The sequence below is a fragment of the Meriones unguiculatus genome, chromosome 4 (assembly GCF_030254825.1).
Source record: "Meriones unguiculatus strain TT.TT164.6M chromosome 4, Bangor_MerUng_6.1, whole genome shotgun sequence".
Classification (NCBI taxonomy): Eukaryota; Metazoa; Chordata; class Mammalia; order Rodentia; family Muridae; genus Meriones; species Meriones unguiculatus.
This window is the reverse complement of record NC_083352.1, coordinates 38,637,267-38,781,445: the sequence shown is the minus strand read 5'-3', so window position 1 is coordinate 38,781,445 and position 144,179 is coordinate 38,637,267. Positions and strand designations below refer to the sequence as shown.

Here is a 144,179-nt window from a genome sequence, read left to right as displayed (position 1 = left end):
AATATTCCATTGTGTAGATGTACCACAATTTCTGTATCCATTCCTCCGTTGATGAACATCTGGGTTGTTTCCAGCTTCTGGCTATTACAAATAAAGCTGCTACAATCATGGTTGGGCAAATGTCCTTATTGTGTCCTTGAGCCTCTTCTGGATATATGCCTAGGAGTGGTATAGCTGGATCTTGAGGAAGCGCCATTCCTAATTGTCTGAGAAAGCGCCAGGTTGATTTCCAGAGTGGTTGTACAAGTTTGCATTCCCACCAGCAGTGGAGGAGGGTTCCCCTTTCTCTACAACCTTTCCAGCATGTGTTGTCACTTGAGTTTTTGATCTTAGCCATTCTGATGGGTGTAAGGTGAAATCTCAGGGTGGTTTTGATTTGCATTTCCCTGATAAGCATTTCTCAGGAACCTGCCACAGAGGGCCTCTGAAAGGCTCTATCCTGCAGGGTATCAAAGCAGATGCTGAGACTTATGGCCAATCCTTGGGCAGAATGCATGGAATCTTATGAAAGAAGTGGGAAATAGTAAGACCTGGAAAGGACCGGAGCTCCACAAGGACAACAGCAGATCCAAAAAAATCTGGGCACAGGGGTCTTTTCTGAGACTGATACTCCAACCAAGTACCATGCATGGAAATAACCTAGAACCCCTGCATAGATGTAGCCCTTGGCAGTTCAGTGTCCAAGTGGGTTCCATAGTAATGGGAACAGGGACTGTCTCTGACATGAACTTATTAGCCTGCTCTTTGATCACCTCCCCCTTTGGGGGGGAGCAGCCTTACCAGACCACAGAGGAAGACAATGCAGCCACTCCTGATGAGACCTAATAGACTAGGATCAGAAAGAAGGAAAGGAAGACCTCTCCTATCAGTGGACTTGGAGAGGGGCATGCGTGGAGAAGGGGAAGGGAGGGAGGGTTTGGGAGGGGAGAAGGGAGGAAGCTACAGGGGAGGTACAAAGTGAATAAAGTGTAATTAATAAAACAAATTTTTAAAAAGAAAAAAAATAATAAATTAATTTAAAAAAATCTCGAAAATATTTTATTTTATGTGGATAAGTTTTTCCTTGCATGTATTTATATGTACCACATCTATGCTGGGTGCCCAAGGAGGTCAAAAGAGAGTGTCGGATTCCTTGGAACTGGAGTTAGGGGTCATTGTAAACCATCCAGGCCGTCTGCAAGAGCAGCAAGTGCTCTAACCACTGAAGCACCCCTCCATCCCTTTATCACATCCTTGTCTTTGGTGTTCGTATCTAGAAACATTACGTTCTCAGTATGATCGGCTGATTTGACCTGTGCAGAGAAAGGGGCTCTTACTGGCACAGTTCACCAGGGAATGGGGTCATCATTTCAATCTCCTCCTCATTGGTGAAAGTTTCCTTAAAAGTCCCCGCTGGGTAGATCACGTCATATATTCCTCTCAAACAAGATCTCAGAAGCCCATGATAACGTCTCTTGGTGAATGCGGAAACTTTAAGGAAATACAGCCCAGCTCCTAAAAGCGGGGACTGCAGGCGTGATTGAGGGAAACTGCTCGGACTGTGTGCGTGAAAGGGAGGGGTTGTCCGTGGTCCTGGGGCCAGAGTCACTCCCGGCCCCGCCTTGCAGAATGCCCTTCCCTCCCCGTGTCCCGCCATCTGCCCCTCACTGATGCTCTTCCTGTGTCGAGCAAGACGCTGTTAGCAGTCATATATTTCTTCTTTGGGTTCTTAGTTTAAAGGCATAGCAGAAAATGGATGTTTGCGTCCAGACAGATCCTGCTCCAAATCCGGGCCTTCCTGCTTGCCCGCCCTGCGTTTTGTAGCTCTTTCGAGCTTTGTATTTTTGTACTATGAATGAAAGAGATGTCCGTATTTACCTTTTAGGGCTATTAGAAGAAAGACATGTATTTCTAACCCAGTTCGCACACACAGACACCAGGTAGGATTCCCCTGCTTTCTATTTCTATTAAAATGTACTTATAAGCCCTCATAACGGGCTAGAAGCTCGTGGGCTATTGCAATGCTCTGTTGAACTTAAACTTATCGATCCCTGCTTTCCCCCCTTCTTCTCCCTTCTGGTGTGCAGATAAACCTTGGTTTTGCATGGAAGGTAGAGGTTTTTCTGAGGCTCGGGTAGCTCTTGGACTTGACAGAAAGCTTCATTTCCGGGCCTCACCTTGGAGTTCTGAAGCCCCTTATCTGCCCAGTTGGACGCTTGCTGTCTTTCGTGAGCTCGATGCTCCTATTGAGGGTGTAGGCAGGCTCTGAGAATGTAGCAGATGGAGAGATTCATCCTCAGCTCTCCAGCGCCCAGCTTCCTGGTGATGTTTCCCAAGGAGTGTTCAGGTCTCGGGCTGTCTGTCCAGCTGTGGGCCCACCTCTGGCCATGCCCACACCCATACCACACTCACACAGGGTTCCTTTATGTCTGTTTTGTTTATGGATCTGCCCTCTTAGACAAGAATCTTTTCCTTGCTTCCTTTCACAGACATCTTACACTTCTTTTAAGGCACAACAATGGCTTCAGTCTATAAAGCTTTCCAAAATTAAGCAAATCAAAAACCTGTACAATTAATATTTGGGGGTGTCAGCTACAATGGGTAACAAGCCTCCAGGCTAAGAGAACCGTCTCCCTAATTTACTGACTCTCTTTTTAAAGATTTATTATTCATACAACTTTCTGCCTGCTCACCAGAAGAGGGCACCAGATCTCACTATAGATGGTTGCGAGCCACCATGTGGTTGCTGGGAATTGAATTCAGGGCCTATGGTAGAATAGCCAGTGTTCCTAAACTCTGAGCCATCTCTCCAGCCTCATCTCTGTCTATCTTTTAAGCTTAACTCTGCCCAAGGGGAACAGCTGCACCTTTGTTACATGCTGAAGTAAATTCCTGTTGGGATTATCAGTAGGCTGTGGAATTGGCTGTCATCAAAAACATCCCTGGACACCAAATGGCTTTGTTTCAGTCTGTGAAAAATAACTGTGCTTAATTGAGAAGTACTACATGTAGGGTTAATTTTGCTTTAAAACTTGTATATTTGGACTTAAAAATGTTTTAATTTATTCTTTGAGAATTTTATACAATATATTCCGATCATCATATCCCTTCCTCTTCCCCAGCTCCTCCCAGATCCCCAGGCACCTCTCTACCAACCCAACCTCCTTTTCTTTCTCTTCCTTAAAAACAAACAAACAAACAAACAAACTGGCCAGGAATAGTATGGAACACCCTGGGAGGCAGAGGCAGGAGGATCTCTGTGAGTTCTAGTCCAGCCTAGTCTACAAAGTGAGTCCAGGGCAGCCAAGGCTACACAGAGACACCTGGTGGATGGCAGGGAGTCTAGCTGAGGGCTGAAGAGTGATGGCTCAGAAGTTAAGAGTGCGGGCCTCTCTCCAGAGGTCTGGGCCTTGGTTCCTAGCTCCCATATTCACAACCATCTATAACTCCAGCAGGGGGCCTGCTACTTTCTCCTGGCAGCCACAGGAACTGCATGCTTGTGGTGTGCATACATACATGAGGTAAACATTCATGCTTGTGAAGCATATACATACATAAGGTAAACACTTATGCATGTATATGCATACATACCTGCAGATGAACACTCATGCTTGTGGCACACATACATACATGCAGATGAATACTCATGCTTGCGTTATACATATATACACGAAGGTGAACACTCATGGGCGTGGTGAACACACATACATACACGCAGACGAACACTCATTCACATGAGATAAAAATAAATAAGCCTTAAAAAAAAACCAGCCCAGGAGCTGAAGCCACATAAAGCATGATTGAAATCAAAATGTGGATAGTTTAACAAGAGCCATGTCCTGAAGGCGGGAAATAACCGCACATTTCCATTGCCAGGTGAGCCGATGTCTACGCTCTGGAGTCTGACTCTCCGTCTTTTGGAACCGATCGTAATTGTGTACAAGATGTGAGCTTGATCTTCAATTAGTGACCACCATTTAATTAACCTCACCATTGCTCTTCATATCCTAAAAATACATATGTCATTCTAGGTGTAGGTAAGCTGAGCTGTTTATTTGCTAATAGAGATGTAATGTGCAGCATCACGGACGGACCACAGCCTACTACATGCTGCTACAGGTGACTAAGTGGACAGTTATCAATAGACTTCTGTAAGACCCTGAAGGAGAACGAAGTCGCCATGGAGTGGAATCTTCCTGGAGCCCACTGTGGAACAAAACCAACGGCACAGACAGAATCTTCACACTGGCATGTCTCTGTGATCCTCAGAAAAGCGATGCCTGCACAACTGTGTGGCTTGAATGCTTCTCAAGATTCCTGGACCAGAGCCTGCAGCCGAGACCAACCTATAGCTCTAGCTTTGTGACGTGCATGAAGGGGTGTGGTTCTAATGTGCTTTTGATGCTTTTTTTTCAGTGTCAAACTGTGAGATGCTGTACTGGGACCCTGAACAGCTAAGACAGGATGGATGAGTCTTCAGTGGAAAGTCCAAAAAACGTTGGGCTTTTCCTGCGAAATTCAAGAGCATAGTGTCTCAAGATATTTCTGTAACCTGTTTTGAGAGGGAGCTAAAGTAATCTGATTTGTATAAATTTCTGCTAGAACAATATTAAAAAGAGGCCACAGACTGGATGTGATGATGCATCCTTTATTTTTTTTTAATTCCAGCATTCAGGAGGAAGGAAGGAATGGAGAAAAGGAAAAAAAGAAAGAAGGAAAGAAAAAAAAAAGGAAGGAAGAAGGAACATAAGAAAGAAGGGGCAGGCCACAGGGAAGAACTTAAATGCTTTAATGGGTGTTTTATTTTCTGGTTTTTATATTTCAAAGTTGAAAACAGAACAAAAGACTATTTAAAAACTGAGATTTAGGAAGTCAAGTGAGCAAAGCCACGGCAACCTTTTTAATTGTTTGTTTTGATGACAGCGTTCTTTATATAGCTGGCTGGCCTAAAACTCACTATGTAGACTAGGCTGGCCTCAAAGTCACAGACATCTGCCTGTCTCTGCCTCCTCAGTGGACAAAAGGCAAGCACCACCACACTGGCCCATAACTTGCCTATGTAAAGATTCTTTCTAATCTTTTTCTTTGTTTTACATGGCTTTAGATTAAAATTATGGGCAGTAACATTTGGTTACCATAAATTAAGTAACCTTTTTCAAACAGTGAGTGACATTTGCAGCAAGGACGCTGCGGCGGTTTGAATGAAAATGGCCTCCCTAGACCCACAGGAAGTGGCACTACTCGGAGGTGTGGTCTTGTTGAAGTAGGTGCAGCCTTGTTGGAGGAAGTGGTCACTGGGGGCGGGCTTTGAGGTCGCAGATGCTTAAGGCACACCCAGTGTGGCGGTCTCTTCCTGCTGCCTGCCAATCATGATGTGTAGAACTCTCAGCTGCATCTCTAGCACCATGTCTACCTGCATGATACCATACTTCCCAAAATGAGGATAAAGGACTAAACCTCTGAACTGTAAGACCGTTCCAAATAAATCTTTTTTTTTTTTTTTAAAGAGTTACTATGGTCATGATGTCTCTTTATAGCAATTTAAAACCCCAACTAGGACAGGCATTTATCAGTTAAAGTCGGTCCTTGCTGCACTGTCTTTGGCTGCAGCGGCACTGACAACGTATACGGGGTCTCCAGGTCTTCAGTGACAGGAGCGTTGGTGAGGGGATGAGGCTGGACTGGCTCTGGAACTTGCCTCCACTTTTTCCGTTGGCCTGAGGGGAGTTCTTCCCATTACACCCTTGCTTTGCTTGTGAATCCTAGCCCACGTATTGCCCACGTCACTTTTTTAAGGCTCCCCTGAGCATTCATTGCATCCACTCTGAAAGGCAATTGATTGTGTGTGTCTGTGGCGTGGGAGCCTCCTCCAGGTACTAAGCAGCAGAGTCGGATGGGTGCTGTCGCTACAGTGAGAGAGACCACAGGGGACATAATTACAATAGCCTTTGCATGCCCATGGGAATGGGCAGCTGGAGGTGGTGGTGTGTACCTGGAGCTGCAGCATTCGAGAGGGAGGGGGAAGGAAGAAGGAAGGAAAGAACTGGCATACATAGAGAGTAATTATAGAAGACACCCATATCGGGCCATTTGCGTGTGAAGTTTTACGAAAAATGGAGGCTTTGTTTGTTTTGAGACAGGGTTTCTGGGTACCTGGCTGGAGTCCATTATGCAGACCAGGCTGGCTTTGTATTCATAGAGATGCCCCTGCTTCTGTCTTCCAAGTGCCGGGATTAGAGGTGTGCGCCATCATGCCCAGCCTTGAGGTTTGGTTTGAAGGTGACTATTTGCAGCTTCACTGAGTCAGCCCTTCCACACCTCCCTGCTCCCCGACCAGTGAGCATGCTCAGCCCCCGTGAGCCCCAGCCTTCAGAGGCTGGCCCACTTGACTGGTAGCCTAGATCCGAGAGTTCTTTCCAAACAGTCCCTCAGTTCCGAGCAGGTCCGTTACCCGGGAAATGACCCAGAGGAAGCTGCTCCAACAATCTGTGGTTTAATCTTGGTGTGCTCACTTGGAGGAGTGTGTGTGTACGTGAGTGTGTATGTGTGTGTGTTTGAGTGTATGTGAGTGTGTGTATGAAATGAGCCTCTGAACTTGGAAGTGAAAGGAATAGGGTTGCTCAAAAAGTTACATCATAACATCAGAATAGAAATATACTATTCTTGTGATTCTGAGACACACTAATAAACACAAAGAAGAACTTGTTTATGTAATTTATCATCATAACGTGGGCGTTTGCTCACAGAGAGGGGTGAGGAGCAAGAGTCTGAAAGGCTGATGCCAGGAGCCTCTGGAATACAAGGATGTTGCCTGTCTGAGAGGCCAAGTCAGTATACAAATGAAGAAAGCGGGCAACTGAAACCATAGGCTATTAAACACGGGAATGACAAATGTCCCTTTCTGGCAATTCATGCCCATCAGGAAACATTCGACGATTCAGCTTCCCAAATGCACACAGGTTCTGGGCTTGTGCACCGATTCTCTTTCTAATCACAGTGAACACACTGGACTCTACACGACTGTAACTCAAAACCTCCTCATCCTTTTCCCCAAGTCGGATCCAGTCTGGAGCGCTGACCACGTCTAGTCTGTTTGTTCCAAAAAGCTGTGGGCTGCCCTGGGAGCTCAATCACTCAGCCAGTCAATCTCACAGCATCCAAAGCCTCTTATGGCCCAACTGCTGGGCTTCGGAACACAGTATTGAGCAGAATAGATTGATCTGGAACCTCGGGCGTGCTTTCAAGCAGAGCAGAATAAGAAACTTCCACAAGGCGTCAAGCACTGAAGGACTATGGATCCTGAGTCTGAACAGAATGAGTAGGTTTGAGAAAGCTCCCTGGAGTACACATTCAAACTTCAAACTGACTCGTGGGAGGAGAGAGAAGACAGGAAGAAAGCAGATACGGAGAGGCATAGAAAAGAGCGGCGAAGAAGCTCATGCGGGCTGGCATTTTAAATACACCGGCAGGAAGCAATGCCGTGGGCAGATGAAGGGCCCAGTGAGCAAACATTAAGAAGCTTGGCATTTATGTTGAAAGCCACTGCATAGCTCAATGGTGAACTACAATGATCAGATTGACACTGGGGGGAAATCCCCGGCTCTGCAATAATTTGACTAGGGAAGAATAAGAGGTGGGAGTGGCTGGAACTGTGGCAGGGTATCACTGCAAATGGATGACGACAAACAGGGACTGGGAGAGAGACACTTCAGAGACAAAACCGGAAGATGTTACGAATAAAATATGGGTGGGTTTGAGGGAGATGGGCGTTTGGTATATCATTTCCAGACTGCTGGATTAGGCAGATGACTGTGTGATCCAGGCACTGTCTGACCTGGATGTTTGATCTTTTATTTCATGTGCGAAGGAGAAGTGTCCTGGGGCGAGGGAGATTATCAAGTGTTTGCTGTGCAAAAGCAAGCTGGAGTCTCTGAGTTCGGATCACCAGGACACACAGAAATGAAGCTGGATGTGCCCATTGTGAATGAAAATTCCTGAAGGGGGCAGTTGGGGAGCTGCACCTGGATGTAAGTGAAAACTCCTGAATGGAATCCATGTCTACAGGAACTGACCGGCTGATCGGACTTTCAGAACTGTGGACAGAGGGGATGTTGCAGGTCCTGAGGCTGTGTTCTGACTCTCCAGAGCAGTCACCCCGGATCCCATGTTAGAAACTGATAAAAGCCTTTTTGGAATCTATTGGCTTAGCAGACCACTAGCTTCTACCAATTCCAAAGCTAAGGAAGCCATCAGATGGCATCTTGAGCCTCTGGATGAGCCTCCCCCATCTCCATGTACCTGCTTCTCTGATGTACCCACCAATGTATCTTTTAAAACCTTTTAGTGATTCTTTGTGAATTTCACAGCATGCACCCCAATCCCACTTATCTCCCAGTCCCCTTTGTATCTGCCTTTTAACCTTGCAACCCACCCCCCCAAAATAAAAAATAAGTCTCAACGTGGAAGCTGCAGTGTGTCAAAGAGTTTCACACAGTCTACCCTTTTGTCCACACATCTTTACTTGCAAATGTCCATTGCAGTGAGTCATTGGCCTGGTTCAAGGCCTCTGGCTTCTGCCGAACCATCAATACTGGATCCTCACCAGGACTCCTCTCTGATGTCCTGTTGTTGCCCTGTGTCGGTCCTGCAGCTTTGGATCTGCAGGACCTGCCTCTTGACAAGCTTCAGCAGTTCATAGGGGGAGATGTTGGAACAAGTCAACTCAAAGTCCCGGACCTGGGCCTGCCCACCAGTGTATTTTAAACCCGCCTTAATTTATGGCGTTATCAGTCCTGTAAAACTCTAAAAACTCTGTGCAACAGCTTCAATATTGGAACACAGAATTCTGGGATCACCCGAGTCTGTGTTGTCAGGCCCTCTACACTGTAGAATAAACAGTATTTTTGTTTTGTTTTGTTTTTAGAGACAGGATTTCTCTGTGTAGCCTTGGCTGTCCTGGACTTGCTTTGTAGACCAGGCTGACCTCTAACTCACAGCGATCCACCCGCCTGCCTCCCCAGTGCTGGGATTAAAGGTGTGTACCACCACAACTGGCTAACAGTGTCTTTTATTCCTTTGAGGTGAGAGCTGTTTCTTTCGTGAACAGTTCTAGTTGCCCAGTGAGGGGCTCTGGGGACAATCCTTTTTCCCTCTAGGAATCTATCGATCAGCCCAGGTACCAGCCCAGGGCTCCCTTGTTGTTCACCACCCTACATTGCCTTCTTAAGTGGAAGTTGGTGATTTTTTTTTTCTCCAGATTTACCTAAATTTAGTCGGTGCTCCATTGGTTTGTTTTGAGCTGAAGTTTAGGATCCATCTTGGATCCTTGTTGGTTTGTTTTCAAAGGGTTTTCTTTAAGGTATCCATTTTTGCTGCTTAGAGAGCTTTTTGGTCTGACATTTGTTTTTGTTTGTTTGCTTGCTTTGGTCTCTAAATGCATTTTTTTAAAAAAAATTCTAGTTATTTAGATTGTTTTTAGTATTTTGTTCACTTTTAGAACTTTGAAGGCATTTTTTTTTTTCCGAGACAGGGTTTCTCTGTGAAGCCTTGGTTGTCTTAGACTCATTGTGTAGACTAGGATGGCCTCAAACTCACAGAAGTCACCTGCCTCTGTCTCCCTGAGTGCTGGAATTACAGGCATGCACCACTGTGCCCGGCTTTCGTTTTGTTTTGTCTGTGTGGGTTCTTGAAATTATTTGGCTTTTTTTCTCCTGACATTCCTCCTCAAATCCATAATTCTTCACTTTTCTGATTTTTTTTTGTGACCTTGCCAAGCCTTTAGCTCAGGGATCTTTCCACAGCAAACTCCTAGGACACAGAGAACTAAATGAAATAAAACTAGGTGATTTTGTCTATTGGAAAAGACATCATCACATCAAAGACTCTGCTGTACTCTGATATGTACCTTCTCATTTATTTCCCCAAACTGGGATCTGGTGCAACTTCAAGATAGCAGGTCCGATCAAGAGATCACCTTTATTTGCCTGTTTAATTGCAGTCTCAGAGGATTACTGCCCCCATCTGTTAACCTAGGCCTAGTCCTAGAAGCTTCTAGCCTCCATACAATCTAAACTAGGCCTAGCACATTTTTAGCCTCTGACACTTACTGCTGAATAAGCTCACCTTTTCTAGCTCTTTCTGAACTCTGGCTGGCTGGTTCAATTCAGCTGTTCAGGCTCAAACTCCTCTCCTAGCTGTTGGACTCAAACTAACTTCTCTCAACTTCTCACTGAATTGCCCTGTTCGGCCTCAAACTAACTCTGGCAATCTGTTCTAATCTTCTGGCTCCTTCTCTGGCTCGTTCTGTCTTCTCCTATGTTTAGCCTGTTCTCTCTTTACCCTGTCTCTTGGGAAAACTCTCCTGGTAAAACTGCCTCCTCTGTCACTTTCTGCTCCCTTTTAAGTCACCTCTCCTTCCTCTCTGTTCTTATGAGAGTTGGGTGTATCAAATCTTTCTCTGATTTGTTGCTTTGTCTGCCTCTCATTTTCTTTTCTTTTCTTTCTTTTCCTTTTCCTTTCTTTCTTTCTTTCTTTCTTTCTTTCTTTCTTTCTTTCTTTCTTTCTTCCTTTCAACAGGGTTTCTCTGTGTAGCCTTGGCTGTCCTGGACTCACTTTGTAGATCAGGCTGGCCTCGAACTCAAAGAGATCCACCTGCCTCTGCCTTCCGGAGTGCCAGGATCACAGGTGTGTGGCGCATGCTTAGCTGTCTGCCTCTCAATTAGATATCACTTTCAAACATCGAATCTTCCTTCTACCAACTAACTTTACCTTCATTGCATGCTTAGCTGTCTGTCTCTCAATTAGACATCACTTTCAAACATGGATGCTTCCTTCTACCAACTAACTTTACCTTCATTGTTTGAGATTAAAGGTGTGTGCTAAGGGTGTGTCTGTATTTCAGTCAGAGGGACTAAAGGTGTGTGCTGAGGTCTGTATTCCAGCCAGAGGAGCCTTGTGGCTGGATTAAAATCCCTCAACAATTACCTACAAATCAGAGTTACAATAATTTAGATAAGATCAGTCTTTCCTTGAATTAGAGCTAACCAGTCCACATGAGGTGATTGCCATGGAACCAAACTGGCCAGAACAAAGATTACAGTTAAAGGATAACAAACTGTTTCAACTGCTCCAGACATCAAATAAACTGTTCCAAGAAGGAGAAATGACTGGAGACATGGGGGAGGGGAGCATGTCGTCCTTTAGTAAAGGGATTTGATGACACGTGCAGAGGATTTTGCGCCTGGTTAAGGTCTCTCCTTCCCTCGCCTGCTACTTCCGCCTTACTAGGCCAGACTGTGTTCTTGAATATTTTGATTTTATGTACAGTAATCCAATTATATATCACATGTAAATGTTATTCAGAAACATGGAGTGTAAAAAAGTCGCGTGTGAATGTTATTTTCAGGTACACAAGGGGTAAAAAAAACACGTGTAAATGTTATTCTAGATATACAGGGTTTAAAAAAAAATAAAAAAGCTCAGGTCCAGATCTTGATGGCTGGTAGTTTTTATATAATCCAGGAGTTTCTTTATTAATGGCGTTTACCTTTATCTTTCAGGAGAGATGCCAGTCTCTCCCGAAGACTGCCATGCTGCTCCCTGGTCAGGCTCGTCCACACCAGATCCTTAGAATGAGCCTCTTAGCTATGAGCAACCTTATAATTTTTAATATGTGGTCTCCGCATGCACAGAATGGGATTGGGATGGCAGGCCAGTAGGGAGGACTGTGAATGAGAACCATCCCTTCCGACCTCCACACCACCACCAAGGCTGCATCTGGCTGTGAGTGAAAACTCCTGGGAGGAATTCGCGTCTACAGGAACTGACTGGATGACTCAGATGTCAGTACTGTGGAGAGCCTGAACGTTGCAGGCACGGAACCTAACTGCCTTATTTCCGGCTGAGTTCTGACCCTCCAGAACAGCCATTTCTTGCCACCCTCTGTGTCAGAAACAACATCCCATGACAATAGATAAAGGGGCGTTTTGAGCGTGGTGGGGCACGCCTTTAATCCAAGCGCTCAGGGAGGCAGAGGCAGGCGGATCACTGTGATTTCAAGATCAGCCTGATCTACAAAGTGAGTCCAGACGCAGCCAATGCTACACAGAGAAACCCTGTGTCAAACAAACAAACAAAACAGGGAAAACATCAAAAGCAACAAATTCAAAATCAAAAGCCTTTTGGAATCTATTAGCTTAGTATACCACGAAGCTAAGTCTGTCATCAGATAGCGTGTTGAGCCTACAGAAAAGCCTTCCCCCATATCTCTGTATCTGCCTCTCAGATGTACCCACCAATGTATTTTAAACTATCCCTGGCTCATGACTTTCTCCGTTCTATAAAATCATAAAAACTCGTGAAACTGCTTCACTGTTAGAACAGAGAATTTGGGGGTAATCTGGGTCTGTGTTGCTGGGCTGTGGTCACTCATATATGCTCTATAAACTGTGTATTTTAGTTCTTTGAGGTGAGAGCTGTTTCTTTCATCCAAACTGTAGTTCCAGGGCTGGGGTGTGGGTGGGGTTGGGTGGAGACAGGACAATCTCTGAGGCTTGCTAGATGGCTGGTCTAGCTGAATCAGGACAGTCTAGGTACAGTGAGAGATTCTTTGACTCAAGATATAAACTGGAGAGTGACTGAGGGATGTACCTGATATTGACCTTTGGCCTCTGCACATACACGCATAGGTACCTCCCACATACAAGCATGCGTACAAACACACACACACACACACACACACACACACACACACACACAGGACATGCTCTCCCAAGAGGAAAGCCTCGTACAGAAAGGAGCAGGCCATTTTAACTCGTAAACACTGGCCCAGTCTTCAACAATGAAGAAGCTATTATACTGTTTAGCACGGAATCTTCTGGCAAAAGGTCTCTCCACAGAACCCCAAGAGAAAGAAACCTCCTCGCAGTGAGAAACCACATGACAGAATAAATTTTGGTCCATCCCAAATACGTCCATTTTGTCTGTCTTCGCTCTTACATTCTGTATCCCTCTCCAAACACTTGCCTGAAGCATTCACCATCTCCCTTCTTGGTTAGTTTCATTGCCTTGTTACCATGCCAGCCTGTATTGGGGTTTTCTAGAGAAATAGCACCATAGAGTGCAAATGAGTATATTGGAGGCTTATTTGAGGAGTTTGCTCATATGGCTGCAGGGACCAAGATGCCCTACAAATGTCTGCCTGCAAGCTTGTGACCCCAAAATGCCAGTTGGGTAATCCAGCCCAGGTGTGAGGCTTTGAAGCAAGAGGCTGCTAGGGTAAATCCTGAAATCTGAAGTCACTCAAGTCAGCAGCTCTAATTTCTAAGGGCAGGAGCAAGGGACCATCCTAATTTAAGAAGGGAGAAACAGAATTTGCCTCTCCTCTGACATTTTCTTCCAGGAACTGCCAGTGTTATCCTGTTTTCCGATTCTAAAATGACCCAGACAAAGTCCTCTATCAAGACAAAAGGTTTATTCGACTCACAGTTTGAGTGGGTTAAAGTCCAGTTTGCACGCTAGGAGTCTCGTTGGCTGTATCAGCCCTGTGATGGGTGAGATCATGGAAGGAGGATGTGTGGGAGGGAGAGGTCTTGGGTCCTCTAGAGAGAGGAATTCAGAGATCAGGCTCACTCCTATAACACATTTCTTGAGAACTGGAGTCCAACATAAGTGTCACCACTTCCTTATGTCACCACACTGGTAAACAAGCATCGGGGGCATGACTCCTTAGGCCTGGGACTGCCCTTCAAACATGTACTCACAGACAAATACACCCTCAGTTTAGTCAATCTGACACATAAAAATTAACCCCTATGGAGCCGTTGGGTGACCCAACACTGCCCTTTTCAAGATGTCATTATTTCAATGTAGTGCAGCTACTTTGCTTTTGGATCTAAGGTTTATTTAACCTTCTGCGTTTCCTTCTCAATACCATCTCCTTCATTGCACCTTAAGGGGTCCTTTATCCCTCACAAATTATTGACTCATAACTCTCTTAGCTCACACTTCCTCACGACTACCTTGCAAAGGCCGCTGTTCCCATGCTGTGTCATTATTATTATTATTATTATTATCATTATTATTTTAATCTACCAACCCTTGTCTGCATTCAAAGCACTACTAAGGAGATTAGTGTTTTTGGGCATTTCAGAGATTATTCAGCTTTTTAGAAATTCTGTCACACATTCCTTCTTGCCCTCTTCACGCTTTGAATTTGATACTTGGAAGTGATGAATGAAAAAGGTAAGACAACAAAATATGTGAAGAAAAAGCGCTATGCTGTCTGTATTGCAGAGAATTGTCAAAAAAAAGATACATTATTTAGCAAGCTTTTGGGAGTTTTCTGGTTAGGGCTGGCAGGAGGCATCCACAAAGAAATCATCATCCACCTGCAGGAGCCGCCCCGCCTGGAAGTCCTGGCGCAGTTTCCCTGCGCTCCTTACTTTCTGTCTCTATCGAATGGCTGTCATGCTTTCCTCAAACCCCTGGCCCCTTCATTTCATCCTCTGCTTCTTTAACTGAAGCCACCAGCCTTCAGCTCTCCACATCCTCTAAACTGATTGCCTGGCACGGCATCTCCACCACATTAACCCGCCCACCTCTCCTCTTCCCGCTCTCCCAGCGATCTCCTCCCTTGGCTGAGGTTTCAACCATTCCCTTCCAACCGGATTCTGCGCAGGACCTTTTCATCTTTCAACAAAGCCAAAGCGAGCAAGCCAGCGAGCAAAACAAGAAAAGCCCTGCCGGAGTTCGCTTTCCCTGCCATAACCCCATCTCTCCCGCTCCATTAGCACCAAGTCAAGAGAGGATAATTAGTTACTAGACCAAGTCAAGAGAGGATAATTAGTTACAGGGTTTCTAGCTCTTTGCTTGTTGCTCCACCCACTCCCAGCACATCCACGCACTTCTCCACGGGACCCTGTGCCCTCAGCCACGCTCTTTGTTCATTGGATCTCGGCTCTAAACCACACTTAGCACAATTGCAATCTGTCTTTCTATTTGGAACTTTCATACTGTGGCTTTGCTGTTGTTTTACCTTTTCAAGACAGAGTTTCTCTGTGTAGCTAATGGAACTCGCTTTGTGATCCAGGCTGGCCTCGAACTCACAGATCTGCCTGCTCTGCCTCCCAAGTGCTGGGATTAAAAGCGTGGGCCACCACTGCCCACCCTCTTGTAGCTATTGGATTCCAGCATTCCTTAACACCCTGTCCTAAGCTCTGTTCTGAACTCTCCTTAAAGTCACAGATCTCTGTTCATCTAAGCTCCCCTGATTACTATGACTCCCAAATTGATGTCATTAGCCTAAGCTTCTCCTCTCAATTCTAGGTCTCCTTTACTTTTTTTCTCTACTTGGATATTATTATTATTTTTCAATTGAAAATACTTTTTTTTCTCCATACAATATATCCTTTCTGATCACAGTTTCCCCTCCTAATCTCCAGATTCTCCCCATCTCTTCACTTACCCAACTCCAGGCCTCCTCCTCTTCCTTCTCTCTCTTTAGAAAAGAAACAAGCAATTATTAAAAAAAAAAAAAAAAAAAAGAGGCGGCGCAGTGGTGCATACTTGTAATCCCAGCACTCTGGGAGGCAGAGACAGGCAGATCTCTGTGAGTTCAAGTCCAGCCTGGTCTCCAAAGCTAGTCAAGGACAGTCAAGGCTACACAGAGAAACACTGCCTTGAAACAAATAAACGCAGAGAGAGAGAAAAAAAAAAAAACCCAGAAAACAAAGCAAACAAAGAGAAAAAAATAAAAAGACACAAACACTCATACCATAAAATCACAAAATTGAAAACCGTAATATATAAGCAAGGACAAGCAAGGTGAAAAATGTTCAAACAGAGCATTATGAAATAAACAAAATCTCCAGAAATACATTGAGTGCTTTTTGTGGTGGCTGTTTACTGCTGGGCACGGGACCAGCCCTTACGTGTGGTTTGTGACACTCAGAGAGGCTCCACTGGAGAAAACTAACGCTTCCTTTGTGAGCGGCTGACACTGGAAGATGGCTTCCGTGTTCACAGTGCGGGCTTGTGTCTGCTTCTCCTCTCAGCGCTGGGACCTGGTCTGACTTGGACCTGTGCAGGTCTTGTGCGTGCTGCCACCGTCTCTGTGAGTTCGTATGGGCATCAGTCCTGCTGTGTCTGGAAGGTCCTGTTTCCCCCGAGCCCCGCATCCCTGCTACTGCCTTTTCTGGGTTCCCTGAGGGTTCCCCAAGCTTTGGGCAGAGGGGTTTGATGAAGATATCCCATTTAGGATGAAGCGTGTCAAAGCCTCTCTCTCTCTGCACCTTGTCCAGTTTCTCTGATGATGGCTGAGCAGGACGCTGACTGATGGGGATGCTGCTCCCGTTGCTTAAAGATGTCTTAAGTGCAACGCCTCGGAGGCTGAACCTGTCTTTCTGCTTGAAGTTGGGCCTCTCCCATTGCTCGGTTTCCCAGCGAAGGGAACTGCCACGCATGTGTGCGAGAAGCGCCCCAGACCCCGTCTCCAACTACCGCTTTTCTTCACCTTCCAAATTCAGTCTGACAGGTCTTGAATCTTTCCTCTGCTGTTGCATGCCAATTGAAGCAATTTCTAAAGACCTTCAGAAAAATCAGATCACACTCAGTATTAATATCTCTTCGTTCTCCCTTCAGATTTAGATAGTAAAATCCAGTGGGCCTGCATTTTCAAAGGCTCCAGTAAAGAGCCAGTGGACACCAATGAGGCAGTCGAGTAACGGGTTAGTGTCATGTGCAAAAGGGAAATTTGTGACTATGGTATTTACATTCTTGCAAAACTTATTGATTTTTATTTCAATTATACTCTGGCTAAGACTGTACCAAAAAAACCAGGGTAAAATTGGCGACAATTACTTAATGGAAAGTATGCCTGGTTAGAGATTAAAACTGACTGAAAATATCCCAGTGCGCAGATTTCTGTAAAGGGCATGAGTCAGTAAACAGAAATCGACTGCGCAGTCCTATTTTACATAAACTCAATTTAGAGATAAGAGAGGAGTAAACAAATATGAAATGAAAATATTTCAAATATAAATCTAATACAAGTCAGATTCAAAGGAGGGGAAAAAATGTGTCTTCGAAGATTCCTCATCAGGCAATGCAATTACCATACACAAATAGTGAACTAAATCTCACGGGCATTGCCTGTCCAACTCGCTGCTTGGAGAGAGGCTACCAATATAATACGCAAGAGTTGTTTCAATGTAAAAAATAAAAATAAAAATCTCTCTCAGCCCCGCAGACTGGGCTCTTTACTATTACCAAGAGCTGCCTGCCGGTAACCATGACAACAGCCTCTGTAACGGTTAGCAGGGTATCTCAGAAAATGGTATATAGTTCAAGGTCAAACACTGCATTTGTTTCTTTTTGTTTTTGGACACAGGGTCTCTCTGTGTAGCCTTCGCTGCCCTGGACTCGCTTCGTAGACCAGGCTGGCCTCAAACTCCTAGAGATCCGCCTGCCTCTCAAACATTGCATTTGTTTTTTTTAAAGCCTCATCTTGCTCTTTTGTACAAACATGTCATTAAATGTCAGCTAACATTTGAGGCTCTGTCAGGGTCTGGTGTTGAGATCACGGCCCCTCGCTAGCGGGGCCACCAGGGTTTCCTGGGCTTTCTCCTTTAAATTCACCCGGCCCTCCTGAAGGACCTGAGCTGCTGCTGGAGCTGAACTGGGTAGCCACGAAATATTTCCACTTATCCTGTCCGTCACTGGGACTGTGTTTCCCGGTGGCTCCTGTTACATGCTCCAGGACAGATCTGAACCACTATGGCTAAGAGCTGCAGGGCTTACAGTATTCACTTCCTGAGGCTTCACAGGAAAAGCTCCTCCACCCTGCGGAAGACATTTTAACTTATAACCCATCTACTTCATGTTAGGATCCTTCCCCCAAACACACTTCGAAGACAACAGTGTAGGGCTGGGGAGATGGGCCAGTAGGGCAGTCATCCCACACCTTTGCTGGGAGGTTCAAATTCCGGCCGATACCTCTGGCTCCAGCGGATCCCATATCTCTTCTGGCCTCTAAAGCCAGTTGCAATGACAGGTGTGCATATCCACACACATACAAACACCGACATAATTTAAAGAAATAATTTTTTTTTCAAGACGGGGCTCCTCTGTGTAGCCTTGGCTGTCCTGGACTCGCTTTGTAGACCAGGCTGGCCTCGAAGAACTCAGAGAGATCCGCCTGCCTCTGCTTCCCTAGAAAGTAAATTTTTTAAAAGACAATGTTTCTTTTTGGAAAAAAGTTTCATCATGTATCTTAGGCTGGCCTTGAATCTGTGAACATCTTGTTTCACTCAGCCTCTGGAATGCTGAGTTTAAAGGCATATACCACCACTCCTGGCTTTTTATTTTATTTATTTTATGTGTATGAGTGTTTTGCCTACATGCATCATGAGTGTGCTTGTTGCCCTTGGAGGTCAGAAGAGAGCATGGGATCCCCTGGGATTGGGAATTACAGACTTCATGAACAATTTCTTCAAAGATTTATTTATTTTATTTTGTATACACTGTTCTGCCTGCATGTACACCTGCATACCAGAAGAGGACACCAGACCTCATTGTAGATGGTTGTGAGCCACCATGTGGTTGCTGGGAATGGAATTCTGGACCTCTGGAAGAGCAGCCAGTACTCTCAACCACTGAGTCATCTCTCCAGCCCCCCATAAACAATTTTTTGTTTATGAATCTGAAACTTACCATGTGGGTGCTGGAAACTGAACCCCAGCCCTGTGCAAGGGCAGCAAGTACTCTTAACCTGCTGAGCCATCTTTCCATCCACACTCTTTTTAAAAGATATAGCTTATAGATATGTAAGATGTTTTGCGAGTAAAATGCAAAATAAATAAACCATTCCTCATGCTAGTGTCATTTCTGGTGTTCTCTATTCCAGATTTTGGTAGACTTTCTCCTCAGGGAATTCCTTTTGTATCTGCTTATTCTCTGTTTTCTGAGGCAAGACTCATGGAGCCCAAGCTGGCCTCAGATTCGCTGTGGAGGATGACCTTGAACTTCTTGATCCTCCTGAATTCACCTCCTTAGAGCTGGGATTTTAGGCATGTACCACGTCCCGTGGCAGGAGGTGCTTCAGACCAGAACCCACAACTTTGTACATGCCAGGCAAGCACGTTACCAGCTGAGCTGCACCCAAGTTCTTCTGTACATTTCCTGTGGTGATGAATTCGATCAGCCTTTCAGTGCCTAAAAAATCTCCAGTTTGACTGTGCTTTTTGAAATTGCCATCAGATGTGACAATCTAGCTCGACAGTTTTATTGTGTTGTGCTTTGTTGAGATTTTGGCGTTGCTGTTAATTTAAAAGTATGGCCTAACAACATTTGTGATTAGCCTCATAATTATTACAGCGGTGTTATCTAACCTGCTATTATAACCAGTAAAAGACACAGACACCTGGTAGATTTTAGGATAGCCTTATCTTACCTGGGGCAGGGCAGAGAGTAACCTTCTAAACTACCTTCACCTCTCAGCCCCATCTCAGGCTGCCTCCCATCCATAATTCCACAGACACTTGCTTGTTCTTCATCTGCGCCATTTCCTCTGTCCATGCCAGCCATGCCCGTCTCCCCACACTAACCCATGGCAGTGTGCTTCTTTCTTCTTCCTCCTCCTGTACCTGTTTCTCTCTCCCGTGAGCCTTTTGTCCCCAAAGCCCTGGGAACCTTAGCCATGATCCTTCTGTCCTGCCCAGGTAGAGGCCTTTTAATCAGCCAATCAGGGATAATTGGGGAACGTTCCTTCTCATCCCATGGTTACAGGAAATAGTTCAACATTATAAGAATACCCATGACGGGGTGGTAACCACATCTCAAGGCACCAAAATCAGTATTTGAATACTTAGCACCAGACCAAACCCAGCATTTTGATTTTATGCTTTTGGTTTTAAAAATGTCTTCCTGCACTTATTTATTCGTGTGTGTGTGTGTGTGTGTGTGTGTGTGTGTGTGTGTGTATGCTCATGCTGTGGGCATGCAAGTCATGGCCAGAGGTCAGAGGACAACTTGAAGGAGTTGGTTCTCTCCTTTCGCTGCATAGGTCCAGGGGTCAAACTCAGGTTGTGAGGTTTGGTGGGAAAGCCCCTGTACCTGCTGAGCCACCTTCCAGCCCCTCAGAGGACGACTTTAAGGAGTGGGGTTTTCTTAGTTTACCTTGTGGGCATTGAACTCAGCTCACTGGGCTTCAGGTGCCATCTGAGCCATCTCCCTGGCTCTGCGTTTCTTGAGCTTTGTTTTCGAACGCTGATATTTAGAAATAGTTCAGCCTGGGGCTGGACGATAGCTCGGCCTTTAAGAATACTAGCTGTTCTTGCAAAGGACCTAGGTTCAATTCCCTGCACCCACCTGGCTGCTCACAGCCATCTGTGGCTCTGGTTCCAGGAGATCCAAAATCCTCTTCTGGCCTCTGAAGGTACTGTGTGCATGTGGTGCATATACATAAAAGAGAAGTAATCAGTCTCCTCCCGCCCCCAAAGAAGAATAAATAGTTCAATCCTTTCAAAGTCTACTTTAACACTTTTTAGGTGAAATTAATAAAGTCCTAATGTGAGACTGAGTTGGCCTGGTAACTAACGCATCAACTAGTGTTCATCCTGGTCTCAGTGGGGGCTTTACACCCCCATCGGGCATGTCAGTTACTCCCTCGCTGCATAAGCTGAGGGGATCTTTGCTTTACCGTTAGCAGCTTTACTCTAGCTAGAGATTCCTCTAAACCCATAGGTCATTCCCTGCCCACGCCGATAGGTGCCCTGAGAGCTTCCATGCCCTTCCGGTGCAGAGCTCTCTGCTCTGGAATGCCAGCCTACAAATTCTAGCCTTCTGGACTCAGAAGGGGTGCTAGGTTTTCAACCCCACTTCCTTATACTCCCCATCCTGTGGCCACGGACCTCTTCCCAAGGGAGGCAATCCTAAGAGTGTCGCTCATTATTTAACTTTCTATTGTCTAATTTTTCAAACGTACATCAGTAAAGAAAGTCGTGTAATGTGTTCTTGTATCTGTCTGCAATTTCAACAGTTGTCTAAATGTCCCTAATCTTAGGTTGTGTGTTTCCCCCAACAGAATCCTTTTAAGCCTTGTAAAGCAATCACAGGCATGTGCCTCAACGTACATCTCTCAGTGATAATTACTGAAGACTTAAAAATATGTAATAATTGGGGCTAGAGAGATAGTTGAGCGGTTAAGAGCACTGACTGCTCTTCCAGAAGACCCAGGTTCAATGCAGGCAAAACACCAATGGAGATGAAATAAGTAAACTGAGAAAAAAAAATTAAAGCTGGGCACAGTGACACATGCTTGTAATCCCAACCTTCAGGGAGGCAGAGACAAGTGGATCTCTGTAAGGTTGAGGCCAGCCTGGTCTACAAAAGCGAGTCCAGACAGGCAAGGCTACACAGAGAAACCCTGTCTCAAAAAACCAAAACCAAACAAAATGTAATATTCTGTTATGTACCAGTTAAGGAGATCAGAAATCATCCATATATATCTATACTATTAAAACAAATATATAGTCATGTTCATTGGTGCTTTGCCTGCATGTATATCTGTGAGGGTGTCAGATCTTGGAGTTATAGACAATTGTGAGTTGCCGTGTAGGTGCTGGGAATTGAATCTGGGTCCTCTGGAAGAGCAGCCAGTGTTCTTAACTGCTGAGCCATCTCTCCAGCTCCCAGTAACCATTCTTGAATACCATCTAATACTGAAATTGTGTGTCAATTGCCTGATTTTGGTTTTCTTTCCCTCCCTCCCTCATTCTCCGTCTTGAGCTCTTAGGATTGAAGCCAAGACCGTGTACATCCTGAGCAGGAACTCCACCTCCAAAGTTCCCCTTATGGTGGAGGATCCGTCTCCACCATATCCACACAACTGTCATAGTTTAGGTTGGGCTAAGCGTCTCTCGCATGCTGTGACAGCCCTTTCTCACATTTACCTTAAAGACAGTGGCTCACTTGTTTGTGGATGATCTCCCAGCCTGTATTTGCTGAGTCTTCCCCTGTATTACCATTTCAGATGTTAGGCAAATTCTTAGGTCTCCCTCTAAATTGATAGTTACACCTAAAAGTCTAAAAAGTAGTTCAGATTTGATCTCAAAAATGTGTCCTAGTGTTTTGTCTGCACGTACATTGGTGCTCCATGTGCATGCCTGGTCTTTGTGGAGACCAGAAGAGGGCAACCGATTCCCTGTAACTGGAGATACCAATGGCCGGGAATCTCCAGAGGGGGTGCTGGGAATTGATCCTGGGTCCTCTGGAATAGCAGCAAGTGCTTTTACCTTTTGACCCCTCTCTTTACCCACCTCTTTCAATTTCCCAGGCAAGAACAGTTTGTATGAGGCCCTATGTGCTTCTAACGAGGCCCTATATACTTCTCCAGGCATTACACCATTAATGACTTATGGCTCCATTCTCAGGAAGGCTAAGACTATCCAGTACATGCCAGAGATATCAAACTGACCCATCCATTAAGGTGTCCTCCTCAGCAATTCATCTAATGGTCTTGACATCTTTCAAGGAAGGAAAGTCTTGTATTGAGAGGGGTTAAGCAGGGCTCGTATTTTTAGAGATGAAACAGCTCGAAATGGTATAGAGGTGGCTCTAGAATATTTTTGGTTCAGGCTGAGGCAACATCTCTTTTTCTGCTTTTCACCAATTTGCCTGCCCCGTGTCAGAGGTCTACTGGCTTATTAGAGTGTCAACAACATTGTTCCAATATAAGTTTCAAGCAGAGGAATCATGCAAAGCCATAGGAGGGGTTAGAACTTTAACGCTGGAAATAAAGCACAGTAGGGGGACAGTTTGTGGTGTGTATATATGTGTGTGCAGATAAAATCATCTTAGAAAAGACTTTTATCTCGCAATTATTCTTCTATTATTCTGAAGGTTCAATGTCTTCTTTTTGATGAAATCATGCTTATTGTTCTTGGTAAGTAGCCAGTTCAAAGTTGGCAGATTTATTTTACTGGTCTTTGAAAAAAAAAAAGTCTCAGATAACAGGCTCAGATGATTATCAGCCTAGGATCATGTGAGATTTTCATGGTCTTTTAATATATTTTTTTTATGAGGGCATGGGGTACAAAGGAACAAATAGAGAAAGACTCATCTGAAAGACAATGGAACTGTTACAAGGAGCATAAATCTATCAGATGGCAGCCAGGACTGGGCAGGTCTACTTTTGTTATTCCTGTAATGGCCCACTAGCTCTCAATGTCCCAGAAAAAGTAAACAGTCACACAAGAGGCCACTTCACAGCCACAAAGATGGCTGTAATGGAAAAGAATAGGAAATGCGGGGACAGGTGTGCAGACACTGGACTCTCGTCTATGACTGGTGCAGTCTGTCTGCATCGCCTGGCAGTTACTCACATACAAACCTAAGACTTGTCATGTGATCCCGCAAGCCCATGCCCAGGCAGGTTATTCACCAGAACTGAAAGCCTCATAACAAAGCTCACAGTGTTGTAATATTATAAACGAAAGCTGGGGAATATGCCTTCACTCACCTCGCCTGTGCGAAGCTTTGGGTGCCATCCTCAGCACATGAAAGGGAAGAGAGAGGTGAAATGTTATAATCACATGTTGTTGACTAGCTAAAATGTTCAACGTTGCAAGAGTTCATCAACTATTGATAGAGGACACTACAACATAGCTGGACCTTCATGAAAGAAGTGACCCACCCCCAATCACATGTTGAGTGATTCCATTTACATGCAATGTCCGGAATACTCAAATCCGCACAAACACAAAGGAGCTGGTGGTCCTGGGGGGTCTCAGGGATGGAGATGGATGGACTGCTTTGCTGTAAAGTTTCTGTGGGGTGATGAGGCGTTCTAAAATTATTCCACAATGGCAGAACAACTCTGTGCATATATTAAGTCACTGAATCGAACACTCTAAATGGATGAATTGTATGCTGAATTAAGTATGTCTTAATAAAGCTTTTATTAAAAATAAAATTGCATTCCTTTTTTTTTCTGTCTTATGGCAAGACTGAGGGTCAAACCAGGGCCTCATTAGGCAAACACTGTACCACTGACTTTGTCCTTACCCTGGAATTGATATTTTTAGCCATCTGTTCTTTTTTAAAAAATATCCTTCCTTATCATTTTTATCTTCTTCCTTTATTATTATTATTTTTTGAAGTATCTCAGTCTGCTGCACAGCGTGTGTGCTGAGATCTGAGAGAACGGCTTGCCCAATTTGGTTTTCTCCCTCCACCATGTGAGTTCAGAGGCTTGAACCCATATCCCCAGGCTTGGCAGCAAGCACTCTTCTCAGCCATCTCACTGAACCCTTCTTTCGCTTTTAAAATTTTAGCTTAAATTAACAAGGTTATCATGTTACCAACTAACAGTGAAAGATAAACCTACCGATGTAACCGGCCCCGATAACTCCATTGAAAGAAATTACATTAGAAAGCTGCATAACGAAGGCAGACGTAGAAAAACCGAGTCATCTAAAGCTGTCTCCTGACTTACAAGTGGGGAACATAAGATTGCCAGGGCATGCACTAGTAAGTTGCATGTTTATATTTTACATCTATTTTTTTTTTTTAAAGAAAGTAAGAGCAGGATGGCGATGGTGCCTTGAATCCCAGCACTTGGGAGGCAGAGGCAGGCAGATCTCTATGAGTTCAAGACCAGCCTGGTCTACAGAGTGACCAGGACAGCCAATGTAACACACAAAGAAATCTTGTCTTGAAAAACAAAAAACAACCAACCAACCAACCAAACAAACAAAAAACAAAAGAGTGAGGAGAGAGAGTTTTGGATATGAAAAGACAGGAAGAAACTAGGCTTGTTTGAATCTTGGGGTTTCTGGAACAAATTAGCTTGAAAGCAACCTCTTAAAAAATATATATATATATATAAAACAAATCATGAATCTATGAGTAGCTCTGTTAGATTCTCCGTGACAGTTTATGAGATAGCTAGTCATTACAGTGTGAATTTTGCTTCCTTAGCTGTTTGTCTTGCTGGAGATGTGGCCTCTGTCTTGCACCTGCTCCTGCTATGTGGAAGACACCCCCTATGTATGATGCACCCCAAGGGTCTCTGGAAGACACGCCACACTCTTGGACCTCCAGAACCCTGAGCTGGTAAACCTCTTTTCTGTATGAAGTGCTCGGTCTCCAGGCATTCTGTTATAGCAAAAGAAAGCCAAATATTCTAAACTGCATCGAAGGAGGCTGAGCAGCGTGAGAGGGTACCAGTCGCTCCATAAAGAAAGTAAAGAAGAAAAAGGAAAGAAGATGTTGGCTCTTAATCTTTTACTTTTAATTAGGTTAGTTTAATTAGTAATTAATTTTATTCATAATTAATAAATCTAATTTATTTAAATTAGATTAATGTTTTAATCTCAAAGGTTAAGTATACCTACATTTAAGGTAAATCCAACCTGATCTTTAATGGTTCGATACGTACGTACTCACACTCTATTGACCTTCGCTTGGGAGGCAAAGCTGGTCCCTGAAGTGAAGACTTCTGAAATACAGTTGGACTCTTCGGTATTTTGAAGGCTGCCTTGGCCACTGCAATTTCCAGTAGAGGTGTGCAAGAAACAAGCAACAGAAAAGAGCACATTCCTGGAGAGCTGGGCCTGTGGCTCAGTGGAGAACACTTACATGACGTCACCTGGCATGAGTGACGTCCTAGGATCCATTCCCAGCATTGCCGGGAAGTAAGAAAGGAAACCAGTGCCTTGAACTTGCTCTGACGTACATCAGTACTGGAGAGACAGCTCAGTCAGCAGAGAGCTTGCAGTCACGATCCCCAGACTGAGCTCAGATCCCCAGAATCTATGTAAAACCAGAGGTAGGGTCATGCAGACCTGTAATCCTATGGCTGGTTGAGAGGGGGCTGAACCCCCCAGGAACAGAGGGTTTCTGAACCTCCCGGGCCAGCTAGCCTCCCTGAACCTATGTGTTCTAGGTTCAGTGAGAGACCCTGTCTCAAAAAGTGAGGAGGAGACCAGCATGAACATCTGGTCTCTACACACCCTCGTGATCACACACACCCCATCTCCCGAAGACACCCGTGACGTCACGTTCTCAGTTTGCGATCCTCTAAAGCTTTCCTCAAAACATGGTGATGACCGGTCACACATTCATAAAGAGTCATAGAGTTTCTTTCTACCTGCATTAAATGATTAGGTGATGTTAAATTGCAGTAAAAATAATTGCATTGATTTATGATGGATTCCCTAATAATGTTCTAAGAAGTTATTTAACGATTATCCTCCCAGTCTCTCCCATACCGTTCTGGCTGAAGACAAACTGGAGAACCTTTTCCCACACTTGGCAAACTGGTGACAGGCCTCAATGGACTGCTTGAGTAAAGGGCTCTAGGCAGTCACGGGGGCTGACTCCACTGACATTGAACACACTTCAGTTAACTCTCCCCGAAGACGAAGAAGATCGTGTGGGAATGTGGGGCTCAGTCTGTGGGTTTATCAGTTTTACGGGCCGGTTTGTACCCAAGCCACTGATCTCCACCGTTCAGCCTTTGACTCCGTGGTTTCCAGCCTTCCTAACGCTGTGGCCCTTTAATCCAGTTTCTCATGTGGTGGTGGCCACCCACCCCAGCGTAAAATTCTTTCTGTTGCTACTTCTTAGCTTTAATCTTGCTGCTGTCAGGAATCGTAATGTAAAGATCTGATACACGAGGTATCTGATGTCACCCTTCTGAAAAGGGTCGTTCATCCCCAGAGGGATGGAGACCCACAGGTTGAGACCCAACAGCTGTTACGACTGAATTTGGGAGCTTCTCGGTGTCCACAGCACGCTGGCTGGGTCCCACCTGCCCCCCACTCTCCCAGCAATGACAGCTTTCTCTAGATCTTCAGGGCAGACTTGACAGGGTGTCAGGGAAACACAGTCCTCATGTTACACAGCAGGAGGGGCATGACGGCCAGGCTATTTATAACCTCGCCCTTTTAACTGGCAGGGCTCAGTGCCTACTGCGTGGCTTTAACCTGGAGGTAATGATCCAAGTGACCCAGTTCTCAGCCGTGACTCTTCTAATTGTCAGTGTTACATCCCGATCCGGGAAGAGCCATCAGCGCTTTCAAAGCCCAAAGCGGAAGTGTGGGACTTTACGGAGACACGAGGTGCAGATCCTGCCGTCCAATCTTCCCTCACACATTTGCCAGGCGGTGCCACAGGTGCCCGCCCTCCTGGCCACGCTGTACAAAGGCACCGCGCCACATGTGGTCACGCGTGGCCTGCTGTGGCCGCCTTACTTCACTTGGAAAGATTTCAGGGCTCGCTCTTGTTACATCGCCTGTCAGAACTTAATTTCTTTTGACTGACAAGTAATATTCCAATGTTGAATCTGCCGCAGCTTATCTATCTATCAGGTGGCAGATACCCAGCATAACATTTTTCTCTAAGAAAAGAAAAAAAAGAGCCAGATACAGTGGTCCCTGGGTGCACAGCCAGAGCATGGGGAGCTGAGGCATCAGGCATGTGAGAACAGCTTAGGCTACAAAGCAAGACCCTGACTCAAACAGAAACAAAAATAAAAACATGGAATCAATGTGGGTCATTTGTCATCACAGAAACACTGTTTTCTGTTTCTTTTTGTTGTTGTTGTTTTCTGAGACAGGGTTTCTCTGTGTAGTCCTGGCTATCCTAGAACTTGCTCTGTTTACCAGGCTGGCCTCAAACTCACAGAGCCCTGCCTGCCTCTGCCTCCCAAGTGCTGGGATTAAAGGCTTTACCCAACATCGCCCAGCCTTCTTCTGTTTCTTATGCTCTTCAATTGTCTTAAAATGTTACCTTTATTTGTTTGTTTGTTTTGTGTGTGTGTGTGTGTACAAGTGCAGTGCTGATGGAGGCCAGAAGAGGGACTCAGGTCTCCTGGAGCAAGAATTATAAGCTGCTGCGAGCTGTCTGACCTAGGTGCTGGGATTAGAACCTGGGTCCTCTGGGGAAGCAGCAAGTTGCGGACCTGAATCTGGATGCCAAGTAGTCTGCTGAGTCGTCTCTCTAGCTCCTCTTCGGTAATTTAAAAATTCTAGGTGAAATATAATTTCCTCGAAGTCTGTGTATGGCCTATGACACAGAATGCGAGTTGTAGAGCATGCAGTGTTTTTTTCAGGCTTCTCTGGCTCAGTGGAAACTCTTCTCTGACATTTGCACCTATGACCCCCCACAATCTTCTGGTTTTGCGGCTGCAGTTGGATGGGCATGTTTAAAGGGCCCCATCATGATGCATCAGCTAAGTCAATGCAGTATTTACCTCGAGATGCTTCCACAGAGGACAAGGACCTAAATAGTTAGAAACTTGCAAACTACCCCCAACTGCGTCCAATCTTTATATTCAAGTGACTGCACAGCTCCTTCTGTAGTGAGGGCATATTTAATGGATTCTCAGGCTGCAGAGGAATGGAGGATGAAAAGGGGCGACTCAAGGTCCATAGAGGACACTGGGCCTCATTCTGAAAACACAAACATAACCAGTTTTTGAAGAAATGTGTAGTTTTCCTGTCAGTCGTCATTTTCGTAAGCGATGGTGTGCTGTTGCCTGAAGATCAATACTCCCAACAGTTCCTGCAAAGCAGCTGAGCAGCCGCCGCGACACAGCGGCATCAGTTGCTGAATGAAAGGAACGGCAATGTCATAGCAGTCCCAGGCGGGTTGGACAGATTGGGAAGCCTCATGACTAAAACACTGCAGAGCAGGGCGTAGGAGCAGGCAGGGGTGGAGGGGAAGGGAAGGCAGCCGCACCCAAACTCAGGCAGCAAGTGTCCTGGAAACACAAGCACTCTGTTCCCGTGCTGGCTCAGCTGAGGTGACACCAAGCTAGTGCATCCGTTTACTGAACTGTAAACGCAGATGGCCTAACAACTGTCGGAGTGGGGAATTAAAAATGCACGCAAAGGCACAGCGAGCGTGCTGTCTCTGTAAACCAAATCTAGAAGGATTCCTGGTTGGTCTTTGTTAAATGCCAGGCTAGAAATCTTCGTTCTAGGAAACAATTTCCAGGGCTTGGGAGATGACGCAGTGAGTTTGGTGCTTGCGGACCTAAATCTGGATGCCAAGTAGCCATGCAAAAAGCCAGGCTTGAGGCACACACCTATAACCTCAGCACTGGGAGGCAGAGACAGGGGGATCTCAGGAGCTTGCTGGCCATCCCTGCCAGTAGGTGAGTTCTGTGATTGTGTCAGAGTAATGCAAAGAGTAACAGTGGAATACACCCACCCTGGTGCCCTCTTGTGCATGAAAAGATGAGAGAACACACACGCACACACACACCAATCACTACAGCAGTTTTTCAACCCTTTGCACCATGCCATCAGTGAAGAGATTCTTGAGTTCTGCTAATTCACTTTAACAGGCCACCGAACAGCAACGGAACCCAAGTCTTGTCCCTAGTGAGCGGTGGGAGGTCAGAGCTAACCCTAACTACCATGCGCCACGCGCAACTCCTGAGCAAAGTGTTTTGGCAAGTCACTTGTCTACAAAAGCCTAGATTTTAAAAGTATCACAAAACTCATGGACTTATAGAAGGAACCGTGGTTTATTGTGGAGACTGGGAATAGTGGCTAGAGACAAGAGCTCAAAGCATTTGTCCGTTATCCAATCAGTGACTGTGAAAGTGTCCTCACCCAGGACCTTTCTCTTTTCATTCAGGTCCAGGAACCACCAGTCTGTACCCTCTGTTATCAAGTGCTCTATTCCTGGCTATTACACGTCTCCCAGCGTGAGAACGAGGCAGGCCGTGGCGCTCCAGAACCCGGATGTGTAGGAAGCCGGCAGACCCTTCCGTATCTCTGCAGGTCTTCAGTTCTGTCTTCAGCTGTCAGCTGAGACAAACGGAGTCACCTAGGAAGACGGAGCCTCAGGGGACCCACCGCCTTGATCAGATTGCCCCGCGGGCGTGTTGCTTTTCCGTCAGCGTTTGGAATCACAGCAACAGAAAGGAAACTAGGACGAGTGGCATCTATTTGACGCTGATTGCGTCATTACCCACAATGCTATTTCAGGTCCAGGGATGCGGGGAAGTCCAGCGTCCGGTGGTAGTCACGGAGGTGGTTACTGTGTGTCGTTGCTGGCTATCCCAGACTGTTGCCTGCTGCTGTAGCACAACGTCTGAGTATAAGACATAAAGGAAAGGTTATTCAGTCCACAGTCATGGTGGCCCAAAGCACGGCGGCGCTGGACTCTGGTGAGGTCCTCGCAGTGAGTGACATCACAGTGGCAGGGGTGTGTATGGAAGACTTTTAAAACTCAGAGGTCCATCCCCTCTCCCCACCCGCCCCCTTTTTATCACAACCTCTCAGCATGCAAACTCATTTACTCCACGAGACCATTATTGTCTTCAGAAACCCAATTAATTACCTCACACTAAACCTCACCCCTCAAAACAGCGGCTCTCAACATTCCCAAGGCTATGAGACAGTTCCTCGTGTTTTTGTGACCCCCAACCATAAAATTATTCTTGTTGCTACGTTGTAACTGTAATTTTGCTACTGCTAAGAATCATAACGCAACTATCCGATAATGGGTCTATCTGAAAGGCGGCCTCTGTGGGGGTCGGGACCCACAGGCTGAGAACCACTGCCCTACACACTCTCCTCACCTCCCACAGTGCCATACAGCTTCCAGCACCTCAGCCTCCAGGAGACTAAGCCCAGCAGCCACAATTGAGACTCTGCCCGGAAAGCACCGGGCAGGGAGCTCTCCTCACTGTCATTTTCTTTGGAATGTTACAGCTGAAACCCACATCAGACCACCAGCGAGCACGCCTTCCTCTGTTTCCTTCTGTTGTTCCGACTCCTGCATCACGGATATTATCTCTCGAGGTTGGCCGAGCCCCAGTCTTCCAGACATCACCTCCAGCAGGAAGGACAGATGCGGGCTCACGTTTGGGAAGAGGAAAAGTCAAGTTCCATCAGGGCCAGGATGTAAGGACTTTATCTGGCAAAAAGGGTAACATGTTTAAGCAAAACAAAGGGGGGGGAGTACTTATTAGAGGGGACTGCTGAGTGGGAAGAGCCGTAGGGATTGTAAAACAATTGTCTCAAATATTTATAGTCAAGATAGTTGTGGCTACTATTGGGGTGACTTCGTAGAGGAGCTATGGAAGAGCTGCTTGACAGCCGTTGGTGACAGCACGCAGAGCGACATTGAAAACAAAGCCCGGTACCTGCTCCTGTATTGACAGGAGGTTCCACTCAACTGGGTGCTGTGACATCCTGGTTTCAGCAGAACATGACTTGACCTTTTATAGAGGAATCTTATTGCATATGAGGTCTTTGGTGACCACTTTCTTCATATAGTATAATATCTGGTCGGATTCTGTTATTGCACTCCAGAAATCCTCAAGAGTTTTGTGAAACGAAGCTTTGATGTGACAGAGAGGCATCCACTGGAACAGGGGAGGAAGGCCAGGGACTTAGGTTCGGAGCGAGTCAGGCAGCCAAGTGCCCTGTGGAGCTGCCTGGTGGTCAGCGCAGGAGCTGGCTGGGACCCTAGTGGAGGTGACCGCAGTGGCAGCTGCCGTAATTGTAAGCATGGTTAAAAGGGCACCAGGGCTAGAGGTGGGATGCTGTCCGCCCCCAAGTACTCCGCCGTCTCCCTGCAGTCTGAACAAACATGAACTCTCTGCTTCAGAGCAGAGACAGGAACCACTGCTGACTAGACAGCAAACTGTCAGCATGTTATTGTAAAGAGAAAATTTTAAAAAAGCATGCACCTGGGTATTGCCACGCACGCAGCACACTGGGAAGAGATGAGAGTTTGCAGAGTATGGAATCTCCACTTTTTTTTCCCCCTAAAGGCTGGAATATTGTAAAGCAATCTCTGGAGCCTTGGAAGCAAAACTGAAAGTCATTGCATTCAGTGGAAAAGAGCATTATCTTCATTAGAACTGCCTAAGAAACCAGTTGTTATGGGAGGAAAAAACACTTTAAAATGAAAATTACCTTGTAATTAAAGGTATGATTATAGAATTCATAAAGAATTATGGTAGATTGTATAAAAAGTATAAAGCCAACTGCAAATGACCCCTCCATGTCACGTAGAAATGCCAGCATAGAAATTTACACTTACAATCAAATTTAGTTTAGAACAAAAGCCTTTAAAAACATGTTCATTTAAATCTTTCTTTTTTTCTTTTAGATAAAAAAAAATCATTCTATGACAACCATCTTTTCTACATCTGCTGAACGACATATTTCAAAAAAGCTTGTTGGAAATGTATCCTAATGTTGTTCACAGCCTATAAATAATAGTCTCTACTGGTGGAGATACCTGCTTATGCTGCTTCTAATGTGTTTAGAGATCTCAGCCAGCACAAGGAGACAAGGACAAGAAGTACAAGCCATATGGAAAATGGATGGAAAAAAAAAAGAGAGAGAAAACTGTGTTCATTTTAAAGTGAATCATTATATACACACACAATCCTTTCTCACACACACAACAGAAGTGAGGAGGTTGGCTCAGTGAGGTACCAGGCTTCGCTCTGCCGGTCTGAGACCCACGGTCCCACATAAACAAGCCATGCACCTTTCTATGAGTCTGTAACCCCAGCTCTGGCAAAGGGATAAAGACAGGGAATTACTGGGACTTGCTGGCCACCAGCTTGGCAAACAAACAAACAAAACAACCTAAAACACATAAAGCCCCAGGTTCAGTGAGAGACCCTGTCTTAAAGGAACTAAAACAGAGAAAGGACACCCAGGGTCCTGGTTAATCTCTCTTCTCTCTTCTCCTCTCCCCCTCCCCCCCTCCCCTCCTCTCCCCCTTCTCTCCCCTCCCCTCCCCTTCTCTCCTCTCCCCTCCCCCTCACCCCTTCCTTTCTTGCTCCTCCCCTCCCCCTTCTTCCCCCCTCCCCTCCCTTCCCTCCTCTCCCCTCCCCTCTCCCCTCTTCTCTTCTCTTCTCTCCTCTTCTCTTCTTCTCTTTCTCTCCCCCCCCCTTGGTCAACATGATATAAGCCAGAGTCATTTGGTAAGAGGATCCTCAATTGAGAAAGCGCCCCTACCAGATTGGCTCTCTGAAGGTCTGTGAGAGCATCTTCTTGATTGGTGGTTGATATGGGAGGGCCCAGCTCACTGTGGGCAGTTGCCACCTTTGGGCACGGGGGTCCTGGAGTGTATAAGAAAGGAAGCAGGCTCAACAAGCCAGTTGGCAGTGCTTCCCAAGGTCTTTGCTCCAGTTCCCGCCCCCAGGTTCCTGCCTCCAGGTTCCGGCCCTGCTGGAGTATCGGCTCTGACCTTCCTCAGAGGTGGACAGTAAGCCATAAGCTGAAACAAACCCTTTCCTCGCCAAGTTGCTTTTGGTCTTTATTACAGCAATGGAAGCCTAACAGGGGCACCCAGTGTCCTTATCTGCCCTCTGCACACGTGTACACCCACTCGCATACACCCACACATACACTACTGGGCCATGGGGCCTGGAGAGACAGCTCAGAGGTTAAGAACGCTGGCTATTCTTCCTGAGTTCCTGAGTTCAATTCCCAGCAACCACAAGGTGGCTCATAACCATCTCTCTTCTGGCACGTAGGCACACTTGCAGGCAGAATCTGTATAAATAATAATTAAAAAAAAAAAAAAGAATAAGGTTTGAAAAAATAAAAAAAAGATGGGCCAGTGACTTGGATTAGTAGGTAAAAGTCCTTGCCACCATGCCTGCCAATATTGCCTGGTGCCCAGAATTTACATGGTGGAAAAAGAGAACCAAAATTCCTCAAAGGTGCCCTCTGACTATTATATGCACACTGGCACAGTAAATAAGAAGAAGAAAAAGAAGTTGTTCTGAGCTGAAAGTTACAAGTAATGACTGAAATGGAAGCCACAGAACTTACATTTTTATGTTCAGTGTAATCGCTGATAAGATCGGTGGATTTGATTCCAGTCTGCACAATAAATAATAAATAAATAAATACATAAGTAAGTAAATAAATGTAATAAAATTCTTTTTAAACTAGAATTTTTCTAGACTATAAATTTAGTGAGGTTATTGATCAGTCAACACAGAAAAGTGATGTGATTTTAATATGTTAGCAATAAACACTTGAAACTGGAGATTAACATATGTGTGACGCATGATAGCATTGCAGTTCTGAAATGCTTAGGATCCAAGGGTATGGACTTCCAGTACTTGTGGCAAGCTGTGCCTCAAAGGCAGCGTGCTCAGCTGCCAGAGACCAGACACGACCATTATGTAGTGTGAGTTCCTTCAGATGACCTTTTCAGAAAAGACAAAAACATACAGGCAGTAATCAGAATGTTTGTCCGTGGCTCAGGGACTGAGGTGGGGCTTGTGACCGTTGGTCTTGATTGTCATCGAGACAGGAGTCAAATCACCTAGGAGACACACATCAAGGTCTTTGTGCGACCGTCCAGAGAGGATGCACTGAGGGCCGAGACTTGCCCAGAAATAGAAGTATGTTCCTGTTGGTGGTCCAGACAGAAAGGAGTTGGAGGACCAGGCTGTTAGTGTATAGACAACTAGAAGGGTCTGTATCCGAGTCACGGAGCCAAATGTTAGTATTTATATACAAATGCCACATGTACACAACAGATCTTACATGAAAGAGTTTATTCGGGGGAAGGGAAGCAAAAGAGAGTTAGGGCCTAAGTGGGCCATGAGGAGACAGAGAGACAGAGGGGGGGAGTGCTCTGACAGAGAGGGGAGAGGGCAAGAGAGAAGCAAGAGAGCAAGAGAGAGGAGTAAGAGGCAGGAATCCATTTATGGCTCACGCACAGCTAAATCGTGGCTATCAGGTGTGTCCGCCACACACCTGGAGGGGGCACATGATAACATCATAGGTTACCAGGTAACCCAGAAGCAGGCTGCCTGCATGCTAACACAGGCGGCAACCCGCCCACCTCCTTCACAGCTGCCTCCTGAGCAGGCTCACCCACGCCACTGTCAGCCTCTGCCTACATCTAGTGTCCTCAGCCTTCTGGTGTAGACCAAGTACCAGTGACCCCCCAGGGAACTCACAGGTCTGCAGTGCTGGGTCCCCATCCAACTGCTAAAGCATTCAGCATCTGGGCCTGGCCAGCTACACAATCTTGGCCTCTCCAGTGTACAGATGGCCACCATTGGTTCTATCGTGTCAACTCGGTCTAATAAATCCCCTGCAATAACAAATGTACACTCTACGGGTTCTGTGCCTACACAGGGATGACAAGGGGACACTGGGGAAGAGAAAGTTGAGATAAAAAAAAATTTCCTTATCTTACTTGTTGCTATAGATGTATGATACAGTATTTACCAAACTTGTATTTTCATAAAGTTGTAAACTTTAGCTGAGTAAATCTTATCTTTTTTAAAAAAATATTTTTAAGAACACAACAAAGTCGAAAGGTATTTAAGAAGAAATTGTGACACATAAGTAGAATTATTTCCTATGTCCCCTCAGGAAGAACGGAGGAATACTAAAGCACAATGAAGAAAACTATGAAGTTCTAAGAACTGTATGTTTGTATTGAAAAAATTCTGAAGTATTGAACATTTTAATTATCCTTTATTTTTATTTTTTTGGTTTTCTGAGGCAGAGTTTCTGTGGTTTTGGCTGTTCTGGAAGTCTCTCCGTAGACCAGGCTGGCCTTGAACTCACAGAGATCTGCCTGCCTCTGCCTTCTGAGTGCTGGGATTAAAGGTGCCCCCCCCCCACACCCTCTGCTTTATTTTTAAATATTTAGGGTTTTGTTCCACAAAAGGTTTTCCCAAAACTCTCAAATGTCTCAAAGTAAGTACTGTGTTAAGAGAAAAATGGATTTTTTGCACATTTGTGCAGCCTTTGAAATCAAATAGATAAAATGCAGGGTTGTGTGTAGCAGACTGGAATCAAATCCACCGATCTTATCAGCAATTACACTAAACATAAAAAAGTAAGTTCTGTGGCTTCCATTTCAGTCATTACTTGTAACTTTCAGCTCAGAACAACTTCTTTTTCTTTTCTTCTTCTTCTTCTTCTTCTTCTTCTTCTTCTTCTTCTTCTTCTTCTTCTTCTTCTTCTTCTTCTTCTTCTTCTTCTATAGTTTTCAAGACAGTTTCTCTGTCCTGGCTGTACTGGAACTCAGTCCTGACCTGGCTGGAACTCTTCGGACAGGTTAGTCTAGCACTGGTTCTGTTTGGTTCTTTTAAAATCATCTTTATCTCTACATTAAATTCTGGATTTAATGAGACATCACTCTCAAAGCTTCATTATAATCCTTAGGATGTCATTTTCTTTAGTTTTAGTTTAGTTTTTTTTTTTTTTGGAGATATTTTAAAAAGACGTCTTAATCATTGTTTTAAAATATTATTTCATTATTATTATTTTATGTGAATGAGAGTTTTGTCTGCATGTAAGTTTATGCACTATGTGTATGTCTGGTGCCCTTTGAGGCCAGAAGAGGGCTTCAGATCCCCAGGGACTGGAGTTATAAATAGTTTTTAGCTGCTGTGTGGGTGCTGGGAATTGAACCTGGGTCCTCTAGAAGAGCAGCCAATGCTCTTAACTGCTGAACCATCTCTCTAGCCCCACCCCCACTCATTTGAAATCAGTTCAGCACCCGGGCTTTGTAAGAGATACTTTCTGTGCTGGTTAGTCTGTGCCAACTTGACATAAGCCAGAGTTATCTCAAAAGAGGGGACTTCAGTTGAGGAAAATGCCTCCACAAGATAGAGCTGCAAGGCATTTTCTTAACTAGTGATTGATGGGAAAGGGCCTAGTCCATTGTGGGTGATTCCATCTCTGGGCTGATGGTCCTGGGTTCTATTAAAAAAAGAACAAAAAAGACAGGTTGAGCAAGCCATGGGAAGCAAGCCAGTAAGCAGCACTCCTCCCTGGTTTCTGTATCAGCTCCTGCCTGCAGATTCCTGCTCTGTTTGAGTTCCTGTCATAACTTCCATCAGTGATGAACAGTGTTGTGGAGGCATAAACTGCATTAACCCTTCTGTCCCCAACTTGCTCTTTGGTCATGGCGTTTGGTCACAACAGAATCCCTGAGTAAGACTCTTCCAGTGGCTGCTCTGCATGTATGCCATGGCTGCTTGCTTCTTGTCACATCTCAAAACATTTGGGGTACATTTGTAACATGATAATATGGCAACTCTAGAAACCTTTGTTTCTTTCTCCTTATTCCCCGGAATTCTATTATTTTTGTTATGGCTACTGTGTTGCAGTGTTGGTTTAGCATCTTTCCTGGGTTAGTGCTGTAGTCTCTATCTTCTCACCTGTAGCCACTCTTGCTCAATTAGTTGAACACCAGCTGTTGATTGGGAAGATAATCCTTCAATAGCTCTCCAAGCCACTGCAGGCAGGCCATCTCTGTGTGCCGAGCACACTTCAGCACGCAGCCAGGCAGCTGCAAACTATAATGTGGCTTAGGCTACACAGAGAAACCCTGTTTCGAAAACAACAACAAAAATATTAAAAAGTAGCACTAGAGAGTTGGCTCAGCTTCAGAGCACTTACCAAAGACCCAGGTTCAATTCCCAATACCCACACCTCCAGCTCCTAAGGATTTGATGCCCTCTTCTGACCTCTAGGGCACCAGGCATGTATGTGGTGCACATACAAACATACAGACACTTATACACATAAAATATAGCTAAAAATTTCCTTTAAACGTGAGTAATTACACTATTTCCTTCTGTTTTTTTTTCCTACAACTTCTCCCATTTGCCCCCACCATTTTCTCTCAAATTCCTGGCCTACTTGTGCCTTGTCTTTAGTTGTTATTGACACACACACACACACACACACACACACACACACAATCTTCTGAGTCTTTTAGTGTTTTTTTGCACACACATGATTTCAGGGCTGACAGCTTGGCATCAGATAAGCAGTAAGGGGGATCTCACCTTGAGGGAGATAATTCCTCCCACTCTCAGTATCCCTTAGTCGCCGGTAGGGGTGGCTTCTGTGAGACACCCCTCAACACATATTATTATGTTGATGTGTGTGATGCTCGTTCAGGTCTTGCGTTTTGGTCATTTTTCTTGACATCACCACAGAGTAAGAAAATAACTGGTCTACACATTAAAACACACACACACACACACACACACACACGAAAAAATGTAAGAAGAAATTGGCCAGCCCACATCATCACCCCTACACTTCGTGTTCTTGTTAATTATCTTGCTATTTGTAGTAGGATATTTGTTCTTTTGAGTGTCCCCAAAAGACTTACAGACCTGCACCAGTGACAATGGGCACTTGTGAGCAGACTTTCAGCTAGCCTTCTGAATTATAATTCCAGGTATGGCAAAGCATCTTGAGATAGCCTGTCCTTAAGGGACCATACAAATAAATAAAAAACAAAATGGCGTCTCAGTGGCTCCAATTAACTTTGTTTCATTAGTTCTGCACTTGCCGTGTCCCTGTTACATAATTATTTGTAATTTATATTCATAACTGTTTCTTAATTTGTAGTAATTTTATCACTCAGAGGATAATTGTTAATTATTTCTCCCTGTGATTATCATGGAAGAGAAACAAGGCTTTTGAAAACTGCAAAATTAAATTGGAAGGGAATTTCAAACAGTCACGCTCCCCTTGGCCCCGACATCCCAGATGGTGGCGATGGTTTGTGTTCATAGTTACGAGAAATGACAGATGTCGGAGAGCAAATATTTTCAGCATATTAATGAGAGTGAATGCACTCTGCCCCCTTCCGTATCAGCAGCTATGGTGCCGATGCAGAATGCTGATGAGAATCCTCTCCTCTGTAGCAGGAAAAGGGCTCATGTACATTCTTTGCTTGCTTTAGTGTCTTGAGCAATTGTTCAATACCCACAAAATTAAAAATCTTGGGCTCTGCTGCCTGTTTCCTTAGAATTTCACTGTGTAACTTCAGCTGTCCCCCATTTGGAGTAAGGCACAGGAAAGAACTGCTAAGATTAATTAAGCAGGGGCTGGAGAAATGGTCGATATTTGAGACAAGGCCTCATGCAATCCAGGCTGACCTTGAACTCATTATGTAGCTGAGGGCAGCCTTCAACTTGCCATCACCAGCCTTCCACCTCCTGAGCGGGGCTGTGGACATGCGCCCCCGTGCTCAGTTTATGGTTTTGTCACACTGGGACCATACCCTTGGAGATCCCTCTAAAGACTTCTCCCATAGCTAGCTTCCTGAGAACAGAGAGAATGATTTCAGCTTCAGCCTCCTACCTTAAGCTGCCAGTGGGAAGGCAGAAGAGTTGATTCGAGTGATGCTGTGTCACATAGCATAAGGGTTAAAGTTCAAAGGTCCTGTGACAAGGCCAGCCGAGTCTGATGATCAGTTCTTGGAATCTTGAGAACTGAGTAAAGCCTTCGGTCCGTGTTTTTACAAAGCCTCATGCATCTTCAGTGTAAAAGCAGAAAGATATCCAGCCTCGACACACCATAATAAGAGAAAAGAAAACCAGAGACACATGGGAAGAAGTTCCAGAAAGAAAGACCATATTTCCTTAAAAAGAAAGTTTAATTCCTCTTGATTTCTCATCAGCGACAAATGTAGATGTGGTGCAGTTGAATCTTTCTGTGCTGGGAAAATAGCAGTTGGCCTAGAATTCTATATTTAGGGAAGGTATTTTTAAATAATGAAACTAATAAAATAAGTTTCAGGCAACAAAAAACTGGGAGTTTGCTGTAAGTGGATGCGTACGTCAAGATATTTGAAGAGATGTGTTTTAGTATTATTTAAGGATTTATTTATTTTTTATTTTATGTACATGGCTGTTTGCCTGCGTGTCTGTATATGCGGCACAGAACTGCAGTCCCCACAAGACAAGAGGAGGGTGCCAGATGCCCTGGAATCGGAGTTACAGGCAGTTGTGGGCCACCACATGGGTGCTGGGAGCTGGATCTAGAGTCTTTGTTCGAGCAGCAAGTGTTGAGCCACCTCTGTAGCCCGGAAATGACGTATTTCAAACAGGGATAAGGTTAAAGCTGAGCCTTTGGGGGAGACACTTTATATCCAACTCATGACACCAATTCTGTTCTCTTTAGCTTCCCATTGCTGCCTCTAAGCCTTCCTAATGCTGCAACTCCTTAAAACAGTTCCTCATGCTGTCATGACCCCAACCGTAAAATTATTTCTGTGCTACTTCCTGTCATTTTGCTGCTATCTTATATTGTAATGTAAATATCTTATATGCAGGATATCTGACGTGTGACCCACAGGTTGAAACAACTTTTAGAGAGAGGAGACAAGCTGTGGACAGTTTTAATCTAAATGTATAGGAAATGGCATTAATCTTTCATTAGTATCATCATTTATTATCCAAGGATTGGGAGTATCTGTGGGAGGAACTGTAAAGAAAGCTACATAGATGCACGAGATAAAATGGCTGAGGCAGCTCCCTGTGTGGCTCAGGAGCCAGCAGCATGCGCCTGTGCATAATGGACATTGCACATGTTTGCTGAAGAATAAATATAACCAAGCTGTAAACCATCCGATCAGATTGGTATTCACTGATGTTAGCATAATAATGAGAATAAAAATACGGTGAACAAAAAAGTAGTTTTTGTTTCATTTATCATGTGAGGGTGGCTTCTTTCCATCTAAAGTGACAGTGCCTATAAGAACAAATCAGGGATTATTCTCAAAACCTTCCTTCCTTCCTTCCTTCCTTCCTTCCTTCCTTCCTTCCTTCCTTCCTTCCTTCCTTCCTTCCTTTGCTGCTAAAATAATGCTGGGAGCTAAAATGAATGAACTAAGGTTGCAGCCATAAGCATCTTTACTTCCTCACTGTTGATTCACCCTTAAATATGTGACATAGATCCTGACTCTGGTCCCCTACAGGACCTGAAAGTCAGTAAATATCCCCAAAGACCAGTAAGTCATTTCTGTTGGTTTGATCCCTTCTTGAAGCCTTGAAGGTATTTGACATCTGGGCATGCATTATTCCTAGGGGTTTTCCTCACAATGGTGGGGAAATTCTGTCCCTTTGACCCCCTTTTTGTTTATTTTGCCTTTTACTCTGTCCCAAGAACAGCAGCTCCTTAGAATTCTGTGTTTAAACTTTATTAAAAAAAAAAAGATTTATTTGTTTTATGTAGATGAGTGCTCTATCTGCATGTACATCTGCATGCCAGAAGAGGGCATCAGATCCCAGTGTAGATGGTTGTGAGCCACCATGTGGTTGCTGGGAATTGAACTCAAGACCTCTGGAAGAGCAGACAGTGCTCTTAATCACTGAGCACCTCAGCCCCTAGAGTTCTATATTCCAATGTTTCTCTTTGTACTTCTCTCCCGACTACTTTGAAGTGTACCGTCTACATTTACAAGGTCAACCATTTTCCTGTCAAAATCACATTTACATTCGGAGAGACACTTTATACCCAACTCATAACGACTCATGATTCTGTGCTCTTTAGCTTCACATTGCTGCCTCCAAACCTTCGTCATGCTGCAACCCCTTAATACAGTTCCTCATGTTGTCATGACTGCAACCATAAAATTATTTTTGTGCTAAAACAACAGTGGTCTAGAGGAACAGGGCTCTAGAAGCCAAGGACAGGTTTCTCCGGGGCATTTTCTAATGCTAACCACTAATTGCCCCCATCCCAGGCCCCATCGGGAGCATTTTGTAATGCCAACCACTGGCCCTCCACCCCCATATCTTCCAGGACAATTCATTCTGACACCGAGTGAGTGTCAGATTCCACCAGCTCAGACCTATAAAACTGACCTCAGGTCTGACCATTACCACAATTGTCTTGGCTACCTGTTCTGACTAAACATCTTTAACTCAGATGTTCTCATAGCCCCTTCCCTAAGCTCAATAATCTAATAGAACGTCTCTCAAACCCAGGGTAAGAGTTCTCTAGTATTTCCTAGTTGACAGTAAGGGGAGGAGATCAGACAGCCGATGGAGGCACGCATGGGGTTTGGGTAGAGTCCGTTGGCATGCCTCCTAGATTAATTTTCTATCTTTCTTTCCTTTTTTTCCCCTCTCACTATTGTGACAGAATGCGGGACAGAAGCAACTTAACAGAAAATAGATTTATTTTTACTTTCTTTTTTTTTTTTTTTTGGCTCACAGTTTAGAGGTGCACTGTGGTGGAGAAGGCACAAGGCTGCTGAGAAAAAAGGAAGTGAAATCGTCAGTGGTGGCACAGAGGGAGACACAACTCCACCCGTCATCTATAGCAGCCTAAGGCATTACTTACTCTCTTAGGGGGGTTGACCCAGGTAAAACTAGACCCTTAGGCCCCACGCAGGAAAGAATTTCAAGATGAGCCAGTAGAAAGCAGATTCGGTTTATGAAAGGAGAGTCTAGAGCATAGATTTTAAGCACGGGCCTTAAGAGAAAGAGGGAAGTCCGTGGGAAGAAAGTGTGACCATCCAGAGAGCGTGGATGCCGGCTTAGTGTGAGATTTGGTGATTTTGAAATCATTATCTTCGTTTCGATTTCTGGTGTTTCTCTTCAAAGGATTTCCAAGGAGCCTAAATGACACCACAGGCTGGTTCTTGAGAGGAGCCTGCAAGAACTGATGAGAAGGAAGATAGGCCTTGGACAGGCAGTTTAGGGCAGGGACGGTGGAAGTCGGTTCCCTTCTCCCTCCATAGCTGTCAGAAGGGAGCCTGGCTTCTCATCCTTAGACGTCTTATTCTTATCTTTAGTGAGCACGCTTGCCTGAGGCTGCGCGCGAGGGTAGGGCTGGAGCCCCATTGTGGACCGGCGTTTGAACCGGATCTCTGGATTTCCATAGTAAAAAGCATTCTATCTGCTCCTCAGCTTCACACCATAACATCTCATAACATACCATACCATAACATCTTACCATCTCAATGTTATGGTAACCTTGATCAATGCTCTTTTGAAGGGAAAGCTGTTTCTTCCTGGTTAAAAGAGTGGAATGTACCTCTGGCCAACAGTCTAAGCTACGCAAAGCTTAATGTAACTAGGCCTGCCAATCACCTGGCCAAGAGACTGTTCCTCACAAAGGTGTATTCACTTTTTGAAAGTATTAATTTTAAATTAATTAATAAAATTGTGATGAGTTCAGGAAGAGCCGCCTACTGACCACTAGGACACCAGACTCAGACTGACGGAAGTTTTTTGAAGGCTGAAGAGGCCTTAATCTGGACGAGGGAACCAGACTAGGATGCTGGTCTGTTTCTAAGGCAGGTAACGACCAGATAACTTAGGTGTAGGAAGCGAGGAGGGGCGGCATTACATCATTTTGACCACTAAACAGAATAGATTTTGTTCCAAGTATATTGTGTCTAAGTAGCTAGACAAAGCGCTTAAAGCTGATTGGCTGGGACTTAGGGTAGGTGAGCTCGCCTTCCGGCTTTCTAGGAGTAAGAAACATGGCAGGAGGTAGCCATCTTACCTCTAACAGAACATACATTTTCATCTTTTGTTTTATTCTAAGCAGCAAGCACTGAACTATTGAATTGCATCCCATGCTTAGGCACATAGACTCTGGGAACTTGAATTTAATTTTACCTCATACCTCAAGATGGGGACTGGGAGGTAAAATGGCAGGTTACAACAAATAATTCATTAACAACTAATTTAATTAATTAAAACAAAAACTTTATTAAAATAGTTATTAATTTTGTATGTGAATTTTTGGCCTGCATGTATGTATGCGTACCACATCCATAGCACGTGCCCACAGAGGTTGGAAGAGGGCACGAGATCCCATGGAACTGGAGTTACGGATGGTTGTGAACTACCATGTTGTCCATGGAATCTACCCAGGTCTTTTTCGAATGTATCAAGTCACCCCTTACCACGGAGCCATGTCTCCAGCCTGGTGGATTCACTTTAAGCCAAGCTAAAGAAGCGGGACAGATAATTGGCTCTTTAATGAGATAATGTGCTTTTCCTTCCTAGAAAGCCTGTTCTGGCGCATTGCTGATAGATCAGGACCATAGCATCACCGAGTTATAGAGAGATCAGGCTCAGGGAAGGGAATCTGAAGCCAAGCCCCTGGGAGGGAGAGGTTCAGGGTTGGGGGCAGGGTGAGGAGTGCTGGAAGAAGCCACAGGTATAAAATATTTCCTTGAGACCTAATGAAAATAAATATTGCCTCTATATTGGGACCTTTTGCAGGAAATATTCTGTTGGAATTCTTGATTCTCTGCTGGTGAGTGGCTTCATCCAGATTCCAGGGGAAAGGTCTCCTATTCCTTGCCAGGTCCCATAATTCCCTGAGTCTTTCTACCCTGCCTCATCCCTGTTGCCTACTGGTTGAATTCAGTCATAACATTTTCAACCCCATACAAGTCTTTAACAAGAATAAAGAAAAAAATATTTCTATAAATCAGAAATTGGTGAGTTACTTCTGGCTAATGTCCAAATAAGTTTTGTTCCTGGTTGCTGGCGGATCCTCAGTATTCTCATTATTAAATGCTGATCTAAGTCGAGATGCTACAAGGCAGAGTTCATGGTGTTCCATTAAAAAAGCTATGAAAAAGAGTGATGTGCCCTAGTCTCCCCCCCCCCCACCAGTTTATTACACAGTTCTCTTTGGAACAGGAATAAAATTAGCTGATTCATTAACATGACAATGACACAAAGATAAGTAATGCATTCAAAGCCAAACTGATGCAGGAAAATCAGGTTGCTCAAATGAATCATCCTACACACCCACTTGTTTTTCTTTTGCATCTATTTTTGGGTGTCTGGTGGAGTGCAGTTATGAGGACCCATAGAGTCTTTCTAAGGATCTGCGTGGATCTGTGCTGGCAGCCTCTTTCAAGTACCCAGTTCAAGGTGAACCTATTAGAAGGTCTTTGAGGAGAAGAAAGGATTAGTGACTGGAAAGGACTTGTGGTGGAGGCCTCTAAGGTAAGAACCAGAGCCCACAGTCCTCTTAAAAGCTGGGGTAGTTATAGAACAGAATTAGAAAGGAAGAGGGGCCTGAAGTCTTTCCATTTTTGGCCTGTGGTCAGCAGTTACCAGTGGTTGGAAAGGAAGTCGGGGGTTAAAGAAAGTCAGGTGACTGATAAACATCTTTGGAGTCAATAGGATGGGGAAGCAGATGGCTGGAAAAAACAAATGGGAACCAAGGTACTTCAGTTCTTGGAATTGCATTGTTTAATCGGAATGGAACCGCTTTACAAGATGTGATCATAGCTAACATTTCTACCTTTTGATCTTATTAGATAGATAGGAAGAGAAGAGTGGTTGTCTTTTTAACTACTTTATGCTGATCAGCCATAGCGTCTGCTATGGTCTGAAGGAGAATGTCCCCTATAGGCTGATGGATTTAAATGGTCACCAGTTAGTGGAATTGTTTGGGAAGGACAGGTCGTTGGAGTAGACATGGCCTTGTTGGGGAACGTGTCTTACTAGGGATGGCTTTGAGATTTCAAAAGCCGGTGTCAGGCCCAGTGTCATGTTCTCTGCCTGAAGATCAGGATTTAAAGCTCTCAGCTACTGCTCTAGAGATCATCCCATCTGTAGGGCCATTTAAAGCTATTTTTATTTTATTTGGGATTCTTAAGTCTCTTCCTCCCTTCTCCACCCCAACTCCTACAACACTCCAACACCAGGTAGGAGAGGAAGAAGGTTAGTTTGTGGGGAAAGGGTGCATAGTTCTCTTTAGCTACTTCCTGTTGGTGGGGGTTGTTGGGATCCTTGGGGGATGTCAGATCTTTGTATCAACATATCTTTTCAAACTGTATAAACAGCAACCAGGAGTAGTAGGGAGCCTTCTTCTTTCTTGGAGCCTCCCCCCTCCCAACTCTCTCTTGGCTCTGGCATCTATTCCCTCTCCAGAGTCCTCAGAATTAAACTATCTGCAGTTGGCAAAGATCATTCCCTTCTTAGAGTCTGCCCCAGGCAAATAGTCTGCTGCTGTGGACGATCTAAAGCAGGCCCATATCCTAAACCTGGAATTAAAACAAAAACATGTTTAACTCACATAACTGAGGTTTTTGTTGTTGTTGTTTTTGATACAGAGTTTCTCTGTGTAACCTTGGCTTTCCTGGAACTCACTATGTAGACCAGGCTGACCTCAAACTCAGCGATCCGCCTGTCTCTGCATCCCAAATGCTGGGATTAAAGTTATGCACCACCACCACCCAGCCTTCACTGAGTTTTTAAAGCCACTAAAACTTCTACTGCACCCATCTGTTTCCCACCATAATGATAAAGAACTACTGTAGAAGGAATATGTTGTGAATTTTATGGATGCATTGACTGTCAATTAAAAAAACAAACCTATGTCCTATAGGAAAGGGTAGAGTAGAAGATGGACATTTGGCAGGCAGAAAGAATTCTGGGGTAGAGCAAGGCAGAGGAGATTCATCAGGCAAGATGTGAAGAGGACAGATACATGGTACCTGAACAGAGGTAACCAGTCAGATGGCAGACTGTAGATTAGTAGAAATGGGTTATTTTAAGTTATAAACTAGTCAGAGAAGAGCCCAGCTATATGGCCTAGGTATTCATAAATATATTTTGAGTCCCATGAGTCATTATTCCTAGAGCTTAAGACTGGGAGGAAAAGACACCACAACAGAATAGCTCTCTAAAGCCCCCAATTACATGCTTTTATTTATTAAACTTGCCTTGATCATGATGTCCCTTCAGTATCCTTATTAGAGAAGTTTTAGAGCAGGAGGTTAACATTCACATGTTTTTTTGGTGGTGTCCTAAATAGAGGGGTTCACTCTCTGGAATACAAAACAGGTTAGGTATAAAAACCTAAAAGAAAGCCATGTCTTTTGAGTTATAGTTTAAGAAAGCAGTCAGATTCAGTCATGGAGGTCAGTAAGCAGCCACAAGGTGGACGAGCAGCTACACGGAAAGAGGTGCAATAGGGGAAGGGGTGGGCTTCAGAGAAAAAGTGAAAAAGCCTAGGACATCAGGAAGAGCAAGCCCAGGCTTTGGTCAGTATCCAAAGGAAGACGAGATAAAAGAAAAAGGGTAAGTCACACTTTTCTGAGTAGCTCGCAAAGGTAGGCAGCCTGACAGAGTTATGGGGTTGAGGGCTCTGTAACGGACAAGAGGAGCAGAGGCTTCTGGAAACACATGTTAATCCCCATCTAGCTACTTAGAAGATTCATATGTTGAATTACTAACCCCCACTGTGATGACATCAGAAGCTGGGGGCATGAAGAACTAATTAAGCCATAAGGGCAAAACTCTCGTGAATGACCTTAATGCCTTTATAAAAAAAGACACCGGAGAGCTTTGTCACCTTTTTTTTTCTGCCAAGTAAATACTCACAGAGCCAACAGTCTTCAGTCTGGTGTTGAATTATGGTATTACTAGGGACCTTTTTTAGTACCTGCCCTAGTTCCCAAATAATGACACAGAGAGATATTAGATTTATTAATAAGCATTAAAAAACTATAACTGGGCAGATATTCCTCTATTCTAACCCAATTATGCTAGCTCAGCTACCTCCCAGCCATGTGCCCTATCTGCCATCTTAGTCTTGGCCTGACCTTTTGCTGTATCTCTCTGTCCTCATGGTGAACTCTTCTTCATGGGGACTTCTCTTTTCTTCTCCTCTCCTCTTTCTCTAACATGAGACCCCCAGAGTGGGAACGGAAGTCCTGCCTCCTGCCCTCTCTCCAACAGCGATAGGCTTCCCAGCTTCTTTATTAACCAATCAGAGATAATTGGGGAAATTGTTTACACAATATTGTTATAGGTGATCCTTTACAGAAATAATAATGCTCACATCCATAACCGGGAAACAGAAATCAGCATCTGAATACACAGTGCACAAGACCATCCCCCAACAGTCTGGGAGGGGGCCCTGGAATGGTTACTCTAGATTTCAACTTGATGGGCTCTCGAATCACATGGTAGACATGGCTCTAGGCATGGCTGAAGGGATATTTCCATCAGACTGAGGTGGCTCCATTCCTTGGCCTGGGCGAAAAGGAGCTGAGGACAAGCACTCATTGCTCTCATCTTTCCAAGCGTAGATACAATGTGGTAAGCTCCCTCCAGTTCCTGCTGCCAGGACAGCTTATGCTGAATGTATGAGCCAAAAGGAATCCTTTCTTCCTGCAGTCACTTCAGTCAGGCTATTTTGTTACAGCAACAGAAAAGTAACTAAGACAAAGCCCTTATCTTAATACAGACAAGAGGACACCCCCACATAAGGGACTTCTGGGACATCCACGCTCATGCTTCTCTAGCTTCTGGTTATTCCCACCTGTGCATCTCCTTTTCTGTGCCTCCAGTTCTTGTCTCGTATCAGGACCCTTCTTACATCCAAGGACATTTCATGTCATCATCCTTAACAAATGATATCTTCTAAGACTATTTTTAAGTGAGGTCACACTCTGAGGTTCTGGGTGGAAACGGTCAGGGAGCACTCCTAAACTCACTGCAGATTTCAGAAAAAGATACTGACGGTCTCTCCAAATACTAAAGGGGTGAGGAGAGTTTTCTTCCTCGACATTTATGCCAATTCCATAAACAGCTCAGGAACCAACCTAGGTCATATGACCCCCCCGCCCCCCTGCACCAATCACAGTTTCCAGTGGAAGACTGGCTAGCCTGAGGCACACACTCACTTGCCCTGGGACAAGAGTGCTTGTGATTTTATTTTACATGTTTTCAATTTTTGTTTACTTTTATGTCATGTGCCTTGGTGTTCTGCCTGCATGTACGTCTGTGTGAGGGTGTCAGGAACTCTGAAACTGGAGTTACAGACAGTTATAAGCTGCCATGTGAGTTCTCGGAATTGAACGTGGAAGAGCAGCTCGTGTTCTTAACCACTGAGCCGTCTCTCCAGCCCAACTGAGCTACAAGAGAACAGAAGTCTCCCAAGGGCAAGAATGCTGGACAGATCCTGTGTGTGTTAGGTAAGCCCATCCCCTCAACACCACTGTAGCTCAATCTGGGTCCAGATCCACAGGAAAAGTAAAAATTGTAGTTAACATCTCCACAGAACATAAATCATATTGCGAATAAGTTGTCATCTAAACATGTTCCCTGGGGGACTGAAGAGATGGCTCAGAGGTTAAGAGCACTGACTGTTCTTCCAAAGGTCCTGAGTTCAATTCCCAGCAGCCACATGGTGGCTCACATGCTCCCAGTTTTCAGGCTTGGCAACTCTCAGTCCCAGGGTTCTCTGCTTCTTGATAAAAGATAAAACTTATAGAAGACACAAGCAGTAATCTCTTTGTCTCAAAATCATCTTATCAATGACCTCTTCCAAAGAAATACTAGTTATTCACTTATGTATATGGTGTTTACATTCATTGTATCATCAAAATGAATGCACACAACTCTGGGAGACTTGAATGCTGTTGTCTCTTCTTTAAAGAGAGGAAATGAGGCTAGGGCCTTCGCTCAGTGACAGTTGATGCTTGCACACACAAAACCTTAGGTTCCATTCTCTGGCCCCCATGCCCAACCTGGAAAACTAAGAAACAGAACTTGTGAATTGTCCAAGTCACATGACCAAGCAGTAACGGCCCAGTATTAGAATATTGATCACAGTTGGGAGAGTGTATTAGCTGCTTTTCTGTTTCTATGATAGAGTGTCCCAGTGAAAAGTAACTTAAGGAAGAAAGGAATTATAGTTCCAAAGCAGACAATAGTCTGTTATAGAAGGGAAGATGTGGTGGGTCGAATAAAAATGGCTCCCGTAAGTCATAAGGAATGGCACTACCGGGAGGTGTGGCTTTGTCGGAGGAAGTGTGTCACTTCTTCCTGCGCCTGCAGATCAAGATGCAGACTCCTCAGCTCCTTCTCCAGCACCACAGCTGCCTGCAGGTCACCATGCTTCCTGCCGTAACAACAAGGGGCTAACCTTCTCAAGGTGGAAGCCTGCCCCCATTAGATGTTCTCCCTTGTAATAGTTGCCGTGGTCATTGTGTCTCCTCACAACAGTAGAACACTAATTAATACAGAAGGCAAGGCAGCAGGAAGCAGCGTGACCATATTCCACTCACAAACAGGAAGTAGAAAGCAAGAACAGGAGGTAAAACCAGCCTATAATAGCTCAAAGTCTTCATCCGGTGACATACTTTCTCAAGCAAGGCTCTGCACCCTAAAGATTCCATAACTTCCCTAAACAGCACCATTATCTGGAGACCAAGTGTTCAAACACACACACCTACGGGGGACCCTTCTTTGACGTTCCCCGGGGATTGGCTTCAGGATCCCCAGGGCTGACAAAGTCTGCTGATGGCTCAGGTTCCATCCTCTCCACAGAGCACGAAATGCGCATAGACTCCCGGGCACACTCACTCATCCTTAGGTTATGTGTAATACACAACGCGATGTAAGTGTGCTTTACGCCATTGTTAAAATGCAAAGCTTAGGGACTAAAAAGGAGGAAGGGAAGTGTGAACTTGCGTGGTAGAGATGCGGCCACTGGAAGCCAGCCCACATTTTTGACCTGTGGTTGAGTTCAAACATACATAGCCCCTCGTATTTACAGGGTCTACTCCACTCCGGCAAAACTTCCTCTCAGCCAAATTCTTTATAACAAAAAATTGCTTTCCTGCTGGGTGCTTCAAAGTAACCTTTTGATCTCACAAACACATTTTTTTTTCTTCCCAGAAGCATTTGGCTTCAGAAGAAATGTGAAGCTCAGAGAGTTCAGAATAAATCTTTGCTCTTTCAAGGAAAAGGAAAAGTGGGGAGCCTTGGTAGTTTCTCCTGTCTTAAAAGCAAACAATCAAATAACACCTACAGTATGGCTTCTTTGTCTTTGTGGCTCTTTGAGGGCCAAGGCTTAAGTGACAGCTCTGGCCTGAGGTAGCAGTATTGACTTTTAACACCGCCTGATAACTTCCCAGGCAGTGAAAGCAGAAAATGAGTAGCCCTTCTTTGCTGGCTGCAGAATTTCAGGTGGCATAGGCCACCAAGTCTCAGGTGTCCTCAGAGACAGAGGAGGAGCCCAGGAGGGAGGTGATCACAATGGTTTATGTTAGGAATCAGGTGCGCCAGGCCCTGGCCCAACACCATTCTAGACGTTTCTGTAAGCATGACGTTTGTTGTTGTATGTATGTGTGTGAAGGCCTAAGACTGGTGTTAGGTGTCTTCTGCCTTATCTTTTGACACAAGATGTTTCCCTGAAACCTGAGCTTACCAATTTGGCTAAACAGACCCACCAGCAAGCTCCGGATCCTCAAGTCTCGCCTTCCCAGTGCTGGTACTCCAGGAGTACCCCATTGTACCTGGCTTTTGGTTTCTGGAGACTGAATTCCGGTCTGGAGGCTTGCCTGGCAAATATTTTACAAACTGAGGAATCCCCGCAGCCCTAATGAAGGTACTTTTTAAAGGATGTGAAAATTTAAACAAATTAGATTTTGAATAGTCTCCACAATGTGTGCCAGCCTCAAAGAGAGCAGAGACCAAAGTCTAGGGAAGAAGGAATTCAGGCAGCAGATGATGCCTTTGGACTTGAACTACAGCGTCCGTCCTTCTTTGAGGTGCCAGCCTACCAGTCTTCCCTGTAGCGGTTTGATCTCCCAGGGTCCACAAGCATATGATCTGCAGTATAAATTGTTCCTTAAATGTCCATTTAGACACATCAGATTAGTTCTTCTTGACGGCAGACCCTGACTGATGTGTTGAGGGTTTAGTAGCATCTGTTTCCTGTGGCATGTGCCTCTGCTCTCTTCTGGCTTTGAGGTGACACTGTATTTGTCCCTCCCTTGCTCACATGGCTAATCATATTTCGCTATCTCCTATGCCAGATACATGACATGGGCCTCATGAGACCTCTCCATCCCAGGGTAGGTGGTCTTACTGAGCACACAGGTCACATTTATAATACTCTTCTGGGTCTCTGTTTTCCCTGCTCTGATAGACTCTGCCCCTCAGCCAGCATCCTTGTAAGGAAGCATCAAGCATGGCTTCCTTGCATGCCATCTCTAACAGACCTTAGCATCAGCCCCCTCAAGCTTACTCTCTCCTCCTCAAGAGCTCTGAAACACATTTCTAAGGAAAATTATCTTCAGCAGTATCAAGCAAGACCAAAGGGGAAAAAAATGATATATACAAATGGATTGCCTTTCTGGGGCATCCATACTTCCGTGAATTCTCTCAGTCATCAAACAATTTCCTGCACGCTCATGCAGATTTCCAGTTACACGCTTAGTTTTAATATTTGATGTTCTAATCCTGAGGTGAAATTCACCATCATTTGGAAAGAATCGAGCTTTGGATTCTCTATCAGTGCCCCAGGGATGCTCACATTTAATTAAAAACTAATGGAGAAGGCGTTTCTTAAATAATTGATTAGTCTTGTCACTTAAGCATGTCGTGGCTGTTACCCTGGGGAATGAGTGACTTTTACCTTTCCTCTTTTGTGTAAAATCCACACAAGCCTCTCAGCAACTCTTGATATTTGAGCCACTTTCTTTTTGAGAGAGATAATCCATTCTTCTATGTTACTTAAAAACTTGCTTCTGAACGTGACCCCAGAGACCAGTGGAAAACAGAGCGAGCCTCCCATTTGAGAAGACCCTAGTTGATGTTTGTTTACAATTTAAATTTATTTGTTTATTGTTGTGTATTTTAAATGCATATTGGGACTGTTGGAAGTTGTGTGCACGCGTGTGCAGTGCCCGTGAAGGCCAGAGGAGGACATTGGGTGCCCTGGCGGGAACTGTAGCTCCGTGAGCTGTTGGAGTGAGGTATTCAAACGCTGATTTCTGTGTGGACAGAGATCTGACTATAGGCCAGACTGGCTAAATAAAGAGCTGAACGGCCAATAGTTGGGCAGAAAAGAGAGGCGGAACTTCCAAGCCCAGTAAGAGGATATCAGGTGGGGGTCAGAGAAGAGGGAGAGTCGCCATCATGACAGGTATGCACCAGAAGGAGGCTAAGATGGCAGGTAAAGGGTCACATGGCAGGTCATAGTGTGGGTATTGTCAGGTTAGAATAACTGAGTATCTGCCCAGCTACAGTGTCTGATGCTTGTAATAAATATAAAGGTCTTCATGTCACTATTCAGAGCAAAGGTGGGCGTTAAAAACAAAACAAAACAAAAAACCTTACAGTCACTGGGAGCTGCCCTATGTGATGCTGGGAGTTGAACTTGGGTCTTCTGCAGGAGCAACATGAACTGTCAATCGCAGAGCCATCTCTCCAGCTCCCTGTGTTTGTCTTTATCTTTCTGCCTTTGCTCCCTAAACCTGGTGGCAATAATGCCAGATTTAGTCCATACCAGTTGGAAGCAGCAAAACAGAGTACATCAAATGAATGCGAAATCCAGGCGCTAATGGAGGGAGTTCTGAAATCCTGAAAGCATCAAAATGTGTTTGGAAACCAAGGCAAGAATTATAGCATGCAACACAGGAAGGAGAGAAGTTTGTTCATGGAGTAAAGCGACTTTCCCCAAACACAGTCCCAGAGAAACTCCAGGCTCAGCCAGAACAGCAATACCATGGCTATCTGGAAGATGAAAGAACAGGAGGGCTTGCAGCTAGCCCTGTGCCAGCAGATTGCGTGTAAAATTCTGCCCATCTACAACAAAAGGCCAGTCAGAGCAGAAGTGTGAAGGATATTGGCAGTCAAAAGAAATACAGATGTACATATGGTCAAATTTTCTAGTAAGGAATTGCAACTGAATGAGAGTGTACCACAGTTTACTCTTTGAAAAGTTTACTATTCATCTAGCTAAGAGTGTGTCAACTCTCTCTATTGGCAGGAATTTGAAGGGACAGTCTTTGGGACCTTAATGCCAGCATGAAACAAAGTATCAGGTGCATAGCTTGCTACAGCAATTCTGGAATTTTCTACAGAAATACCCATACAAAGTGAAGGAGGCAACATGATTTTCAATGGCTAAGAAGTAGGAACAGGGAGCTGGAGAGATGGCTCAGGGGTTAAGAGCTTTGGCTGCTCTTCCAGAGGACCCGGGTTCAAGTCTCAGCACCCACACATGGCGGCTCACAACTGTCTGTAGTTCCTGTTCTAGGGATTCAACACCCTCAAACAGACACAGGCAGGTAAAACAACAAAACCCACCAACTTAAAAAGAAAGAAAGAAAAAGAAACAACCAGGCTATCTCTAGTCACATCATCTTTTAGGCAGGAGAGATGGCTCAGCAGTTAACAACACTGGCTGGTCTTCCGGAGAAACCCAGGTTCGATTCCCAGCACCCGCATGCAATTCCAGGGCTCTGGCAACCCTCTCACACACATGAAACCACCCTGTGGTTGCTGGGACTAGCACCCAGGTCCTCCGGAGAACAGCCAGTGCTCCTAACCACCACATCTTTTCAGCCCCCGTTGCTGATTTTTAAATAATTACGCACACCGACAATTATCAAATATACTAGAAATATCTTTTTTTCCCCCTTAAGAAAGTCTGTGTGCGCACACATGGGTGTGGAGTGTGGATATTTGTCCATGTGCATGTGTAACTGCAGGTTTTTTGTACCTGTACTTTCATGTGCCAGAGGTTGGCGTAGGCTGTCTTCCTCAGTTTCTCTCACCTTATTGAGTCACGGTCTCTTACCGAACCTAAAGCTTACCAGTGAGTTTAGATTGGCTGGCCAGTGAGCTCCAGAGTATCTGTCCATCCTTGTCCTTGACCCTGCCAGGTCTGGGGTTAAACTATCAAGTCTGGCTTTTTATGTGGATGCCAGGCTTCCAATCTCAGGGCCTTGTGCATATATGTCACACACTTTATTCAGTGAGGATCATCTCCAGCACTCTCCTTTAAATTATAACATACTAATGACGTAATAATGAGTTTCATTGTTGCGTTATACACACACGCAACGTATTTTGATCATCTTGACCCATCACCCCCTCTTTGGACCCTCCTGCTTTTGCTAATGCCCATCCTCTGTCTAGCCAGCTGTAGCTTCTTGTAGCTTCTTGCGTGTGAACCAATGAGCTTAGTTCCTTCCAGGAACACGGGCAGCTAAACAGGGGCTGCACCGCTCAAGGAAATGTCTCACCTTTTCCCCAGAAACCTTTAACAGCAAAGAGCCCCCCATGAGAGGCTGTGGCATCATGATCGCCTCCCCACAGCAAGAAACTGCTGACAGAATATCTTATTGCCCCAGAATCATTTGGCCTGTAATTTCTGTAAACCGGGACATTCTCCCATAGAAGCAGAACACACCATAATCAGAATCAGAGAGCAACAGCGAACCCTTACCCCCAGTCAGTCCTCAGACTTCACTCAGGCCTCTTGGTCGTTCTAATGTCTCTTCTAACGTGCAGAGGGCCAGGCACAGGCCCTCTGCTGCATCCCTTGTTGTGCTCTCTCCTTCCTTCATTGTATTCAGCACAGTGGCACACGCTTTGATGTGTTCCTGAGTTGGTGAACAAGGGCGTTGGTCAAGTCTCTCCACTTTCAGTGATTCCTCTGCAGTCAGGAAGGAAACATGAAATTATTAACATAGCCCATCTCTTTCTTTTCATTGTTTTGAGACGGGCTCTTACTGCATAGCCCTGGCTGGCCTGGAACTTGTTATGTAGACTAGGGTTAGCCTCTAGCTCACAGAGACCCGTCTGCCTCTGCTTTCTGAGCGTTAGGATTACAGGAGCACACCTGGCTCAAATGCCCTGGTTTTTTGTTTTGTTTTGTTTTTTTAAATCAAACTTTGACCCACTGGTTTTATAGCAGGGCTGTCTATTGCCTTCCTTTCTTCTCTCTGTCTCTGTTTCTGTGTCTCTATCTCTACTACATCTCTTTCTCTCTCCTTTTCTCCTTTTCTCTGTCTCTTCACAGAACACACTATAGTCAGAATCAGTGTATCTCTGTCTCTGTCTCAGAGACAGAGAAATTAGCACACTGACGTCTTTAGTACACTGATTCTGCTTATACAGACTGTTGGAAGAAAAGTTCTATGCTCTATCTATCTATCTATCTATCTATTATCTATCAATCATCTATTTACTTGTCAATCATCTATTATCTATTTATCTATCTATCATCTATCTATATACCTATTATTTATCATCTATCTATATATCTATCAATTATCTATTATATATTTATCTATCTATCTATCATCTGTCTATCATCTATCTATCATCTATCTATCTATACCTATCATCCAAGTCTTTTTATTGTTTATTTACTATCACGTATCTGTTACTTTTCTAACATCTATTTATCTATCATTTATTTATTTATACAATCTTACCTACCATATATATCAAATGTCTTGTCATCTATTATCTACATATCTTCTCTCTGTCATCTATCTATTTGATAGACCTTCTACCTGTCATCTTTCTATCTGCCTTCATCATTATCTTTATTGTCACCTCTCTGTATAATACTAACTCATGGATTCCCATTTGGTCTCCTGGATTATGACCTACTCCTGGCCCTTAGAAGGCCCTTCAAGCAGGTTAAGTTCTTTTACCATATTTCCACCATTTTTTGAGATCATCCTCGAGTTTTGGGACAATAAGATATTCGAAATTAACTAAGTGTGGTGGCACACACTTTTATTCTCAGCAGAGGCAGACCTCTGTGAGTTTGAGACCAGCCTGATCTACAAATTGAGTTCCAGTACAGCCAGGGCTGTATAGAGAACCCCTGTCTCAAGAAAAATGATGATAACAAAAACAACAAGATATTCCAGACTCACCCTGAACCTTCCCTACTCCAGTCTTATTGTCAGACATTTCCCCAAGAAACCCTGATTATTTTCAGTGAAGACTGGTAAAGCAAGAATCAACATTAGCCCTAGGTCTGCTGCTGCAGCCCATTTATCTCAGGGGCTTGAAAGGCTGAAAGAGGAGGGTCACTAATCCAAGGCCAGCTTTGGCAACAGAGTGAGTTTCAAGACCAACCTCAACAAGTTAGCAAGACGCTGCCTCAAAATAAAAGATTTTTAAAAAGAAGTCTAAAGATACAAATCAGTGGTAGAGCGCTCGTCCAGCCTGGGTGAGGTCCTCAGGGCCACGGGAAAACAAACATTAGGGAAGCAATAACAAAAACAGAACCACTGGGCAGTGGCCAGCTCAGTATGACTAGGATGCTGCTGCTGTTAGAACCTTCCAGGAATCTATACACACATGCCAGTTGTGCACACTCAAATTCGCATACAGATGTGCAGTGTATTGTATATTTTATGCACAGCCGCCTCTATCCACTGAAAAGCAAGAGTTTCCAATTCCAGTCTAACACTATTCATTTCAGGTTTGTTTCCTCATCCTTTGCATTTGTGCCTCTCTTCCAATAACAGGAAAGATGGCTCTCACTAGTCCCAGCATGTTGGACTTTCATCAGCCAGTTCCAGATTCCCACTCCTGCCAGAGACACCTAATGCAGAGACCCCCTCTTCACCCTTGGCTTCCTACGAAGCGTGGCAGGCCACATGGTCACAGCTTCCTGCTTAGCTTCAGGTGAGCTGCTCCAGGCCTTCTCTACCCGTGAATGCGCTCTTCCTCTGTCAGGCGCTGAGCACAGGATGAGGCGTGTAGCTGTTCTCATCACACCAGGGTCTCTCATCTTACGGGGGGAGGCTGTCTCTGTTTCCCCCTCCACTCCTCAGTCTTTCTGCGCACCCTTCTTGCCTCCAGAAACCCATGGTGGGCTCTGACTACCCCTGTTCAGACACTGGCTCAGCCTCCTTGCCCCTAATCCTGGAGCTGGTGATTGCTGTTGCTACACAGTCTCCCTCAGGCAATCCTCCCTCACTTCACCGAAGTCCAAAACACCCCACGCTGGCCAGCCCACCCAAAGGAGTGCTGCAGCTTGCCCACACTAGTTTCAGATAGATAGTTGTGACGTCGCTTCCCAACTCTGCATTTGGGTTGTTTAGGCAGCTTGGTATTGGCCATATCACATGTGTTTACAGCACATCAGTTGGCAAAGATAAAAAAATCAAGTCTTCTTAATCTGCTTTCAGATATTTACCTACTGACCTCTGGTCCGTCCTGACTCCAGTGTCTACGATGTCTGCTTTGCTCAGCTCTGCGCAATGGTTTCTAAACTCTGTGTGCATGTGTACATGTTCGTATGTTCATTATTTAGCTGGAACCCGGGGCCTCTCCTGTGTTTGGCAAGCCCTCTGCTCCTGTCTAAGCTGTCTGCCACTCCAGTGCTTAGGGCTGATTGATTGGGCTACAAGGAACATTAGTTACTTTTGTATTTGGGGGGGAAAAATACAGCGACTTTTGCCAAGTTCCAAAGTTCCTTAAGATAATGAACAGCTTCATGCTGGAAGCTAAGGAAGAAATTCATTCAAATTTGCCAGCATCTCAGACTGGATTAAAGTACATAGAAAAGAAAATAGCATGTATGCCCTTATTCTTTCATTTTATGCTGCAGGAACTTTAGCCTGCACGCTGAGTACATTTGAGGCTTGGGTTTCGGTGGGGGTGAAAGTCAGCGTCCACGCTGGGATGAAATCACTGTAACTAGACTTTAGCTTTGAAGCACATGATCACACAGAGTTAAAGGAAGTTCTCTGCTTGTGTTCTTCAACGACCAGTCGCAGTGAAACTGAGCCACTAAAATTTGCCTACTCAAGCCGGGCAGCCTGGTACACACCTTTAATCCCAGCAGTCGGGAGGCTGAGGCAGGCTGATCTCTGTAAATTCAAGGCCAGCCTGGTTTACAAAGGGAGTCCAGGACAGCCAGGGCTACACAGGGAAACCATGCCTTGAAAAACAAAAACAAATGAACAAAAATCATACTCAAGTAAATTTCTGTGAATCCTTAAGAATATAGCTGTGTGTGTGTCAGGGTTCTCTAGAGAAATAGAACCAGTAGGAGATAAATATTCATGTGTACTTGTATGCATGAGAGAACCACAGAGAAATTTATGTATTTTCCCCCCTTTTCCAAGTTTTTATTTTTTTTGTTTTTCGAGACAGGGTTTCTTTGTGTAACCATTTATTATTTAAAGTTGCTCATGGGCTTGTGAGTCCTGCCGGTCTGAAATCCCCCAAGGAAAGCCTGCATGGAGGAAACATAGGTGTGGGTCTAACATTTGCAGGCCAGGCTAGCTGAGGCCAGATCCTCTGGACGCTTAGACAAGGTTCCCACATTTCTGTCTTGAAGTGGAATTCCCTCCTTTTCAGGGTTCCCTTTGCTTAAAGTCACCTAACTGTAAACATTATTGCCTCTGAAACATCTTTTTCTAGCAGCCTCTCCATCCTTGCTCGGCCCTAACTGAGCATGAATGTCTAGCCCAGCCGACACATACAGAGGACTAGGGGAATAATTGCCCGCTGTGAGAGCATCACCTATTTTCTTTGCCAGGCAGTTGCAAGCATTTGAGTTAATTTTTTTTCTCGGCAATGGTTAACTAGCAACTAATCAAGCCTTAGCTGACTTTGAGTTTCCATACACAGGTTGCTAGAAAACACCAACTTGGATCAGCGGTAATTTTTGCTCTCTTCTCTGTGTGATTGTGCCTTGCCTTTTCCCTAACGGTATCTGGTCTTTGGAGGAAAATACAGGTTAATCTCCCTAAACAGGTACCACGCCGGAACTTGTGAGAGAAGGTCTCATGCACACATGGTCTCTGCTCTTAGTGGTCCGTGGGAGAGCAGTGTGCGTGTGCAGGTTGGACTAGCATGGCCCAGGATTCCAAGAGGAGCGAGTGCTTCACCCACACTCAGTGGTTTCCTCCCCTTTTCCTTGAGGAAGCCTGAAAGTGGGACATGGTAAGGCAGACAGAAGGCCAGCTCGGGCGGCCAGCAGGTTGAAGACAGCTGACGCTGGCTCAGGGAGTCGGCTGTCCAGTGTATGCGTTGCCAGCACCTGCTAACCTTGCGGGCCATTGAATCTGAGCACATCCTCTCTTGCTGAGGACCAGGAAGAGGTCTGGGCTCATCGGACTTTCATTAGCACTCACAGTCAGTCTATTTTCCTTTCTACAATGTATACAGAAAACTCATAAATAAGGCATTTCTTAAGTAAAATTCTAGTCATCCCTCTTAGGTGTTAACCAATTTCAAACAGCTTTTCAGTAATCTGTATATACAGTCCTTGCAAGAAAAAAAAACATAGGGACTGGAGACGGAAGATGTAACTCAGAGCTGAGACACTTATTTAGTATGCATGATTGAGGCTCTAGCTTTGATTCTCAGCATCGAAAGATAAAAAGCAAGATCTCAGAAGTAAGCGTCCCATCAGCTGAAGCTTTGATGATATGACCACAAACTGGAGGTGACCCCAGTGATACAAGGTGATACTGTAACCTATGGTTCAAACAGTGAAAAAAAAGTAGGTGATTTTAAGTAGTTTGCGGTTAATAACGTTACTGTACCAGTTACTTTTCTCATTGCTGAGATAAAATGCCTGGCAAAAGTCACCTAAAGGGTTTCTTTTGGCTCATAGTTTAAGGAGTACAGTCACCATGGCCAGGAAGGCTTGTTGACAGGAAGTGCATCCATAGTCAGGAAGCAGACCAATAATGCTGGAGCTTAGCTTCCTTTCCTCTTACATTTAAAAAAAATTTTTTTTCTAATTTTTATTTTTTTAATATTAGTTACAGTTTGTTAACTTTGTATCCCTGCTGCATCCCACTCCCTCTTTCCCTCCCAATTCTACCCTCCCACCCTCATCTCCTCCCTGCCCCTTTCCAAGTCCATTGATAAGGGAAAACCTCCTCCCCTTACATCTGATACTGGTTTATCAGGTGTCTTCAGGACTGGCTGCAAAGTCCTCCTCTGTGGCCTAGCAAGGCTGCTCCTCCCTGGGAGGGGGTGTCAAAGAGCCTGCCATCGAGTTTATGTCAGAAACAGTCCCTGTTCCCCTTATTAGGCTACCCACTTGGATACTGAGCTACCAAGGGCTACATCTGAGCAGGGGCTCTAGGTTGCATCCATACATGGTCCTTGTTTGAAGAAATAGTCTCATAACAGACCCCTGTGCCCAGATATATTTGGTCCTTGTGGAACTCCTGTCCTCTCCAGGTCGTACTAATTCCCCTCTCCTTACATTTTTTTAAACAAGTACATTTATTTTGTCAAAGTGCACATGAGGAGGTCAGAGTACAGCATGTTGGGGGGTCAGTTTGCGTGGGGGTCCTAGGAGTAAACTCAGTTCATCAGGCTGACAGCAGGTACCTTTTCCCACTGAGCCATTTCGAGAGCCTTCACTTTCTTTCATTCAGTCTGGTACTCCAGCCCAAAAAATAAAAGTGGTGCTGGTCCATGTCTGGGGCAGGTTTTCCCTCTCCAGACATTTTACTGAGAGAAGATGCCCTCCGTGTCCAGAGAGTGTCTCCTAGGTGATTCCAACTCCCTTTAAGGTGATAGTTATGATTCCCCATGACAGCCATAAAACTCTCTATTATTTTGCCCATCTAGTGTATTTTAATTGAACCCCCTGTCAATTCCATATAAAACCCCCACTTTCACCCCAAGTATTCCACAAGGTAAAGAGCCATTATCCAAGTGTAGTTTTCTATTTTGAAATTAGCTAGTATCAGCTGGGCATGGTGGTGCATGACTGTAACCCAGCACTAGTGAGGCAGAGGCAGGCAGATCTCTGAGTTCAAGGCCAGCCTGGATGACCAATTGAGCTCCAGCACAGCCAGGGCTACATAGAAAAACCCTGCCTCAAAAAACAAAAACAAAACAAAGTTAGCTAGTGTCCTAGCTTGCTTTCTCTTGCCATGCTAAAACACGGACCAAAAACAGCTCTGGAAAGAACGTGTTTATTTGGGTCACGTGTCACCGTCACAGTCACTCCCTGAGTGAAGTCCGTGCAGGAAAGCAAGCAAGGAGCCAGAAACTGAGGCCATGAAGGAACAGTGCTCATCAGCTCACACCCCAAGGCTGTTGATTCATACAACCGAGGACCACCTACTCAGATGTGGCTCCGCCCACAGGGGGCTGGTCCCTCCCATACCAATCATCAGCCAAGAAAATGGCTCCACTCACTCTCCTTCAGGCCAATCTGATGGAGTATTTTCTCAGTTGAGAGTCCTCCTTCCCACGTGACTCTAGTTTGCGTCAAGCTGACAAAAGAACTAGCCAGCACAACTAAATTTTATTTGTCTGGGGGGTTTTGGGGAAGCTGGGCAGACACTCTACAGCTGAACTAGGCTCCATACCCTGTTTCTACCTACCTAAATGATCAGTTACGCTCTTGGTCACACTAGCCAAATGCATGTAAAAATCCATGTCCAGCAGCCACACGCATCTAGCGGCTAGCTTACTGGATAACACAGATGTAGCATTTTTCCATCTCAGAGGAAGGTTACATTGGGCACTTTTGCTTATCTTGGGCAGGAAACAAAGCCTTGGATTGGCTGATGTCCACATCTCATCAGAAGTCTTTTCAAAGGAGCACTGTTTTCTTTGGATTGGTGGATGGGTGTGGGTTCCTTGGATTGCTCTGAGTTTTAGCCTTGGGCCAAGCAAAACTCCCCATCAGTAACTCTAGATTATAGAGTCTTGGCTTTTTACAGACCTGCTTTCACTGAGCCACGTTTTAGGATTTGGCTTATGAAATCACTGAGAAATAACACATTGTGTACTGATGTGCCAGCATGTGAGGAAATACTGAGGTATGGTGAGAACCTGTCCACAGAGTGGGCAGGCCCTGACAAATGATGTGTTGTTTTATAGAAACGAAATTCCAACTGTTCCATTTTACCAAGGAAGACTCGGGAACCAGATGCCAGAGAGGCAGAGAAAGCACCCAGCTGACCTTCCTACTTAGCCTACATCCCATAAAGAAAAAGCCCTTCCTAGTCAGCTCATGTCCCTGAAAGAAAAAAAAAAAAAACTTTTTCTTCTTCACATTGTCTTAAATACCCTTCAACTCAACATCCTTCCTTTCTGCTTTCTGTGCATCTCTCTGTCTGTCTTCCGGACTTCCTCTCACTCCCTATAGTTTCTTTCCGACGTTCACTTAAATCTGGTTGCTTGCTCCATCTCTTGATCTAGGGTTAACTTTATTTAATCCTGTTTACAGAAAGCTCTTGGATTAAAGTTGTGTGCTAGGGCTGAGCCACACCACAAGTACTTGTTTACAGTAAACATAAAGCTCTAGGATCAAACACAGCCATACCACAATTTGAAACAGGATTTTACAGTTCACAACCTCGGGGGTCACAATGGGATAAAATATCCCATTCTGTTCTGTGAGCAGAAAAGCAGCTGGTCTAGGAACTATGGGACAAACAGAATCAGTGAGTATGGAGGACACTACAGGGGACACAGAGAAGTTTTTAATAGCATTCTGTGCAGTTACAGTAGTTAGCCAGCAAGCTAGCTCTGAACTTTCTGCAAACCAAAGAAATAGAGAATAGTGGCACACTTTTAATAGGCGAAAGGAGAAACTGCATACTCTCGGGGGTGGGGTGGGGAAAGTGGAAGCTCTTAAAACATGGGACTCGCTCATATTAAGTTTCACACTCGGAGTACAAAGAGATTTAAATAACGGTTGTATAAGCTGATGTCTGCATTTTTTTCCCTTTGTTTTGTAATGCTGGAGTTTGAATGCAGAGTCATATCCCCAGCTCCTGCTAGTGATTTTCATTTTGAAATAATCTCAGACCTACGGAGAAATAACAGAAAGAGTATAGAGCACCACACACTCTTCAGAGTCCTCTGCTGTTCAGTGCTGTTTTTCTGTGTAAGTGCCTTGTCACCATCCCTCCTCTGTCTCTGTTTCCTTCTCTTCAAGTTTATATATGAATTTATATATAATTGGACCAAGAGATGGAGAATGCATATAAATACAAATACATGTAATGCATAGAAATATACCTATTTCTAAACCATATTTGGAAACACTGTGCTCCTTTACTTCTAAATATTTCAATGTTTATATCTTTAAAAAATTGGTTTTTTTAAAGTTATATGGGGCTGGAGAGATGACTCGGCAGTTAGGAACACTGACTGATCTTCTAGGGGACAAGAGTTCAATTTCCAGTACCCACATGGTGCCCCAAAACCATCTGTAACTGTGTGTGTGTGTGTGTGTGTGTGAGAGAGAGAGAGAGAGAGAGAGAGAGAGAGAGAGAGAGAGAGAGAGAGAGATTGTTTGGATGCCTAGGGAGGCTGGAGATGTTGGATATCCGTGAAGCTCAGGTTACAGGTGGTTGTGAGCCACCTGGCGTGGGTTCTGGGAACTGAACACGAGTCCTCTGCAAGCGCAGACAGTGCCCTAACCACTGTGCTGTCTTTCCAGTCCCTCAGCGCATGTTTCTTTGAAATAAAGGCTCCTGTCCTGTTCCCTGTTTTCTCCCTGCTCCGATGTCCATCCTCTTTGCCTTTCTGAATGGGGAGTGAGCATCTTAGCCAGAGTCCTCCTTCCTGATTAGCTTCCTTAGGTGGACAGATTTTAGAAGACAATGCAGCCACTCCTGATGAGACCTGATAGACTAGGATCAGAGGGAAGGGGAGGAGGACCTCCCTTTTCAGTGGACTGGAAGAGGGACAAGGGTGGGGAAAGGAGAGGATGGGATTGGGAGGGGAGGAGGGAGGGAGGCACAGGGGGGATACAAAGTGAATAAATTGTAATTGATTTTAAAAAAGAATAAAATCGGAAAAAACAAAAAAGAAATAAAGGCATTATTATTTTTTTATTTTTAGATTTATTATGTATACAGTGTTCTGCCTGCGTGTACACCTACGTGCCAGAAGAGGGCACCAGATCTCATTATAGATGGTTGGGCGCCACCGTGTGGTGCCTGGGAGTCAAACTCAGGACCTTTGGAAGGGCAGCCAGTGCTCTTAACCTCTGAGCCATCTCTGCAGCCCAGCAAGGGCATTCTTACACAACCATAGAACAATCGACAAGACGGCGGTACTTCTTAGGCTACAAACCTTTTCCGATCTTGTCGCTCTTCTCAAATGCCTTTTGTGGTATAAAGCAAGATTCTCCTCAAGAATCTTCTCTAATCCCAGCACTCAGGGAGGCAGAGGCAGGAGAATCGCTGTGAGTTCGAGGCTATCCTGGTCTATAAAGTGAGTCCAGGACAGCCAAGGCTACACAGGAAAACTCTGTCTCAGAAAAACAAAACAAAACAAAAAATCAGTCAATCAATCAATCTTCTCTAAGCTCAGACTTGAACTTTATCATCTCCTGCTTACAGTGTAGAAAAAGAAAAATAGTAGGGGAAGCAAATTTGTGACAGCAAATGTTAAAGTGGAGTGACAACTGATTATCCCACTGTCCCATCACACCAACTTACTGATATATATTTCCCCATATATATTTTATTTTTTCATACATATATAAAATTATGTGTACTGTCCATCCCCAGACAGTTATACATGAGCTGTGTAAGACAAGTAGCAGAACCTGAGCCTGAAAGCAAGCCAGTGAGCAGCTGTTGGTTTCCACTTGAAGCTCATGCCTTGAGTCCCTGCCTTGGCCTTCCTAGCTGATGGGCTATGACCTGTAAGCTACAAGAAGCCCATTCCTTCTTAAATATATATAGTAAATATAACATAAAATAAATATATACATGTATATGAGAGACAGGAACATTCATTTGTATAATGTAAAAGCAAAAAAGCAAGAGTTGTCAAAATCAAAATTGAAATTGTTTTTGTTAACCTGAACTCCCCCCATCAAAGTAAGTAAAGCCAGGTTGCCTGACTATGTTTGTACAAAATATTGCCAGAGTCTCAAAGTTGTGTAGGCCCCTGGGTAGCTAATTTTGGCTGTCAACTTGGTATGCTTGGGAAGAGAGAGTCTCAGTAGAGAAACTATCTTCGTCGAATTGGCCTGTGAAACTACTTCACGATTTCGGAAGAGCCTAGTCCATTGTGGGTGGTATCACGCTGAGGCAGGTTCACCTGGGCTATCTGTGACAAGTGGCAGAACCTGAGCCTGAAAGCAAGGCTGTGAGCAGCCTTCCTCCGCTGGTTTCCACTTGAAGCTCCTGCCTTTGTTCCTGTCTTGGTTTTCTCCGCTGATGGACTGTAACCTGCGAGCTAAACTCTTTCCTCTTTATGGTTTTTGGTTTTGTTGTTTGTTTTCGAGACAGGGTTTCCCTGTGTAGTCCCGGCTGTCCTGGAACTCACTCTGTGGACCAGAGTCATGTTAAACTCAGAGATCCATAGATCCACCTTCGTCTGCCTCCCTAGTGCTAGGATTAAAGGCGTGTGCCACCCACCACTGCCTGGGAAGTCAGGCTGTTTATCACAGAAACAGAAAACAAACTTCAACAGCCTCAAACAGAAAAGCGCTTCTGCAAGGACTTTGGCTCAGCAAGTCTCTCGCTCCCTGCCTGCCTCCCTTTCTCTCTCTCCCTCCCTATCTCCCTTTCTCTCCGTCTCTCTCTCTCTCTTGTTGTTCACAGGATTTCTCTGTGAAGCCCTGCCTGTCCTGGAACTCACTCTATAGAACAGGCTGGACTTGAACTCACAGAACTCCACTTTCTTCTGTCTTTCATGTACTGGGATTAAAGGCATGCATGGGCCAGTTGCTTTTCCTAATTCCAACCTCTGTCACTGCCTGGCTGGCCTGTGCAGGATTTTAGGCACAACCCCTGCCGGTATGATTCTCCTTGGATCAGAAAGTGAAAGCAGCAAGTTCAAACCTTACAGATTCTAGGCTTTTAAGCCAAAAAGTAGACCCATCTCCTTGGAGTCTGGCAGACTTGCATTGCACACTGTCAGCTCGGAGGGGGCAGACAAAGCTTCATCACGGCACAGGAGGGTGGCCTCGCTGCTGCACTTCCATTCGTTTGAAATGTCACATTTCTCTTGTCTTTAGCCTAACAGTGGCTTGGAGGAACAGCGTACTGTATTCGCCACATTTGTGTTTAGTTTCGGGGAGAATAAGGCTTCCGGAAGCCACGTTTCCAAGAAGGTGAAGGAACACAGGAGCTGGGCAACCCTGTCAGTCTGAGGGTAGGACAAGGAGGGAGAGGGGCTGCTTTTGGCAGTCCTGAAGACTTCTCTGGCTATGTCTTGTCCCCCGCTCTTGCTCTGTAAGAGCCTGACGCTATTTGGGCTTCTCTACACTGACAGCAGAAACATTTGCTAAAATGTAAGCCACCTGTTCTGACTGTTGATGCCAAGTAACAGGGATGTGTCAAAGAGTACAAAAGTTAGGTCTGGCTGTCCAACCTAACTTTGGTATTTTGAGGGTGAGGCGCTATGATAACCCTTGCCCTTCCGTGGCTATCCGGAAGCTAGGAAGACAGTACCCCAGCATTCAAGTACAGCAAAATATTCTATTAGGTCAGGTCACAACTAACGTATCTCTCCGGGGATGGGGGAGGACTCAGTGAAGGAACTTGCTTGCTAGTGGCACATGAAGTGAAATGGCAGGTGTTCAGAGGCTCCTTGACGCCCTTAGTTTGGTGTCCTCAAAAGACACCCCAGCCAAGGAGAGTCAGAGGCAATGGGAACGAAGGGATCATTGTAAGGTGGGAGCAAACTGGGTTCCACTCAGTGTGCACAGCAGAGCATTTTGGCTTCAGCGAAGCACAATATGACCGATGACCTTTGCTGGGCAGGTGAGCAGTTAGAAGAGCGCAAGCCAGAGATGGGTGGGAGGGCAAAGCAGGGAAGGAAACACAAGGGCACACACACTACTGCTGGCAGGAATGGTCCGGCAGGCGGGGACTTTGGTGGAACAGCGAAAGGGGGACCTGGCCGAAGTCATCAAGAGCATTAGAGAGAACAGGACATAGAGCCCAAGTAAAGGGGTGGGCATTTCGCACCATGCACGAGGAGGACCCTTCGGTGGTGGCGGCAGGCAGGGAAGGCGAGCCGTGAAGAGGTGCAAACAAAAACTCAGTTCAGATCGGCTTCCTCACCCCCGATGGAACTTCAGGGATGGTGGTTTATTCCCAACAAGCGTAAACGCGGTATGGCTTGGAAAAAAGTTTCCTGGTATAATACACCCTCGGTGCACAAAGAAGCATTAAGTACACTGAAACTGGACTCAGGGCACAGGTCATTTTTCCAGGAAGATGGGTTCTAGAGATTGGCTGCCTGTCCTACCTAAGGAAGGCCTGAGGAAGGATTTGGCCTGCTCTTGGTCATACAGTTAGCACTGAGAAGTCATTTGGGCTATTAGCCACCTCTGGTCCCGGCTGTAGGAGCTTCATGTGGGCTGGACCAACAGGTAATACAGATCACCAGGCTGTTAACCACCGCCAAGTCCCAGCTTTCTGGAGTCAGTCTGTTGACTCAGCAAATAACCATCCAAACAAAACTAAACCGTAGGTCCCAGCAGGGCGAGGGGCTATGAAACCGGCCCTCAAAGTGAAAGGGCTGAGTCTGTTTTCGTTTTTAATCACTCAACACGGTAGCAAAGCGGTGTCCAGCAGTAAAGCGTGACCTGGGCGGAATGACTCAGGCTCAGCTCAGGTCCGGAGCACAGTAGAGCCAGTACAGGTCTTCCGCAGCGAAGGGAAGTTCCGGAGTGCTTCCACCAGGCGCTTGATTTTGCCGGCTATGGAAAATAAGGACATTTATGCAGACTCCACTTGCTGACAGTGGAGAGCGATGGGTTTTTGTTTGCATGTTTGTTTGCTTTAATCTCAGCCGGAACTCTCTCGGGAATTTCATCCTGCTTCATCTATTGGCCTGAGGCAGGGAGCCAGTTTAAGGCTCTCAGTCAGGGTGCTGGCTGTCTGATTTGTCAGGGTTCATTTAGTGATCCTGCCACCTTGGTCCCCTCTAAGCACCATCCGGGTTACGCAGAAGGTCGTAAAATCTGCTCCACTGTCACACACCTTCAAGCCAAGTAACATCTCTGGGCTGAGAAAAATGGTTTTTGATTTGTTTTTCATAGAACTCCCAGATTTTATACCACAGCCTAGCATTTACAGAGCTACCCAGTCTAACACAAGCTGACAGCATCTCACAAAACATCATCTAGTTCTGGAATATATATGACATCCAATCTCTTTTGCTGATATAGAAGGAGGCTGCTAAAATCCCACCCAATTGCTTTTATAATGAATGAGTTGTGAACCAGTTTGGAGGCAAACATATTTGGGAAGATGTATTGTCCTTATTTTAGGTGTCTTTATAGTATGAGAGGCAAGATTTTATAAACTAGGAAATCCTAATATTGCTATTAGGATATTAGGATATTAGGACATTTTATCACAAGGTGATAAAAATATTATCTTTTCCCTTCCTTCCTTCCTTCCTTCCTTCCTTCCTTCCTTCCTTCCTTCCTTCCTTCCCTCCCTCCTTCCTTCCTTCCTTCCTTCCTTCTTTCCTTTCTGGAACTGAGGGTCAGTCTTAGGGTCTAGAGTAATCAGTCTGAGCCCTAGAACGTGCTAGGTCTGAACTCTGACTGAGATAAGCCCCCATCCCTAATGTTTGGCTATTTGAGATGTGTCCTGGGGGTTGGACTTGAACTTGTCATGTGGTTATTAGAAACCCTTGATCCTCCTGTCTCTACTTCCCCAGTGCTGGGGCTATAGGCACACACGACCATTCCCTCTGCAGTGCTGGGAATCAAACCCAGGGCCTCCATGCATGCCGGAGCTCTGCAGCCGTGAGCTTCTGCAGCTCGCTGTTTCCAAACCGGTCTACTCAAGCCTGCTCCACCGTCACGCCAGGATCTCGACATCTGCTCCGATCTTCCTAACAGCCTGTAGGGCAGGATGCTATTTATTCTCACCACGGGAAGAACTCCAGCCTCACAGAGGAAGGCGACAGGCAACTGGACTCCAGAGAAAGATGACCAGGCAAGCAGGTAAGCGGGTGGGCCACAGCGCCACGCCACAGTGGCTGAAGGAGGCACAATGGATCAGAGCAATGGATCAGCAGCTCAGTGTGGTAGAACCGGTCCCCCAGGACTCCAGACTCCATGGGATGAGCCCGATGACAGTCCTGTACAGAATGGCTTGTGTGCAGCTGTTAGGAATACAGGCAGGCACCACCACGTGCGGCTTTCATTTTTATTTTGCTCACTTACTTTTTGTAATTAATCTTACTTAATTTTGTGCTGCTTGGAGTCCGTTTACTAAGCAGTTGGCGGGCTGTTTCAGGACTTTTTCTAGTTAGTCTGGATGCTTGGTTTGCCTTAAGACACTGGTTTCTGAGCCAGGTGTGGTGGTGCATGCTTGTAATCCCAGTCCTCAGGGAGGCAGAGGCAGGCTGTTCTCTGTGAGTTCAAGGCCAGCTTGAAAAGCAAAACAAAAAATGAAGGAAGGAAGGAATAAGGAAAGAAAGAAAGAAAGAAAGAAAGAAAGAAAGAAAGAAAGAAAGAAAGAAAGAAAGGCACACGTCTTTAATCCCAGCACATGGGAGACAAAGGCAGGCAGATTTCTGTGACTTTGAGGTCAGCCTGGTCTACACAGTTAGTCTACTCCAGGACAGCTAGAGCTACATAGCGAGACCCTGTCTCAACAGGAGCACCAAAAACAATACAAAAAAATTTTTTTTGTTTTCTCTTTCCTTAAAAATCCATTTGCGGGGAGGAGGACCTCCCTTACCAGTGGACTTGGGGAGGGGCACAGGTGGTGAAGAGGGAGGGTGGGATTGGGAGGGGAGGAGGGTGGGAGTTACAGGGGGGCTACAAAGTGAATAAACTGTAATAAATTAATTAATTAAAAATGTACATCTAACTGCCTATGTCTTTATCAATTTCTAAATTAATAAATGCTATTTTTCCTGCCCCCCCCAAAAAAAAATCCTTTTGCAGGTTTGAATGTAAGGAAGGCTCAGGAGCACTGGATGGTCTTCCTGTGCGCTCAGGTTTGAGTCCCTGAACCTACAGGGTGGCTCATAACCACCTGCATTCCAGTTCCAGGAGACCTGACACCCTCTTCTGGCTTCCCATGACACCAGGCACATGCATGATGTACAAACATGTACACAGGCGAAGCATTCATCCACAGAAAATAAAAGAGTCTTTAAAAAATGATTTGCAGCTGGTGGTAGCATATTATTACAATCTTTTCATGTGGGAGGAGGGGGAGGCAGAAAGATCAGTCAATCAACCAATTCCAACAGGATTACCCTAACTTTGCAATGTAATTTAGCAAGATTTAATATTTGTGTTCTTTTTCCCAGCGGCCCAGTCTTAAAACCTCAGGGATCAGTGTTGCCCACATCTCCCAATGACAAGTCTTGCCAGTATTTCCTTCAGTTCATAACCAGGAACCAACCACTTCTTACCCCAAATTTCCCAGCCTGTGGTGGTGATCTTTTTGTGGTCTGTGTAAAGATTGTCTTTGTATTATTCAAATTCTGATCTGAATAACCAGCAAAGAGCTGAGCACAGGTCAGACTCTATATCGTCATTCTTTTGGCTGCATCATATTTTGTAAACAGCCCCTCTGACACCCTCTGATTGGTTTAATAAAGAGCTGGATGGCCAACAGCAAAGGCAGGAAAGGAAGGCGGGACTTCCAGACCTAGATAGGAACTCTGGGAAGGAATCAGAGGGGTGATTGATAGCCAGATACAGAGGAAGAAACAAGCATCCTAACTAAGAGAGGAGAGGTAACAGGCCCCCTGGCAGGACGTAGGCCAGGCCAGTATTATCGGGTTAAAATAGCTGAGAATCAGCCCAGCTAGAGTGCCTAGGATTATAATAAATGTAATAACTCTCCGTGTCATTACTTGGGAGCTATCAGTCCCAAGAAAGCCCCGCTTTTCCAGTCAACGTCACTCGCACCCATGCCTGGTCCTCCTGCTTTCCCTCCTTGCTTCAGTTTCTCCTCAACAAAGAGGACAGCACACTCTGTCCAAACCTCATCACGCCTTTGTTAAAACCCCACAGGGTCTCTCCCCCATTCAGTGAAATGCAAGGCCTTCTGCGCAAACCCAAGCTATGTGCACCGTGTGATATGGAAGGGTCTTTCTTGAGCACAGTGGGAACAGAGGCCACAAGGCAGGGTCACAGCAGAGATTAGTAAGGGATGAGGTCACAGACATGGGCCACAGAGTCATCTGCCTGGGCTGGAAATTGAGACAGGAGGGAGATAGGAGACAAGATCTAAAAAAAGTCAGAGTTTCATTACACATTTCTTGCTTGGAGTTCATTCTCTAGAACAGGCTGGTCTTGAACTCATATACATCCGCCAGCCTCTGCCTCCTGGGTACTGATATTAAAAGCATATGGCACCACACCTGGCTGTCTGTGCATGACCTTTAATAAAGTGACATTTCCAAACTTAAACAGGAAAGAAAAGTCTTGACACTCAGGCACGAGTCAGCAGATTGCACCAGTCGGACATGTGGTAGGAATTGGGTCTCTCTCTTAGCAGATGGACAGTCCTACAACCGAGACTCCATAACTTCTCAGTTATCCTGGGGATTTTGATGAAAATACCTTCCATTTGTCAAGTGAAAAGTTAATTTTTGAGCCTCCACTGGGAGGCATTTGTCAAGTGAAATGGAAAACTGACGAACTGGAGATCTCCTGAAAAAAAAGAATGACAGAAGAAATGGTTTTGGCAGTTTTTGGTTGCTTTCATTTTCATATTTTAAAGGTCATTGTACCGATAAATATGGAGAGAAGTAGGATTCTGAGAAGATAACACAGTTAAAGGGTATGGGGGGGGTGAAAGGGTATGGGGGGGGTGGGGGAACTGTGAAGTCCACAGCAGGGTTATCAGTCCAAGCTGAACCATGACCCTTCCTAAGTGTGGCTAGCCACAGACCACCAGAACACCTTCAGTCTGTACCATCAGTGAAAATCTCTCTTCTTTAAAAACGTTTTTTTTTATTATTTATTTTTGTGTCTGTGTGTGCATGCACACATGCAGGCCCAAAGACTATATAAGCTTCCTCGGAACCTGAGCTACAGATGGTTGTGAGCCATCTGATGGGTGCTGGGAACTGAACTCGGGTCGTCTGCAAGAGCAGCAAGCGCTCTTCACTGCTGAGCTGCCTCTTCTGTGCAGAAGATCTTTCTCCATGGGTTTCCGTGCTTTAGAACCCCTCATCTTAAAACTTTCAGGCTTAATTGTTCAAAGAAAAGATTTATTTGTTCATTGTGTTGGTGTGCCTGAGTGTACGTGTGTACCACACGCGTGCAGGTGCCCGTGGAATCCAGACGATGGCGACAGAGCACCAGGAACTAGAGTTACAGGCACCCAGTGTAGGCGCTGGGCCCTCTGTGAAAGCGGCAACTGAACTATCTGTCCCGCTGCCTCTTTTACTTCTTTTCCTTTATCTAATCACCTATCCAGGGAGCAGGATGTTTCAAATCTATGTGCTGTGGATGTAGCTCAGTCGTAGGGCAATTGCCTCGTGTGCATGAGGCCTGAGGCTTAATTTCCAGCAAACAAACAAAAATTAAGTTTTTAGTTTGTATCTTTCTGATGGGCATTTTCCTACTTCTCTAAGATGACATTTCTTTTACTAGCGAGAGGAGGAAAGACAGCCAAGAGAATGCTGTTTAGAAGTCAAGGATGGCCTCAGCAGGCTAAACCCTGGCAGAGGGTGTGCTGGCTGCAGGAAGGCATTCAGGATCACTTCCTGCAGCCCTGAGACCTGGAACCACAGTTGAAAAAAATGGCTGGGTGGGGCCATTTCCTGACAGTTTCAAGTCGGCCTTGGGCCCATTCGAACAATTTGTCTTAGAAACTAGACTCATGCAGGAAACTCAGCAAGTGGAAATGGTGGGAAAAGAAAACACGTTTTCTAATTTTGGTCCTCATCTGTTAAAGAGAACAATTACGGGCTGGAGAGATGGCTCAGTGGTTAAGAGCACTCTCTGCTCTTTCAAAGGACCTGGGTTCAATTCCCAGCACCCACATGGCAGCTCACAACTGTCTGTAATGCCAGTTCCAAGGGATCTGACAACTTCACACTAATGCACATAAAATAAAAATTAAAAAAAAAAAAGAGAACAATTACAAGTATTTAGCTGCTTTTGCTGTGATGAGCCCTTGGACTCTTCAGGCCAGCAAAAATCATCACACAAAGGTTTGGGTGTTTGTGGCTTTCCTTACTTGATCATTAGGAATGACAAACGTCCTTAGCAATTTGGAGGCACATGTTTTTTAAAATTTTTGTCAGTGGCTTTTAGATTCTTACTTTCACCTCTGATTTCTAATAACTTTGACATCATGACTCAGGATCCCACTCCCCAATCCTACCCAACAAGCACAGAAACCCAAACAAGCTTTCTCAAGAAACAAAACATCCCCATAAAGAGTAGAGGGCATGCTGGCATTTTCTGCTCAGTTCTAGCCTTCCGTTGCATTAAAAACAAAACAAAAACCAAAATGCTAGCAAAGATCTGTTGTTCTCTTTCCTCATGGATGGACCATAAATTGCAGTTCGAAAAACATTCTAGTGCCGGGAGCAGTAGCACACACTTGTAATCCCAGCACTCAGGAGGTAGAGGCAGGCGGATCTCTGTGAGTTCAAGGCCAGCCTGGTCTCCAAAGTGAGTCCAGGACAGCCAAGGCTACACAGAAACGGTGTGTCAAAAACAAAACAAAAAAAAAGCAAAGCAAAACAGAAAACCACAAACACTCTGGATTTTGTAGCATAACATCAAACACTGAGTTATCAAACATGGCTTTGCCAGACTATCATTGTTGTTGCCTTTACGTTGTGGAAATTCTATGTTAAAAAGAAAGTAACCTCTGCCAATAGAAGGCATTTAAACTTATTTAGACAGGCTCTCTGTAGCCTGTGCTGGTCTCAGACTCTCCAGGATCCTCCTGGCCTTGCCTCTTGTCAAAGGATAGGCCTACAAGGCATGAAGCACCACACTCGGTTTAAGCTTATTGTTTATTATTATTTTAATTTTTTGGTTACCGTGTAGCTCTCTGGAAACACTGGCCAAATCCTATGTACTTATCTTCAGAAATAAAGTATAGCTTCTGGAAGAGCTTGGGGCTAGATTTACTCAGTTAATCCTAAACTGGTGTGGCTCACAAAGAAACGATATGGGATGAATGAACCTTTAATGCTGAGATTAAAAAGGAAAAAAAATTGAAATTAGAACCTCAGCATTAGTTTCACTCAATAGGGTATCTATCCACTTTTGATTTATCTTCCTGTTTGGGGCTGGTCTAGTGCTATGTATTTTAACTAATTACTGGCCCCCAAGATCTGGTCCCTGTACCTTCTCATGCGTGAACCTTGCTCCACATAATTTAAAGCTCAAGCTTGGGATTTGGCAGAAGAAAGGGAGGTGGAGTTTGGGGTTCTGAAGGCTGGGGTCGAGGGACCATGAGGAAGGAGTGGAAGAGAGGATTGGAGAAGGAATCAGACCCACGCCATGGGTTAGTGTGGGAAAGGAGCACGTGGCCAGGTCAGCATGGATGGAGATGGAGGAATATCAGTAAGTATTTTGGCATCATGGATAGAAGAGAGCCCGAGATTGGGGTTGCAAGGTAAAGTTAGAGGGTTAATGTCTGCAGTGCCCCAGGTAAAGGCTATTTTATAAAATACAACTGGTGTCTGTGTCTTTATTTGATTGACAGTGCGTTAGATAATACCGCCATGGTAATTATAGCCTAATAATGAACTAGGTTGGGTTCCTCTTTCTAAAAGTTCCACAACCTTCCAGAACTGTGCCCCCAGCTGGGGAACAAGTGTTTCAACACAGGCGCCTGTGGGGTCATTTCATACTCAGGCAATAACTATCATTGCGGGCAGGATGCGGGCTGAAATTCAACTGTGGAGTAATTTTTGGATACAATCTACACTGAAAGCATATGCTTTTGTGTATACCCCTTCATCAGAACCAAAGTTCAAGGTGGTAGCCCTTCCTGTGCGCCCTCTCTGGAGAACGGGTCTCAGCCGGTAAGCATGCAGACAGGTCTGTGTAACTTCCAGTCCTGGGGTGACCCGGACTTGGCGTCTTAATTTCAACATTGCAATTCCCATCGACGTATCTTGGGTATTCCTTACTTCCTTCTGAACTCTTTTGGAATATTTCTTTAGAAATGGTTCCCAGCAGGAGCACACATCTCACACGCTAAGGCTGTACTGCAGATTTGTAAAGTTATCGATTCTTTCTGAGGCGATTTGAAATAAAACATATAGAAAAAAATCACTATAATTCAGACTTTATTGCTTATTAGTCATGTCATTCCACACAATCTTAAGTAAACAGACTCTGAGAAAATAGACTGGGAGCATTATCAGATGATGGCAACATTGATGAAAATGTTCAAGTGTTCACATAAGTAACAAGAGGCACCACTGCCACCGTCTGCCCCAGAGATTTGCACATTTCATAGAAAAAGAGTAAAAATAGTTCATTGGCATTTAACTAGCATTATTTTTTGCAATCTAAGAACCACAATAACTTTGACCAGTGGAAAAAATCTTTAGAACAGAACAAAATGCTTTTTTTTTCCATTACAAGATTAAAAAAAAAAAATCAAACAAATCAAGATGACAATAAAAAAACCACATCAACAGAAGCTTGGAAAGAAAAGATGTCATAGTCTGGGTGTCTTCAGTATTAATCCAAGAAACAAAAGTGCAAGCAAACTCTTTCACTGTAACTACGCTTACTTTACAGCTCATACAATTTCACTGAAGCCAAGGGTAACTGTAAAATGCACAGACACATCTGCTCTTATGCTAAGGTAACGTCTTTAAAAGTTAATTGTTCTTTAAAGCGTGGCATAAACAACATGGTGCGACCTGGTATTCTAACAACACGAAAGCACACACAGTCACTGTTAACCCCCCCCCCACAGTAATTCCCCTAACAAAACTACAGTGAGTTTCTTTTCCTAATGATTTTTAGGCCCAAGCATGCAGAACAACAGTTCAGCAAGTGAAAGACTTGGATATATATTATTAAAAAGACAGAGGCTGGGGAACATATTTGGATACTTGAAAAGATGCTATAAAAACAAAAAAACCCACCAACAAAACAAAACAATAAACCTCTCACAAAACCCACGCACCCTCCCTAAATGTGTTTCCTGCTGAATCCACAGAAAGACCTGTTACCCAACAACAAAATGTCCTAATGGCAGAGAATAGAAATTTATTAACACCACTGTCTCCAACAATACAAAAATTAAATAGTAAGGCATCTTATACTCTCATTCTGGCGTATGCAGCAAAGATAAATATTCTCTTTATTTATTTATTTTGGTTTTTCCAGACCGGGTTTCTTTGAGTAGCCTTGGCTGTCCTGGATTCACTTTGTAGACCAGGCTGGCCTCGGACTCACAGAGATCTGCTTGCCTCTGCCTCCCTGAGGGCTGGGATCACAGGCATGCGCCACCGTGCCCGGCTAAGAGAAACAGTTTAAAATAAGAGCTAGCACTCATTTACATGCTTTCTAAAGTATTTGGCAAATTTGTCGTTTTTGCTTTGCTCTGTGTGTCTGTCTGGTATTTGTCTGTGTGTACTGGTGAGTGCACACACTTATGCTTGCCAATTGAGGCCAGAGATCTACGTTAGGCGTCTTCCTCTTTGGCTCCCACCTGAGCCAGGAGCTCAATGATTCAGCCAGACTGGCAGGCCAGGAAGCACCCAGGAACCCCTCTGTCTCTACCTCCCCCCGTTTCTTTTGTGGGTGCTGGGGAGCTAAGTCAGGTCCTCAGGCTTACACAGCAAGCGCTTTACTTTTTAGTAGTCACATAATTGAAAGCTCTCATGATCAAACACCTTCATCCAAACTACGAGAAAAGTATAAACAGACATCAGTTTATGAAGGAGGAGCGATTCACTGCTGAAAAAGAAAGAGGAACTACCAAGAGAATCATAGAAAGCTCAACCCCGGAACTCAGATTTCTCTGAAGCCACTTCTGCTTTGCTATGTAAGCGAAAGGAGATGATGTCTTCAAGGTGAGATGCGTGTTAGTGTGGGTCACGCCATGGGATGCCAGAGACTCGGGATTGGGCTCTACTCAATTGCCAGTTTGAAAGCCGCTTTGTTGGCCTTTAAAAAGGACCGCATCGCTTGGATCAGACGGTTAAGGTACCACCAACTCACTCCACAGAGCCATGTACGGATGCTCAACAGCTTCAGAAAGTACTCCGAATGGTTACATTTTCACCTTTTATTAAGGCAAGTTTGTGAAAATAATTTACTACAATCGAATCTCTTCATAAACTTTCCACTTATATTTTTCAAGACACATACAGAAGACCGATGTCTTGGAAAAAGCCACCAGAAAAAGTTAGATGGTTGAACTGGGCAACTTTTCAAAAAGGTTCCTCTCGCTTTGTCTGCAGGCGCTATTCATCATCTTTAGAGCCAGTTTTGCTTAGCTGTTAAAACAGAAAAAAGATACCAAGTATTAAGTGGAAGTGATGACACTACCAGAGTCACTGTTTCTAATCAGAATTAAAACTAAATAAACAATAGGATATACAGTTCTACATGTAACACTTTCTAACTCTACGCCATATTACTTCCAACAGGTGTAAAAACAACCCGAACAGGACAAGGTTAAGTGGGGGAATATCCCTTGCAGCTTTCTAAGAGTAAATGAGACTCAGGCAGTTTGTTAAATCAATGACATTCTTCTATTTTTTTTTTTTACTCAGGTTTAATTTTTACTGATAATAGTCTACAAATCATGCTATAATGCTACTGCCTAATGCTTTCTCTGTAGCTAGCGCTGTTAAGTGTTTTGATGAACCCTTATTTGTAGTCCCCACACTAGGCACCAAATGCTGTTTTTAACAAAATTGTAATCATTCAATTATACCAGTGAAGACTTAGAGTCAGATGCTGGATTAAATAAAATCCCTCTACGCTCATTTAACTCAATATGAACTTCATTTTCTATCGCATTTTATTAGAAGTCTGGGAACTGAGATGCGGAGGTTAAGTAACTCATCCCAAAGTTTCTGGCTGGCAATGGCTTCACAGCCCAAGCAGTCTGCCTCCACTGGCTTTGCTTGTAACTGCTCCCACCCCATTCTGTGTATGTGCCAATATAACGAAACATGGCACTGACAGACAATAAACTGACGATTTTTTAAAAAATTACACATCTATTGTGTGTATGAGTGTGCCCAGTGTGTCTGTGGAGGTGAGAGGACAAATTGTTTGAGTTGGTTCTTTTCTTCTACTCCAGGTCAAAAGAGAAATGGCTTCTTTTCTAAATTTAGACTTTTTAAATGTGTGCATGCAGTGTATGTGCTATGTGTCTTCGTGTGTTTGTCTGAATAAATTCTTTAAAAAAAAAAACAAACAAAACGATTGTTATAATAAAATAAGCCACGTTACAGATAACAAATTCTTAAACTATGAGGGTAAACCCACAATTTAACAAATTTTAAAGCTGCTAGGTTTTGCTGCTTTTGTGGAAGACTCACGTTCAGTTCCTAGGACCACACTGGGCAGCTCACAACCAACTCTGGCTCTAGGTCCAGGGGCTCTGACACCTCCCTGTGGCCTTCACAAGCACCTTTACGAACCCAGCGCACCTATAGAGAGCCAGGCACACAGGTCCACACTCAGAAGGGCTGAGGAAATGGTTTTGCTGCTCAAGGGTCCGCTAGGCTGACAACCGAGTTCAGTCTCTAAGATCTACATGGACAGAGAGAAGCAACTCTTTCCAGGCGTCCTCTCACCTCCGCATCCGAGATGTAGCATTTGTGCACGCACACAAACAAACGTAAGAAAACGATTCTGGAGAAGAATACGGGAAAGTAGGGGCTGCGAAGGGTAAGCGTTCCCAAACACATGAATACCGTTAAATAATTAAAGTTAGTAAAGCCTTACTGTTTTCAATATAGGTTATAGTTGCTGCACTTATAATTAAAACTAACATTTATGTAAGGCTAACAATAAACCTATACTGCAACAATTCAACCACTTTGTGAGTATGTGTGCATGTTTGTGTGAGTGTGTGTGCACACGGATGCCAGATGTAAAGTGTCTTTCTTCATTGTTCTCCGCAGTAATTTTCGAGACATGGCCTCACACAAAACTGAGAGCTCATTAATTTAGCTACGCTTGCTGGGCAGCAAGTTCTGGGACCGGCCTGTTTCTAACCCCCAAATGCATGCCACCAAACCCAGCTTGTTCTGTGGATGGACATGTAGAGTGAGGGCCTCATGCTTGCAAGCAGGCACTTTACTGACGGAGCCATCTCTCTAGTCCCTCAGCAACAGCTACATTTTCTACAATAGACTTAGGATGGTGCTGGGTTTGCATTACTTCAGCTCTCTTTGTGACTTAGCGTAATAGAAGATGGCTGGACGCGCACAAATCTGCTCCCCGGCAAAGCTGACCCTAGGCCAACAGCACAGCAGAGGGATGAGAGCAAAGCTTCCCGCTCTGGGCTTCTCGCTCCGAGAAAAGAACATGGAACACCAAGGAAACAGAGAACACGAAGGCTTCAGGAATACTTACATGCTGAATCCAAAAAAGCAGGCAGACATCCGGGACATCCCAAAGGCAGCGGGAAGGAAAGAGGAAAATACGCGTTTTGTTATTTGAGGGCAGTAACTTTGAACGAGTTTGAAGACTTGAATGTAAGTGTGCTATACCTTCACGACGTCAACCCAGTTCCAGCCTCGAGGAAGCTCGCCTTTGTGATCTGGAGGACAAAAGCAGGACCTTCACTAAGACCGACTGGCTAATTATAAACGAACTGATATCCTAGCAAATAAGACTTTTTATTCTATTGCGTGCAACGAGTAGATGGAAAGTTTGCATGACACACCAGTAAGCTGGAAGAAAATAAGCTTCTCATTATCTTTGTAACCTGAAAGCGCCATCTGGGAGGCTCCTGTGGAGCACTGGAGACACCCCCCCTTTTACATTACTCCAGGTCCACTCGTGACAAAAGCTGTTGCTAAGAGGGAACGAGGGGAGAGATGGACATATATAGGAGGCCAATGCCTGCTCATCTGAGGACGCAGCTGCAATGGCTCACTGTTTCAGGACTCTCACCAAGGCCCTCAGCTCTGAACAGGAGACACGGTGTCAGCAAATGTTTGGTCTCATCAGGACTAAGGGGAGGGCAAGTGAACTTATGTACAGTTAGGTATACTCCGACAAAACCTTATTTCATGTATTACAGGGGTTCTCAACTTGGGGGGTTATGACCCCAATAGGGGCCGAGTATCAGATATTTACTGTACGATTCGTAACAGTAGCAAGATTACAGCTATGAGGTAGCAGTGAGGTAATTTAATGGTGGGGGGGGCACCACACGAGGAGCTGTAATGAAGGGTCACAGCATTGGGAAGGCTGAGGACCACTGCTCTACTGAGAATGCTTGAGACAAAGCTCCCAAAGGCTCACCCAAAAATGCATGGTCTTAGTAGGTTTTCTGCATGGATGTTAGGGTTGTGGGATTCCCATGTGAGGGCAGGGGCTGTCTGTGACATATTTGCCTGGCTTTGGGGCTCTTTTCTTTCTATCCGGCTGCCTTGTCCAGCCTTGAGGTGAGCATATGCGTCTGGTCTTACTGTAGTTTACTAACTATACAGGGTTTAGTTCATGTCCCTGGGAGGTCTGGGTTTTCCTGAGAAGATTTGGGGGGACGGATCTAGAAGAAAGAAAAGATGCAGGGGAGATGCTGGGGAGAGGGGAGCAGGGGGGAAGCTGCAACCAGGCTTCATGGAGGCTGCATGTCTCATTTTATGAAGCCTTAAAAAAAAAAAAAAAAACAAACAAAAAACTTTACATTTGAAACAAGTACTATACAGATCTGAGCACAAAACAAAACGAACCAACAAACCAAAACCAATAAAAACAAAACAAACCTCCCAAACCTGAAACTTTTTGAGTAGCTAGCTGTAGACTTTGGAGCATTTAGACCTTGAATTGTGGCTGCTCAATCAAGAACTTTGAAAGTATCCCCAGACCTGGAAGCCTCTGAACTCTGAACACCTGGGGCCTCAAGCATGTGGACAAGGGATATTCACCTTCACCAACTGTCCAGTAAAGTAAAGGAGGGACTGATGACTCTCACAGAGAGGGGCAATTCTGTGCGAGCCCCAGTTCCTGATGTGAATGGTTCTTTTCTCTTTCAGACCAGTAAGAATCTTATGTCACGGGTCAGGAGGGCACAGGGTTGGCCCATCAGTCTGATTGCACAGGCTAATGAACTAAACTTGTATTAGGATGAAAGTTCTCAGTCACAAACTCCTATATTGTCACCCTAGGGAGATTAGACCTTGGTAGGGCATTACCAAAAAGACATGCATGGGAAGATATTGTTTAATGAAGATGACCACAGGTCACTGAGGCTAAAACATTCCAAAGACAATAACCAAAATTCTAGAAAACACACTACAATGGCTATGTTTTTTTTTTGTTTGTTTACTTCATTTATTTACACTTTACCACTGCCTGACAGGAGGGTGAACAAGGTGGAGACTTTTATATGACAAACTGTTACAATTTCAAAATCTTGTTTGAGGCCCAATCCAGAGTTGGTTTCTTTTTATTCTACCATCAACAGATATTAAACAAGAATAAACCTATGATTCTTCATAAAAGAGCGAGCAGCGGCTGCAGAGAGGGTCTGGCAGTTAAGAGCACTCGTTGGCCTCCCAGGATGAGAGACTGCTTCCAGCACCCACATCAGGAAGATGCCTGCAATTCCAGGTCTAGGGGATCCAACACCCTTTTTGGGGCTCCATGAGCACTCACACACACACACACACACACACACACACACCCTTGTGTAAATGTGTGTGTACACACAACAATGTTCTCTTTTTCCCTAACTGGGAAAACTTAGACTGGTGACCATTTGCAAATTTCCAAGTGAAAAGGAAAAAAATAATTAAAAAAAAAAAAGAAAGAAAGAAAAGGGAGCAAGTATTCCTGTTGATTTGAGTTGGCATTTATGGTCCTTTTCTTGAGGAGTCTGTTTTCAGGCACATGGGAATTCTTTTCGGAAGTTTTATTGTGTAATAAGTCAGTTGTAGGAAAAAAAAATCTGCTTGGACTTTAGTCTTGTGCAGGGTGATAAATTTGGTTCTATTTGCATTTTTCTACATGTAGACATCCAGTTAGACCTGCACCATTTGTTGAAGATGCTGTCTTTTTTCTATTGTACGGTTTTGGCTTCTTTGTCAAAAGTCAAGTATCCGTAGGTGTGTGGGTTTATTTCTGGGTCTACTGTTTGGTTCCACTGATCCACTATTCTGTTTCTATGCCAGTACCAGGCAATTTTTATTACGACTGCTCTGTAGTACAGCTCGAGATCAGGTATAGAGATACCTCCAGAAGATCTGTTGTTGTACATGATTGTTTTATTAATTCTGGGTTTTTTGTTTCTCCATATGAAATTGAAAATTGTTCTTTCAAGTTCTGTAAAGAATTTATTCATAATAGCCAGAATCTGGAAATAGCCCAGATGTCCCTCAACTGAGGAATGGATATAGAAATTGTGGTACATTTACACAATGGTATATTACTCAGCAATTAAACACAAAGAAAACCTGCAATTTGCAGGCAAATGGTAGGAATTAGAAAAGATCATCTTGAGTGAGGTAATCCAGAAGCAGAAAGACACACATGGTATATACTCATCATAATTGGTTATTAGACATATAATATAGGATTAACCTACTAAAATCTGTACACCTAATGAAGCTAAGCAAGAAGGAAGACCCTGGGTAAGGTGATCAATCCTCATTCGGAAAGGGATGGACATCGGAAGAGGGAGAAAACAGGGAACAGGACAGGAGCCTACCAGAGGGACTCCGAAAGACTTTACCCTGCAGGGCATCGAATAGATGCTGAGATTCATAGTCAAATTTTGGGCAGTGTGCAGGGAATCTTATGGGGGTGGGAGGAATTAGAAAGGCCTGGAGGGGACAGGAGCTCCACAAGGAGAGCAACAGAACCAAAAAATCTGGGCAAAGGGGTCTTTTCTGAGATTGATACTCCAACCAAGGACCATGCTTGGAGATTACCTAGAACCCCTGCACAGATGTAGCCCAAGGCAGCTCAGTCTCCAAGTGGGTTCCCTAGTAAGGGGAACAGGGACTGTCTCTGACATGAACACATGGGCTGGCTCTTTGGTCACCTCCCCCTAAGGGGGGGGGGAACAGCCTTACCAGGCCACAGAGGAACACAATGTAGCCAGTCCTGATGAGACCTGATAGACTAGGGTCAGAGGGAAGGGGAGGGGGACCTCCCTCAGTGGACTTGGGGAGGGGCATGGGAGGAGATGAGAGATAGAGGGTAGGATTGAGAGAGGGTGGGAGAGGAGGCTACAGCTGGGATACAAAGTGAATAAACTGTAATTAGTAAAAAAATAAATAAATTAAAAATATTAAATAACTGTGCTAAGATGAAATAATGCACCAAGCTGTAGGTAAAAACCATTTCACACAGCTTTTGAAACTACGCACCTGCCACACTGATAAATAAAATCCCACACATGCAGTGTTTAGGCAGGACACTGCACAAAAGGCTTTGTCCTTTCTACATGTCGACTGAAAGACCATTTTTTAATGTTCTTCAGTGGGAATATTTATATTTACTTTATGACTCATTACCTTCCCCCAGATGACACATTCTCATAATAAAGTCGCAATAAATATAGTATTTTTGTACTGTGACCAACAAGTCTCTGATTCAAATGTGCCAAGAATAAACAATTAGCCAGCAGTGGTAATGCACTCTAATCCCAGCAGGTAGAGGCCGGCAGATTTCAATGAGTTCAAGGCCAGCCTGGTCTACAGAGTGAGTTCACAGACAGCCAGGGCTGTTGCACAGACAAACTCTATCATGAACACAAAACAAAGGAAAGAATTAATCTTAAAAATCTAAACGTATCAAGCACCCATACTACAGTAAAATCAGTACACGTCCTGTGTTAAGAAAGACAAAGAACAGCAGCGCAGACCTGTTTTATCCGCCAGCTTGCGTTTCTGTGCTTTGGAAAGTTGTTCTTTCTTGTCTTTTTTCTTACTTGATGTGGCTGTGCTGGGAGTCTCAACCGAGATGATTTTGGCTATGGGTGTCTACAAGAACAGAAACACATTAAAACCTTAAAACCTACAGGATTAAACTAGGAATGGTGGTACAGGTCTTTAGTCCCAGCAGGCAGAGGCAGGCGGAGCTCTGTGAGTTCTGAGGCCAGCCTGGTCTACAGAGTGAGTCCAAGGCTACACAGAGAAACTTTATCTTAGGGGCACCTAACTAGGCATTAGACTAAACACTGTCCATCTTGAAGGGAATGGTGGATTTCTAAATTTATAAGACCGAAGATGTCACTGCTGCCACTCACTGATCCAGCCAGATGTCCCCATGCCTCTGGCTTTGCTCTCGAAGAGGCTCATTTTCAAGGATACTACATTAGGGCATCAGTTAAACCAAGATCCGAGAAGGAAGTCCCATTGCCCATGCTATTTGGAAGATCTGAGCTTCCAACTAATTGTCTAAATTAACGAGCTGCAGTGCATCTCAGTAATTTGTTATTATTGGTGCATCTTTAGAAATATCACACACCCCACCCAGGACTTCTTGGTTCCTTGAAGAAAACCTTTAAAATATTTGGGCTTGCATAGTTAGCACTTACGTTAGCTAAAATCTAAAATACTTACCACATGACAAGCACTGCTGTGACTCCACACAACATTGAGGCTTACCACAATCTGCTAAAGCAGACACTATTATAATCCCACTCAACCAATGAGGACCTGAGCACACAGAGATCAAGAAAGCTGGCCAAAGCCACAGGGTTAAAAAAGTAGTGCAGGGGGACTTGAACCTCTACACGCCTCAAATGGAACTATGACAAGACTGACTCCTTCCTTCCTTCCTTCCTTCCTTCCAAATCACAGATATGCCTCTGCCTCCCTGTGCTGGGATTAAGGACATACACTATCATGACTGGCTTCAATTTTGATGGTTAGAAGTATTTTAACCTTTGCTGAATGAAGGGGGAAAAACTGACAGAATATAATTTCATTTTCTCCATTAAATAGAGGTAATCTAAGGACGGGGGGCGGGGGGAAGCGGCTGAGGTGCGTTTTTAACCAGGCTCTCCCTGTAGTTCTCGCTCAGTCCCTACCTGTTACAGGGCATGACTGGCATGCCCTGCCCTCTACCCTGAACTTTCCAGCCCAGGCAGCCGGCTTCCCCTTCCCCACAGGATCTTCACTATATAATCCAGATATTTTGGTTCCCTTCTCTCTTGCCTTCTGCGTCTCTTCTCACTGTGCAAGCCCTTTCTTTCCCTATTTGTCTGTCTTCCCCTGTATGCCAACTCTCCTGGCTCTGATCCTTGGGACTGGTGAACCCGCTGCTTCCAATAACCTGGTTTTAAATCACTTCACTGGCAGAAGAATGCCTATCAGTCTCCTAAGTTTCAAAAGAACAACTAGCAAAAAAAAAAAAAAAAAAAAAAAAAAAAATTAATTAACATGCCCAGGCCAAAATATCCCGGCAGCACTGAGCGCGCGCTCACCGAAGAATTCCCGGGATGGTGGTTCTCCATGAACTGCTCCTTATTGTCCTTCGCGTACTCGAACAAGGTGTAAGTCATGGCGGTGCCAAGGTTCACTTCCACCGCTTCCTGCAGTTTGGCTAAGATACTTTGCTTCACAGCCGGGGAGCTATGATGCAGAGAAAGGAGTCAAAGAATCAGTCAAAGAATCAGTGAAAGAGAATGAAAAGGCACTGAAAACGAAACGACTCACATCGTGTTGTTAAAAAACGCGTTCATGGATATAACCGGAGGCGTTTGCGGATATGTCTCGGTCCAGGAAATCTCTATCAGGAAGGCTTTAGGATCGCCGTCTTCACCTATCTGAAGAAAAGGGAGTCTTAGGCTTGTGGAAAGTGATCAGAAGGCCTAAATTACTGTCTTTGAAATGACTCTTTCCAACACTCATGGTCAAAATCAAAGGCATAACATGTTGAGAAGGTCAGAGGTACAGGGTAGGACTGACCGAGGATGAGGGGCGGATAAACAGCTCCAACTTTTGCTTTAGTGCCACCCGGGAAGCTTTAGTTTTGCTGATGGTCCTTTCCTCACTTGGCTGTCAGCTTTTTGTTGTTATTTTTGGAGACAGGGTTTCTCCATGTAGTCTTGGCTCTCCTAGACTTGCCCAGGCTGGCTTCGAACTCACAGAGATCCACCTGCCTATGCCTTCCTGAGTGCTGGGATTACAGATGGGCACCACAGTGTCCAGCTGAAATGTCTTTAGTTATTTATGGGTTAAAAGAACAAAAAACAAATAAACAAAAACAAACAAAACCTTAGGGTATCTTTTCACAGCCAGAAGACCATCATGACATCCCCAAGAATTCACCACTGATACAAAAATTTCATCTAATAGATAATTCATATTACAAATTCCCAACTATGCTTAAAGTGTCCTTTAATTAACACCACTCCCACGCCAGAAATCTAGAACTCACCAAAGGTTTATGGTATCTGGTTGTCATATCTTTCTAGTCTGCCTTAACAGAACCCTCTCCCAGACTTTTTAAAAGTCTTTTCTGACATCAAGAGTCCAGGCTGGATCCAGGTGGTAGTGGTGCAGGCCTTTAATCCCAGCACTTGTGAGGCAGATGCAGGCAGATCTCTGAGTTCTAGGCCAGCCTTGTCTACAGGGTGAGTTCTAGGACGCCAACGCTACACAGCGAAACTGTCTTGAAACAAACCAAGGCAAAAGAGTCTAGCCCAATTTGTTTTCCACTAACGTTCTCAAATCTAGAGCACTGCTTCCGGCGCTCAGAGTCAGGTGGACCATTTTGTGGGGCGAGGTGGCGTGGCAGCTCTTGCTGCATCCTGTCAGGAATCACTGCTGGGGATAATACCTAATACCTTCCGTGCAGAGGTAATGAAGAAGTAATCTGTGCACTAAGAGCACAGAACTACGTCACCACCCCGTTCCCTAGCAACCTTTGCTTAAAGATTTGAGCATCTGTCAATAATGCTTTCCCGAACCAAGCTTTGCACTTCAGAGGCCTGTGAGATGGCTGGGGGTGGGGGGTGGGCAAAGGCACTCAATGTAAAGCCTGATGACCTGAGTTTGATCCTGAAACCCACACAGTGGAAGGGGACAGCCAACTCACACATGCTGGGGCATGGCCCTCCTCCAACACACACACACACACACACACACACACACACACACACACACAAATGTTAAGTAACTAGAAAAACATCTTCACCTCAAATTATTATTTGCTTTACTTTTATATTCTGCCCATATCTTCACTGTCCTACTTTCAGCTACATTCTTTATTAATGTAAGCTGAGGCACAGAAACAGCATCTAGTACATTTAGGGACCTCTTGATATGTTAGTATGAGTCCATCACAGGCATGAAAAAGTGACAGAAGATAGCTCATGTCATCACCAAGTCCTTATTCAAGGTGTAGAAACAGATTGCCAATGTGTCATTGTATTAGAGAGAGTGGCGGGACCGCTCCTGTCTTCAATGACACCTAATGGCGAAATAAGGCATGAAGTGATGGCAAAATTAATTCTGCTTCAAATTAAGGGCAGAGAGAGACTTGGGTCAAATGAGTCAGAGAGGATTTAGGCCTGAGAAAAGGCAGAGAGATAGGAGATGAAAGATGAAGAAAAGAAATTACAATGGATCTAAAGACAATACCCAAGTAGGGGGGAAAGATACTGAGGGGATCATTTAGCAATCTGTTGTTGGTAATGGAAGTTGACAAAGTTTTACAGAGGTAGTTCAAAACAAAAGGAGGACTTGGAACGACTGGAGGCCTGACCCCAGCCTTAAGAGCAGTTGCCACGGCAGTGCTGTGGTGGCACAGGCCTTTAATCCCAGCACTCAGCAGGCAGAGGCAGGTGGATCTCTGTGAATTCGGGGCCAGCCTCATCTACAGAGGGAATTCCAAAGTAGCCAGGGCTACACAGAGAAACCCTGTGTCGAAAAACAAAAAAAGCAAAGCAAGCAAACAAACAAACAAACAAAAAAGAACACTTGCCACTATTGCAGAGGACTGGGGTCAGGTTCCCAAAACTCCCACAGCAGCTTACAAAAGCCAGTGACTCTGGTTCCTGGGGACACGGAGCTCTCTTTTGGCCTCTAAGAGTACCGGGCACACGTGACACACATACACACCAAACATCCAGGTGAGGCACTTATATACACAAAGAGAAACAAATCTTTTTTTAAGAAGTGGACTTGGACAATGGAGCAAAGGACAGAGCCATCACTTTACAGGCAAGAGAAGGCCAGGAAGAAACCTCTTCAAAGGGGCTATGGCGGGACTACTCAAATGTGTAAGGCAGCTAAGTAGCGGTCTGTTGAACGGGTGGTACAGTGTAAGAGGGAAGCGAAAGAAAGACATGGAAGCAGGGAAAACATTAGGGAGCCTGTTGAACTGCTCTGTGCAAGAACAGAGGGACCGACCGGGCAGAGCCCCAGCGTTTCTTTGACCGTTGGCACTCTGTTTCCAAATTCATGTTTCATTCTATTGTCTAGCACGCAGACGCATATTGTGCTCAATAAGTAACTGATGCTGTTAACGGAAAGCACGAGGGAATTCTTGGTGCCTCTTTGGTAAAGGACCGTGGCAGTGGCTAGGGAAATCTAAGAAGGCAGCTGGACTTGGAACGGAAGAATCCAGGTCTTCGCTCCTGCATGAACTTTGGCCATTGAGAGTTCCCTAGCTGTTGTAAATGTCGACTCAGTTCAATGGGATTTAGAATCAGCACAGAGACAAACCTCGGGGCATGTCTGTGCGGGGTTTCTAGACTAGGATAACTGAGGTGAAAAGACCTATGCTAATGCGGTCACCATTCCATGGGTTGAGTCATGCCCCATGGCAGGAGAGCGAGACCTGGGCAGAAGTGCTGCTTTCTCTGCTTCCTGACTTTGGGCACAATATGACCACGGCATCACACAGGATCCTTCTGCCACGACTTCCTTGCTACCAACGGACTGGACTTTCAAACTGTGAGCCCAAATCAAGCCTTCCTTCCTTCAGTTTTATTTATTTATTTTTAATATTTATTTATTATGACTGTGTATGTGTGATTTGGGGGGTGGGGCGTACATGCACCACAGTACCCAGAGGACAAGTTTGTGGATCAGTGTTGTTTTTAAACACAATCTCAAACATTTGATTTTATCCGAAAGCCTGCTAGCTCAGAGAGGCAGAGAAAGCACCCAGTGGACCTTCCTAACTCAGCTGATGTCCCAGAAGGAGAAAGCCCCTTCTTCTCCACGCTGTCTTAAAAACCCCTCACAATGAATGTCCTCCCTTTCAACTTCCTGTACATCCCTCTAACTGTCCTCCAAACTTCCTTTCACTCTCTATAGCTTTTTTCCTATGTTCATTCCCTGTCAATTGGTTGCTTGCTCTGCCTCTTGATGTATGGTTGACTTTATTTAATCCTGGCTACAACAACAGAAAACTTTTGGATTAAAGGTGTGTGCTAGGGCTGAGCCACACCACAACTAGAAAGAGGTTTTTTGAGCACACAATCTTGGGGTTATGTTTTTCTCTGAATACTCAACAACAAAGCAGCCTGCCAAGCAAGCAACTCTCCATGCACACAGCTTGAGAATGGAGAATATTGGATCAAATATCCCACCGCAGATATCCTTCCACCTTCATGTGGGCTCTGGGATCAAGCTCAGGCTGTGGAGCTTTGGAACTAATCATTCTTGTCTCTTTGGCCCTCAAGTTGCTTTTGTCAGGTATTTGTCACGGCAAGTAAGGAAACAATTATAGCTGTTATACAGATGGAGGCAACGCAAACAGTTGGAACTAAAGAGGAACTGGGAATTGCTAGAGTCATAGTTCTCAACCTGTGCATCGAAACCCCTCTGGGGGTTGAATGACCCTTTCACGGGGGTTGCCTAAGACTACCAGAAAACACAGATATTTACGCTATGGTTCATAACAGTAGCCAAATTACAGTTATAAAGCAGAAGTGAAAATAATTTCATAATTGGGGTCACCATAACATGACAAACTGTAACAAACGGTTCCAGGTTTAGGAAGGTTGAGAACCATGGCTATTGACAACTTATTCCCTGGCTACACTTGTGAGTCTGAGGTAAAAGAATCAAGAGTCCCTGGGCTACACTGTGATACTCTGTCTTAAGAAAACAAACAAATGAAAACTCATTTCCTGTTACTGTTCATAATACAATCAAGTTTGAGGATTACATATCAACATAAGCTGTGGCAAGAGTCAAGGAAGCTAGGACTGAGGGAAGCCATCTCTAACAAGGTAACAGCATGTAATATCTGAAATTTCTTCTAGCTCTAATATTTTTTTTTGAAGGTTCTGAATTAGGCTGGAGAGATGACTCAGTGGTTAAGAACACTAATTGCCCTTGCAGAGGACTTGGGTTCATTTCCCAGCACCTGCATGTCAACACACAATAAGTGTCTATGACTCTCATTCAGGGGATCTGATGCTCTCTTCTGGGCTCTGTGAGCACCTGGCGTGTATGTGGTGCAGAGACATAGTTGCCGGCCAGACATCCAGGCACATAAAATAGATCTTATTATATAATTATATATATTAATATACACACACATATATGCATGCATTTTATAAAAGGTTCTAAATTTAGTTTTCAAATGTTATCAATAACAATGTCATAGTGATGAGTTTTCTTTTAAATGTATCAGGCAGGCTGAAGAGATGGCTCAGTTGTTACTCCTTTTCCAGAAGACCCTAGTTGGGTTTCCAGAATCCACCTCTGATGGCTTACAACCAACTGTAACTCCAGTTCTGGCCTCTGTGGGCTCCCACATATTTATACACACAAATAATAAAAACAAATCATTTTTAGAAAGTTTCAGAAAATATAGGACTGTAATAAAGTTAAACTACTAAGTTAAAAGGCAGAATCAGATTTTGCAGAATATCCATTCTTTTCCCGCAGCACAAAAATACATGCATTGTGCATGCGGTGTCTTACCCTATATTGAAATGAAACTGGACTTAATTCCCGGAAACTGTCATCTCCTTCATAAATAGAACGTAAAGCTTCTAGTTCCATCTGAAAAACAAAAACAAAAACATGGGTTTTGTTGAGTTCCATGCATGGATTAGAAACAGCGAGTCTTTAGCGTCTCATTCAAACTCACTCAATTATGGAAAATATGGCCCAACTTATTGGCCCCAAAACGCTGATATGTCCATGTATTAACACACATATAATTATGCTAACCCATGTACTTTGAGAGTATTTGTTGGGCACTGCTAAGGGTTTTTACACTGTATCAGCTCACTTATTTCTCACATTCATCCTGTGAAGAGCTCACTCCCATGCTTTCTTCTTGGTATTTTGGAGGAAAGATTTAGGCTAAAGCAAGTTGTGACTATTTTGTGTGTTTTATCACTCCGCTTAAGTACAGCAACCTGGTGTGTAGAAGATGCACTAAACTTGGAAATGGGAAACAGGATGCACAATTCCCCATTTCAGAAAGAACATCTGTTATACTCATCATCATTTTCATAGAGTGATACAAAGCTGAAGTAGTATAAAGAAGCCCCAAGAAAGCGTATCAGGAAGAAGGCTCACAGGATCTACTCAAGATGATTGAAGGACTAGAAGAGAGGATGCTGATTAGTAACCCTTGCCTGGGATTTGTTCTTGGAATACTGTGGCCCATAAATGAGACATCTCAATCACTGTGAGTGACAGCTGAATCTTGGAGAAAAAAAGACACGGGTATCTGTTTTAGTTTTCAGAGATTGATGTCATTAATTCTACAGACTAAAGGTGGTGACCTTGATTTATTCTCCATGTACAAATTTGAGAATAGATTATAAAGAAACAGGGCATGACACTTGCGAGACTTTCAAATCCTTAGGATCCAGCAGGTATTACAATGAGGTATAGCTAACTAATCCTCCTCAGGGTAACTTCGAACATTAAAAAAAGGCACCAGACTCAATCTATTTAGACTTCAGCAAGGCTCCCTTTACAGAACAGACAAGAACCAAAACAGTAACAAAGAAAAACAGAAATGCAAACTGGATTCAAGGATGTAGCATCACTCCTGCCATAATCTCTTTCCATATTTTAATTAGTAACTTGGGCAGGAACAAAAAGAGAAGACAGGCTTGTTAGGAAGTGTGGATGGCCAGGTGCAATGGATCACTGTGCGTTCAAGGCCAGCCTGCTCTACCAAGTGAGTCCATGATAGCCAAGGCTACACAGAGAAACGCTGTCTTGAAAAAGACCCTCTCCCCCCCAAAAAAAAAGAGAATAATAATTTGATGAGAAAAAGAATCATTCTGATGAAAGAATAAGAATCCCCCCCCCCCAAAAGTCCTCTAAAATCAAGCTAATGATAATACTTAACAGAGCAGAACCTGGCATTTAATACCTAAATATATAAGTAGAAGATGATAGATGAACTGTATAAACTGTATAGCAGGGTTTTCAGATACCAAGTGTGTGTTGACCGACAGTGTGATGCCACAGCTTTGGCACAGGCAAACAGAGATTCTGTTCACACATTTAATTTCAGGTTAGCAAAGGAACTAAGAGACACAAAGAAAAGTGAACAGGAAACATACGATGTTTTTTTTTTTGTTTGTTTGTTTCTTTTTATTTTTCAAAGCCAGCATCTTCAAAACTGGGCAGGAAACTATCTTCAAAGATCCAGATACCTATCATGACGAAGAATACAACTTCATTGTTAAAAAACAAAGATTCCTGGGCTTTACCACAGAAATTGTGATTCATTAGGTCTGAGGTGGAGTCAGTCACCAGCGGTGGTGGTGGTCCGGTCAAATCCAAGAAGTGTTACATTGTGCTTTGCCGGGAGAAAGAACTTGTTTCAAATTGGCACATAATAACTGTACTTATTGGGGCTGCAGAGATGGCTCAGTGTTCTCCAGAGGATCTGTTTCAATTTCCAGCCCTTATGGTGGTTCACTTCTTTCTAGAACTCCAGTTCCAGGTATCCAACACCCTCTTCTGGCCTCTGTGGGCACCAGGCATGCAGGTGGTGCCCATACATACAAGTAGGCAAACCACTCATATACATAAAATAAAACTATTTTTGAAATTGTATTTACTTATGGGGCACAGGGCAGCTCTTTGAAAAGTGTACTTATTACACAATGATCAAATTAGGGTAATGAGCATGCCTATCACCTCAAATTTTCAACCATGCATTTGTCAGTGAACCATTCAAAACTCTTCTAGCTATTCTGAAATGCACAGGGTAATTTTAAACTAGCCATTCACTGCCTAACAAGACATCAGACCTTGCTTTTCTCCACTGAGTTTGTATCTACTCACTAATCCTTTCTCTTCCCCCCTCCTCTCTATTCTCTCCCCTGGATTTATTAATGCTTCCGATTCATTGGACTGGTAAGAATTTTTAGCAGGGTTTTCAGATACCAAGTAACTTGCTGATATATATGTATTTTTTTTTTTTTCCAGAGAATTTGTTGTTGTTGCTTGGTTTTTTCGAGACAGGGTTTCTCTGTGTAGCCTCGGCTAGCCTGGGACTCACTTTGTAGACCAGGCTGGCCTCAAACTCACAGAGCTCCACCAGCCTCTGCTTCCCTGGGTGCTGGGATTACAGGCGTGCACCGCCACAGCGGGTTTTTACGGAGAATTTGCAAGCAAGCAAGCTTCTATCAACATCCACAGTGTCAAACTGTTAACTTTTAGGCAACACATTGAAAGTAAGCAGCGGATGACTACTTATCCACTACCGGGCAAGGAGATTCGCCGCCTTTGTTTTCCTCGAGGCAGGGTTTCCGGAACTCACTCTACAACCAGACTGGCCTCGAGCTCAGAGACCTGCCTGCCTCTGCCTCACCTACTACTGGGATTAACAGCGTGCGCCACCACGAGATGTCTCCTGATCCTCATTTCACTACATTCATCCATCAGCCCTGGGCTCTCTAGCACTGCAGACACTCTTCCTTCCCGATCAGGGCACATCACATAATTAGAAAGTTAAGGACGAACGATTTACAGCGCCCATCCCCCCAACTCTGTATCAAAATGACATTAAAAAAAAAAAAAAACAAAAAACCAAAGCGCAAACTCTACCAAATTCTGACTCCGACGCGGATGCTCAAAACATCGTCTGTCCACTCAGGGGCGGATGGACGAGCGACTTCACTAAGCATTCCAAGCAGAGGGACACCGGGGTCATTCGTTCTTCTCCACAGAACTCGTACTCACTCAACCCTCCTTCCCGAGATCACGGGTTTTAAATTTTAAAGGTTGGATCAGATTTTAGGGCGGAATAACTCGACACGCAAGCGCTAAAACTACAACGCGGCAGTCAGTTAAGGGCGGCCAAGTGCACCAGGGTTGTGGAACAAGGTCGCTCATCTTAGCAAGGAAATCTGAAGACCCCGGGGTCGCAATAAGGAGGAGAGCCGGAGGCTGAGTCACACGTGACCCGTTCACGCTCGCCGGCCTCTCGGTTGCCCGGTGCCATCTGGCAAGGGATCTGCTAACGTGGGGCAGCCGGCCAGGCTCTCGGCGGGAAGGACACGTGCGGAGTCAGTCCCCGGTGCCCCACCGTTGCGACCTGGGTTCTCACCTCCTGGTCCTCGTTGGCACCCATCACGCCGGTTGCACAGCGATCGCGACCGCAAAGAACGGGCGGGCAGCGGGCGGGAGGCCGGGGCACCCCGTTTCCGCGCCTCGCTCTGGGGGAACCCTCCTCGCAGCCGTGGGGACGAGCTCGCGCGCGGCCGAGTCACCGGGCAGTCGGCTGCGGGTCGGGAACCCGGGATCGCCTGAAGCGGGGGACACCCAGACCTCGGACCGGCCGCGGAGGGGGCGGTGACGAGGAGGCTTCGCCCCCTCGCACGACAGCTTTTCCTATTGGCTCCTTCTTGCTCCGCCCCAAGCCCTTTCTCCTCTAGGAAATGGAGCACCTGCCTAAGGGGGCGGTCCGTTCTGTCCCGGGACTGGTGTGGAGAACTGTCACTCAGGCCCAGGAAGTGCTTCCTGTGCCAGCGGAGGCGGGGAAAAGGAAGTCTCGCCTTCTGCAGCCGGCGCTGGGGTTTGGGCTGTCGGGACTCGGTGGCCGCGTTCCGTGACGCCCCTGCCTGGCTCTCCCGGTTCTCTCCGGGCTGACGGCGACTCGCCGCAGCCGCCGCGGGTCCAGGGCGAGTGGCCTGGGTGAGTTGGGCCCAGAAACCTGCCGGGCCACGCCAACCCGGCTGGCTTGGGGAGGCCTGCATTTTCCCGTGGCGTCCACGGTGCAATGTTGGCATTTCTCCTTCAGCTGCAAAGAAGAAAGTACTTATCTTTAGATAGAGAGGTGGGAGTGATCGAGGAAGATTGCGTCAGTTTCTAGGGCTGTGAGGTTATTGTCCTTTCCCGGTCCCAGCTATCAGAGCCGAATGCTGCGACCCTGGAGACAGTGTCTTCTTCCCGGCTGTGTTGGCTTCCTTTTCTCCACCAAGCTATTGTTCTTCGTTTGATCTTTTTTGCATTTAGACGTCTCTGAATCCGTCCTTGCTAGCCGATGTCTTGCAACTTGGAACGCCCCTTTATTGATAGCCGTCTTCTTTAGTAGATATTTTGGTTGGGTTAGCTTGTTTCTCTTCTACGCTGGCTGTCACATTACTTGCCTTGCACTAACCAGGTGACCTGGTGCTGAGGACTTAGATTTGCTTCTGCATGTCCCCTCCTTGTCAGTAGTTTGCTTGGCTTCTCCATTATTTTCCGGGAAATCAGGAAACGATTTCTTTCCTGCATGTCATTGAAATCTACTCAGTGAGCACTTGTCTTGCCCCATCCCTCCGAAATGTACAGCTTAAACAGGACCATCACCAAGTGCCAAACCTTGTAAAGTAGAATACGGCAGAGATTGCTGATGCAGTTTTTCATGGTGATGTTGGAAGAGATTTGCTCTGATCGAGAGCTACCCTGTCAGGTGTGGTAGCCAGCAGCGACCAGCGGCTATAGAGCGCTTGAAATTGGCTAGTCTAAACTTAGGTCTGCTGTGAGTGTAAAATACCACACTGTTTGAAGACAGTACACAAACAGGTTTTTAAAAGTTCATCAATAACTTATAATGATGTTTGGAGAATACTTTTGGCCTAAATAAAGTATAACTAAAATTACACATCTTCTTTTGGGGGTGGGGGGATCCTTTATAGCCCTTGCTGGGCTTGAACTGCCCTGTAGACTATGGAATTTGAAGCAGTCCTCCTGCCTCTGCCTCTTGAGTGCTGGCTTTACAGGAATTTGGTTTCTGAGCCTGCTTCTCTTACCTTCTAATGTAACTGCTGGAAATCTTAACAGTACTTTTGTGACTCGTACTGTATTCCCCTCAGGCAGTACTAATTTAAAAAGTTTGTAAGTCATTTCTACTTCCCCTTTTGTCTGCTCCATGTTCTAGGATCACAGGCATTTCTTTTGAACCCCTGAAACTGTTAAGGGAGATGGGCCTTTCACACTCTTGTCTAGAGCATTTGGGTATTAGACAAATATAGTAGCCATATTATCTTTGGCCACTCCTAGGCTATTTTGCTCCTTATCTGAAAATCCCCAGAAGCAATGTTTTTCTTTGCCCTTGTAGCACAACCCTTCCCAAAGGTCTTTTAAAGCAGTTCTGCAAACTTAAGTTGTAGATAGGGCATCATTTCTGGTAAGCTTTCCAAATCATTCTTCAATACCCATTGTTCCTTTAGCACTTGAGCATGAGATAGCTAATTAGTAAAGATGATTATCTTTTCAGTTAAAGACAGTCCGCATCTTAGGGAACAAGTGGCGTTTTACATTTCAGTTTCCTCACCTTGTGTTCTGTGTGTGTCTGTGATGATGACAATCTCTTCTTTAAAGAAGCATGTGATAGTTAAGTCCTTTCAGAAACGAGGAACCATTTTAAAAAATATGGTGACAGTTCAAAACACATTTTTATATAAGCGCTTTCTAAAGTCAGTGCCGACCTGCCTTAATTATAGATTTAGCTAAAGGACACAACAGAAATGGGTCTTACACTTTTCTCTAAGAGAAGCACTGTTTTCGTTTACCTATTACATCATCTTATATTATGGAAAGCCAGAAAACAACTACTAAATAATGTACATGTTATTTGAGTTATATTCTAAGCATTGAGAAATTAGATATCTGGAATTTCAGAGAAATCGGAGGAAATTGGATTTGTTAATATATGTAAATCGGTGAGCACTGGGATTACAGCATGTGCCACCATGCAAGGGTAGACCTATTTTAATTTCATCACTTACCTGCTTTCTTAGTCTGCTCATCCCAAAGTTTGATGTACATTTTGAAATATTACTGAAAATAGTGAATTTGTCTGAAAATGGACTACAGCCTTTTTTGTAAAAAAAAAAAAAGCCAATACAATTAGTCATTTTTGTTTGTTTTTTGTTATATGAGACAGTCTCTCTGTGTTGCCTTTGCTGTCCAGGAACTCTGTGTAGACCAGGCTGGCCTTGAACTCACAGAGATTCACCTGTCTCTGTTTCCTGAGTGTTGGGATTAAAGGTGTGCACCACCACTGCCTGTAAAATTAATTAATTTTACCAACTCAGGAATGAAAGTTTTCATTTTGCTCTATTCTGTTCTGTTTGCTTGACTGTGTACATGCGGAGCCTTTTGTCTTGTCCTGTTTATATCTTAGATATTGGCATTCGTTTTTAAAACTAATTATGACTCCTCTGACCTTTCTATTTCAGATATTTCTGTGACGTCCTAAGCATGAGCCCCACACAGTGGGACTTCCCTGTGGAGTTATGCTGCCGGCCTATGGCTTTTGTTACACTCACTGGCCTTGATGTGGTTTACAATGCTGTCCACCGAGCAGTCTGGGATGCTTTCTGTGCCAATCGGAGAGCTGATCGGGTACCAATTTCTTTCAAGGTGCTCCCGGGTGACCATGAATACCCCAAATGTCGGTCAAAGGTAATGGCGTTAGGATCACATGCATTCATAGCCCCCGTCCTCTTCACACTCCCCGACTCTCTTCTTATTGTTTGTATTGGAAACCCTCTGAGTTTATCAGGGCAAAGGTTACTGTTGTGCCTTAGGAAAAACTGGTGTTGTCATGTACTATGGAATATATGTACATATTTAATACACTTATTTTTTTTTAAGCTCAAGAGGACTGACTAATTACAATGCTTTCTATACTATGAGCCTACATTTTTTCCTTTAAAAAAATTAATTTACTGTATGTGTATGTGTGGAGGTCCCATGACAACTTTGTATTGTCAGTTCTCTTCTTCCAACATGTGGGTCCTGAGGATTGAACTTATGTAGTCCTAGGCTTTGCAGAAAGTGTTCTTCCCATCTCCTCCCTACCCCTTTTCTTTCATTAAAACAACCCCCACATCTCCATAATTTTAGCAGAGCCTTCTTGAAAGGAAGGTCTCGCATTACCTACTCATCATTTCCAGTTTCATATAGAATCCGTGACCCTTGCAGTTAGGTCCAGTTTCACAAGTTCCTAAACCATTTTCATTTTATCCACAGGAACAGTGAAATGCTGTCATGGCACTATGTAAACAAATGAAGCCCTAGTGGATTTTAGGTGGTTTTAACACTTTACGAGAACAGAAATGGGAATGGCGAAGGATCCAAGTAGACCTGGAAAGGGGCTGCCTACTTTACACTGGCTGAGGCCCTTGGCGCTGCTAGGACTCCTGTGCTCTGGCCATTCTCCCTCACGTGGGAAGTGCAGCGTCTATAGAGTCTACTCCAACCCTTAAACCCTTACGTCTGTTTAATGATGGGCTGACTCTCTCATTTTAGAACGGGCGGTGTGCACGATGAACGAAGCAATGCCTGTGAAGTGCCTGGCGCCCTGGCGGTGGCTGCTGCTTTTCTTCTCAAATAACTTGAGTTTTGTCCCGGTTGGCAGAGAACTTCGTACGAATGGTACATTCCTAAAGGGATCTTGAAGACCGGCTGGATGAACAAGCACCTGAACCTGGTACCAGCGCTGGTGGTTGTGTTCTATGAGCTGGACTGGGACGAGCCTCAGTGGAAAGAAAAGCAATCTGAGTGTGCTACCCGCGTCGAGATTGTCAGGTACGGCGAGTGTCAGTTGTTTACGGTTTTATTTGTTTGTGTTGTCAGGGATTGAGCCCACGGCCTTCAGCCAGAGAGGCAAGCACTCAAATTGATTTGACCAATAAAGACTCAGGAGCCAGGTGCTGGGGTGAAAGCCTGCTAGCTCAGAGAGGCAGAGAAAGCACCCAGCTGACCTTCCTGCTTAGCCAGTGTCCCACAAGGAAAAAGCTCCTCCTTTTCCGTGCTGTCTTAAAAACTCTTCAAACTGAATGTTCCTCCTTTCTACTTCTTGTTTGTCTCTCTCTCTTTTGGAGGACTTTTTCTTCCTCTCTATGGTTTTTTTCCTGTGTTCACTCCCTGTCAATTAGTTGCTTGCTCTACCTCTTGACCTATGGTTGACTTTAATTCTGTTTACAGTAAACAGAAAGTGCTTGGATTAAAGGTAGAAACGAGTTTTTTCCAGTATACAGTCTCTGAGCTCACAGTGTGATCAAATATACTGCAGCACTCTTAACCCTGAACCGTATTCTCTGCTTTGTTTACAAACACTCCTTGAAAGTAACTGATACTGTTTAAACTGCAGTGGTTACTTTGAGACTGTTAACCCCCCGTTGAAACTCATTCTGTTTCTATAACATAATGTGAGTATTTACTATACAGTGCCAAGGATGTGAAGAAATTTAGAAGGCAATTTGGCGTGGAGTTCCAAATTTTTGTCCTGTACTGTGATCTCTTTGAGAGATAATAATTTACTATCAGGCCCCATAAGATACTATTTTCAAAGAACATTTTTAAAAATGTATGTTTTATTATTTTTTGTGTGTGTATGTGTGTGTACATGTATACATGTGAATGTGTGTATGTACATATGCATGCTGGTACTTTTGGAGACGAGAAGAAGGCATCACGCCCCCTGGAGCTGGAGTTGCAGGCTGTGATGAGCCGCCCCACAGTGGATGCTGGGAATTGAACTCTGGTCCTAGAAGAGTAGCAAGAGCTCATTAACTGCTGAGCCAACTCTCTAGCACTCTCATAAGACACTTACAAATTATGTTTCATTGTTGTGTGTGTATGTGATTTATATTTGTGTTCATGTGTGGCATGACCTGTGAGAGTCAGAAACAGCCATGGAGAGTTGATTCCTTTCTTCAGCTTTTACATGTGTTCTGCAACTTTAACTCAGGCCGTCAGGCTTACATAGCAAGTTTCTGGGTGTCTCACTCAAGACTTTTGCTTTATCACTGGGTAGTTCTTAGATAATTATTCTGTACAACTCATATAGCACTAAAAAGAAGTAAGTTCACTCAATTTTATAAAGAAGGATATGTTAAAATTTCAAGTTAAAATCGTCTTATGTCTGCTTATTTTATTTGGAGGCAGGTCATATGTGTGGTTAGAGGATGATGTGGGGAGTTGGGTCTCTCTATGTGCTATGTGGGTTGGGGAGTCAACTCAGGTCATCTCACTCGCCCTTGGGTTTCCAGTAAGCAGATTTTAGTGAGATTATAAGCTTGACGTAAGCTTATACTTTGAAAGTGGATATCTTTGTGGGAATGCATTGGTAGAGGAAAAGATTTACTCTGATTTTAACATTTTTTAGTTGAATTGGATTGTGCAGTTTGTGTTTTATGTGAAGCCTGGAATAGTTTAGCTGGGACAAGTTAATTGTTTTCTTAGTTATATTGTTATTTTTCGGTTGCAGGCAAAGTTTGCAAGGGAGAAACACAAAAGTCGCAGTAGTCCTGATTCAAAAGAAAACGCCTTTACCTCCAGGTATCCGAAGGTTCATCTGTTCCTTTGTGCCCTGCTTACTAATACCAGGACGCATATTTTTTAATGTTTTAATGTTTTACATGTTCACTTAGAGGGCTGATAGTATGCTAACTTTTGAAAAGTAAAAGACCAGAAAGATGGTTCAGCGAGTGAAAGCAGTTGCTGATTACCTGAGTTCAATCAGTTTCCAGAACCCCTTTGGTAGAAAGGGAGAATCAACTCCTGAAAGCTGACCTCTGACCTCCACAGGTATACTGTGGTTCAGGCGCAAACATACAAGCATACATACATATATACAGATGTAGTCACACACACACAAATAAATGAACATTAAGAAAATTCAGTCATGCTCAAACAAATACTTGCTATAAGTAATAAAAACCAGAACATTTACAGATACTAAGTCCTACTTGCTCATTTCTGCTTGGCTCCTCATGTGTGCATGTATCAGTTGACAAAACGGTTAATTCAATTGCTTAAAAAGTATCATTGACTTGTCTGATCCGACTTAAAATTTACCTTACACATAATATTTGTTATATTGTCTGGGGAAATGCTTCATTTACATGATTCTTTCCTCTATCTTCCCAGATTTTCATAATCCAGAATAGTTTCTGTTGCCGTGTTGAAGCTTGTAGCATTCTGAGGTCTTTGGAAACTTCCCCCAATGATGGACTGTTTCTTTTCTATTTATGTTTTGAAATGGCCATGTGATGTGTTTTGGGGCATTATTTGTCCTATCTGTTCTGGTCAGGAGAAAATGGTACAATATTTTCCGAACTAATATGAACACAGTAGCTCATGGAGCCCTGAGTTTTCAGGGAGAGCAGAAGCCCTATAGGGACAGGGGCCCGGAACTGTATTCCTGATTGCAAACTTGGGGAGATTTTACTCCGGGAGACTGACACCTTTGCTTTGCTTCTCTTTGGGGCTTGCCAACAGGGGAAGACGTTATTGCTTCAGAGCGGGCTGCAGCTCTGTGCAACGTGTGTGAACTCTCAGGGAAGTCTCTGTTTGTGCTTCCCCACACCGACCACCTTGTGGGCTACATTATAAGGTAAATAAAAGTCCTCGTTCTTCTCTAGGAATGAAAAGATGGTAGCTTAGACCCTTTTATTTACAAACAACAAAGTGCACATTAAAACATGGTGGACGGCGAAGTTCAGCTAGGCAAACCACCAAATGAAAAGACTGAAAGGAGTCTGAGGCCAGCCGGGTCTAGCTGGACATTAGCAAGTTCCAGTTTACCTGGGGCTACATAGGAAGACTGTCTCAAAAACAAACAAACAAACAAACTGAGGATCCTGTAACACTTTCCTGGTATCCAGAAATATCTTTATAGCTATTTAACCTGTTTTGCTTCAAAGCAGGGAGGGGATTAATTCCATGTAACTAGGTTTTCTGTTTTAAAATTGCATTTATTTATTAGTGACTCAGGGGACAGGGCTGTTTACATACTACAGAGATCAGAGGATAACTTTGGGAAGTCAGGTCTGTCCTTCCACCGTCTGGGCCCCTGGGACTGAGCTGAGGTTGTTCAGCTGGGCAGAAAGTACCTTTACCTACCGAGCCGTCTTGCCTGCCTGAAGTCTAAGTTTAAAGGATGAACCAGGCCTGTTTGTCCTCAGGTTTGTTCTACTTGACTAACGTGTGTCTGAGTACACAGACCATTTGAAAACAGAAACAAGCTTATCTTTGATATTTCCTGACACCCGACGATAAAACTAACTTCTTTGAGAAAGTTATCTTTTCATTACTGAGAATACTCTATAAAGATATTGTGGCTACAGTTAGGCATTTCACAGTCAGTCCCTGATTGTTCTCACTTGTAAAACTTTAAGGACAAGTTTAAGTTAATAACATTTGTTTCAAGATTAGACTCTAACTTTGTTTTTATATTTTAACATTTTCTAAAGCTATAGTTTTGAAAATAAAAAATTCTAACCTAGAAAAATCCTATTTAAAATACACTATCTGCCAGGTACAGTGGTGGCACATGCTTGTAATCCGAGCACTCAGGAGGTCGAGGCAGGAGGATTGCCAATTTGAGGCCAGCCTGGGCTACACTAGTGAGTTTAAAGCCTGCCAGGACTACATAGTAAGACCTTGTCTATAAAGAAGTAAATTCAATATTTCACTTTAAAATCTGACCTATCCTTTCTTTCTCAGGTGTGGTTAAAAAAAAAAAATCTTCTGAATATAGGAAAACTTAGGGTTTATTCTGAGGAGAAACCTTGACGTCCCCTGTTACTTGCCTGTAGATTCACATTTCTTTCACTCCCTGCACACTTGCCTCTGGCAGGTTCTCCCTCTCTCTAAGAGTGTGAGCTGCTTACTGCTCTCTGCTCAGACTGCTTCTTTGGTGCTCATAGTTGTATGATGAAGCAACACTTTAATAACACTAATGTTATTTTTATCTCCTTTGCCAATGGCTTTCATTCTCCCCATAAATTTTCTTATTCTTTTAAACTCTAAATATTAGAAGGATGAAAAATAATGAAATCTAATTCAATTTTAAATCTTTTTTTAGGTGTTTTATAGTTATATATAGTAGGGATGAAAGTATTCTTAAAGATCACCTAATTGTTTTTTATAAATTATAAGATTTTTCCAATCTGTTATATCCTGTGTTGTAAACAGTTTTCAGTGGTAGTAGGGGAAGTCTTATTTTTAGACTTTTTCCCTAGAAATCCAGATTACACTCTGCTTCATTTTCATCTCAATCATGAAGAACAGTGTTGGTCAACAATTTACTTTTAGTTCTCAACAAATACCATTCTTAAAAAGGGTTTTCTTTTGAATAACTGTACTATTTGTTGTTTAACAGGTTAGAAAATGCATTTTATGAACATGCCCAGACCTATTACTACACTGAGATCAGAAGAGTAAAATCTCATAAAGAATTTTTGAATAAAACAACACACCAGGTATATTTAAAAAACTTATAAGAATCATTTAAAAGCAGATTGTTCATCACTGGTTATTTTTGAGATGATTTTTATTTCTTCAGTACTGATATTTTAAATTGTTTTAGTACTTCGAAAGGTTTTTTTTTTTTAAGCTCTTAAAAATGAAATTTTTTATTTCAAATTACTCTTTTGCCCTTATTTTCTTTTACTTGTCAGAGCTCTTGGAAGTATTTTTAGCTATGTTTGTTGGAATCATTGTGAACTTAGCTCTGAATAATTTCTTTCTTATTTAATGCATCATAATATATATTTTCATGTTAAAATAAGTGTGTACTCATTGTTTAATTATTCTTTTCAGCTTTTGTTTGTTAGACATCAATTTAAAATAGCTTTCTTCAGTGAGTTGAAACAAGATACCCAAAATGCTCTGAAGTAAGTTTCTCTTTTCAAACTGAATCTTTATTATGTGGCTGTTAACCTGTGTGTGATTCACACACAGGCTGTTAACCTGTGTGTGAATCAATCACCTTGATTGTAAGATAATTCATGTTATGTTCAGATAGTTAATAAGTTGTTGGGCTTTTTGTTTGTTTGTTTTGTATTTTCCCTTTTTAATATTGGAAATACGTTGTCACAAAACTTCCTCGTCTAATTTAATTAAATTTCAGGATCTAAAGAAATCAGTGTCACAATTATCCTCATTTTTCTATTTTTTATTTTTTTATTTGTATATTCAGTGAAATTTTTGAAACTAGTTTTCAAGGTATAATAAACATTAGATATTCATTTATTCCACTTAAACAATATTTTATAATTAATTGTTTAGTTTATCACATCATTTTCTATATGAAGGTCCTGATTTGGAGCCTTCAAGTAAGTTGCAGGTGTGTTGACATGCTCAAACATTCCTTTTGTTTTTACCCACTGCAGTTTAATAAAACTTGGTCTTTTTTGTGTGTTAGCTCAGGTTTTTTGGATGTACACTGGCAACGTGGGAAGGAATCTAAAAGAATCAGTTATTTATTTTATATTTGAGGTGGAGAAAATCGTTAGTAGATCAGTATAATAGCTGACTTTAGTATAGTTTATTTTTATCTTGGATGCATGGCCTCAGTTAAAACCTTCAGCTTTAAGTGTGCTGAAAACCAATGCTACAAGAAACCACTCCCTGGAGAAGATAAGAGCACCTTTGCCTGTGAACATAGTACCTTTCCTCTTAGGCCTGGTTTCTGTCCTCACTCTTCTGTGCTAGGTCCGCTGAGGATATTTTCTCTCCTCTGCAGTCTCTAGCCAATATTAGTACTATTTACTGAACCTCTTTGTGTATTCCTGAGCCTAAAACCCTTTTTTTTTTTTTTAATTTGTTTTGTCTTTTAAACCTTCATTTCTAAAATAAGAAATTGCTTTTCTTTAAAATCTTATAGTGGTACTTAAAAACAAACGTACAAAAACCAAACCTTATCAGGACATGGTTGCATATACCTGTAATCCTTAGTCATGGTGGCATATACCTGTAATCTTTAGTCTTGGGAGGCCAAACAAGTTCAAGGCCAGCCTGGGCTATCATAGTGAGACTGTCTCAGAAGTATATGCTTACATACGTACATACATATATTTATTAACAATGCTTTTTTTCTTTCTTTTTTTTTTTGAGACAGGCTCTCTCTATGTAGCCCTGGCTGTTTTGGAACCCACTATGTAGACGAGGTTGGCCTGGAACTCAAGATTCTCCTCCTTTGCTTCCTGAGTGTTAGGATTAAAAGAGTGTACTACCTGGCAAATAATGTTTATTTTTTAATGTAATTCTAGATAATTGCCCAATTTACTCTCAGTTTTCAACTTGCTTTTTTTTTTACTAGTTATAGACTGGTTAGTTAATGATAGAAAGAACAATGGGATGGATCTTTTTGTTGTGAAGTCACTGATTAGTAATCAAAAGATAATTTTTTAGAACATTGGAGATTTATATATATATATATGTATATGTGTATATATGCTGTTATTGAAGTGGTAGGAAGTTGTGTAAGTATTGTCTGTTATAACAATATTGTTTTTAGTAATCTTAAACATTAGTCTATATTATAATTAACTACCCTCCTCATATTTACATTAGGAATTATAGGACTGCCTATAACCTTATACATGAATTGAGGGCCCATGAAACCAATATTCTGGAAATTAAGACGATGGCAGGATTTATAAACTACAAGGTACAGTTTCTTGATCCAAAAACGCTCTTTGATGAATGGTGTTTTTATTTTTGGGTGTCCTTTATCAAGAATGGCTTTTCTTCTCAGCAGCGTCATAGCAATAGCTGTGCTTCGAATCTGTAGTTACCAATTATTGAAAGTTGAGTCTCTCAGTGTTTGTATGTGAGAAGAGGAAGTAATGAGAAGAAAGCTGCCTGTTGATGAATTTTAAAAGATGCACCATATTACAGTTGTTTAACCATTTCTTGGCTTCATGACAACCGTAGAAAGTACATTTGTTCACGTTAGTGGGTTGTTTTATTTTGTTGTTGTTTTGTTTGTTTGAGACTTGGTCTCGAGGCTGCGTGAGCTGGCCTTGAACTTGGGGCTTAGTGATCCTCTTGCCTTAGCCTGCTGGGTACTGGCAGTGCAGTGTACCCCACCGCTGCTGGCCCAGTTCACTTCAGAGGAAACCGAGCTATGCTCCTAGCATTTTGTATATTGTAGAGTTGATCCTGTCTGTCCTGTCCCCATCTGTCCCTTTCCATCCCTATGTCGTGACCTGTCCCCTCCTTCCCCGCTTCCTAGCAGACTAGGAGGCTGTTACTGTTTCCCCACTCATCTTTTAAAGATGTCTGACTCTGGGTGGGCAATGTGTAGAATTTTTTTGTAGTGAGCACAAATCCAGAAGTGGATATTCTCCTACCTGGCAACCCTTTTTAGGAAATTTCTTTGCCAGGTATGGTAATATCTGTGAATACTCAAAATCTATGAATACTTGCTGTATTTTTCTAATAGGAACATATTAGAAATAAGCCAATAGGTGGTTGGTTATATAAACTTTAGTGGACCATTAATAGCTATACAGTTAAGCATGTGGCAGCTCCATCAGCTGAGAAGAAGTGGTAGCTGTGTGTCTTAGTTTGGTTTCTATTGCTGTGATAGTGACCATAACTCAGTGGCTCTCGGTCTTCCTACTCCTGAAACCCTGTAATAGAGTTATGGTGACCCCAACTATAGAAGTATTTCATTGCCACTTCATAAGTATAATTTTGCTATGCTATTCTGTTATGAATATCTATAGAAATATAGAAATAGAAATATCTGTGTTTTCCCATGGCCTTAGGTGACCCATGTGAAAAGGCCATTTGACCCCCAAGGGGGTCAAGACCCACGGGTTGGGAACCACTGACATAGTTGATTTGCTTTAAATATTTCAGGTCGCAATCCATTAAGGGAACTTTAGAGAAGGGATTTTGCAGTCTCTTAAAGTTAACATGTTTTTAATAAGCATGACTGTGTCTTTAGACATCCCCCTCATTTGGGGACTGACTTTTACATTTTTTCAGATCTGTAGGCTATGTTTTCAGCACAATACCCCGCTGGATGCAATTGCTCAGTTTCGAAAACACATTGATTTGTGTAAGAAAAAAATTGGAAGCGCGGAGCTGTCATTTGAGCATGCTGCATGGATGTCTAAACAGTATGTTTAAATTGCGTTTTCTTAATATTTTAAAAATAGAATGTGGGATTTAAAGAGATGGCATTAGCAAAGGCTTTGGTTCTAAACTGAATTACGTTGTTCTTCTCTTCTTAAGTAGGGTTTTGATAACATACCCTAGGTATGTATCCAGGAACAGTAGATATTGATTGGTATAATTTCTTGATGGAAGCCAAGTAATTTATGTACCATCATAACTCATGTACTCATTGGATTTCCATTTTGCGTTTACGTCCTGAAAATATAGGAGCACACAAAGCAAAATTCCTACTTCCTGTAGCTTAGTGTTTGTCTTAGTCAGGGTTCCTATTGCTATGATAAAACATCATGACCAAAAGCAACTTGGGGAGGAAGGGCTTTGTTGCCTATGACACTTCTGGTCACTGTCTGTCACTAAGGGAAGTCAGGGCTGGAGGCAGGAGCTGAAGCAGAGACCAGGGAGGAACACTGCTTCCTGGCTTGCTCCTCGTAGCACAGTCAGCCTGCTTCCTTCTATGTCCCAGGACCACTACTCAGGGATGGCACCACCCACAGTGGGTAGCCTGCACACATCAACCATTAATCAAGAAAATGCCCTACAGACTTTCCTACAGGCAACTGATAAAAGTATTTTCCCAGTTGAGGTTCCTCTTTCCAGATATCTCTGGCTTATGTCAGGTTAACCAGAAAACCAACCAAGACAAATGATTCCTTGTCAACCTGATTACTCTAATTTTCCATTTCTTTTTTATGTTAATACCACCATATAAAGCACAAATGTCTTTAAAAGCTCCATAGCCTTTAAAAATTAGCATACACCTTTAATCCCAGTATTGTGGGAAGCAGAGGCAGATGGATCTCTGTGAGTTCAAGGCCAGCCTGGTCCTTAAAACTGGTCCAGGGCTCTGTGTAACAGAGAAACCCTCTCTCAAAACCATAGATAGATAGATAGATAGATAGATAGATAGATAGATAGATAGATAGATACAAACACTTCAAATATGCAATCTCTTTTTTAAAAATCCAAAGTCTCTTTAAAAGTAAAACTCTCTCTAAAACAGCCAAGTCTTCTTGAACTATGGGTTCCTATAAAGAAACAAGTTAATACTATCTTTTCTTAAGGAACTGTCAGGTCAGTCACAGTCAACTTAAAATAAAACTGAAACCCCAACAGTGTAAGGAGTGCAGCGCTTGGTGTCAGCGATCCACAGGCCTGGGGAACACCACTTCTCTGCCATCCACAGCACACAGACCTTGTCCCGAAGGTGCAGGCCGCCTCCACTCCATAGTAGCTGCTGTTCTTGGTGGTTGACCCACGATCCTGACAACTCCAAAATACTGGGGCCTCTGCACACCTGGGCTGCACCTTTATCAGTAGCCTCTTCCAGCCTCCGCTGTGCAAGTTCCAATGGCTCTCCACGGCTCCTTCATGTCTCAAAAGCAGTATGACCTGGTAAACTTTTACACTTTGCCAAGTTCAGCTGCCAGCTTGAGATATGGCTTTGGCCTCCTTTGTACCACAGTTTCTGTGAGGTGACCCTGAGGGAGTATTTCCTAGAAGGTTTTGCCTCGGTGATGCTTGTCTCCTCGTAATCATGACGATTTCTTAGCACCAGCTGACCAGCATCAATTGTCCAAGTAAGCAAAGGTTTATCTTCAGTGGTGCTGTTCCCTTGTTGGAGTCTTGAGCTCCAGCTGACAGGACATGACAGATCCTTAATACAAAATGGCACACAAAATGGCCCTCATAAAAGCTTTGCTTCCCTCTGAAATTTCACAAGCCACACCTCTGTCATCTGTATTTCTCTCAACACTGTTATCTTTCAAATGCCCAAAGAACAGCCCAATAAGTACTGAACAATCTATAGTTTTTCTAGCCCAAAATTTTCTTCATAATTTTTCCATGGTAACACGTGCAGGCTATTATCCCATGAACCTGGTGCCAGTTTCTGAAGAGTCGCTTTTCTCCTGCTGTGCTAAAACACCGTGACCAAAAAAGCAGCTTATGGGGCAGGGAAGGATTTGTTTCATTTTGCACTTCCAAGTAACAGTTCATCACTGAGGGAAATCGGGGCCAGAACTCAGGCAGGAACTGAAGCAGAGAACATGGAGGAACGCTGCTTGCTGGCTTTTCCTCATGACTTGCTCAGCCTGCTTCTTACACACTCAGGAGCACCTGCTCAGAAATAGGCACCTCGCAGTGGATGAGCCCTTTCACATCAATCATTAATCAAGAAAATGCCGAATAGTCTTGTCTGTAAGCGGATTGATAGAAGCACGTTCTCAGTTCAGCTTCTTCTCCTAGATAACTCTAGCTTGTGCCAAATTAACAACAACAAGACCATCCAGGACAGTGTTTATTTAAAAATTGCCAAAATGAACTTACTTCCAGAAACTTGGGTATAGTTGAAGAGTGAGGATTCAGATCTAATAAAAAGGTGTAATTATGGACTTGTGTGATCACAGATGACTTAAAGAACTTGTTTGTAGTTTATCACTAGTGTATATTATTGTTTACAAATAAATTTCTCAGTAGTTTTATTTTAATAACAGGGTGTGTTGAGCTTATGCTTTCCGGAATGGATAATTGTTAGAAGTAAGCTGCTTTTTCCTTCCTTTTATCACCCATTCTTTTTATTTCTTGGTTTGTTTTCTGTAAGATTCCAGGCCTTTGGAGATTTGTTTGATGAAGCCATTAAGTTGGGGTTGACGGCTATTCAAACACAGAACCCTGGTTTCTATTATCAGCAGGCAGCGTACTATGCCCAGGAGCGGAAACAGCACGCAAGAGCCCTTTGTAGCCATGATGTAAGTCCCAGACACTGATTAACCTTCCTTTAAGAGAAGCTAGGGCTCATGTAGAAGCCAGGGCTCATGGTATTGACTTTTTCCCTTTGTCTTTTGAATTATGACTTTGAAGTTTTAACCCAAGTATTTCATGAGAAGAGAATTTATCTTTATGTTTTACATGTGTTAAGATTTTAAGCTTTGGCTAATTGTAATTTGAATATAGTATTTTAATAGATGATTAAACCTAGGTTTTCTAAAGAATATATGAAATGGGGCATTAATAAATAAGATTTATTTATTAATAAATCTTATTAATAAATACGATAGAATATAAAGTAATTCTTTAGAATTAGAATAGAATAGAATAGAATATAAAGTAATTCTTTACTTTATATTCTATAGAATATTATAGAATATAAAGTAATTCTGCTAAAAAGGTCAATTGAGGAATAGAATATAAAGTAATAGGATATAAAGTAATATAGAATAGAATAAAAAGTAATAGAATATTACTTTATAGAATAGAATATAAAGTAGATAGAATATAAAGTAATTATATTCAATAGATTATAAAGTAATTTTTCTGCTAAAAAGTAAATTGAGGAAACTTAAACCCAAGCATGATTTCTTGACACAAAATTTCATTTTCAGGTATTAGATGATAGATCCTCAAAGGTAAGGACCAAGGGTAGTTAGGAAGTTCTTGTAGGCTTATCGATTGTGCTGTAAAACAGGAATTCTTTTTTTTTAAGATTTATTTATTTTTATGTGCCTTGGTGTTTTGCCTGCATGCCTATCTTTCCGAGGGTGCCAGATCCCTGGAACTGGAACAGACAATTGTGAGCTGCCTTGTGGGCGCTGAAGATTGAACCTGGGTCATCTAGAAGAGCAACTAGTGTTCTTAACAGCTGAACCATCTCTCCAGCCTTGTAAAAATCTAAATATTATAGAAGTTTATTAAAACATGGAACAGCAGGGAAACACGAGAAAGCAAATGTTTAGAGGATAGTTAGTGTTCAAATGAGAGGTACAAAGTATTTAAGTGGAAAAAGTAGGTTGAAAATTATGCTAATTGGTTACAACTAAAATTTTGCATGACAGCATGTGAGAATAATGCATATATCCTTAACAAGTGGCAGTAGATTTATTAGTAATTGGAATTTTATCTTTTTCCTTTGGGTGTTTTTATAATTTTTCAATAATGTAGTTATGTTACATCTTAGTTTTAAACACAAAAGGAAGAAAAAGTAGTATAAATATGTTCTTTGTAGTGCCAAAAAATACCTTCTTCTACCAATACCAGAACTAAAGTAGAAGTAATAATGAAGAGAAGTAGCTCCTTTTTTAGGACTCCATGTAATGTTTTTATCCACACAGACATTTTTATATATGAAATATATATTAACCATCATTTGTAAAACTTTCACTGCTTTATTATAGCAAGGTGAAAAAAATATGTGAAAAAGTTACTGTAAAGTCAGAATCAGAGATAGCAGTTTTTATAATCTTTCCTTCCTCCCCTCACCTCCATTCCTTTTGTTTGTTTGTTTGGGTTTTTAGACAGGGTTTCTCTGTGTGTCCCTGGCTGTCCTGGAATTCTCTTTGTAGACCAGGCTAGCCTTGAACTCACAGAAATCCACCTGCCTATATCTGTGTGAGCCAATGAGCTGGATGGTGGTGGGGCACGCCTTTAATTCCAGCACTTGGGAGGCAGAGGCAGGTGGATGTCTGTGAATTTAAGGATAGCCTGGTCTACAAAGAGAATTCAAGGACAGCCAGGGCTACACAGAGAATCCCTGAATCAAAAAACAAAAACCAAAAGAGGGTGTGCCACCACCACCTACTTCCGTTTTTGTAAGACCCTACATGTTAGTAAAGGATGGTACAATATTTATAATGGTGTCCTTTAAACAAGTACTTGATGTTTATCTTTACAGATATTTCTTTATTTAACCACAGACTGGCCAAGAGTTGATTGGAGTGGATAACATAAACTCTTCTTAAATTTGTTCTTTCAATTTCAGGCTTCTGTGATGTACCCCAGTCCTGATCCCTTAGAAACACAAACAGGTGTTCTTGACTTTTATGGACAGAGGCCCTGGAGACAAGGAATACTAAGTAAATAATTTTCCTTCCTTTTTCGCTTATTCCAAGAACACAGCTCTGGCTGTCATGCTGTCTAATGCCTCATGGAGCCATTGATATCATGCATACGCTTTCCAAACTCTTTAAAAAGTGTGCGTTCCCAGTCTGTCTGTTTAGGATTTGTGCTTTTAGTTTTTAGAATAGTTCTCTTCATTACATATTAGAGTTACGATTAAAGGTGTTGTTGTGATGAAAACATTTGCGTATGTAAGGATTTTAGCTCTGATGACTCTTTTAACATCTTAAAGTGGCGTTACCGTGCATAATTGATTTGAGCAGTGGCACCGTGAGTGCTACCGCATGACATACTTCAGTGTCCCACGGAGCTGATGTGAGGGGATAGCGCTCGGAAGCTGGGAAAAGAACACCGGGCTTAGGAGTGTTCTGTGCAGAACAGAGGCTGCAGAGAACTCTCCATGTCAATAAAGCTGTCTCAGAATGATAAGATTCTAGAATGCTCACAAGCCTTAAATGTGCACTGGATTCAAGCGAAGGCTCCAGGGAGTGTGTGTGGAGAGTTCTGTTAAATGAGCTAAGATGGGTTGCTTTCTGTCTTACATAGGCTTTGATCTTTCCGACCCTGAAAAAGAGAAAGCAGGGATTCTTGCCATCCAGCTGAAAGAGAGAAACGTGGTCCACTCCGTGAGTCACTTTCTCCAGTATAAACTATTTGGACACTATTGTGGTAAAACGGGACATTGTTTTCATCGCAGTGCCCTGCACCTTCTCTCTCCCAACAGGAAATGATCATTACCCTTCTGAGCAATGCTGTTGCACAATTCAAGAAGTACAAGTGTCCCCGGATGAAAAGCCACCTCAGTATGTACTTCAGCACCCCGTGCTCCTGGGCTGCTTGGGGTACTGTCAGATCGCTTAAACCTTCTTTTCCTTTGCAGTGGTTCAAATGGGAGAGGAGTATTATTATGCAAAGGACTACACCAAAGCTTTGAAGTGAGTCTATTTTCCCAAGTATTCTGATCGTCTTACAATGAAATTGGAATAGAAATTGGAATAGAAGTTTATATTGAAGGATTCACTGTTACTGTGTCTCTTAATTAAATTCCAGTTATGTGATATTTTCTCAAGTGTCCTCTGCTGGCAATAATCCTTCCTTAAGGTTTTTAGGTAACCTCAGGTTTAACTAAATGTGAACAGTATCTGTTAAACCATCCCAGTAGAAGTTTTTTGTGTTTATATGAAGTGAAAAGCATGTGTAGTTTCTCCAGGGATCTTCCAGCCTTCTGGAGAAGGTGTTTCAGTGTCTCTTCTCACTCTCCCAGGCTGCTGGACTATGTGATGTGTGATTACCGGAGCGAGGGGTGGTGGACTCTCCTCACATCTATATTGACAACAGCTCTGAAGTGTTCCTACCTTATGGCCCAGTTAAAAGATTATATTACTTATTCTCTAGAACTCCTTGGAAGAGGTAACTTGATGTTTTTCTGTAAAAGCCCAGCTTACACACTTGTTTGCGTCATTAATATTTTTTAATTGGAATATTTCATTGTCAAATATTTAGAAGTGCTTTTATGCTGGGTGTGGTGGAGCACACCTTTAATTCCAGCGCTCGGGAGGGGGAGGAGGCAGGTGGATCTCTGTAAGGTCAAGGCCAGCCTGGTCTCCATAGTGTGTTGTACAGGGCTGTGTATAGACCCTGTTTCAAAAACACACAGAAATGTATTTTTTCAATAAAGATTTTTTTAATTAACTTTATTTTATGTGCATTAGTGTGAAGGTGTCAGATCCCTTGGAATTGGCATTACAAACAGTTGTGAGCTGCCATGTGGGTGCTGGGAAATGAACCCAGGTCCTTTGGAAGAGCAGGCAGTGCTCTTAACCATTGAGCTATCTCCCCAGCCCCCAGAAAATTACTTTTATCGAATAAAATTCACTATGCTTAGTCATCTTAGAAGCAGTTACTGTAAAATATCTTAAGGGGCTGAGACGATACCTCATTTGGTAAAGTGCTTGCTGGAGTTCAGCCCTGGTCCCCTGTCTATGGCAGGCCCAGTGGTGGAGTGTCGGCACAGGAAGATCCCCCAAGCTCCTGACTAGTCAGTTTGTCACAGCTGCTGATCTCCCAGCAATGAGCAACACTGTGTCAAAGGAGGTGCACGTGTAAAGAATCTGTTTTAGGTGGGGCTGGAGAGGAGGCCCAGGTCCCAGTACCCTTGGGAAGTTCATAGTTGCCTGTAACCCTGCAGTAGGATGATGGGTTGACCTGCCTGTCTCACAGCTCTGTTTTCTCTTCCTATCTCAGCTTCAACTCTGAAGGATGACCAGAAATCTCGGATAGAAAAGAACCTCATGAACGTTCTGATGGTGGGTTTTAATTCTTTGTGAAAGTACCCAGATCTGCATCGCTGTGTGTTTTCCCATTAGTTGAACAGATCTTGAACTCTCATTGTAGAATGAGAGCCCCGACCCTGAACCTGACTGTGATGTCTTAGCAGTGAAGACTGCTCAGAAGCTGTGGGCGGACCGGGTCTCTCTGGCCGGCAGCAACGTTTTCACTATAGGACTACAGGACTTCGTGCCATTCGGTGTGTAGCCAACAGCCACATTCCGAGAAACCCAGTGTCTGACCTGATACATAATAAATATGCAAGTAGTCAGAACCTAGCCAGCTCACGGATAATCACGAGCCTTCTTACTGTTCTCTTCAGCGTCACAACGATAAGCTAGCCAATGTTTTAAGTTCAACAAGTACTTATTGAACAAATATGTGCACGGTGAGGGCCTCAGTGTCACTCAGTGTTACTTTAAAACACCACAAGAAAGAACATTCTCTGGTTTTGTCCTTTCTTTCTTAAAACCATGCTTTATTTTAGAACTGTAGTTTATAAACTATATAACAATATAGTTTAAATCAGTGGTTCTCAACCTTACTAATGTTATGACCCTTTGGTCCAGTTCCTCAGGTTGTGGTGGCCCCCACATAAAATTATTTCATTGCTACTCCATAGCTGTAATTTTGTTACTGTTAGGAATCATAAAGTAAATAGCTGATATGCAGGCTATCTGATGTGGACCCCACAGGCTAAGAACTGCTGGTTTACATATTAAATAACACTACAAGAGAATGATTTGATGCTGTGTACATTTGTTATGGTGATCCACTTAGAGAAAGTGAATTAAAAATAATTGTTCTGTGGGGAAGGTTTTTTTTCTGAAATATTCCCCTATTCAAATACTTATACTTATTTACTAAAATATATTTTGCTTGTTCTATAATTCAAGTCTTATATGAAGTGTCCTTGAGAAAATAGCTTTTTAAAAGTTTTATGCTTTAATGTCTAGGCAAGTGTTTTGAAATAAACTAATTCAAAATGGCTCTGTTTTCCTTTAAGTTTTGGCACGAACATTTTATGGACAAGTCTGTTTTTAAAACTAAGAATGTTTTTGAAGCTGGGTAGTGGTGGTGCACACCTTTAATCCCGGCACTCGGGAGGCAGAGGCAGGCAGATCTGAGTTTGAAGCCAGCCTAGTCTACAGAGTGAGCTCCAGGACAGCAGGGACTACACAGAGAAACCCTGTCTCAAAACAACAAACAAACAGCTCCTCTCAAAGTGTTTTTGAAGCTATGTTTGTTTATTTTCACAAAGCGTTCTGTCTGTGTGTGCTGAAGAGCGCCATCTGTGGGGACCCTGTAAGCAAGAAGGCAGTTGGATGGAGATGAGTGTGTGGTGTAGAGATGACTCCAGCACTGTGTGTTTCAGTGCCTGCTGCTGTTTGACTCAGCCCTTCTCCTTTGCTTTCCAGTCCAGTGCAAAGCCAAGTTCCACGCTCCGAGCTTTCATGTGGATGTCCCTGTTCAGTTTGATGTTTATCTGAAAGCCGACTGTCCACACCCCATTAGGTTTTCCAAGCTCTGTGTCAGCTTTAACAATCAGGTAGTGTATCACTAATGGGTTTCCTCTGTGTGCATATGTCACTGTAGCGCTCAGTGAGCTGTATAAGGTGACTTTAGTAAACCTTGGATCTTACTGGGTTATAGTTATTCAGTGTTTTTGGCCAGGCTTATTTAAAAATAATTGTACTTGTATTTCCAAATGTCTCACAATTCAAATATGCTTTTTTCTACTCTTAATTTTTATTTTCATTTCAGGCTCAAGTAAGCCAAGAATATAATATTATTCTTAATTTTTATGATGTGTAGCTTGAATTTCAAATAAGATATACTCATGTGAACCCAGTTTAATTTTTATAATCATTTGCTTTGTTTGTTTTGCCACTGTGAGTTTCTGTTTTAGGAGTGCTATATGTTTGGTTTTGAAATACTGGAACGGAGTAGATGGACTTGACATGCACAGTGAGGGTGTGCCCTTGCAGTCCTGCCCTGCCAGAGGCCCTCCCTGCTAACTCCTTACAGTCTAGTGTTTTCTGTGCACACATGAGTAACAGTTTCATACTGTATGCATATGAGCATTTTAACCTGGGATATAGTAAAGCCAGGTGCTGGAGTTACAGGAGGCAGGACAAACGAGAGGGAGTCCTGAGAAGAGGTCATGAGGTATGAAAAGATGGGAATGGCTGAGGGAGGCCAACCTCCCCTGACTGGAGAGTCCTGTAGCCCTCATTGTCTCTCACAGGGCTCCCCAGGCCCTTCCCAGTACAAGGGGCAGCTGCTGTGTGGCTGGCCACCTGTGTGAACAGTTTGGCCAATTGCTTGCTTCTTTTTAGTATCTACGGACAGATAGTTTGTTGTTGTTTTCCTTTCATCATTGTGAAGCACTCTGTGTGAAATTAGAGGGTCAGTACAGGACTCTTACATTGCTTTTCCGTAAATTGCCTCCAAGTCCATTTAAATAAGAAGCATAAGCTTTTTGCATAATTAAAAATGAATGTTATTGTAGAATAAAATATCAGCTTTAAATTTTTCTTGGATTCTGATTATATCTAATTTGAAATTCAAGCTGCAGACCACAAGGAAACAAGGAGAATGTGTGTTTCATAGCATCAGCCAGAACTGAGAATTAGGGAGGATATATAACTTTAACCTCATAAGGATGTTCTGTGAAGGGAATTTGTGTGATGGGAAGTGGCTCTTGGAAGCTATTACGCCTGTTAACAGATGAGAATGGTGATTCTGGCAACACACGTACGCTCATACACAAGCACACAGAGGCACACACACACACAGGCATGTATGAATGCACACATACACTCAGGCACACATAAATAATAAAAAATAACAAGTTTCCTTTTAAAAGAGCAAAGAGGGGGATAGATGTAATCTCCAGTGTAACAAAGAACACATTTTGTTTCTCCTTCCAAATTGGTATTTCAGTACTTCCAGAAACCAAAACGTTTCATTTTCCTTGTGTCAGTAGTGAGTAGGTAAATACTTGAATTCTGCATCAACGTAATTCTTATATAAAAGACACTTTGTTATGCATCCGTGGTATTTGGGCTAGACCAGTGATTCTCAACCTTCCTAATGCTGGGACCTAGCCATAAAATTATTGTCGTTGCTACTTCATAACTTTAATTTTGCTACTGTTATGAATCGTAATATAAATATCTGATATGCAGGATATCTGGTATGTGATCACTGTGGAGGGCTGTTAATTCCCAAAGAGATCACAGCCTCAGGTTGGGAATATCTGGGCTAGAACTAAATGTGCTTCAGATCACTTGGTGTTCAATGTTAGCAAACAATCTGCTATCTGATGCTTGCCAGTGATAACGCTGCTCACCTCTCTTTCAGGTTTACAACCAGTTCTGTGTTTTAGAAGAAGCAACCAAGGCAAATGAAGTCTTAGAAAATCTGACTCAAGGGAAGATGTGCTTAGTTCCTGGCAAAACGAGAAAATTGTTATTTAAATTTGTTGCAAAAACTGAAGATGTGGGAAAGAAAATCGAGGTTAGTTATAAAATTTGCTTTAAAATAATTTCAATGACAAAAGCAGTGTATGTTTATGTTAAAATTCTAAATGATGCATTCATAGTAGTAGAATAGGTTTCCTTCCATATGCTCTTTGTCAACATATTTGTTCTTTAAAATTATTAAAGAATTGTGCCCCACGGATGTGGTTCAGTGGTAGGACGAATGCTTCCTATCATGTTAAAGGTCCTGGATTCAGTCCTGGAAGACAGTAGGAATATACTGTGCATCATACTCCATTTCTGGCTATTGTTCACTCACTAGTGTAATTAGACACTATTTGCTCTTAGTGCATTAAGACCATCTCATTTCTTAATGAGTAAATTTTTTCAGTTGGGGAGTTTTCAACAATTTCTGTTACATAATACAGCAAATTTATATAACAGGATCTAATTTAGACTTTATCTTTTTCAAACATTGCTGTTTGCACATATTAAAAGAGAATGAGGATAAATAGATGTTTTAACAGGTTGCTGTAGTACAGACAGTTGAAAAGCCCTGGGGAGCTGTATGGTAAAAGGAGGTTTATGCTGTGTGCTCTCTGGACCCAGCTGCAGATCTTCAGCCCCAGCCCTGTGGCGTTTGTGGTCCTAGGCACTCTAACCTGTGTGTCTCAGAGCATTCGTCTGTAAGATGGGGATGGTGACAGTGGATCCTGGAGGCTTGTGGGGCTGTCGTTCGTGCCACTGCTGCCTTGTACGCAGTCGCTGAGTGCTTGTTTTCCACGACTTGTAAAAGAGTGGCTAGCTGTGTTCAACCTCGGGACCATTGTGAAAATGCGTGTCTGTAAGGCTGTACTACCCACATTTGCATAGCAACCTCTGGAAAGCAACTGAATTTCTTACTGACTAATATCCAACACGTTCAGTTTCTTCTACTTTAAAGTCCGTCATGATTTGACCAAATTCACCTAGATGTTTACTGCTTCAGTTGGCAGCATGAACCTGGGACAGCAGAGCCTAAAAATGAGGCAAACTAAAGTCTCAGGCAATAGCCAACTTTATTCACAGCATCAGACAATTTAAATGAGTAAAGTTCTCATGCGTTCATGCTGTGCATATTTGCAAGGGCAAGCTGCACGTGGCAAAACCACGCTTTTCCCTAGAGGCATATAAACAAGTAACTGTAGGCGGTTCTAGTGAGTAACCTGAAGCACACGCACTCCTATCTGCTGCACCAAAAGCGGCCTGACAGCATATTCCAAGAACAGCTCCGTGGTTTTGAATAAACTGGGCTCATAGGACTCTTGTTTGCTTAGTTTTCCACAAGCAGCCAGAATTCCCCTAGCATGGCTCCTTTCTTGGACTGTGCTCCAACACCTAGAGCTGTGTTTTAGTTTTTACTTGGTATGTGAGGGCACCTATGATGATAATTAATAATCCTGTGCCGGGTCCTTTTGTTAATGGAGTTATTTGAAAGTGATATTCAGTTAACACAACATTTTATTACTAATACTATTAGTACTTTCAGCAGAAACATTTGTGGGATTAGACACTGGTTTGTAAATTTATCAGTGGTACTTCCTCTTTCCTTCAGTGAACATCTGTGAACATCTGTTCTGTCCAGTGCTGGGCGGTGCCAGCATCCTACCCGTACATCCAGGCTCTTATTCAGAAGGTCAGGGTCGTCAGTGCCTGGCCAGGGAGAGAGTCCAATGGCAGGTGTTCCGTCTTTCTTCCTCCTGCATGTGACTAGGCGAAAGTTAGGTGTGATCGACCTCACTGTGATGTTGACAGGGGACGATGAGAAGTGAGAACGTGATGGCATTTCTGGTCACCTCTCTTTTTCAGATCACCTCTGTGGATCTGGTTCTGGGCAGCGAGTCGGGCAGGTGCGTGGTTTTAAGCTGGCAGGGGGGAGGAGGGGATGCTGCCTCCTCCCAGGAAGCCCTGCAGGCCTCAAGGTCTTTCAGAAGGCGGCCGAAGCTCCCTGACAACGAGGTCCACTGGGACAGCATCACGATCCAGGCCAGCACAATGTAAGTGCATTTTGTGAACAAGTTGAATATCATCTCCCTTACTCTAGCCACTCCACTCAACTGCATTATTTCTTTAAGTTGCTTACTGAGCTGTTTCTTTTCAAAGGATCATTTCCCGAGTCCCAAACATTTCTGTGCACCTGCGACATGAGCCTCCTGCCCTAATGAATGAGATGTATTGTTTGGCCGTGACTGTTCAGTCTCATGAAAAGTCCCAAATCAGGGATGTGAAGCTCACTGCTGGCCTAAAGCCAGGTAAACATTCGTTTTATAGGTGTGATCAGTGTATTATGTTGGTGCAGAAGTCTCTGTGGTTTTTTGTATTGTTGAGATTTGCTTTTTGGTAGTAGAAAACAATAAACGTGGTTACATTAGACATGGTTTTAAGATGATTTTGTGATGTCTTTTGACAATTACTTATTAGTTTATTTTATATTTATACTATGAAAATTGTGTTACAGAAAAAGCAAATTTGAATTATTTTTTTAAAACTTTTTAGTTGCATAGATTTTTACTTATTCAGGGGTGGGTTACTATAGCATGCCTGTGGAAGTCAGAGGACTACTGGTGGAAGCTGATTCTCTCCTTAGACCAAACTCAGGATTAAACCCAGGTCACAGCCTTGGCAGCCAGTGCTTCTAAGTGCCGACCCACTGAGCAGTTTTCTCTAACAAGTTAAAAATGGGTAAAAAAGCGTTGGAGACAGCTCATAGCATCAGCAGCACATTTGGCCTGCTAACGGATACAGTGTGGTAGTGGTTCATTGGAAAGAAAACAAGAGTCTTGCAGACTCTTGGAGCTCAGTGACCAGCCCTCGTTCACCATTTGAGAGCAGCCACTAAAGCTGCTGACCCATGTGAGAAGTTGCCAAAGAACTGTTCCATGGTCATTTGAGGCCAGTGGGAAAGGTGCAGAATGCCATCAGATGCCACCATGAGCTGACTGAAAAGAAAAATTTCAACATTTCAAACTGTCGCTCTCTTACTTGGGACAACAGCAAACTGCTTTTCTGCTCAGGCGGTGAAGTGAGAGCAAACGGATTGAATGAACAACTGGCAATGACCAGGTCATGGCTGGACAGAGAAGCAGCTCCAAAGCACTTTGCAAAGACAGACGTGCACCAACAAAAGCTCACGGTTGCTGTTGGCTGTCCTGGTGATGGCTAAATGCTTCCTGCGTCTCCCACTTTAAGCGTCTCCACAACATGCTGCCGGGAAAACACTTCCACAGCCAGCAGGGTGCAGATGCTTGCTTGCCAGGAGTTTGTTCAGTCCCAAAGCACAGATTTTTACACTATAAGAATAAAACAACTTTCTTATTGGCAAAAATATATTGCTCATAATAGTTCCAACTTTGATTCATAAAGGTGCATGTGTGAGCCCAGTTACAGTGAATTAAAATGCATGGTCTGAAACTTCAGTTCCTTTGCTTCAACATAGTAACAAGGTAAACACCATCATGCCAATGATAGGATATTCATTTAGAAGATGGCATAATACAGTGTTTGTATCTGTTGTCATGGTAATGTCCTAAAGCATCACTGTATCAACCTTCACAGGGCAGGATGCCAACCTGACTCAGAAAACTCACATGACACTTCGCGGAACAGAACTGTGTGATGAGTCCTACCCAGCCTTACTCACTGACATTCCTGTGGGAGACTTACATCCAGGGGAGCAGGTGAGCTTGGTCAGCAGGGACTGGAGTGGGCATTCGTTCATGTGCAAACTAAAGTAGCATAGCATAGCCGAACACTGGGAAAGTGCCTGAGTTAGTGAGAGCATCTCCTATGTGTTTTTTTACACACTTATTAGCCTTGTTTTTGTGCAGGGGTTTTAGAACAAGCAACTCTGTAGTGGACTTCCTTTTGCTAGTGAAATCACTGGTGTCTGTAACTGGCAGTAACTTCTCAGTCAACTTCTGTTTCCAAATCACATAGAAAAAGCTTCTTGAGAAGTTAAAGGAGAGAATAAAAAAGGTGGAGGATCATCTCATGGAGGGTCAGCTCGGTGTTCTCGGTGGCTGGGGGCAGAGCTTTCATTAGTCAAATCAGTTAAACTCTAACAACCTGTAAAAGGTATCTAACCAGAAATCTCTAAATGGGAACATTGTCTTAGAATATCTGGAAGGCTCTGTAATTCAATCACAATACTTACTGTGTTGCAGCTAGAAAAAACAGTGTACGTTCGCTGTGGAACAGTGGGCTCCAGAATGTTCCTTGTCTATGTTTCTTACCTGATCAATACAACTGTTGAAGGAAAAGAAATTATCTGCAAGTGTCACAAGGTATTTTTTAAATGACTGTTTTTCATGTATGAAGTACTTCTACTTTGTGTTATTTGAACATCTTTTTTGTCTTGGCAGTAATATATTATCTTATAGGTTGGTCTCTCAGCCCAACAGAAGCAAAGGCCCAGGAATTGAGGACTATAGTGTGGTTTTTGCAGAGGTTGTGGGCCGTGGGCTGTTGATAAGTTATTGGGAGAGAAAAGGTTGTTGAAAGGGTGATCAATGCTTTCTAGTTAAGAAGAAAGTCAGGAATTTCATGTAGCCTGGTATGGTTCAGAGCCTCTTAGATAGGACTTAGGAGATGGGTGGATAACCCCACACTTTATGTGAACCATTTGTTTCTTGAAATGGAGTCTCACAGAGCCCTGGCTGTCCTGGAACTTGTTATGTAGACCAGACTGGCTCAGACTCACAGAGATCTGCCCACCTCTGCCTCCAGAGGCGTGTACCACCACTACCTGGCTTGCCAACACATCTGAGCATTATGAAACTGAGACCTAGAGTTTAGGTTTGTGTGTGTGACTTTCCTAAGGTGGTCATACAGATGATAAACATCTATCTGATACTAGAGCCTGAACTTCTAACCAATGCAACCTTCCATTTATATTTGTTTATTTTACATATGTGTTGTTGAATATTAATATTTACTATTGATTTATCTTTGAGTTAAACAGTGGTTATTCCTAAACCAGCTGTATACCCAAATCACCACACAGAGACTAGGATTTCTTTAATTAACCTAGAGCACAATGTTGGGCAATCCTAAACCTCCAAGCCTACATAGTTTCCTCCTATTCAGATTTCACCCATTATACTTGCTTTTAGGAATATCTTAGGTCTGGTTCATCTCGCCTCTTGGTTCCAAGTCCTCTCTTCCCAATCTCTGCTCTCCCAGTCCTCCCACTTGCTTCCTTCTCCTCCCTACCGGATCAGGATGTCCCATCCTATTCTCTCTATTGGGCAGTATTGGCTGGTTGTTTAATTGACAATTACTGAGAACAAATATTGGCATGTTTACACAACCTTGAGAAAGGTGATGCTTAGAATAAGCATCATAATGCAGTGTCCGGTTTGAAACCAGATAGTGGGTTAGAGAAATCAGCATTTGCATGAACAAGGGTAAATTGTATACATTCCACAAGAACATTACACCAACACATGTGTTTGCATGCACATACATATGTGCATTCCACAGTGTTCAAAGCTGGGGAACAATAGTGGGAATTGGTTCTCTCCTTCAACTGAGCAATTCTAAATTGCACTCTTGCCTTCTAACTTAAAAAATTTATGTTAAAAGTTTAGATAAGCCGTTGAATGTGTGCCTTATGTTTTCTTGCAGGATGAAACTGTAACAATAGAAACTGTCTTTCCATTTGATGTTGCAGTCAGATTTGTTTCCACAAAGGTATGGTCCATGATGCATGCTGGGATATGTCAGTTAGAGGAATTAAGAGAAAAAAGTGAAGTGGATTGGTGTAATTGCTGATCAACCTTTTCTCTTCCTTGGTGGCAGTTTGAGCACCTGGAAAGAGTCTATGCAGACATCCCCTTTTTGTTGATGACGGATGTTTTAAGTGCCTCACCTTGGGCCCTCACAATTGTGTCCAGTGAGCTACAGCTTGCTCCATCTATGACCTCAATGGACCATCTGGAGTCCCAAGTGGAGAAAGGTAAAAAATACATTGTTCTCACAGATGCGGGGTGTGTGTGTGTGTGTGTGTGTGTGTGTGTTCATAAGTTAGCAGTATAATAGCTAGATTTTTGCAAAATAAGGGAACTTGAGACTTATAGTATTCCCCAAAGTAAGTGCATTTAGAGTTAAGGTAGGATTAGTATTTACAGTATGCATAAATATACTTTATTTTAAAAGATCATATTTGGGTTTTGCTTTGTTGTATTTTGATACAGAGCCTCATGTGCCCAAAGCTAGTCTTGAACTTGATCATTGAGGATGTCCCTGAGCTCCTACCCTCCTGTCTGTACCTCTTGAATGCTGTAATTACAGACATGTGCCACCATGCCCAGCACAAGGAAGTAACATTTTGAGAAATGTACTTGAAAGTAAAATAGGATTTTCATTTTCGAAATTTGAAGGGTTTTTTGTTAATTTGAAATTAATATTTACTGGTTTTTATAACTGGAAATGGGACAAGGTGTTTATTAAATGGACAACAAATTTGCTTGCTAACTCAAGCTGAAGCACGCCAGAGGGCAGATTCAAACCCAGGGTGACACCTTTCCCGTTCAGTGTACTTTCATAAAGTGTTATGGGTAAAAAAAGCTAATGTGTTAATGCAAGCAAAATTATCCTCCAGTAGATGCTGAGGCCAAGCGTAGTGAGCAAAAGCAAAACAAGCACACTGTGTATTGCTTTAGCTGCGGGCACTCACCAGTGCGTGCAGGGTTTGGACACAGCTGGTTTGCTGTGTCATGTTGAGCATTTCCAAGAGCCTGGCTTGGGCTTCCCTCTTTCTTTTCTTGAAGCCTTCAGCCACCACAGAACCTTCGACTGCCCATGTTCCCTAGTCGGGCTAGAAGACTCAGTGTACAGAGGGAGAAACTGCAGAGCACAGCCGTGCTCCTTCGCACCCGGCTCAGCCCACGCCCAGTTTCACTCTCTGTCTGTGCCCTGAGCAGCCTCTCGGTCCCACTATAACCGCCATCCTGGCTCGTTTCCTTCTTGCCAGCTGTTACTTCCCTTGTGTGTGCTGCTGGAATCTGATTCCTCTAAACCCATTCTGATCTTGTCTTTCCTACTTACGCAGCAATCTTGGTCCCGATGAAGCTTGCCAGCATCCTTTACACCAGCTTCTTTCCTTTCCCTTGCTGCCCTCCCACTTAAACTGAGGCCGATGTGCTGTATTATCAGACATGGCTTGGACTTGAACGGATTATCACTTTCGTCCAAAACCCTCTCACATCTCTTTCCACGTGTTTCACCTTTGCTTGCTCCTTATGTATGACTCACAAGTAGAGTTTCTGACCCTCCCACAAAGGTTTCATACTCCATCTGCGCACCCATGGTGCGTTGTCCATACTTCTGTTGTAATAACCCATGGTACTGCATTATCCATCTCTACCTATGTATGGCTCCCTGAGGAGACTGTTTCTGGAGAGTCAGAGCCATGTTTTTCATCTTTATATGGCTGACATGATTTAATGAGCATATATTACGTTGAGGAATGATTTCTGGTGTGATCCTTTGGTACTTCAGTGTCTTATTGCTGGTGTAACAGTGACCATGAAGTTGACCTTGTCTTAAAGTTCTGGAGGTTAGAAATTCTAGAAACAATGTCTTGTGGGTAGTTCCTTCTCAGGGTCTAGGGGAGACTCAGGTTTGTGGGCTCTCCCATCTTGTAGGGGCCACTCGTATTTTGCCTCATGACTTCTGTATTCATAACCAACAGTGCAGCGCTTCTGGGTCACAAATGCACCACACTGATATTTGTTCATAGGCATCATGGTCATTTTGCCTAACTTAGAATTTATGGAGAACCTTGGTAGACTGCGTTATGACTAGCCCAGGATTTTTTTTTTTTTTAAGCCATCTCCAAAGGCTGGAACTGATGCATTTCTAAAAATGTGTTAGGCTGCAATGTTGTCTACTACTTTTTATGTTTACTTAAAGCAACTTAAGAATTGACCAGCCCCTTTCTCTCTGGGGATTGTCTACAATCAGATAACCATTGTCTAGTACATCCATCTTCTTTGGGCAACCATAAAAATACTAATGCCGTGTTTAGGAATGTTGTTACTTTGTAGTTGCCCACTGATTGCTAAAATTCTGTTAGCTAGAACCTGTCACCACTTGTATTTAAAGACTGTCATTGTGGCTGTGAAGTGCTGAGATGTAGAGATTTAATTTAGATAGATGTTTATCATTAAGGAATTTGCTATAAAACTGCCAAGTGGATCTCTTCCTGTACAAAGAGATGTGTACAGCAGGGGAAGAGTTGAGCGAGGGAGATTGCTTTCTGTTAGAGTGAGCTCGGTAAAAAAAGAGTAACGGTGTGAATACTGTCAGTAACAGCTTTCCTTCTTTCTTTCCTTCCTTCTTTCTTTCCTTCTTTCTTTCTTTCCTTCTTTCTTTCTTTCCTTCTTTCTTTCCTTCCTTCTTTCTTTCCTTCTTTCTTTCTTTCCTTCTTTCTTTCTTTCTTTCTTTCTTTCTTTCTCTTTCTCTCCTTCATTTCTCATTTCTCTCTCTCTCTCTTTCTGCCATGAAATAATTTGGAAAGAGGAAACTAAATTACCATATGGGATCTCTGTTTCTTCAAGTTCCACATTCATTACTTTGTGGCAGAAACATAGATGACCATTGGTGGTGGTGGTGACGGTGTGTGCATGCGAAAGTATGTGGGTGCGTACATTCATGTGCACACACAAAAACCGGAAGAGGATGTCAGATATCTGCTACATTTCTACCTTATTCTCTTGAGACAAGGCTCCCTGAACCTGGACCCAGCCTGGCAGCCACAAAGCCCCAGTGGCACCTCTTTTCCCCGTCCCCTCAGCACTGGGATTACAGGTGCATGTGCGACCACACCCAGCTTTTTAGAGGCGTTGGAGATCTGACCTCTTACCCAGCTCTCTTTCCAGCTGCCCCTAGTGGTGTTTTGTTTTGTTTTTTTAATTTATTTATTATATATACAATGTTCTGTCTACATGTACATCTGCAGGGCAGAAGAGGGCACCAGATCTTATTATAAATGGTTGTGAGCCACCGTGAGGTTGTGGGGATTGAACTCAGGACCTCTGGAGGAGCAGACAGTGCTCTTAACCTCTGAGCCGTCTCTCCAGGCCTCCCCCTCCCTTTTTTTTACTGCAACTGCAACAAATACTGATAGATTAGCCCAAATACTGGACTTTCATGACCTAGAAAAAGTAACATAGTATTTCTGAGCGTTGGTTTCTAAGTTTGTAAAAGAGTTAACTTGTAAGGTATGCTTTACTGTCCACCTGAGGGGATGCTGCCGTGGATGAACATACAGTGTGGGCTGTAAGGATTCTTTCCTGTAGTTGTCTTACAGACGGGAGAGAGCGCTAGTGAATGCTTCTGTCTCTGCTACCCGTCTGCTGGGAAGGTGGAAGGTGGAGTGGCCACAGGACATTACATCATCTCCTGGAAGAGGTAAAAAAAAAAAATCACATCGGCCCTCGGGCTCCTCCAGTGTCTTTGTTACTGTTTGTCGCTCCCATTCCTCATGCTGAAGTGCAGGGTGGAGGGTCCAGCAGTTTGTGTGACCACCGTGCTAAATTACAACGACGAGGAAGATACATCAAGCTCTGACACAGTTGCTGGCTAAAATGCCAGTAAAATTTTAGTCAAACCAAATCTGAAGGTAGGGCTGTGAAAAGCATCAAGTAGAATGCCCTCAGGTGATCAGTAGGATTGTCTACATGAAAACCCAAGAGGAGTTTCCGGGAAGATGGCTCAGCAGCTGAAAGCGCTTGCTGCCAAGCCTGACGGCCTGAGCTTGTTCTCTAGACTCCACATGGTGGAAAGGGAGAAGCCACTCCCACAAGGTGTCCTCTGACCTCCACACTCACAGTGTAGCACACACATGTCCAAATATAGGTATGCCCACGTCCACACTTAAACATATGCCGATGGAGTTTTTAAGAAGATGACCCAAGGGGTTAGGGATTAGAGATTGGGGGCTGGAGGTTACTGGGTATAATGTTGCTGTACAAAGCTCAGTCGTGTTTCTATTGGTCAGAAACAAGCCTCTCAGTGGCATATCTTAGAAAGGTGTTGTCTGGGGCTGGAGGGAGGGCTCAGCAGTTAAGAAGACCCAGGGCTGGTTTCCAGCGCCACATGTTGGCTCAGAATCATTACGAACAAGAAGATCCATCACCCTCTTCTGACCTTCACAAGCACCAAACTCACATGGGATGCACATACATCCATTCAGGCAGAATACTTACACACATAAAATATATAAGTCTATAAACTAAGTTTTTTCAATTCATTGAAAGAAATCATAAAGAATGAAAAGATAAAGTGTAAAATGGGTAACTGATAAGGGTTAGAGCTCACCTCTGGGTATCCTAGGACATGGACAGCTCACCTGTGAAAAAGTGGGAAGGGCTTCGAGCTGAGGAAGCCAGATGGCCAGTGAGCATAGTGAGAGAATCACTCACGGTTCCCACTCCCCGAGCTTTCAGTGAAGGGCTAACATGGCCAAGTGTGGAAGATGTGGAGGATGAGCACTTTTGTTCCAAAGACTGCTAGGCAGTGACAGGTAGAGTTGAAGGTGTCTGTGACTCTGCCGACCTAGGAACGAGACCAAACAGGTAGACACGGGGTCTACAGAGAAGAACAGGCAGAGAAGCATTACCATAAGACAAACTGAAAACAGAACAGAAACAGAGAAGCCCATCAAAGAAAGCAGGCAGATTGTGACACAGCATTTCATTCAATGAAATGCTGTTTACTAATGAAAGTGACTATCTCAGTATGTCAGTATCTCAATGTGAAGTGAAGAAAGCAAGCTATAGATGCAAATACTGACAAACTGCATTTATTTAAAATATCAAAAAAACATAAAACATGCTATATTGCTCAGTAGTTTCAATCTAATTGGGAAAAGTATAAAGAAACACATGGAGGAGGGGCTGGAGAGATGGAGATGGCTCAGCGGTTAAGAGCAATGACTGCTCTTCCAGAGGTCATGAGTTCAATTCCCAGCAACTACAGGGTGGCTCACAATCATCTATAATGAGATCTGGTGCCCTCTTCTGGTCTGCAGGTGTACTTGCAGGCAGAACACTGTATACATAATAAATAAATAAATGTTAAAAGAAAAAAGAAAAGAAATACATGGGAATGATAGATACCAAATTCAGGATAGTGGTTTGGAAAGCCTGGCAGGAGCATACAAACAAGTGACATTGGAAAATTCGCTTGCATTAGTGTATTCTTAGATAGGGAGGCCCACATGGGATATTTGTGTGTTATTCTCCTGGTATGGTTTAATTGAGAAAAGGATCCTAACAGGAGTAATTACAAGGGAATATTTTGTGATATTTATATATTTATTTTGTTAGGGGAGGGTATATTTCAAATGCTATTTCAAGCATGGCTGGAAGAGGACAACTTGAAGGAGTCAGTTCTCTGCTACCGTGTAGGCCATGGGGCTGAATTCAGACCATCAGGTTTGGCCAAAGTGACTTTACCTGCTGACTTTTCTTGTTGGCCCGTAAGGAAGTGTTTGATACAATCATTTAAAATATTTACAAGTTTTAAAAGTTTACAAATTTCCAGAATTAACTGAAGTAGAAAAGTTTTAAACATAAAATCAATTACTGTGAAGAAAATATTAAAAGTTCCCTTAAGCTTAAAAAACAAAACAAAACAAAAGAAGGTATAATTTCATGGCCTCGTTATTCTCATGTCAGAAATCAAATACGAAAGAGAAAGGTCTCCAATTGTTTCTGGTCTTGTTTCCAGTGCTGGGATGGACCCATGGCCTTGCACACGCTAAGCATGTGTTCCGCCCCTGGAGTCCATCCCCAGCCCTTCCTTGAAGACTGTGGGTCTGACAAGGCGGGGCTTGTAAGCCATGGGTTAGCAGTTCTCAAATCCGGTGATTTCCAGACACTTGAAAAGTCACCAAAAACAGTGATGGGTTTTATGAGTTATACATATCAATATCTTCCATGTTGGAACTTAAAGGTGAAATTCTTTAAAGTGAGAATGGAAAAATAGGTCTCTTTACTAAGATTAAAAACCTAAAGAAAATAAAATAAAAACCCAACTTGCCATTTCACGCCACCACATGTTGATGCCTAATTTATATGCTGTGGGCGTTAGGCATTAACTGAAAGGCTGCTGTGATCCTATAAGGTGATTTCTTGCTGGTGATCACCTAGTGCCTGCCTTGTGCTGGCTTTGCTCTCTAGTAGGTCTCCTGAGCAGGGGTTTGTATAAGAGATCTCCCTGGGAGCAGTGCCAACCCCCACTGCAGATCCACCAGACTCTAACACAAAGGAAACCTTGAACAGTCTTGTTTTATTACCTCATCTCAGTAGATCTTAGAGTACCGCACTTTCTATTGATAGTAAAATGTCTTAATTCTTCATTTTTGCTGTGTGCTTGTAATGGGTCCAACTATGCCCTCTGAATGCAGTCTGGGCCTACCTCAGCAGCATCCCGTGAGAGAAGAGGGATTTGATCACTGTAAATCTGCAGTACTTTTGCTTTGAGAAAATCCTGCTTCCTAGACACAGTGGTGTGCCTCAGTGTTGGCAGTCAGACACTGCTCCTGCCTTAGCTCCCAGTGGTTTTCACACAGCAGCCCTGGATTATAACATCTGCTCATGGAATGTTCAAAACAACAGTGGGATTCAAAAAGCTCCTTCTGGACAAAACTCTGTTGATGGAGTTTTTGAAGATGGATATTGTTTTAAAGCTGGTAAAACATATTCCTGTATTTGGTTGAATAACGTTTTTTAAGTGTGAGTTTCAAAGCTGAATTTTGTGCTGTAGGACCTCAGGCATGGAGAACATCCCTGTCATCAGGACCGTCATCACGCTGCCTCACGTGATTGTTGAAAGCATCCCTCTCCATGTGAACGCAGGTAGGATTCAGATGTTACTTGATACAGGGCTTCTAAGAGTTTAGTTTCTAAATAGTGTATTATGCAAAATGGCTAACGTTTTTATTATTATTATTTATTACAACTTATTCACTTGAAATCCTGACTGTAGTCCTCTTCCTCATATCCTCCCAATCACATCCTCCCTCTTACCCCTCTTATGCCACTCCCCTAGCCCGCTGATAGAGGAGGTCCTCCTCCCCTACTATCTGACCCTAGCCTATCAGGTCTCATCAGGACTGGCTATATCCTTTTTCTTTTTGGCCTAGTAAAGCCACCTTGCCAGGGGGAGGTGATCAAAGAATCAGCCACTGAGTCCATGTCAGAGACAGCCCCAGCTCCCCTTACTAGGGAACCCACATGGAGACTAAACTGCCCATGGGCTACATCTGAGCAGGGGGTTAAGGTCCTTTCCATGCATGGTCTGTGGTTGATTCATCGGTCTCTGCAGGATCCCCTGGGCCCAGATATTTTGGTTCTGTTGCTCTCCTTGTGGAGCTCCTGTGCCCTCCAGGTCTTTCTATCTCCCCCTTCTTCCATAAGAGTTCCTGTACTCTGCCTAAAGTTTGGCTGTGAGTCTCAGCTACTGCTGATACCCTGCTGATGGCTAACATTTTAAACTTTGTATGTTTACCCTTACCACAGTTACTCCAGTTATCAGTCAAATCCCACATGCCATTTCATCTATAAAATGATTGTGAGCATGGCTTTTTGTGAACCTCATCGTTTCATTATTGTGACTTAAAATTGTCAATGGCCTTGAACTTGCTAAGTAGACCAAACTAACAGAAATTCTCCTGCCTCTGTCTCCTGAGTGCTGGGATAAAAGGTGTGTGGCGCTATGCCCAGACTAGCAATAGAGTCTTAGCATCACCACATTCTGTTGTTGAAACTTTGGTTGGCTGAGTGTTCCTCACCTTAAAAAGTCTTTGGTAAGTACCTGACTCTCTCGTAGGCTAGGCTAGTGCCCTATCTCCTGTGTCCTCTCCTTCCATTGTTAATCCCCATCATTCTTTTCAGTACTAGTCTTCATACTCACACCCACCTCCTCTCCTATGTCCATCTTTTCCGTCTCCTCTTCCTATTTATTGATTGAAGAAACCACGCCATTTGGTAGAATTTCTAACAGTTTGGAGTATGCTAACTGTACGATAGCATTTTTAAGTGTTTTCCTATCCCTGTAATTTGACAGTCATCAGACCTGATGAGAGTCAGGTTTAAATTTTTGTTAGGAATGCTTTGCAGTTACTGTTCCCTTCGATGGGCACAAAATCAGCCCCCTCTCCTTTTTACACGGGGTCACACACAGTCCAGGCCAGCCAGGAGGCACATAGTATCTATCATATTTTAAACCCACCCCCTCTCTTTCTTTTTCTTGGTCTTTTTCAAGATAGAGAGATGTGTAGTTGATGCTAGCCTAAGAATCACTGTATAGCCAAGGCTGGCCTTAAACTCCTATTGTTTGCTCTCCCTCTCTTCCAAGTGCTTGGCTTACAACTGTGCACCATTATGTGCCTGGCTTACTTCTCCTCTCTTTGTTGAATAATTCTATCAAGAAACATTTCTTTATCAGCCCGTACCGTGTCTATGGTGACTTTAAAAATAGCATACATGCCTGCCTTCTGCCATGCCGCCTCCTGCAGTGCTTGCCTAAGCAGAGCTGCTTATGACTGGAACAGCACAGACAGCACTAGCATGGCCTCTGCAGGGATGGTCACAGATTCACGAAACATTCTATTTTTGCACGTCAGTAAAAATAAGTCTGCAGAACTCCCGAGAAAAAGGCACATCTGAATGAGTGGATGAATGGAATAGAAATTTTACTTAGTTCCAGTAAAACAGTGTTTGTTTATTCTAGTTTAGGAGCTATGATCGATATTTTGGGAGATGTTTTGGGGATTTGTAAAGTTATTTGTAAATTCACTTCATGGTAACCAGACTCTCTTTCAGTGTCAGACTTAGTTTTCAGACTTAATTCCCTCTCAGCTTGTCCTATCAGCATCCTTTGTCTGATCAAAGGAGCTCATACTAGCAAAGCCATAACTTGCACAACACTGTGTCTGACTAATACAAGACCATGAGTGATGAGCTTTTTGTTTTACTTAACCAAGAGAGCCACACTCTTTCTCTGTAGACCTGCCATCGTTTGGGCGCGTCAGAGAGTCCTTGCCTGTCAGGTATCACTTACAGAACAAGACCGACTTGGTTCAAGATGTGGAAATTTCTGTGGAGCCCAGCGATGCCTTCATGTTCTCGGGTCTCAAACAGGTACAGGTCATCTTTGCTGGTGCTGCATGTGTGACGTCAGAGGTGTGATCAGGGATTGGGGCGCTGGGCTATGTGTTTTGATAGCAGTAAAATTTTAAGTTTTTTTTTAAAGTTTAAAAAGTTCCTGCAGAGGCAGGTTACCCTTTCACATCTTCAAGATCAGACAGGTTCTTTCTCCTCATAAAGCACAGTTCACCGATTGCTGGACTATATAATAATAATAATAATAATAATATTCTGGAGAACCGTAAATCTCCTCTGTACTTGCCTCGTGTCCTGGCTTGAGGTCTGGAGCGCAGCCACACTGAGGTTAAAGCCTGCTTTCTTTTCTGAAGACTTGTACAGGTTTTGATCTTGCATAGAGTTTACTTTTTTCTGCTATGTTCATATAGTTTTTGCCTGTTAAACCTTTCTTCCTTATTCAGTCAAATCAGATGGAAAAGTTTTATCAGTTTTTAAGATGAGTAAACACAAAAGTTAGTCAAAAACATGTCCCCAAGAAGAGTCAGATGGTAACAGACATCTCATATTTGTCAGCAAATACCTCTTATTAGAAAAGGACAGTTATAAGGACAGGAACAAATGTCTTAACGCACAAGACTGCCCTGAGCAAGTCAACCAGTTTGCCCTGCACATTCAGAGTTGTGTTTGTTGTGAAATAGACAGTTAAATGCGCTACGTAATATTGCCATGCGCCATTATAAATTTGTGGCATAAAATTGTCCTTAGCCTGGCTTTAGTACATTAGAGCCTGTGCTGTGTTGTCCCAGGCACGTTGTGCATACGCTCACACTGTCTTCTCACATACAGAAGCTGTTTGCAGGCCTCATCTTACAAGTAGAAAGGATGAAATGTCAAAACTTTTTTTAAAAGATTTATTTATTTATTATTATTTTTACATTATTCTGCCTGCACGTATGCCTATACGCCTGAAGAAGACACCAGATCTCATTATAGATGGTTGTGAGCCACCTTGTGGTTGCTGGGAATTGAACTCAGGAACTTTGGAAGAACAGCCAGTGCTCTTAACCTCTGAGGCATCTCTCCACCCGAAAAGTCAAAACTTTATAGTGTATATTTTTCTGGCGTATAAAATCTTTTTATTATACTTAAGTGTTTATGTAAATGTGGGTAGGAATGCCATGTACATTTGCATCAGGGTGTGCCTGTGGAGGTCAGAGGGCATTTTGTGGGAGCCAGTTCTCTCCTTTCATTATGTGGGGACCTGGAGATTGAACTTGAGTTGTCAAGCGTGGCAACAAGCGCTTTACTTGCTGAGCTGTCTTGCTGACCCCTCAAGTATTAGTAAAGATTCCAACCCCACCTCCGAAGCTGTTTTACCTTAACATGGAGTATAAAAATCCCTGAAAGAAATAACCAATACCAAATAGTTTTCACGTTGTTGAAAAATACCTATAAAGAGATATGGTTTGGGCAAATTATTATGTAATATCTTTTGAGGATTAAGACACAAAGTAGTATCTGAAGAACTAGAGTTCTTCAGAAGGCATGTGCTGCCCTCAGATCTTGGTAGAAGCTGAGCGATGGCTCCTGTGTCAGGTAGCATGTGTCCCATTGCACTTACTCGGCCGTAAGTTTTAGAAGACGGACCAGAGGAGGACGCGTGCCCTTCACCAGCGGCTCTGTCCTTCCTCAGTAACTGAGGCTTGCTGTAAGTACATGTATATTCATGTAGGAAGCTGTGTGTGTGACTGCTTTCCTCTGGCTTTTTCTGACTAGATCCGATTACGCATTCTGCCTGGCACCAAACAGGAAATGCTGTATAATTTCTACCCTCTCATGGCTGGGTACCAGCAGCTACCATCGCTCAACATCAACTTGCTTCGATTTCCCAACTTCACCAACCAGCTGCTCAGACGTTTTATACCGACCAGCATCTTTGTGAAGGTAAGGCTTAGGCATTGCCCGCCTTTTCAACTCATCATCTTAAAACAGGCAGAAGCTTCTTTGAGTGAAGTTGGAGGCTAGCGATAATAGCGTTTGCTTTATTATATACATTTGCCAGTTCTGTTCCTTGCTATGGAACTATCTTATAGAATCTGATTTCAAAGACTGTCATTCCTGTAGGTCAGCAGTTCTCAACCTGTGGGGTGACCATCAGAAAACACGTATTATTTCTGGTAGTTTTAAAAGCCCCAATGTAAATTCATTGTTTTTTTTTTTTTAATTTCTTTTGCTTGTTTTGTTTTGTTTTAAGAATGTGAGCAGTTTTGCATTCATGAGAGCAAGCGTTTAATCCCCAGCACCATAACAACAATAACAATAATCGTATAACTTCAGATCTCCGTATGCTAGATGGGTTTCTAAACGTTTTTACTTGGTCCCGTTTAAAGGCATGCACCCTGCTGTTCCTGTGTCTGACATCACCTGCAGGGGACAGTGTTTCATGCCTTGGTGAGAGAGAGTGGGAGGGTGAGCGGTCTCTGCCTGTCTGGCTGTTGGAAATTTGCCGTAGCTAAACACAGCAGTGCTAGTTTCATCGTGAGTGCACACAGACTGCGTCATATTCTGGCTACCTAGGGCTAACTTGTTTCAGACACTGGCATAATTACACCGAGGAAAGAGATTTGGGCTCATCAGCTAATCTCTTTTGTTCCTTTATATACCCAAACCTAGTTCTAATTATGGCTGTCACAGTCTTTTGATTGCGAGATTTTATACCCTACTGCACCCTTATAAAATTCTAAGCTGGTCGGTCTAGTTAGGTGACTACTTGCCACTATTGAGATTTAAGTGAAATTAAATTAAACTTAGAATGCTCATTGTTTGCATTAAGCTCAGAAGCTGAATGTGATTAGCCACCTATTGAACAGGGCTTTCCTAAAGCAGAGTTGGTCACTGTTTTTCTTTGAACAGTTAGATTCAGTTAGTTGCACAATGTGAGCACATTCCTGTGAGTGTGCCGTGCACAGCTGTATATTTGACTGGGTGTAAGTAAGCAGAAAATAAAGAGTAAAAGTAAGGAATAGGGGGCGGAGAGACGGCTCAGAGGTTAAGAGCACTGCCTGCTCTTCCAGAGGTGGTAACTTCAATTCCCGGGAGCCACATGGTGGCTCCCAACCATCTATAATGAGATCTGGTGCCCTCTTCTGGCCTGCAGGTGCACATGCAGACAGAACATTGTGTACATAAAAAATAAACAAATCTTAAAAAAAAAACAAAGAATAGGAATGTATTCTTCAATGTTTAGTGCCCATTGGAAATGTTAAAGACCCGTGTGTTTGCGACTCTAAAGGCGGTAGAACTCGGAAGAGTAAAGCCTACGAGTGAGGTAAAGTCCCATGCAATAGCCAGCCGCATTCCGAGCATGAGTTTATACCCTGAGAGCCGTGAGGAGTCACCTCAGCAAAGTGGGCAAACACAGGGCAAGCCACACGAGGCGAAAGCATGTTTCTCCATGGAGGGCTGTGAAGAGGCAGTAATAATAGCCAGGTGTGATGAGTACTCTGAAGTAAGCTCACTCCTGTCTGCCACACCTGAGGGAGGAGGACACGGAAGCACATTCCAAGAAGAATTCACGTTTTTGAAGAAACTAAGGTCACAGACTCAGGCCTTGTTTTCTTGGGGTTTCTTCGCAAACACTCAGAGTTCTCCTCATGCGACTCCATTCTTGGACTGTGTTCAACCCCCATACGTGCCACACAAATATACCTGCGTGTGCTTGTCCACACACGCCATACAGATGCATGCCTCTGTCCTCACAGCTGCACACGCACTCATGTGCATGCTCATGCACGCCTCCACGTGTGGATACACGCTCGCGCTGCCTCGGGTCGGCGGGCAGCCTTTGATGTTTAAAGCTGGAGCATTCTGTTTCACTTTCTGAGCACTCTCTCAGAAGTTGCCTGCTGAACGTCTGTGATAGCCACTCGCAGAAATCCCTGTCTAGCAAGGATTGTTCTGCACGCTTTAGCTCCAGCACTTGGGAGGCAGAGGCAGGGTGTCTGTGAGTTTAGTCAGAGTCTACACAGGGAGTTCCCAGGACATCCAGGGTTACAGAGAGAGACCCTGTCTTAAAAATAAGAATCGGTTACCACTAGATGATTCTCTCGAGTGTTGATAACCTATTAGGAATTTTATAGCTGAAACAGTTACATTCATATTCAACCCTAGAAAACAAAGCAAAATTTTAATGCTGTGTGTGTCTGCATGTGTATACACATGGGCATATACGCATATGTGTCGAGGTCAAAGGTCAACCTTATGTTGTTTGTCAGACACTGTCCATCTTGCTTTTTGAGATAGGAGCTCTCGCTGGCCTGGAACTTGTCAGTAAACCATTTTGGAGCCAGTGAGCCCCAGGGATCTGCCTGTCTTTGCCTTCTTCCCATTGCTGGGATCACAAGCACGTGCCATAGTGCCCTTTGTCCCATGACATCCGGACGCGCAGAGCCAGCACTCTGCCAGCTGAGCCATCTCCTCAGCTCTGTGATGTCTTTGTCCTTAGTATTGACTGTTGTGGTGTAGTGTTTTACATTTTATTGTCAGCAGCCTTAGAAAAGGGAACATGTTTGCTTTTATTCTTGAGACATAGAGATGGGTGGATGGATGGGTGGTTGGGTGGATGGATGGGTGGATGGATGGATGTATTTCCCAAACAGGAGATTAGAATATCTTGAATTCCCCAAAGGAGCTCTGTGTCAGTTCAGGTCTTGAGACGTAGGAGGGCCTTGAGCAGACAGTGGGCTGGCATCGTGAGCAGCTCCCCGTTCACATGCTGTGCGCGTCTGCGGGAGCTGCAGGAGCGCAGGGCCAGCAGAGAATGCCCACCCAGGTGCATCTGTGGTGGAGGTACACGCACAGCTGGTGCTTCGGTTTGTAAAGTAGCTGCGGAACTTCCGCAGCGCTCTCAGGAACAGGGCTCTCTTGTTGCAGCTGTGTAATCCCATCTTCCTTCCTGCTGTGCAGCCGCAGGGCCGGCTCCTGGATGACACCTCCATTGCTGCTGCATGATGTCCAGCCCAGCCCGCGGTGTTCTTACAGAAGAGTCAACAGAGTACCCCGGAGACCCAATGTGACTGTAGCTTCGATCATGGTGAAAAGTTAATCTTGCCTATTTTTTAATGGATATAAGACCCAGCTATTCAGAGGAACTCATGGTTAAAATATTAAGAAAATCATCTCTAGTTTCACTAATAAAAGTTGAAATCTGTCAGTGTGTTGTGAAAGGTTGTCAAGTCATCGCTGCTGTTAGAAGGCCTTTCGTGGTTAGCCTGATGTTCCCAAGGGGTGTGCTTTGGATGTACAGTGCTTTCGGCAACAGAGGCCCAAGAGGGCCTGGCCAGAGGAGGTGCCCACAGCCAGTTGTGCCTGGAGGCGGCCAACCTCGTCAGTTCCCTACGTGCTTAGCACATCACATGCACGCAGCAAGCAGCCCAGGTCCTGACGTACAGACTGCTGGGGATTTAATTGAAGCATTTGAAGGGCGTCATCTGTTTCCTTACCATCAGAAAGTTTCCAACTACAACCCACATGTACATCATTTCTGAAACAAGTTCATATTCCTGAAAGGATCTGATTATAAACATAATTCCTAAAGTAAGTTTTTTGAGTAAGTTTTTTGTCATTAAGAGTTTTCAGTCACATTGCATAATTTCACAAAGGGCTATTTAGAACGCCCTTTAAATTAAGATAAATGAAAAAAATCATTTTTTTCATGAACATTTTCTTTGTAAAATATCTTAATTTAAAGCTACCTAATTTCTTGGAAATTTGTATTATGTAGACTGTGGGCATATTGTAAAAAGGAAATAGTGATGTAAATAAATATGTTCCCTTTCACATCTGCTTGTAGATATCTTTGATTTCTTTTGGCTGGGTTTGATTCCAGTGTGTGAAGCAGCCTTTACGAAGAACACTTGACGAGGCGAGTGCAGGGCGTGGGAAGTGCCCTGTGGTCGGGACTTGCCCTGGCTCAGACAGTGACAGGCTCTGTGGGGGACACGAGTTCCTCATGTGAGATTTTCAGGTAGAGGTGCTCGTAGAGTGGCTCTGTGGTGGACTGGGGTTGGATCTCACCATACGGCTGGCTGGCCAGTGACTGTATGCTCGGTGTATTGAGTTTTCCTAAAGAGAAGTGGTTAAGAGCTGACCTGACGTCTGTGTGGATCTGTCATTCCTTGTACACAGTGCAATATGTAAATGAACATATACATGTTTATAAACATACGTACTTAATATAACCCATAAACGTGTTTCATGAAATACCTGTACTCTGTTGGCCCCTGTTTTGTATCCTAGTGTTTTGTTTGGATTCTCCATTGTAACCTGCCAGGTTGATCCCATGACCTCTGGTCAGATGTAGCTGGAAGTTAAACTTCCAGATGACGTTCTCTAAGGTCCCTGTGGACTCTGCGGTACTTGCATGCAGTGCACAAACAATAAAGTCCCATGTGTTGACACTGATGTTTTCAAGCATAAAATATATGCTTGTAGCAGACAAGTCACGGATGTACAGTTAAATTTAGCCTTGATGTCAGTGTGACATCTTAACTGTGTTAGTTGTGTCTGCTTTACCAAATAAACAAGTATTTTTATTTTTTACCCTTCCATACAATGGCTGGTGATAAAAAATTTATCACCCAAGAGTTGTCCCATATTGTAAATTCTACTGTGACTATATTCTATTGACCTATTTAGAAACTGAATTTTTTTTTTTAAACTGAAAAACATAAGCTTGTGACTTACCTTGGGTTAAAAAAACCTAACCTGTTGTAATGGTGTAAGAGTTGTTTCACCAGCTTCTTTCATCATGTCACCTGGGACCTCTGCCCTGTGTGAGAATGTCTGCCTCCTGTCACATTCATCATGTCACATTCACTTCCTGGCATTGCTGTTTGCCCGTGTGCACACCGTGCGTGGTAGCTTTTAGCCGGGACAGTGTATATTGGGAGATGTGTGCAAAAGCGTGGCTCCAGACACTGCTGTGAGCACCAGCATAGAATCCAGATGTTACCACATCGCTCTTTTAGAGCAAGACACTCAACTTCTATTCCTCAGCTCCGATTCCCTACGCCATCTTTGGCTGCTTGTCCTCAAATTCTTAGAATTAAAGCAGTGGTTTCAACCTGGGGGTCGTGACACCTAAGAGCATCGGAAAACACAGAAAATTACGTTATGACTCATAACAGTAGCAAAATTACAGTTATGAAATAACAAAAAATCATTTTATGGTGGGGGAGGTCACATAACATGAACTATATTGAAGGGTCACGGCATTAGGAAGGTTGAGAACCACTGAATTAAAGCATTTCCAGAGCATGACTACTGTGGTGAGGTTTTTAAAGTGTGTGTGTGTTATTTGAAGGGAAGACTGCTTTTGTTTTAAGTTTGTCACCTTTTCATAGCCCGCGTTGTCACCACCAAGAACAGTCTTCCTTCCTGTGACTTCTCTCCAGAACAGTGACTTTCAGGGGTCCTGAGCTGTAGCTTCCACATGAGCTTTGCAGTGGGAGAGGCGGTGCTTTCAAAGCAAAGAACTAGCGGAGGGAAATTCAGCCCTTTGAAGGGCCGAGTCCATGAGTCTCTCAGTCAGGGTTCCCGTTGCTGTGATGAAGCACCATGACCAAAAGCAGCTTGGGGAGGGAGGTGAGGGTTTATTAGGCTTACTTGCCCTCACCCAGTCGGTTGAGGGCAGCCAAGGCAGTAACTCCAACAGGGCAGGAACCTGGAGACAGGAGCTGATGGAGAGGCCACGGAGAAGTGGTGCTTACTGGCTTGCTCAGCCTGCTGTCTTATAGAACCCAGGACCCCCAGCCCAGTGTGGTACCACTCATGATGGGCTGGGCTGTCAACATCACTAATTAAGAAAATGCCCTATGTACGGGCTTGCCTCTTGCTGGATCTTATGGAGGCAATTTTCTCACTTGAAGTCCTTTCCCTCAATGTGACATAAAACTAGCCAGTACATAGTCCCAGCAAATACCTTTCTGTAGCTCCCTCTCTTGACCTCAAAACCCAGACTGGCACCCTCCAGTCCAATTCTGACTTTGAAATCTACATAGTGATGAGTTATATTCTTTAATGAAATTGTCATGACTGTAATCATCAAGAAACGGCTATCCATACCGTTACCAGCCGGAGACTGCCAAACAAATGTGCCATGCCAAATGTAAATGTGGGCTTTCTCTTGTCCTGTCCTTGTCTTGTGCTCCCACCTGTGGGGCCTAATCCTCTCCACCTATGCATGACTGCCAACTGAGAACCCCAGGGCAGGAGGATCAGCGGAAAGCAAACCTTTATTGTCACAATATTAGCGTTTTGTGTAAAGATTAAACACGTTTTTTTATTTTGTTTTGTTTTGGAAATTTCTAGAGTGAGCTTTAACGTTCTTCGGTGCTTCATCTTACTCTTTGCATCTCACTTTTAAGCAAACTGCCATCTTCAGATATTTAAAGAGCTCCATAAAATGCACTAAATGAATACGAAATCCCGTTTTTGAATGAAAAAGAAAAAAAAATCTTAGTTGTATTCATTTTCCCCTCAAAGATCACACTTGTAAACAGTTTGCCTTTCCATTCCATTGACGTAAACCAAAGTCAAAAGCAGGTTAGCACGGACCCGTTATTGTCTTTGTTTTCTGGAACACATTTTACCAGAGGGAAAGATCTGGTCACAACTGCCAAGTGTGCCTCCATCTCCGGTCTGTGTACCGTGCAGACTACACCCTGAGCAAACCCTGAAGCTGTCTGTCTCAGTCACTGGAGGCATGCAAAACTCAGAGCAGTCTTGAGCCTGACGTCTTGTGTCTGTTTGAAGCACACCCTAGCCCAAATGTTTCAGCGCGTGTGACAGCCATGGGAGACTGGTCAGGAGTTTCTAAAGTTGGGCCGGACCCATGGTGTGGTCCTAACACGCACGTAGCAGTTCACAGACATCTGTAATCCCTGTGCCAGGGGGTATGATGCCCTCTTCCGGCTTCTTACACCAATGCAGGAAGAACACCCATACACAAAAAATAAGAAGTAAAATACAAAAGATTGCTGAAGTTGTCTATCCTCCCCAAGTGATACTTGCTAACACTGACTGAGTGTGCCCAGTAGGGTGTACCTTTATCCCTCCTTTATCTCTCCACCTTCGCATAGCTGTGATCGCAGGTGCCTGCCTTCAGACCTGACTCTTATAAAACCTTACTCAGAATGGTATATAGTTTTATGTTAAAGACAGGGCCTCACCTGTGGCTCTGGCTGTCTTGGAACTCACCTCAAAGCCTCGGCTGGCTCTGAACCCACGGTGATTCTCTTGCTTCAGCTTCCTGGGTGCTTTTTCTGCTTCATACTCCTGCTCCATCCTAAATAGTTTTTGAGTTAAAAAAAAAATGCATCTGATGGACACTGCCTCTGGGGAGGCAACAGTCTGTGCCCACTCCCGCTCAGACCTCCCATCAGGGGCTGTTTCATGGAAGGACAAGCAAAAGCTTCTCGGAGCCATGTTTGAATCTTGCAGGTGGCAAACAGAACCAGCTGAGGGGTGCGCACTGTTGCCAAGGTGATACAGGGACCGGAACCAGGACCAGAAGACCAATATGGTGGGAACAACCTAGCCAGCTTCAGGGATGTTTAGCCAGGAGAAAGGCCATTCTGAACGCAGGGAGACACAGCTACCAGGACCCACGTGCTGTTTTGTCTTGCTTGCCTCTTATGTAAATCCTTGCCTAACCAGTGTCATTGCCATGCAGGGTTCCATCTTGGAAGCCTTCTCTGACCAGTCCGAACTGACTGATTTGTGTGCATTTTCTACAGGGTGGAAACTGCTCTATGTGATTTGGCTTTTGTTTTAAGTTTTGTGCAATATGGCCTGAGGCTGACCTGAAGACGTGTGCCTTTTGTGTTTGCCAGACAGCATGTGTAGGCTTGTGTGTGTCTACCCGCAGCTTGTGGGCTGGGCTGCCTGGGCTGCCTGCGCATTTACTTATATGCTACTTACTGGACATTTACAGAGTCGTCCTCGCTGTGGCTCCCAGATAGCAGCAGAACGGGAGCTGCTCAGTGCAGCATCAGGACCAGGCTCAGGGCCAGAGACTGGGCAGCTGGCAGCAGCTAGATGGCCGAGTCCACGCCAGCAGTATCCACTCACATGGCTGCTCCTTTGGGCGGCTCTCAGCCAAGGCTCTCAGGTCAGCAAGAATGATCTAGAGAAGGGTTCTTGGTCTCCTGCCATAAATACAGTGTCACTCAGGGTTGTCACCTGAGCAGGAGACAGGAATGAGGCAAGGAAGAACCTCTCAGCCTCTGGTTCCTTATTGTTGCACATCTGGATGCATGCTCACACAAGAGGGGCGAAGACAGG

At 43.7% G+C, this 144,179-nt stretch overlaps 2 protein-coding genes across 2 annotated transcripts; one reads left to right on the top strand and one right to left on the bottom strand.

Annotated features, from left to right (window-relative positions):
• Positions 1-75,722: 75,722 nt before the first annotated feature.
• Positions 75,723-95,370, bottom strand: Rwdd4 (RWD domain containing 4). The gene is made up of 7 exons (XM_060381754.1): positions 95,112-95,370; positions 91,505-91,585; positions 86,273-86,382; positions 86,041-86,188; positions 84,475-84,592; positions 80,010-80,196; positions 75,723-77,911 (listed from the first exon to the last, which is right to left on the bottom strand). Exons 1-6 carry the CDS (start codon positions 95,133-95,135, stop codon positions 80,141-80,143), a joined length of 537 nt encoding a protein of 178 aa, XP_060237737.1. The 5' UTR covers positions 95,136-95,370; the 3' UTR covers positions 75,723-77,911; positions 80,010-80,140.
• A 168-nt stretch (positions 95,371-95,538) lies between these two features.
• Trappc11 (trafficking protein particle complex subunit 11) lies at positions 95,539-139,673 on the top strand. The gene is made up of 30 exons (XM_060381753.1): positions 95,539-95,698; positions 98,230-98,455; positions 99,414-99,583; positions 101,268-101,338; positions 102,281-102,395; positions 104,166-104,265; positions 104,606-104,679; positions 106,361-106,457; positions 107,786-107,919; positions 110,577-110,724; positions 112,731-112,824; positions 113,414-113,493; positions 113,592-113,670; positions 113,748-113,802; positions 114,132-114,277; positions 115,112-115,173; positions 115,262-115,394; positions 116,614-116,744; positions 118,562-118,717; positions 120,529-120,716; positions 120,823-120,971; positions 122,275-122,396; positions 122,883-123,002; positions 124,345-124,410; positions 124,519-124,675; positions 128,022-128,133; positions 131,494-131,585; positions 133,738-133,871; positions 135,612-135,779; positions 138,801-139,673. Exons 2-30 carry the CDS (start codon positions 98,252-98,254, stop codon positions 138,843-138,845), a joined length of 3,402 nt encoding a protein of 1,133 aa, XP_060237736.1. The 5' UTR covers positions 95,539-95,698; positions 98,230-98,251; the 3' UTR covers positions 138,846-139,673.
• The last annotated feature ends 4,506 nt before the right edge of the window (positions 139,674-144,179 follow it).

Coding starts and splice junctions, on each gene's coding strand:
- Trappc11 (XM_060381753.1), top strand. CDS start 98,252: ATGAGCCCCACACAGTGGGACTTCCCTGTGGAGTTATGCTGCCGGCCT. Junction 104,680..106,360: donor GATACCCAAAATGCTCTGAA/GTAAGTTTCTCT, acceptor TATTTACATTAG/GAATTATAGGACTGCCTATA. Junction 110,725..112,730: donor GAGCCCTTTGTAGCCATGAT/GTAAGTCCCAGA, acceptor TTTCAATTTCAG/GCTTCTGTGATGTACCCCAG.
- Rwdd4 (XM_060381754.1), bottom strand. CDS start 95,135: ATGGGTGCCAACGAGGACCAGGAG. Junction 91,586..95,111: donor GTGCCAACGAGGACCAGGAG/GTGAGAACCCAG, acceptor TTTGTTTTTCAG/ATGGAACTAGAAGCTTTACG. Junction 86,383..91,504: donor CAGTTTCATTTCAATATAGG/GTAAGACACCGC, acceptor CCTTTTCTTCAG/ATAGGTGAAGACGGCGATCC.